Source organism: Lethenteron reissneri, chromosome 34 (genome assembly GCF_015708825.2).
Source record: "Lethenteron reissneri isolate LAM-NWPU_2019-01 chromosome 34, ASM1570882v1, whole genome shotgun sequence".
NCBI lineage: Eukaryota > Metazoa > Chordata > Hyperoartia > Petromyzontiformes > Petromyzontidae > Lethenteron > Lethenteron reissneri.
In genome coordinates, this window is record NC_083812.1 from 9,951,431 (window position 1) to 10,095,609 (window position 144,179).

At 41.2% G+C, this 144,179-nt stretch overlaps 1 protein-coding gene across 3 annotated transcripts; it reads right to left on the reverse strand.

Annotated features, from left to right (window-relative positions):
* Positions 1–9,213: 9,213 nt before the first annotated feature.
* LOC133350655 (netrin receptor UNC5C-like) lies at positions 9,214–72,185 on the reverse strand. 3 transcript variants are annotated; one of them, XM_061565255.1, is made up of 17 exons: positions 71,636–72,185; positions 41,917–42,141; positions 39,169–39,312; positions 38,121–38,224; positions 35,580–35,760; positions 32,211–32,378; positions 31,396–31,560; positions 30,583–30,612; positions 29,083–29,271; positions 25,442–25,900; positions 22,882–22,969; positions 22,028–22,196; positions 20,036–20,272; positions 17,619–17,768; positions 16,708–16,872; positions 13,673–13,851; positions 9,214–10,284 (listed from the first exon to the last, which is right to left on the reverse strand). In XM_061565255.1, exons 1-17 carry the CDS (start codon positions 71,742–71,744, stop codon positions 10,122–10,124), a joined length of 2,925 nt encoding a protein of 974 aa, XP_061421239.1. In that variant the 5' UTR covers positions 71,745–72,185; the 3' UTR covers positions 9,214–10,121. The 3 variants fall into 3 exon arrangements, with proteins under 3 accessions (XP_061421239.1, XP_061421238.1, XP_061421240.1); XM_061565254.1 differs by having other exon boundaries at positions 29,074–29,271; positions 71,636–72,173; XM_061565256.1 differs by lacking the exon at positions 30,583–30,612 and having other exon boundaries at positions 29,074–29,271; positions 71,636–72,174.
* Between the last annotated feature and the right edge of the window lie 71,994 nt (positions 72,186–144,179).

Genomic DNA, 144,179 nt, shown 5'->3' on the forward strand with positions numbered 1-144,179 from the left:
GCTCATAAAAACAACTATTAAATATTTATTTGAAATTCTAAAGTTATAAATGCATCGACGTCACCCGAAATTGATTTGCTGTTTTGCTGGGCACCTGATGTTCAAATGTGAACAAAAACACAATGTTACATCGTGTGTTGAATGAAATATATTTTTGTTCGAGTGCAGACTTTTTGTTTATTAAAGCAAATGCTTATGAACATAGTGATAAATGGCAACTTTTTATTGAAGTCAATACGTATGTACAGTTTTTGTTCACGGAACAATTAGTATCGCAGTCTCATCAGTGAACTCTGTTTTTGAGTTTAAAATGTGCTATACTGTATCTGACGTATGTCTATGTATGCATTTACTGTGCATATGGATGATTAACATGTGAAATGCTGACACATGCAATTGTAAATATTTTAACTTCTAAAATTTACCTTTAAATATTTACATAACAATCTATGTGAATGGGTCGTTCAGCCCTCTGTGTTTAGTGCAACATGCACGTTATGTTGGACCCTAAACCAGTGCCATATTAGGGTCTCTTCCCAAGCCGCGAGCTCTGCTATTACACATCCACTTTTAAAGTCCCTGGGCACTTGGCTAACGGATTATAAACCCATCTGATCTACGTCTGGGCTTGTGCTCAGGAGGGCATGTAACTGTGCTCCTCTGAGTCCTCTATATAAATTGAACCTATGCCATCAATTGTCTGGAATAATGGATCGTTTTTGTTCAGTTATTATACCAATCCTGCACTAACTAGCTAAGCGTTGCAAATGCTTGCCATCACTTGAATATCCCAACTGCGTATGTTTAGGTGCAAATATTCCAAAGTGCAGCACTTTGCTGATGAAAGGGAAATGGTAACAAAGAGTAGTTGCTGATATAAATGTAACATTTTTAAGATAGATAAGTCAAGCTGTGGGTAGCAAGTTGTGTGTGTCTACGTATGGGGAAGCATACATAGGGAAGAGGCAGCCGTTTACCAGCAAGGGTGGACGAGTGACACTTGCGACTATGAGCGGAGCACCGGGCTTAAATGCAGCAAGTTGCCACAGTGTGGAGCACAGGTGGTGCACTAGTCAGCTGTCCCAGTCAGCAACTCATGGCACTTGGGTCTGTCCTGTCACCAGCCAGCAATCCTTCAATACTTCACGTAGCCTCAAGGTGCACTTAACCTGGCACAAGCGCCGTGTTGACATCACCGTTATTGAGTGACGAACGTAGGTTGTTATGGGGGGAAGCAGTACACGAAGCTACAAACCTGGAAACCTAAGTTCAATACTGGCACCAGTGGTCAGTCGTATCTGACCCGGTTTTGGGTCTCTAAGGGTTCATCTCAGGCATAAATGAGTACCTGGTGCAATAGATAAATATGGCACTGGGAAGGCAAAGGAGTCTGCTCCCTCATCTCCTTACCATCATGCGATGTGCCGTCCTTAGGAATTCACTAACAGCACTTTACCCAACAGTCTATAAGGCTATATGGGATATGTTTGTATTTGCTGTGGCGAAGTCACCACTATTTAGCGGTGGATATCGCTGATTGCGGCGTCTACTCAATGTGCATATGTATGTTGGGGTGTATGTTACTCCTCGTGCTCAGCTAGTATGTTGTAAAGTCAACAAACAGAAAAAAATGTGGACGTAAAGCGAAATAAGTTAATCCATTGTGTTAACATTTATCACAGTGAACATTTTTCACATAAATAGCATATGCTCTACACTTTATGTATTCAACGTATATTTTTCTTTTGCTCAGTAAATATACATGTGCGACATGTCTACGATGTAATTGCTGCTTAACCTTTGACTTTCATACTATACATTATATGTGTTTTGCCAGCAGATTTATTTGTATTTTAAATACCTGCAAGGGCACAGCCACAGTTCCTCTGATTACGATCCCCAAAGAATAAGCATTTTTTCATATACATAAATTTATAAATGCTGCCGCATTTTGGCAGAGAAATTTTCCACCTGCTGGGATTTGAGTATAACGTCAGTAGAGTATAAGAACTCCACGCTTTGCTGCAGCAGGATTGTGAAACTATGCAAGCACTCGACATTGGTTGGCAGGAATTTTATTTACATTACGTTTTTTTATCTTCTTTTCCAGTGAGCAACACAAGTAGGCAGCAAGATAAGAAATCAAGTCAAACGTGTGGTCAAACATTCATTCAACAGATGCACGTCAGAATCACACGGGCTCTGAATGCACAGATTACAGCCTTGCATTTTGTAAATGTTGTTCGCAAATGTAGCATACAAAGTAGGAAATACATTTTAGGAGCAATAATGGATCGACCATAACAAAGGCTGGAGTTAGACTGAAGACAGTAGCAGTGAGCTCAAGGTGGATGAAGGTGAAAGATTTGGTGGTTGTTATTCTGAGGTTATAAGGTATATGAGGTTCATTTTGGAACATAAGTTGGTCGGTTTAAGCAGTGATTTTTTAAAAAGTAATCATTTAATAATTTTCGAGCTAAAAGCCCTCTTGTAATCTGGAATTGAATTCAAACCCAATATATGTCTTCATTGACTGTTTTTGTGTTCATCAGAATGTCACACTTTACTCCATCATTCATTGGACGCGCATGTTAATAAACCGCCGTATTATATTCTAGATTTGAAGCTTTCGTGACTGCAAGGATTCATATTCTTAGGTTTTTTCGGTAAAGTCACGTAGGTAAAACATTTAAATTAATAAAAGTAAAATAAAACAAAATAAAAAAATTACCGAAAAAACCTAAGAATACGCCGTATCCTGCATACGTTACGTTTATATATGTTGTCTTAGTGGCACACAAATACCACTGAGACAATAGTTCTTATCTCATAACCGAGTCTGTGCACCATCGAAAAACAACATCTATAAAATGATTTTGTTTAGCTAATTATTATGGTACATGATAACTCTAAACCATCTGCTAAAGAAATTCCCAGTAGCGTTGTCATAGCAGTGCAAACGAGAGCATCGTTTTGTTATATCTCCAAAACAACGTGCAATGTTTTGAGGCTTACTTTTTTAAGGTAATTGATAGGCTACTCATTGTGCTAAGGCTCGGGAAAAACATCGTGTCCATTCGTTTGTTTGTCCAACTGTCCATTCACCCGACGACCAATAATATAATCACTTAAAGGCCTCTCAATGGAAAATTAAAAGACTTTCATCTACAGTGTCCTCAGGTGCACCATTACTCCGTTGAGTTAAATTGTCATCTTCCTCAAAACCCTCCATTAAGTTAGGGACCTCGTACAATTCCCAAAGAAGCTCCCACAACTTGGAGAGAGACGTTGCACATCATGCTGACCAACACGTGGCACAAGCACACTCCAGTCTTTGTATTCACGTTATATGAATGTCGCATCAATATTTTTCGTCTTCAATTATTCAAGCTTAAGCATTCCTCAATTGTTGCTTTGGAACAATGCACCAGTATGGTATAATAACCCGTATTTGACATTTGTTGTAAAAATATGTATACTAACCATACACAATTATTTAAAAGGTTCATTATTTCATCATTCTCTTTATGTTGTATATTGCCGCAATGAGATGTGTCTCGTATGATTGGCTACTTTAATGTTTATGCCATTTGCCTGCCACTCTGCGTGTTAGGGTTAAAAGAAACAATTTAATAAAAATCCTTAAAACACGACGTTAAAAGAATGCATGCATGATAAAACATTGTTAATGTTTACATCCTTTCTTTTATATATCCAAAGTTTATTTGTTGAAAAAAAATACACAAATGCGGATCGTGTTTGGACGATAAAGTTAATGACCTGGAATGTTATATTTTAGGTGTCTAATAAATTACAGTTCTACTGTTTTATGCAAACTGAAAATAAGTAATAAGATGTGAAACATTTATATGTCTGTTTTAAAAATGCTTGCTCCCAAAATATATATTTCCTTTTGTGCATTTGTATGTTTGGTGTAATTAAAGAATATCCAAGTGTCTCACTTCTCAATAATTTACATATCTTTTGCACTTACCACATTAACATCATACAATAATAGCATACCACTGGAATAAAACAAATGTGGTATATTTACAACCGCTGTGTTCAGCAAGTGCCTCTTTGAATGTACAAATAACAAAAACACACCAGCGCATTACCTGTGCTGCTGTTATTCTTAATGATCCCAGCACAGTGGGTGTGAAATAGTCTGAATAACGATGCCATCAGTACTCTGTAAGTGTTATGTGTGCCGGCATGATGGTGGATGTGAGCAGGCTGCATTCGCAACACATTCTAGTAAAATATCCACAGGGGATGGAGTGGGGACCGAAATTACCTCGAATTGCACTGCAGACCCCATTGTTCCATCCCAGTTGTTATTTACATCGCCACACATTAAGCAGGGTGAAAACTGGTGATAAGTGTCCTTGATTCTGTGATGTATTCCTTAGAGTAGCTGTGTGCATTTGATTTAGAAGGTTAAGAAAAATCAAGTTTCACTCATTTGGACTCATGCTGCATGAAAACATTACTATCAATTTCACTTAGAGCAAACAAGCAAGGGACTCCACTTGATATGATACATGTGATTGTGATAATATACTGGTTTATCAAGAAAAGCCGTTGGGATATTGTATTCATTCTTTCGCGAATTGTTTGCATGTAGGAGGAAACCAGTGAATGGTTACTATCCATCCTGTTTCAAGGAAAAACCACAATTTCATCCCTGAGACAACCTCCAGTTTGGAGTAGCAACAATAAAATAACTAAAGACTAAAACCAATCGATAACCGCACACTTTATCAACCATGTCATTCACTAACTAAACGACTCAACCCAACTCTCACCAATCACAACAATTGGTATTCACGGTCTATGACATTTTGAATACTTGTGTCTAAGTGTTTGAGCAGTGATCACGCGAAGACATTTTCAAGATGTATTTATGTTGACCATCTTTTGCACTTTACGTAGCCAACCGTGCGAATCAGAGGTGTGGGGGAAGGAACACAAACTAAACACAAAAGAGTAGTTCTAAAGAAATTAGTTTTCAATCTATATTTAAAAGCGCATAGCTACAATGGCTTTCTAATATCGGAAGGAAGAGTGTTCGAAACGGCCAGAGAAGTGCATCTGAAAGCGCGTGATGCAGTGACCGTCTTTGTTCAATGGCCAATCAAAAGCCGCTGCTGCGAGGATGACCAGAGTTTCCGTGATGGTTTATGCTCCTTGACAAGATCAGAAAGGTATTGTGGTTCATTTGTGGCAAGCACTTTGTGTGTAATGAGTTCGACCTTATAATGCAACCATTCGGCAACCGGAAGCCAATGCAGCTCGATGACCACTGAACAGATACGGTTGGATCTTGCAGTACATGTCACGACACGTGCCAGAGAATTTTCTACGCGTCGCAAATTGGTAATGATTTTGGCAGACATCCCTTAGAGCAGTGGGTTTCAATAATCTAGCATTTCCCATACTATGCTGCATGCCACCCATATTGGCTATGTCACTGCTCACTAGTGGTTGAATGTGTTGTAGAGCCCTCATATGAAAATTGCAGAACCTGATTATATTTTCCATGTGGTGATCAAACGACATTCCCGTCGAGTATGGTGCTGAGGCTCTTTGGATGAGTAGAAAACTGACTTCCTGGAGTCCTCAACCGCCACACCTGATACTCTCACATTTTTTCCGCCTGAGTGCCAACCAGCAAAACCCTCGGTTTTTCTGGATTTGGCAGAATTTCATTAAGTGCAAACCACACGTGCACCACTCATGTGCAATCTTCGAGGTTACTGAGGCTTTATATATATATGTGATCGAACATTGATCGAGCCATGACGTTTTGAATACGTGTGTTTATGTGGCAGAGCAGTGATTGAGTTATGACATTTTGTGATTGAGCAGTGATGGAGATATGACATTGTTAAAAAGTGTCTATGTGATTGAGCAGTGATTTAGCAATGACATCAAGCAATGATCAAGTAGAGGCGATTATTGTTTGTGGGTACAGTGATGCCAGTTACACCGATTTGTGGATCTAAAAAGCCCATTGGTTGAATTTTTGGCTGTTAGCCTACCCATTGATGACGATTGGTTTCCCTGAGCACTGATATAATTTATGATTAATTTTGTCGCGGATTAATTATATCCTGGTATAGCGCACCATCAGGCTAATGTATATATTACGTTACAAGTAAGTATAGTTTAATCAAATCAACCTTCGAAGGATATTTACAAAGTGCCAGCTGTATGGGAGTTAACGACGAAAATGAAGTCCGTATCATTAAGAGCAGAAAATAATTAAAGTTTACTTTTAGCCATAAGTTAATTATTTAGTCCAGGATAATATCACAATCTTTCAATTACGTTTAATGTGCAGCTTTAAGCACACATTATTTCTAAATGGATGTTATCATTCGTCTTATGGGAATTTGAACAGTTGGACTCTACCCCTATCCTGCTGTGCTTAAAACTTGGTTTCATTCTGCCTACGGCAGTTTTATTTCGAGAATCACGGGTGGTGATGCGGGTGTGCTGGAGTGAAAAGGGGGTCACTTCTTGGCCACAGTTACGCTTGCGAAACGTGCACTCTTCGAATGGCTCATCTTCGTCGGTTCGAAACATTCAGGCTGACCTTGCCTTTTATCTATCCATCCTGGATTTAACCAGGATGGATTGTTTGTGGAGCTCCTCCGGCTGGCAAGGATGCGTTGGCTGCGGCATGCCCAGCTACCGCATGCCCATGCAACTTCTGTTTGAATGGATAGATGGGGGCTAAACAGGCGCGGCACGGGCTCTAGAAGAGGTGGACATGAAGCTGAGTGGACTTGCCGAAGACTCGTCGTCGAGATCGGCCTCTATGAACGGGGCTCGTGAAGGATGCTTCTGGGCAGTTGGAGAAAGTTGCCGGTGGGGACCTAAAATTCTGCGAGTTGGCAACAGTTGGGAGCACAGGTGGTGGTGCATCTGCCAGTCATCTCAGTCAGTCGTCAACCCATGGCACTTGTCCCCGTGACCGCCTGCCAAGCAGAGAGCCTTCGACACTTCACGCGGTTTTCACGCGGCCTCAAAGTACAGCTAGCCTGGCACAAGCGCCGTGTTGATGTCACTGCCACTTCATGGCGAGTGGCGGCTGTCGTGCGTTTGGGGTGTATCTTTGCTGTGTGCACCTTTTCGTTGTGTTTGTACGTTTGGTTGGGTGTGTGTGTGTACATGTATAAGTGGGCATTTTTCATGTCTGTCTCTGTGTGTGCGTGCCCTTTGTGGACTCAGCCTCAAATGAGTAACTGGTGCGATGTGTAGCAAACATCGCCACGGGGGAGACAAAGGTGGCCGGGCGTGGTGTTGGCCACCCCCCCCCCCCCTCGTGTGCCGTGCCGGCCTTCATAGGTGCTCGCTAACAACAGCATTTTGTCCAACAGTCTGTTAAAGGCTATACGAGGTTCCTTTGTGCATATTTGGCGACAAATATTGTATCTCAAACGATCCTGGGCCGTCCTAAATTGGCTAAATCTAAAACAGAGTATCCCGTGGTGTGTATACACATCAGCATATTATGCGCAAACCTTGCCCAACGCATGTTCTGCCCGGACTGGAGGCGGTTTAAGGAAGGAGTTTGACGCGCTTAGACGCTGCTAAGGATGTTACGAAGATAGTTGTTGAGATGAAAATGCCGCATTAGTCTGAAAGTATCAAGTGCTGTGAACAATTTATTAAGCGAGCATTTTTTTTGTTAACGTGATCATGTAACACACACACACATTCATGTCAACCCCTTATCAGCGCCCTACCTTATAACAGAGCAATTCAGACCTTATTGGTCACCCCGTGCCCGAATACATCTCACCGTTCATCCGGCAAAGTCCCATCACAAGGGAGAAACACAAACAAATAGACAACATAGTTTGTTGTGGCCCTATTGAAACGGCTGTACGCAGAATGTACCTGAAAACTCATTTTCCCTGTACGCGAATACGGAGTAAAGCGTATGGGGGTTGACAGGTATGCGACTCCGCATCCCTTATTACAATAATGAGGGGTTGATAATTTCGGACCCAGAACCCCAACCCATATTTTTCCCACGAGGGTCTATTATTTGTCGTGCACGACATTTTCCAGGAATGTACCCCCCACCCACCCCCCTTGTTTGGCGATGTTTTGAGGTTGGCCACCTACCCCCTCGTATGCTGTTGGTCTTCATGGGTTGCTGGCGAACAGGACTTGCCCCAACAGCCTGTTGAAGGCTAAGGGGGGGGGAGGGAGGGGATGTTAGTTTTTTTGTCTTTTTTGCAAGTCTTTGTTGTCTTGAGTATTAACCCACAAAAGCATGGGTAATGGGGGGCGGTAGTGCAGTGGTTAGCGTGCTGTATTACGAACCCGGCGATCCGAGTTCAATTCCCGCTGACAGCCAACACCAGTGGATATCTGAACCTGTCCTGGGCCTCCCCTAGGTCGACTCGGCCTCAAATGAGTACCCAGCTGCTGTATCGCCACTGGGGAGACAAAGGCGGTCAGGCGTGGTGCTGGCCACCCACCCCCTTGTGTGCCATGCCAGCCTTCGTAGGTGCTCGCTAACAGTACTTGCCCAAACAGTCCAGTGAAGGCTATACGGATAGTCTTTGTCTTTGCATGGCTTTGTTGTCGGAGTATGAACTCACAAAAGCATGGGTTCAAGCAATGAACGTAACGAATGGTGGAGGTTAATGGTCTTGGGTATGCTGTAAAATAGGGAGGTATTCGCAGTGCATAAGCTCAGAAGAAAAAAAAACGGATTCAAATAAAATAGGATAAGGGAGCAACCTCTCTTTCATTAAGGATGACATGGACAAGAGAGAGGGAGTGGTTATTAAAAAACATTATTAAAAGGGGAGGGTGTGTAGGTGCCAGATAGTGCCAATTTGGGTGGACATAAAGGTCATCAGGGGTGAGGGCCTCGGAGGTTCGTCTGGCCAGAAGAGCAGACTTTCAGGTGGGTCGGGAGAATTCTGACTCCTTACATACAAACCACACCTACGTATCTGGTTGTCAAATAAGGGACTTACATTACAATATAATGTATGAGGTTTTTTTGTCTTTAGGCTATTTCCCAACATATTTTTCAAAGATTACTCTTTGATACAAGGAGTAGTCATTTTTAAGATGTAAGCTTTAATATGTGTACTCAAATTCCACATTCAAGAAACAGAATGCTTTCAAATCTTTAAATATATTTAAAAACATAATTTAAGTACATCAACGCAACAGGTGTTTAATGGAAATATAATTTATTCCGTAAAAACGCTTTCATATTACAATTAGAGTGCCAGATTATACAGTAAAATTACACCTACTCAAACATATAATAGGCAAGAGTACATTTAATTGGAACCAATTAATGCAGTATTGACAGCGGTTGCATAGTTTACTAGATTACGCATTTGATCTCACATCAGCTAAGAAAATTAAGGCTTTACAGTGGACACACACTCAAAAGATGCACACTTGCTTTCCAAGCAGAGCAAAGACCTTATAAAATATGAAATACAAATTTTTTTTGGTAAAGATACAGTATACTATAGAAATAAATATCCAATACAATTTCTAAATATAAAAAAAATCCAAGGAATGAGCAACACATACATGTAACAATTGTACATCAACTAAATAACAGTAAATACAAATACCAATAAGAAACCCCTAACCAAATATAGAGAATGCGTAATTTATTAAAGTCTTGCTTTGTACATTTTAATCAAAGTGTACCTACTTAAATTAAATACAGTGAGTGTTATGACAGGTGTGAGTTTGTGTCTCTTGCCAACATATGTAAACATGTACTCGTGTACTAACGGAAAAGGATAAAAAGCAGTAACAATACATATGTTGGAATCTTTTGTTTGTGTTATAAAATGGACAATGTAGCAATGGCGATGTTCGCTTTCGGTCCGTTGGATTTTCTTTGTTACACTTGGGCTTTAACCCGACATTTTTTTTTATATAGTACAATTGGAGACACTGTCATCTTGCACTGCTCACAGTCATCTTGAATTTCTTGGCAACTTCTTTCTCTCGGCTGCGCTGCATAACGGCATGGACCTTAAGAGCCATCCCACTGGGATTGGGTGTTGGTCTGTCCATTAGTGTCCTTATGGATGCTATCACGCCCATTCTTGAGCTCAGGCGTGGGCCAGGGCAGGGTGTGGGGCCTCCTTGCGGCCCATCTCCTCCAGCACGCTGGCCAGCGAGTCCAGATCCCCATCCTCCTCGTGCTGGGCCTCCCACAGGTCCAGCACCACACCCGTGGGGCTCCCTCTCGTCTCGAAATACTCCATGCTAGCACTGCAAGGGGCACAGGTCAGATATGAGGGCATCTCAACATCCCACCGTTTGGAGTGACAGATAAAAAATGAAACAACAGGTTACCTGATAAGTTGGATTCAGTTAGATCCATCGTAATTATCATAAAATATGGAATATTTTGAGAGGATCCAATATAGCTTAACACGTAGGCGTTCACGACCAACATCCATAAGAGAATTCTTTTGGGTTAGATCGCGTAAATATAAAGGTGTCGTTAAACCCGACACCACCCGACAGCCAATTAGTTAGATCCAATATGCAATAAAATTATACAACAGCAATGTTTCCGGCAATGGCTCTTCACAGCAAAATGGCCATTGCCCAAAATGTATCCTGTAATTTATTTCCTCAGAAGAGCAGTGCTATTGACACAAGTATTTGGTTTTTGTTATTGGTCCTTATACACCACTGGCAATGCAGTATCACACACATCTTGTTCATTATAGTAAAAGCAACAAAAGTATAATACAATTTTTTTTACCTTGGTGGTAGAAATTAGCCCTGATTTTTTACACAATGTGATTTAGTTTAATTCAATATTAAATGTTTGAAGATTAATTCCATGGCTTCCATTTTAATATGTTGCTGAATTATGTTAAATGTGTTTGGGGCCTTAAACATAAATTAAAGAGACATTGAATTTCTGAGTTTTGTTTTCACTTCAGGTGTACGATGCACATCACCTGCATTTTTCAGAAATTAAATCTTTAACAAAATAATAAATAAATCAGTATGCCAACTTGAATTTCACAACATACTACGTTGCAAAGATTATTTTTACGTCAAGAAAATAACATGGCATTAAAGAAAAAAAGAAACTGTACAACTTATCATAGTTTTTGTGTTCACATTTCGTATTTACAGTATTTTAGTGACAATTCATGCAGGATTTAGTCTGAAACTTACATTTTATATGATTTTCTAACAATGTATGCATGCAGTACTGAGTTTTAATTACAGTATTGTCTTCAATATATACCAAATATAATTGGTCAGTGTGTTCCTGTTAAGCAGTCGTATTGATAACGTGTGTGGATACATCCATAAAGTAAAATTAAAATGCGTTTGTCTACGCACATAGGGGAGTTAACAGACTGCGGTCCACTTACTCCTTTACAAATGTCTTTTTAAAAGCTCCGATTTAAAAACACGTCAGACGTATGCCATTAGCAGCACATATTGTCGAGACCTTAAACAAACACCATTAGGCACCACACAGAGTGAGCTCTGATTTCACAGTCCATATGGCCGATTGTAATAATTAAAGGACCTCTACAATCACCAGACAGATACAATCATGTGAGTTTGTGCGTTTTTTCATCAATGGACCGCAGAGCCTAATTGAATTGAAGTGCTGATGGCCCAGAAACATTTAAACATCGACATGGGGTCATTAACAGTATGTATTGTAATGATTACTCAAAGCTCTATAAAATGTTCCCCATTAAACCTAAGCCCAGAAAAGCCCAGATATGCGACAGGAACAGTGACAAACACGGTGCATGCATTACTGCCAGTTGGATACGAGTTAAAAGACGCCATGTGCTTTACCATTGGTTCAGTCAAATTCATAGTATGTCAACAATCAGTTGCTCAAACTATTAGGTTGCAGTCATGGCCTGATGTTTATTTTTCTAAATGCAAGAAATATTGGGGTTGAATGAAATGAAACAAAAAGCACATGTTTTATGATGAAGGGTTGTACATATAACATTGTATTATATACATTCTTGGATTGTTCTCATTGTTTAAAAAAGATATTCGTTTTAAATAACATTAATTGACATAATTTAAACAGCCTAACAATACTTTTTGTCAAGGAATGCAAAATAAACAGTAACATATCACTGTATTAATGTAGGCAAATGGTCTGTCTGTTTAAGCGAGGGCTACGAGCCAATTTGGTCATTAGTGGGTCACCCACAATTTACCCCACTGAAAGTGTTAGCAAGCACCACCTCCAACATGTGGAGGCGGTGGTGGTGCCAACACTGTGCCCAGTATCTCCCTAGTGCTGGCATTGCCACACTTTAGCAAGGCTGATTTCATGCTGAGTGAACCTGTAGGAGGCACAGGGTAGAGTTCAAATGCTAATTGGCATATACGCTTGGCCAGGAATTGAACCTGGATTACCAGGATCATAGTGCACGGTGCTAACACCACCACCACACGGACATACAAGCTGTGCATATATGCTATGCTTTCATACTCATTATTAAGCATTAGTCATTATCAGCATTTTGTTTCCCAGAAAGCTTTCTAAATAATTGTGTTTCATGCTAATGCTGGATGTCATATTAAGGCTAAGTGCCTCACCAGATAAGTATGTTTACTCAGGAAATTCATTCGGGTATTTGCATTTTAGCAAACCCGTCGAGGCTGACTAATGTAAGCCAAAATGAGCATTCACTGGTTTGACAGTGGCTGTTTCCACTGCAGGTGTTTAACCAAACATTTATCCAGATAAAGAAAAGAGACTTTTGTAGACTTAAAAATTTGCCTAACAGGTAATTTACTTACATATTTAATCGAAAACGAATGTCCCCACGATGGGATACAGTAAAAAGGGTTCTGTTTTTTTTTATAATTCACAGAATTCCAGAATTCTCAAGACAACTAAAGTAACACCACGTCAACTGGTGCAGATAAAATGGCAACAGTGTTTAATACGTAATACATCTATTTTTGTTTACCTTTAAGTTAAAATGTTAAATTCGAGAAAGCCTGCCTCCAGTCAAAAGGAAAATGTTCACTTGCTTGCCAGTAGTTGTTTCCATTGCAAGTGGAAACAGCCACTGCAGATGTCACACCTGAAGAAATTCACAGGAGTAACTCCTGGACCGGATGGAATAACTGTAGATATCATGACAAAAGCAGGGCCACCTTTTGGATCAAATTTAGAAAACCTATTTACGAAACAGATAAAGGAATAAATCACCTTCGTTTTGGAATGGCGCAATCATTCTATTAAAACATTGAGACCTGAAGAATTACAGACCCGTAAGCCTTATATCACAGGTATGTAAATTGTTCTAAAACATCAAAGGGAACAGAAGAATGGACCATTTAGAGGCGTTCCAGACACGTGAGAAAATATTTTGATAAGATGACATGTTCTTTGCACAAACAGTTGGCCATGGTTCGTGAAGCGTAACAATAATATCCTAAACCAACATTATGTATATTTAACTTTTTTGTACACATACGTAGCCAACCGTGCTATACAGCTCTCAATGTCCACTCATAGGAGTGTATGCCTAGTCTATTATTATTAACCCCACAGAGAAGTCTCTGTTCACCCCGACCTGTTGATGCCCAGTCTATTCTTAATAACCTCATATAAGATTTCCTGTCTGTCCACCCGTACCTGTTGATGCCCAGCCTGTGCGCCAGGAGCCTCCAGTCGTTGCCACGGGGGTTGGGGGAGTCCAGGCTGCTGCACAGCTTCTGGCGGATGGAGTAGGGCAGCTTGAAAGCCTGGGGACCCACGAGGGCCGAGCCAGCAGAGGCAGCCTCCGTGGGGGAATCATCAGTGGCACTCGGAGCCTGCAAGACAAAATCAGCAACCACTGACTAAATGTGCTGCGTGTGGTGGTACTTGCCAACAATCCAGCTCTCAGCAGACCTGGTTGATGGATTTTACTGAAGTCAATGTGCCTAATCCTAACAATCTTCTCTTTAGTCCACTGCCAAACGGCAGTTATGTGACTCAAACTGCCTGCATTCTGTAAGATATTGACCTCTTTAATTTCACCGTATGGATCCATTCCTTCAAGTCATTAAATCACGTTTAACATTTTCTGCCTCTTGGTTTCTTTCCCAACATCTCTGCACAACTTCATCCATCAAACATTCACCTCTAAGAATGTGCCCTTCCATATACGTTGTTTTCCCTGGATTCTTCTGAGACTCCTCACTCCTGAATTTGCTCGAGAACTTCCGCATTCTTCCTTTCCATCCGACAGATTTCCTCCAAATGACTCCACAACCTCAACCAATTCAGAGGGAAATGAGGTGGTGTGTAAAAGACAGTATATAGTACAGGTCGCCAACCGGTCTGTGGAAATTGTACGCGTTATCCTGTCGCATGCATGGGTGTTTTTATAGACTCTGTTTTCCTCACGCTTGTAAAAAATACTCACAAATAAAATGACCAAACATCCCGAGCAAAACCTTTTTTAAATATAATTTTGCCACTATGGTGTGATATTGCTGAAAATATGGAGATTATTTTAAGTAACATAAAATTATCATGATGGCACAGTTTTTGCCTAAATCCTCAATGGCGTTCTGATAATAGCTGCCAGTAGTAACTTGTATCATTTGGATTTATTGCACAAACATGCATCTCACAGTTTACTAGACAGAGCAGATTCCAAATCCTGGAGAAAAAAAACACCATTAGTGTGCGTTTTCCCACCACAGGCATTCAATATCTTGTTTCGTCACTGGCAAAGATCAGCTTTTAACAGATACATACTAACCATTTGCCAAAATATAGCTTATCTAAAGTAAATATTCTCGCCTCTCTTCAACAGCAACAAGATATTATAACAACATGGTTTTGGCCGCTAGAGGTTGATGGGGTTACAACCCACTGTGTCTAATATTAAACCCCTCATATCAAATGTTGTGTTTCTAGGTGGAAGTCTTCTAAGACATGAGACACAAGAGAAGTGGAGAATACAATCCTGAGAAATGTACGGGTTTCTGGATAAGGTTAGACTGGGTAGCCTGGTAGTACGTACACTCATCCGAAACAATTTGGTTTAACAGAATGAGAATATGTATTTAGACTGGAGGAATCCGATAAGCTATGAAGCTATTTTTCACATATGTCCAGTACGGGCAGGTCCGCAAGTTACAACAGCAACCAATACAAGAATCTATAGGAGTCTAAAATATAGAAAATAGTAAGCAAATCACGAAAAAACAAAACATTAATTATATAAGTCCGATTTATCAAGATTGGGCAAGGCAGCAAAAACAACAACATAGTCCCAGACTACACCAAGATAACAGTCCCTCAAAGAAATTGCACATTAACATTGATTTAAATCATACTCTTTGGTTCTTTCGGTAAAGTCACGTAGGTATAAAATAAAATAAATTAAATCACCACGTTTCGGGCGCAACACAAGCGTCCGTCATCAGGTGGGACAACCACAGTAAGAAATCAATTGCTGAAGTGGGCAAAAGGGCTGCTGTAACAAGAGGCTAAATAGGTAAGCGAAGGGGGGAGGAGCCAGGGAGGAGAGATAGAGAGGGTGGGGGTGTGGGCTAGGGGGAGTGGAGTGCTGAAGCTAAGACACATAAACACATGGCAAAATGCCGGAGTGGGGAGGGGAAGTGAGCGGGTCTGGGAGTGGGAGGCTGAAGAAACTGGAGATGTGGATATGAAGGCAAACCGTGAAGCGGTTAAGGTTTTAACTGGTTAATAACATCCTTCCAATGATTGCTCAATTTGTATCCATCTTCTCGGTTGAAGTTATGTCTATGTTTATATATCTGGATGGCTTCATGAACACACCTTTGATAGTAGCCAGAAGGTTTGCAGAGCACCTTGGTCTCGTAAAAAACAATATCATGAGAGCCCACAGTGTTATAGCAATGGTCAGCCACGGCGGAGGTATTAGTCCTGCCGTGTTTCAGATCTGCCTTGTGCTCGCGAACACGGTCCGACACATGCCGTTTCGTTTCCCCAATGTAACAATCACCACAGGAGCAACTTAGTTTGTAGACTCCCGGGTATTGCATGTCAGGAATGACATCCTTCACAGATGGGATTAGATCACGGATTTTGTGTACTGTACTGAATCGGACCTGGATCTTGTGTTTGTTTAAGATTTTGGCAATCTTTTTGGTAACGCCTGCTATGTATGGTAACGTGATGGTTTTGATTGGCGTCTCAGGGGGTTGTTTCTCCATGGTTGGAGAAACAGTTTTGCGGATGATGCGGTGCGAATAGCCATTCATCTTAAGGGCCTGGTGTACGAGTTCTAGATTGATTTAAATCCTCCAATGGCCTGCATTTACCAAATAATTCTGACCACGTTAAAGCAGAATAGAGAATGTTGCTCTTCTTCCACAACTATTTGGAATTAGGTTGAGCCAATCCATTTGTTTTTTCCAAGATCAGCTGCATTACCTGGAAGCACATATATCAGAGACTCTGTGAGCCACAAATAATCCCCATGACATGCATGGTGTTTAGAGGTTTTCAGCCTGCAGTGGCTTAATAAAAGGGCCGTAGATGTACATGTGTATATATTTTTTTACATATGTATTTACTCGAAATGACTCAAGTTATCAGTGGAAGTAAAACATCATAATGACAAACTGACACAGCTTTTTAAGTTGGAGAAAAGAGTTGCACAAGAGGGCATGCCGCGGTGGACTCACGTTGAGCAGGGTGGTGCGCAGCTGCAGCACCTGGCCCTCGCCCTCCAGCTGCTGCACACAGAGCTTGCAGGAGAACTCGGTGCTGCTCAGGCCGGCCCTCTCCAGGGTGAAGGTGCAATGCAGCAGCCGCTGGCAGCCCGGCCACACGTGCCAGAAGGGGATCTCCTGCACGGCGGCGGTGCAACAAACAAAGGGTCAAAGCGCCGTGAGCCAGCGTTCAAAATTCCCCTGTCTCATGACCGTGGCCAGTCTCTTCTAGATGGAGCATTCTCGACTTCTCAAGAAGCAAAATGTAAAAGTGCAGCCCTGCAATTCCTTGCTCATGTAATTAGGCGGAGTATGCTAAATGTTTCTAGATTTGAAGCTTTCGTGACTGCAAGGATTCATATTCTTAGGTTTTTTCGGTAAAGTCACGTAGGTAAAACATCAAAATTAATAAAAATAAATAAAATAAAACAAAAATCACGACGTTTCGGAGGCAACACAAGTCTCCGTCATCAGGTGGGACCGTCACAGCCGGATTAGCTGCATCAAGCGAGGCAATGATGTTACATAAAGTGGGAAGTTTCACGTTTTTTTTCACACAAAAAATCGACATACTAACCCACGTCGTTTTTGGAAAAAAACAATGATGGGTTAGTTAACATTGGCCACATTTTCATAAGATTTGTCTTTAAATAAAAAGTGCATTCCTCCAATGTGTTCAGGCTTAGTATGATAAATATTAAATAAAAAGCTGGAAATGTACTCATGCAGGTACAGAATGTTGTGCATCATTGAATACCCCTTTGGATTTTGACTTAAAACATTCGTGACTGCAGGAATTCATATTCTTTGGTTATTTCGGTAAAGTCACATATATGGCCTTCAAAGCCATATTCAAAAGAACAATGTGAGCTACTTCAATGAACCTGGAACGTGTTGAGCAGCTTGTTAGTCCAGAGGACGTCTGGGATGGTGTGGATCGAGAGTCGCAGGTTGCCTGAGTTGGCTTTGAAGTTCAGGGTCGTGGGTTCCTCCAGCAGACGGCCTCCCAGCTGCTTCTCCAGCTCCACGACCTCCTGCATGTCCCCCACCACACACAGCAAAAAGGACAAAGATAAAAGATTATTTTCAGCCTGGATAGGCTATACTATTGGGACAGGCTCTTCTAGTAAGAGCACACTAAGGGCAACGTGACATATGGAGGGGGTGATGGGGTTAGCACCACACCCAGTCTCTTTTGTGTCTGGAGTGCTGACGAAGCACAACTGCAAGATATGCCAAATTTACGTCAAGTCTACCCAAGTGCAAACGAGCACACATTGAGATAACCATTGTCATTTGTTATTTGCATGGCTAATTCAAGTCGGGTCAGTGGGATTATACAAGAGCAGGCTTATTGCCATGCCATCTCTTATGAAAACATGTCCACATATTTATGTTCATTTTATCAGGTAAGGCTTACTGAGCTATATAGCTCTTTTTCAGAAGTGATCTGGACACAAATGATAGTTAAACAAAGTGGCTTATCACGTGGAAATTTACAGCAGCCAAATACTCTTAACGCGTGGTGATGTTGATTCTAAATGTTGAGCAAAAAACCGGAGGACCCGGAGAAAAATCCACGTGACCACGGGGAGAGAGAAATGCAAACTCCAAATAAACACACGTCAGGGTTGGGATTTAATCCACAACCTCCTGTATACCAGGCGAGGTAGATACCATCTCGTCACCATACATATCCCATACACACTGTGGCTTTTTATTCCCTTTCGAATTTAGTAATGCTTGCATAACTGTTAGGAGCCAGCACAAATGTGTGCATATCCGCATGCATGTGAGCGCAAAGGCACACGTAAACATACACATTCACCCACTCACATACATAACATTGCCAAGCTTGGCACTGATAACTATTGCCTCCCTATTCATAATATTATCTCAGCCCCAGGGAATAGCTTTTGATTCACATAAAAGCAGGACAAGCTGTGCCGAGCCTGGGAAGCAAATTAAACACTGAATCTCAAGTAACTAGTGGGCTTGTCGGCAAATTTAATATGTGCAGAATTTGCGATCCAAGTCAAAGCTTTTACACAAAACTAGATATCAGGACATTGTAATAAAAGATATCCGTTACAATGCGTGCAAAACTTTGACATTTATTATGCACATTTATATTTGTGGCCAACGACAAATGATGTGACTGAAACAACTGGGCTTTAACATCATTAAAAATACATTAAAGGACCAATTTGGAGTGGTATGAAATATAATCTGAACAGAAATAAGAAAATTAAATTATAAAGAAATGCACGCTTCGAAAGACTGCAATGTCCCCACATATAAATACTCGGCTTCCTCAACCATAGTAGAGCTGTAATTGTACCATAAAGCAAAACTGAATAATCTAGTAATGCATGTATGAATTAAGTCACTCAGTAGAGATATCACCATGCAAAAAGAGAATTGAATCAGCCATGTCAAGGCATCTCAGTGTGTAAGTACCATGATGAAAAATAATGATGCTTTGCTAATGACCAGCTGGGCAGAATTACATTTTGATTTTCCGATAAACTGTGACTATCGCAAAAACAGTTTCACGTGGGTGGCTGAGCGACATACATTCACAAGACACAAACTTTGCAGTTAACACTGCGAAGACAAATTGAGGTGTTAAAAATGTTCAGACATGAGCTGATCCATGATTGATAACTTCAATGAACATAACAATGACTGTCAATTATTTTGTATATTTATATGAGTAATAAAAAATAATCAATTTATACGAAATTATTCAAATTTTACACAAACAGAATTTTAAAGCAGCTTTGCACTTTCAAATATATAGAAATCTTCCAATATAAGCAAAACAACTACACAAATGCCCTCAATATATTCATGGGCTTTCCTGTGCCTACTTTATGATCACATCTCACTCAACTATCCACCACTGCTCTATGCTCAGGAAAAACCAACTTCCACTCGTCTAAACCTCTCAACCTCTGTTCAATGGACAAGTACTATTCTTCTCAGCTCATTACATATACATAAAATGTATTATTTACAAATCATGAAAATTATATAGCCCCTCTGCAGGGTATTTGTTTCGCTAATGTAGCAAATAAAATTGTGTAAATGAGACGAAAGAAATAATACAAACAGGATGGTAAGCATGAGTGAAAGAAATAAATGATTATTAAATAGAACGACAATTGTTCGAAATGGCAAATCATCAAATCACTGTAGAGGGTCAATAGTTACATCCCTATAGAACACACACACAGACAGACAAGATGAGCAGTAGTGCTGGTGGCTGGCGTAATCCCCGGGAGGGAGCGGCTCTCACCGCGAGGGACTCGGTGTCATCGTTGAGGCAGTAGAGGCGCAGGCTGTACTCCAGGGAGGGGCACACGCTGGGCGCGAACGCCGCCAGCCTCAGCCGCTTGACGGCCGCCGGGCCGAGCGCCTCCCCCAGCACGGCGTATGTGCCCGGTGTCTCTGTGAGCACGTGGCACACCCGCTCCTCCAGCTGCCAGTGGCAGCACGGCGGCCGTGCAGGCTCCTCGCCCAGCCTCAGCACCTCCTGCAATGCAGGGAGGGAGGGAAGAAGTTAGTCAGACGAGTAAATGAGCGAGTCAGTGAAGAGCCAGTGGAGTGAGCAAGTAGGCAGTCGAACTCCAGTGCACTACAAGGCTGTTCAACATTGAGGCTCAATAACACGGTGTTAATTAAACAATTAATTGACCTTCTTTAGCTAAGTGACAGTACCCTGAAATACAAAATCTATTTTTCAGTGAATCTGAGTTACTAGAACATAGATTTTGTTTTCTAAGTCAAACTGTCTATAGTCTAAAAAAATACCTGGCACAAAACCAAATCATAACATATATATATAAAAATGCCTTTCGGCAAAACTAGCAAATAATATGTAATAAATAATATTTTCTCAGTTCACTGCAATGTAATTTTTACAATGACAGTGATTATGATTTAAAAAAAATACATTATTACACTTGTTTATCCAGGTAAGCCTCACTGAGCCTTGAGGCTAGCTTTTTCTGTAGGAAGGATGTTGCTGTGTATAATCCCAAATGAGCAATTTGCAGGTAAAATGTCAGCATTGGGATGTATGGCCGGCACAGCAACCTTTAATGCGAGTTTTGCAGCTATGGGAGGAGTATTTGGAGGAAATCCATGCGGAAATGGGGGAAGAGAGTACAAACTCAACACAGAATTGCGCCCAAGTCGGGAATGAAAGCCCAGGCCTTCTTGCTGTGAGGCGCGAGTGCTACGACTGTGCTACCCTGCTGCCCAATGCATATACATGTTTGACGCTGTTGGGCTGTAAAGCACATGGAGCATTTGTTTCCAAGAAGCATATTGCAAAGGTTTGGTGGATTGAAACCCACCTTGAACTGGTAATCGTGCAGGGAATTTTTAGAGCACACCATCTGCTATACAAATGATGCCAAAGGCCTTGTGCAATCATTTGCAAAGGTAGGCGGCTATGGCACGCCAGTGGCAAGGCACACATTTGAACATTTCCCCTCTGCAGGAGAGCCTCATTATAGTGAGGCCAGACGATGACAGGTTGTAAGGTGTGAACAGGTTAACAACAGTGCACTTTTTGAACAGTCATTTCTGCCGCTGCCTAATACTGTCAAAGGCACTAATGATGACTCCAGCATGGTTCACTTTGATTATTCGGCAGAAGTACAAGTCCTCCCGGCACTACCCTCACTTTCTTTTCTCCGTGATGTCTCTTATTTTGCAAGCGGAGTTTGGAAGCAATGTACAGTACACCACAGCAGCAGCACACTATCAACCATCTGTTCTCTATCCTATTTCCCATAGTTGCTCTCATGTTATCTGGTGTCTGTGTGTGCATGCTCTTTATCAGCTCTTCCTTTATCTGCACTCACTCGGCTTTTGTTTTATCTGCACTCTCTCTAAAGTGCCATTAAGTGCCCTTGTTTGAAGGGCTTTATCATTATAACTGGCGATGTAGTTTCAGATACAATACACTGCCATTTGGATAAAGCCACAATCTGATCCACTCTTAAGGACTTTATAATGATACATATCAGGCTTTGATACAGAACCCCACTTACATTTGGAATGACGGAATGTCAATCAGCTTAACATCTCGGGTCAATAAAGTAAGTACCATTCTGTGCTAAGTCACCAGTGAGTATCCTATGGGTAAACTCACACATATCAGAGATGTGGAACTTCCACCACTAGCTCAGGACAGCTAATTCAGATGAGAATTACTCAACACTCAATCAAGCAGGCAGGATAAACTTTGACTTAATGCTAAAATACTCAAGAGGCTCACCTCCCAGTGCCCGGAGTCGAGCTGCCGTTTGAGGCCGAGGGCCCAGTCTTCAGAGTTTAGTTCGGCGCAGTGGCGGAGGGAGAGGATGACGGGGGAGAGGAGCGGGATGCTGGGGGGCCCGCATGACACCACGGGGCTCAGCAGGGTCTGGCTGCCCTCCAGCACTGGCCTGTGAACACAAAAACACAAAGCCCCAAATCATATAACCTACACAGTCTGTTGCTGTTCGCGAGCACCTATGAAGAGTGGCACGGCACACGTAGGGGTGAGTGTGGCCAGCACCACACATGCGTCACCTTTGTCTCCCCAATGCTGATGTTTACACACCACAGCAGGTATTAATTTTAATGGTGCAAGTCTGTTAAATCCCTCCACTTATGTCAACCCAGCAGTATAAATTGGTACACTAGTTAGGTGTCTGGCATATCACATTGTGGTGGGGTAAAGTCTTCCCACCACAGCCTATCCTTTAATGTGCCCTCTAGTGGAGGCCCTTCTGCCAACCAGTGGCGTGAGCAAGCAATTTCAGGGATGTACCTTTAAACTGCAATGTAAAATGGTTATGGAATACATACATGGCCTTAAAATACGGCAATAATAAATGAAGCAATGTAACTATAATGTTCATTGATATATGAGTAACACTTGGGGAACAAGGATAAGTTAAACTGCCGAAACAGAACATTCTGTAACACCAATTGCTGAACTGTCACATTTAAAAATATTACAGTTGAGAACAATAAGCACAAACAAGCGGTGCTTGCTAAATTTAAGATACGGTTTACCAATACAAATGGGTATAATAAAACGTGACGTAAGATAAGCACCAACATTATCTATTGTTTGCTTCATACCTTTTATCTTCGTCCCTGTGAACAGTGAGATACATCTGGTAGAACTGTCCAGAAGGGATTGCACCAGGCGGCACAAGCAAGCTCAGCCCTTTTAAAAGAGATGAGACAGAGGAGATTACAGCAAGAGATTTTAGAAACAGCAGATGTTGCAGGCAAAGGCACGCACGTGAAGACTCATGGCGCCAACCTACACACCGCAATCCATTCTTGCGTCTCCTGAATGCGTACTTAATATTTTAACACAGTACATTTTTTATGGGTCGCGTTATTTTGCAGCTCAACAATAAAACAAACAAGTTATTAAATTTTGGCTTGAAACTTTCGTGACTGCAGGAATTCATATTCTTGGTTCTTTCGGTAAAGTCACGTAGATAGAAAAATAATAATAAAAAGTGAAAACAAATAATAAAAATAAAAATTTAAAATACTAATGTAGATTGTAGTTTGGTTCTTATCGGAGTGAGTTTACTGGCATTCGATCATGTAGACTGTAGCAATGGTTAATACAAAATAAAAACCACGACGTTTCAATCGCAACACAAGCGGTCGTCATCAGTAAAAGGGGGGTTTGCCTCCAAAGGAAAACTGTTTATAAAGGTTTGAAGATGGGCGTAGCCCAAGTGTCAGCAGCATGGGCGGGGCAGCTAATGTTAATGTAGGAGGAAGCAACAGCTCCTGTGGCGGGTCTTCACCAATCAAAGGGCTGCCAGGCAATCATTGTGCCTTGCTCCATAAACCCACACAGCTGATGGTAGAGGTTGACAAGAAAACGCAAATCAAGTCATGACCCAAAGTGGTTGATGACATCTTTCCAATGATTGCTGAGTTTATAACCATCCTCTTGGTTTAAATTGTGTCTGTGTCTGTATATATGGATGGCTTCATGGACAAATCTTTGTTGATAGCCAGTAGGCTTGCAAAGTACCATCGTCTTAGAGAAAACCATGTTTCAAATCTGCTGTATGCTCACGAACACAGTCCGAGACATGTCGTTAGTTTCCCCAATGTAACTGCTGCCGCAGATACAGCTTAGTTTGTAGACACCGGGATATTGCATGTCAGGAATCTTGTCCTTCACAGATGGGATCAGATCACAAATTTTATGTACTGTGTTAAATTGGATCTGGATCTTGTGTTTGTTCTTGATTTTAGAAATCTTTTTGGTTACCCTGCTATGTATGGCAAGGTGATGGTTTTGATTGGATCCTCAGATGGCTCCTTCCTCACGGTTGGGGTCATGGCTTTGCGGATTGTGTAGTCATAATATCCATTTGCCTTGAGAGCTTGAAACAAGTTATTGTTGTGGATTAAAATTTCGGTCAATAGCTTGGGGAAGAGCCTTGTGCAAGCAGTGAATAATTAAATTACCGGATGATGTGAGCTTACGTATGTATTTAGATAACCAGAAATGGCTTATTCACATCTTCTTCTTGGTTCTTTCGGTAAAGTCACGTAGAAGGGAAGTAATAAAATAATAAAAATAAAACATAATAAAATAAAATATATTATTTTATTTTATTATGTTTTTATTTTATTTTATTATGTTTTATTTTTATTATTTTATTACTTCCCTTCTACGTGACTTTACCGAAAGAACCAAGAAGATGAATCCCTGCAGTCACGAAAGCTTTAAATCGATATTCACATCTTATTACATTTTAAATAAAGCTTGAAATTAAACACAAGCATCTTACAGCAATTGCTTTTGGGGGGGGGGGGGGGGGGGTCCTGATCAACGTGTTAGTAGGGCGAGGGCAAGATTGGCTAAATGCAATCTTCAGTGGACATTGTGGCTTCTCCAAACTCATCATAATCCAGCACCAGATTTATCAAGCCGAGTGCTATGATGTCGACCCATGAGCACCTATCACCCCACCCCATGGAGAATATGCTCGTTATTTGTATGTTTGTTCAACTATGTGTGACCCTATTCTTATCATGCATTCAAAACACAAGCCCACATTATGCAACTGGACAGTACATTTCATTACTATATGATGTTCACTTATCCCTACATTACTAAGTTAATTAACTGAAGGTTATTTTTGCACACATGGAGTCATCGTGATGTAGAGTCAGTTTTAATGCTCATTCAAGATTTATCCACATAGTCTCTCTCTTGCCAGTAAAAATACGACGGTTATGCGATTGGCTTATCACTCGTGATGGGTTAAAAAGTAGGTGCTGAAAAGTAATAAAAATCTTGATCGACCTCATGCTGAAATAAGCATCAAATGTCATGTTCCACTGTTAGCCTTGAGGTAGTAGTGAAAATTACACATTCTTAAGGTGTGGGCTAGTCCCACCAAAGAAAAACTATCTTCGTAGAGGTGAAAACATTACGAGGACATATACTGTAATTCTATATTCCATAAAACCACTCTCCGTCACAGATGCATGCATTGTGAAACAACTGAATTCAGTCCGTGAAGACGCTCCCAGCACGTGGAGCGGAAAATCGGCCAGTGTATCAGACAACATGGGGTAGGACCCCGCAACACATTAGAGGGTCTCCACAGCACAACCGCGAAAACCTCGCATCGTAAAATGTCTCAATTACCGGAGTTTGGTATCACAAGACGGCCCCCCATGCAGCCAAATGTCCCATAGACACTGGCACCACCAGCATCCCCAGATGCTGCGCCGCCGCCACCGTGCTGCAGCGTCCCCACGCCCTGCTCGCTCCTCAGGCTGGACTGGTCCGCATCCAGCCGGGGCCTCTGCGGGCCACGTCTCGGAGAGGGCCCTGGCGCTCCGTAGCCGACGTTGCCGTCTGGGGCGGGGCGCCTGGGTGACGCGGCGACAGAGCGGCCGCTGCCCCCCTGCGCGTCGGCAGGCGGCAGGCCGGAGGAGCCACACACGTTGATCTTGAAGCTTGGCAGCGCATCAAGCAGCGGCGACTGGGTCATGGGGATCTTCTGTGCCGCGTCGTGTGCGGGGAAGGCGGGCTGCTGGAACGAGCCGGCGGTGACCGTGAGGTCGGGCTGAATGGCCGTGCGCAGAAGGTACGAGTTGTCGGCTGCCGGGAGAAGCGTAAAAGAGGAGCAGCGTGAGTGAGCACAGCGCAGAAGGTGGCGGCGGCGACGTTATTTCACGCACGTCATGTTGTTAAATTTGTTTAGATTGGGGCAGAGGAACGAGCCTTACTTGTTTTCAAACCTAACACAATTGTAAGTAATATGTGCCATGTTGTTTTTACTGGTGGCTCATTGCTTTAACGTTGTGCAATTAAGCATTCTGCATCTAGCTTGTTGTGCTGGTATGCAGACCATATTTATGCGGGTATGCTGCTGTGTCAGGGCAGTGTTTATTTCCTTTGCACGTGCTTTCATATGATCTTTTTAATGTCATATTTGACTGTTAATCTTTCTCTGTATACATGGGCTGTAGTAAGAAATATTCAAACTATCCATTCTGAACATTTAACATTTCATTTTAAATGAAATAATTAATTACAACCCTATGTCAGTCCACTGCTTAATGAAGGATTCCCCATGATGTGTTGGTCTTGGGGGTTATTGATCACACTTTACGACATTGGTCAGTGTATCTTCTTGGTTCTTTCAGTAAAGTCACGTAGAAGGGGAGTAATAAAATAATAAAAATAAAACATAATAAAATATATTATATTATTAATACAAATAAAACATAATAAAATATATTATATTATTTTATTATGTTTTATTTTTATTATTTTATTACACCCCTTCTACGTGACTTTACCGAAAGAACCAAGAAGATGAATCCCTGCAGTCACGAAAGCTTTAAATCGAAAAATTGGTCAGTGTAGGCTGTGAAGTGGTGGGCAAAGACAGGTTCAGATACCATTCTCCACTGATGTAAGCCATGACCGGGAATCAAAATCAAGTCACCAGGTTTATTGCACAGTCCCCTAACCACTGTGCTGCTGCTCCCATATTTGTCAATACTACACTACAATCTGGTCCATCATTGGACTGACAGCTTTTGAACAAAAGTGCAAACAAATTAGATTTTTTTTTTACGTTAGAAACCTATAGATCTCACAAATTTAACAGAATGGAAAATATTTGAACGTGATGTGTTAATGGCCTACCCACTTTGATACGCATGTATTACTTGCATTTATACAATGCGAGGGTGCATGTAAACATAATTGTCAAACAGTGTAATATGAATCACAAAGGCGAAATGTAGTATTTGTATGTAGTAACATTTCCATATCAATTATTCACTCAAACGGTCGCTAGAGTCGGTGGCTTCATCAATTTTAACTGGTGGCTGCATGGTACATACACACATACATATGAACTTTACTGCATTTATGATTTCCCCACCACCGCCACCACCTTTGAATTCCCTTTGTGGGGATTTATCCTCTGCGGATTGAGGAATCTGGTATTTGAGGCTTACAGGGTCAGGATTAGGAAGCGTGGAGAGTGACAGTTATAATGCAGGTGAGGCACATGTGTGGTTTTAGGGTCAGTGCACCACACATGCACTCAGCCATAAGGTTTCCCAAGCACAAAATGTAGTCCAATGGAATAATACCACAGCGTGTTCTGTGTTCTAAATTAATAATTTCTGTATCTTGGACAGTTATTGGTTGTATGTATATATACGCCATCACTGGCCGAGTTGGAAGCTAGTCCTGGAAAATATTAAAAGCTATAATAGTAAACCGTTCACTCCGTTTGTATGAAAATCACACAAACTATTATGCTCTAACGGTTCAGCCACAAAAATAACCTTAACTGCATCCATACATTTCTCAATTTCAATGAAACTAAAGTCCCCTGCACTATTGATGGCATGCTTCAGTGATGTCTCACAATATTACAAGGTAGAGGCATAATTGGAATTGTTGACTGTGGGTAATCAGCAAGCATTGTCAAGCTTAAAAAAAGGGATGCTAATCATTTAATTTATGGCTAAACAGATTTTCCAATTTCCACATGTAATGAACCAGACTAGCGATTATGGATGGGTGGACAAAACTGGTTTATAACAAAGGATTGCGCGAGGGGTTTCTCTGCTCTCCCCGTTCTCGGGTAGCGAATTTAAATAAATAATTGATCGTGGTCAAAATTATAGTTGTTAGTAAGTAAGGACTGATCCCTTGCCTTTCATTCGATGCGTGTGCGGCGATGGCACAGCCATCGATCGAGGGACTAATTCGAACCGTGTGTGATCGGCATCGCGCTCGTTGAAGGTTTGCCTTCAAGGAAGTCGTGTACTGTATACGCAACTGTGCACCATTCTGTGAGTCACTTATAACTGCTTTGCCGTTACTTACTGCCAATTATGGACTCAGACTATTGTCCTATCATCTCATAGAGTCTCTGGCATGTAATAATATGCTACACAGTGACAGTGGGGGTCGCAAAATGCCGATTTATTACTAATAAACCCGAATGATCCGATTGAAATTAGGGATTTCGATCGGATCATTGGGGGGACACGTGCCACCCCCCCCCTCCCCCCCCACTGGCTCCGCCAGTGATCGTGGGGGGTGACCCCCTCATGTAGAATGTTTATGTGGTAACCGTGCACAATTCTTCTTGTCATTTGCTGATCCCATCAAGGAGCATAAACTATCATGCAAAGTCCAGTCATCCTCGCAGCGGCTTTTGGCTAGCCATTGAAAAAAGATGGTCACTACATCGCGGCGCTGTTAGATGCGCTTCTGCTGCCGTCTGGAATGCTCTTCCTTCCGATATTAGGAAGCCACTGAAGCTTTGCACTCTTTTATATAGATGGAAAACGCATTTCTTTAGAACTGCTTTTTGTGTTTAGTTTGTTATCCTTCCCACCACACCTCCGATTAGCGTGGTTGGCTACGTACGGTGCAAGAGAAGTTCAACATACTTATATACATTTGCACTGTTCTGATCACTGTAATTTTGGGGAATTTATTGCAGGCTATTTATTTTGAATAACCACCTCACAATATTCTTTGGTTCTTTCGGTAAAGTCACGTATAAAGAAAAAATAATAAATTAAATAATATGCTATTATTATTTAATTTATAAAGAAAAAATAATAAATTAAATAATATGCTATTTATTTATTTATTATTTTTTCTTTATACGTGACTTTACCGAAAGAACCAAAGAATAATTCCTGCAGTCACGAAAGCTCCAAAGTTAAGATTAACACCTCACAATAACAAGTGTAAGCATAAATGTATAGAAGGGGGAAATGGACACTAACCGTGCCTACCAGCCTTCTGGTTGACAGGACGAAATCCACCAGTCAGGGCTGAGGCTGATTCAATGATGTCAGAGCCGTACTCTTGCTGGCGTCGTTTGTACAAGAGGATGGCTGCGGCCAAGACGATGCCGACTGTGATAACGACCACAGCTGCCACGCCGGCGTACAATGCCACCTCATCCCCTCGAGCCTCCGACGCTGTGGCAGAAGAGAAAGGAACACCATTGCTCGGGGCTGCGGCATCTCACAAACTTCCATTATGGCGACAATTGCATTTGTTACATTTACAAAAGTGTCTCTTCGCTGCTCAAACAAGCCTTGGGTGTAGCTAATCTGCCAAGGCAGCCTGGATCCGTTCTTGGGAATGACACATCCTGTGATGGGGCATGGTCTCCCCGGAGGGCAACTGCTGTTGAATTGTCGCAGTGGTACTCATTTTATTGACCCCTATTTGGGTAGAGAGTCGAGTCAACCCCTGAGAAGGATTTGAGATTGCGCCTTTCAAACTGTCAGTCAGGTTTTCTGCCACAGTGCTACCGAGTTGGCCATTTACTAAACTGGCACAGTTAAATTTTACTATAGGGCTTATAATAACAGGCCCATGGCATTACCAAATTAAATGGTAATCAAGAAAGGGAACTGATTGCAAATATAATGTGATTCTGTTTTAAGAAGTCATACCATCAAAAATGGATGCCAATTAATCAAGGTAAACCGCTATATTATTACTTCACAAGGTTTGTAAAAAATGTCTTCCTTTTCATGTATTAAAATTATTGGCTTTGCCAGGTGCGTGTAATTTAATGTAGGTAAAAAGTGGAATTTTACATTCAGTATTCATTAACCTCAATTATTTATGCAAGGTTAAATTAGAATTAATGTTTATTGGCACTGCTTTATAGCATGAACTAAGAGGGTCTGATCAAACCCCACACTATATATCACATTGCATGCACGTTTTGTGACGAATGGTATAAGTTGGATCTGATTGCACAGCATAGCATTTCAATGTCCATTCTTCCTTCACATGTAATATGATTTATAATGGTGAACCCTTCACAAAATAGATGAATATTATATTACTACAATTGGTAACACAACATAAACAGCATTGATATATCTTCTTGGTTCTTTCGGTAAAGTCATGTAGAAGGGAAGTAATAAAATAATAAAAATAAAACATAATAAAATAAAATAATATTATAATAATATAAGAATATATTATTATTTTATTACTTCCCTTCTACGTGACTTTACCGAAAGAACCAAGAAGATGAATCCCTGCAGTTACGAAAGCTTTAAATCGAGCATTTATATAAATAATTATATGTGTTCACACAACGTTTCGTAGAGACATTATGTTATATGCATCTCATTATGCTTAATTTATACGTATTATTTATGTTTGAAATTTACATTTTTTGTGATCAGGACCTGGGAAACAAGGTTTCAAAAAATAAAAATCACAATAAAATAAAGCAAAATGTAACAAAATGAAAGAAAACTTACAATAAAACAACTCATCACGGTATTTTGCATCTGCAGGAGACAGACAATCAAACGTTTTAAGAAAAATAAACAAAAAAGTGAACTCATTTTGCACACAAATCACAATCATTCAATGCATATACTTTTTTTACAATTCGAGATATACACACACACATGCATTTACAATGCATCCTGATTCAAATGATTGCTCATTAGAATAATAATGTTAGAAATCAACTACATTATTTAAAACATGTCATGTCAACAGAAATGGCTTTTACGAGTGAAATACTCCTTTTAAACACGATCTTCGCTGTAAAAATTGGATTGCAATCAAATGCAGCACTCATCCCTGACAGATCCAAAACGTTCGGCAAACACACATTAGCCTATGAATGAAGTTCAGCCTCATTCCACAACACTGATCTATCTATGGCAATAAATTGGGACCAGTTGCCAACTGCCATGGACCACTCCGCGATAAAGTGGCATAGCTGCATTAGCGTGAAGCAGCTCATTAATCTTAACAACGCAGCCTTTAGCGGGCAACATGCACACCGTGCAAAAATCAGAATAATTATGTCTGCGGGGACTAGGCTTGCTTCATGCACTGTGCAAGGCAGTGTTAATTAATGTCATAGTGGGACTTGACTCGAAAGCGAATCAAATGTACCAATAGAATAAAAAAGAAATCACATATACAGTGGACTGCACGCTCACACAACCGTGTGGCTGTAAAACGCTGGCGACAGTACCAAACGGACATGTGCTCGAGTCGATGGATGCTTTATTACTGGATTTGCACAGAATCGTGGGTGGCAAAGCTGTACTCACTCTGTAGGCAGAGAGCGTCGGAGCAGTTCTGGGACTGCAGTGGAGAGCCGTGGCAATCCTTGCCTCCGTTGACAGGGGCCGGGTTGGAGCACTCCCGGCTCCTCCAGTGGGTGCAGTCGGGACCACAGGTCGACCACTTGCTCCACTCCACCCAGCCGCCATCCACTGCCACGGCACGCAGCACAGCATATAGGACGATGTCACGGCATGCGGAAAAATTCAGCTGCTGCACATGAATAGGCAGGCAGGAGAGTCAAAATGCCACCATGCTCAAGCAAGTGTGGGGGGCGGTGCACATCTCTATTTACAGCACAGAACCAATCGTAAAAATTCAATATTCCTTTACTACAAATCCAGCAGAGGGTAATCCAGCACATAACTGGTCCATCATTGTACTGAAATGCACAAAGTAGAATGAATAGGGAAAAGCCCACCATAGGCATAACTCGGGATATGTGCACAAATAGCAGTGCCATAGCTCAGGATCACTGCATCAACATCCAGAACAAGAAATGGAGCACATTTATTTACTTTTCCAGTAATGCATCAGGTTACATAAATTAACATCCTGTTTGCATTTGCTGTCCTGGGAAACGAACCAACAATGTCACAATCAAGAATGTAAAACTAAGCAGTTCAAGCAAACTCAATAAACGATGGTACAAAGAGAATTTTAAGTTCACTTATTATTAGTGCTGTCGCATTCACACTCACGTGTATATGCGCTCAAGCAACTTTACACCCATTTTATTTCAACACGTGAAATTACGACCGCACCACTGTGATCTGACCAAAGAAATGAAGAGGCATTGCACCTGGGCACAGGGAGCTGCATGGCATCTTCTCCACACCCTGACCATCGCACACAGCCCCTCCGTTGAGAGGCGTCGGGTTACTGCAGCTCCTGGTTCTCTTCTGGGTGCCACGGCCACACTTGCTGTTACAGGGCGACCACTCCGTCCACTGGGACCACCCCCCATTCACTGCCAGGAGGGCATTTCAGCCACAGAAATACAATCACACACAACCACCACCGTTATGAACATTATTTAACGAACCGATGTAATGAAATCTATTTAAGCCAGCGGGGGAAACGAAGAGGTTGGTATGGCCAGTACCACGCATGCCAGATGCATACCTAGCCAATCAGCCTAGCGCAGGTGGCTTGGACACCACACACATTTTAATCTGTAAGCGGATGTTTACTGATGCATGCATAAACAATTACAATAAATGAATGTTAATCAGTTTGTGTAGGTCAGACCAACTTAAGTGTTTATAATATGCTAAAGCACAGTCCATTAATTGTTCTCTCGGGTCGTCATTTGCGGTTTTGTGAAGATAACAATAAAAGCAATCGGATACACTCCCAGATGGGAATCTGCAGTGATCATTACTGTAAAATTCCAATGTTTTTATTTAGAAAATTTTACTTTAAGCAATGATTAAGCTCATTAAATAGCTAATTGCATGCATTATTAAGTCATAGAAAGTGCAAAGATTATCTTTCCCTCTTCAGAGGAGAGCAGAGATGCTCTTGGTCCCGTTCAACAAAAAACAAATGACTCCATTATTGGGAAAATATGTAATTCCTTGATATTAACATAAATTAGGGCAATCAAAACACACCACTGACACAACACGGGGGCATCTGACACCCGTATCTGAAATTCACAGGAACATTAAAATGCAATATAAAGCAATGCACCAAATAGGCTCAATTACCACAATTTGCCTCACAAGAGCCAACCAACATCAGCCATTAAATGACCAGTTACCAGAGACAGAAAGAGACCTTATGATCAGCTATTGGAAGTTTGTGTGCTGATGGGTTTTAATCGCCTGGTAAGAGTGGTTTTGAGCGTCATAAAACATCACGTGGAAATATAAAAGAGAAACTACAAAACGTAAGCGGCATTTATGGGTTAGGCCACTGCACTATGAACCTGTCAAGTGAAAGCTGATGTTGCCCTGTCCACCCCTTCACCAGCCCACACTAACCATCGTGTTAAAGTACAGGTATCGTCAATCTGCTCAATGATGTAAATGGCATGGGGAGGCCTTCATCGAGTGGCAGGGGTGGAAATGGGCCGCAACGACCCAGAACGCCGAGGTGGGAGTGAAAATGTTAACCGGACTACGTGCGTCGAACTGATCCAAATCAGCAGGGATAAGTGTAGTAGCAGCGGGGGGGAGGGGGGGGTCTCAATGTATCCAAATGTGTAATCCGCAAGTGTCCATCCATCACGCTCTGGATCTCCCAAACGGTACGTTTGGAGAAACACGCGCATAAAATTGCGTGAAAGGTCTGCCAATATACATGACACGTGTATATAAGATCGATTTGTGCTGCTGAAACGGGCAAACAACGTCGGTGCTCACGTGCGCCGCCCACCCCCCCCCCCCCACCCCTAGCACTCAGGCTCAGTTGGCACAGGCCAGATTTGGATGGGGTGGGGGTGCAATTATTGAGTTCCCCCTGTAATGTGTTTCTATTTCCAGCCCTGTCCAGCAGTAAATTGACAAAGGACTGTAAATATTGCTATTAATTGGTATTTCAGCAGATCTTACTCTGATTGCAGACCCCAAGGGGCCCATTGAATGGCTGCAAATCTAATAGGACTACAACTCTTGAAATATGTTAACTCATGGTGTTATAGGCTTCAGAAATAAAGGTGATATGGGAATAACTACTGCTCAGTTCAATATTGCCTTTTTCTGATAATCATTAAATCAAAATGTGTTGCATCTCTCAATGTGGTAGATTTATAGGATGTAATGCTCCAAATGTTGTTTTATTTGTTGTATACAGATGGATCCATTTATAGCGACCCCATTAATTTTTTATGAGCCACTTTTGATTGAATATTGCACAATGGCTCCATATCTAACAGAGGCACAAATCATTTTATCAGGAGATTGTTGAACGATTGTTGAACGATTTTATAAGTCAAGTATTATGATTAACTATAAAACAATTTTATTTCAGCTTTTCCTAAAGTAAATTATTCATACAAATCTGACAGTGGAATGTTTACACTTTCCCATATACATTTAAACGGTTTGCATATAAATGCATTCACTGATGTAAACCAAAACAGGTGACGTAACATTGAGAGTGAAACTGACGGTGCTGTAAGTTTATGGACAACAAAGCAGGGATTATGACCCTTTTCAAGTCACCAACACCAGTTCCAGTCAGTAAATACACTCAGCAATCGGTTCTATTCAAAGAATGCATTTGCTACCTTATCATCACAGTTGTTAACCAGATTCTACGTGTGTATAACATCTATAACACAAGGCTGTAGTTGCATTTGATCTGTTAATCTGTGCTGTCTATAGATTCTGATGAGATTTGATACAGCATACTTTGGATTAAATTAAAACAAAGGACACATACTGTAATAACTGACTATTTTATAGCGTTCCTTGCTGCATGTGTTCGTTTTAATACACATCTCATGTAATGTTGTGAACCAACAATCAGCAGAAATTACATGCAGTCCATGCATTAATTAAAAAAAACTTTAGATACTTTGTAAGGGACGCATGTGGTTGTTTACAGCACAGAGTTGTGTATGCTGTTGATTCTTACTACATCATAAACGGGTTAAAGCAGATGCTTTACAACTTGGGAGTGTCTGCTCCCCTGGGGAGGTTTGAGGCAGTAGTGAAGCCTGCAATCAGATTGCAATGTCAAATGGTCCATCAGAGGCCTACATCTATAGCAGCACAGACCGGTGGAAAAATGGGCACAGGATTTAGTTAATAATTCATTATCATTCATAGCCCTTTTGTGAAACCACTGCTGAACGAATTAAGGCTGCCACACACTGTCTCAGTCATGGGAGTTATTGACCATACTTCACCACCCAGCTGGTCAGTGTTGAGGCTGTGGGTTCGCATTGAGGCTGTGCGTTAGTGTCGAGGCTGTTGGGTAGCTTGGAGGCCATTGGTTAGCATTAAGATTTGGGTTAGTGTCGAGGCTGCGAATTAGTCTTGAGGGTGTGGGTTAGGGTTGAGGCTGTGTATTAGAGCTGAGGCTGTGGGTAAGCGTTGAGGCTATGAATTAGTATCGAGGCTTGGGTTAGCATTGAGGTTGTTGGTTTGCGTTGAGGCTGTGGGTTAGGGCTGTGGTTGTGATGGAATCAGCTTGTGTTGCAGGCATAAGCAGCACATACCATACACGGTGATCGTGGCAGTAGAGCTCCGCCGCTTAGCCACCAGATTCTTGGCAACGCACGTGTAGTTAGCGCTGTCTGACAGCCGAGTCTGCTTAATGATCAGGTTGTGATCTACCGTGATGTAGAAGTTTTGATCTATGACTGGGTCAATAATTTCTTCATTTTTCAGCCACTCCACCTAAAATGGGAAATGCATTGTCAGTTGATGAACATAGAATAGGCAAAATTTAAAGTTTCAAGGAAGAAACCACGTCTAAAACTATGCAATTGAAATCAAACCTTTCTCTTCTGATTGTTCCTTCTCTTAAAATAATATCGAGTAAACATCTTTCCCCCGTGATGAACGTCCAAATATTTCGTACAACTTGAGATTCGTTCGTAAATAGATGCTCTGCAAATCCAAAACTGTTGTGATTGGATCTTCTGCATGAACCTTCTTAGCATGTATTTTATGTGTTGCTATTCATATTATGTTGCATTGTGTACTATTTGGGTAAAAATCATGCAGTTGCAAGTAGCTGGATTTTACCGACCAAATCAAAGCATCGGTACCACATTTCAAACAACATTTAAAGTACTGCATTGGCAGTAGTAGAGATGCACTGGCTAAAACTAAAACTACATTTATCAATGTATACCTTCCAATCATATTGGTAAGCATGGAAAATAAATGTCTATCGATAGAGGTAGACCATGTATTTGCAGTGGTGTTAGTAGCATTTCAAGGGGACACCGTTAAATATTTAACATCAGCGTCAAATACTTTAATTGCGATACATTGCCACTCTCTAAAAACAATGGTTGTGATCAATTGTGAACTTATCTGGGTCAAGCATGAGTGTAGTTTCCTAACTTTTCCTCGCGAAAGATAAACAATTATTTAAAAAATGGCACAGCCCTGAACATACTTCTGGAAGGGATTTCAAATGTGGACCACAATGAATTAGAATGGTAGGTAAAACCAATTTCAGCAGCAGATTTGAACATTAATTTTGAATGCCCATTTATACAATTCCTGTGTTTAGTTTATCTTCTGCAAATGGAATGGAGTTTCTGACTGTACAGGAGCCAAATAAATCACTGCGTTCCAGCAGCCCAAGCCCTTATGGAACTTCAGGATTATCATTATGAGGGTTGGTTATCTTCAAAAATCGCTCATGGTGGTATGCAGTCATGTGAAATTGAAGATAGCATACACAGTGCATATTTAGATGAAGTACAAAACACCCCATCAACAATATTGTAACACATTAGGGACAAATTACTTATTTTCACCACTCAAGTAACACACGTTTATCCATTAATTATTTAGCGTCACTCATTTTCCATTATAATAACCTCCTGAGCAAAGCACATGTTTATTTTGGTTTGTGATGCAGTGCTGGCTTGGTCTTTCACAACACTGTTTGGCTAAGGCTTATCAAGAAGATAGAGTTTATCTGGCAATGTGGGATCTCCAACTTGCCTCCAGCCAGCCTGCCAGACTTGATCTTATCTTGGTCTATGACGTTCCTGAAACCTTTCAGACAGTTATATATTTTTCAAACACCAAGCCTGTGGCATCTATACGAGACCTATGATTCCAATTAGCAAATCCATTTTCTTGCAGACAGATGCTGCAATTCCTGCTAATTGCAGTCATTCTGTTCACCCAGGGTTATTTAAGCTAATGATGCTGATTTCTCCTTAGGGCAGATGCAGTGCCTGGTTAGGGAGAGTGTTTGGTACGGAGCCAGTTTACACTGGGTTTGAGTCCCATCACAGACCTGTATTCACGTGGAAAATTACCAAAGTATAATAAAATTTTCTGTTATTAAAGAAACATATAAGAACACCGAATCTATTACCGGATGCCAGTATCATAGCCCAATGAAAACATTCACACAAAATTAAAATAAAATGCCTCGGAAACTACATTGCCGTATTCCATTTATAGACCAATACAAATTTCAACTGCCTCTCATTCCACTCATCTGTACAGTAGCCTACCAGAATGGGTGAACATTGCTGTTGTATTAACATTACACAAGTGGTGAACCCAAGAAGGCATGAACATAAACAATACAGCCCTCTTCATTATATTTTTATGGACAATATATAGTTCTGTAATTTGCAGCTCATCCAAAATGTCAAAAAAGCAATCAACTAAATGCTTTCGAAACATGTTTAATGCAGGCTTTGACATACTTGGGTGATTACACCTCATGGCCAGATCATAACTCAGCTGGGCCATCACGTACTTCCGTTTTGCACTCTTCCTATCTGGTCTCTTTTCTCTCCGCTCGTATTATGAAAGTTCCTCATGACGATACATTCCCAGCTTTTGAGCTCATTTGGTTATCAATCATGCTCCTAAAACGTGTTATCCATATACAAATAAATGCAAGTATATATTACATTAAAGGTGCATGGGACAATGAAGAAAAGACACGAAATGGTTCAATGTAAAATATGTACGATGTGCAAGGGAACAAGACGTTATTTTTAATCGTGAGTGAAACTAAACATAGTAAAACTCAAAAGGGACACTGTATTCACCTCGGCTTGGGGAATGGCATCAGGAGGGCGACAATGCAGCAGAACTTCATGGTCAAGAAGAACATCTTTGCCCAGTGGCTCTTGCTCAAAATTCTTCCGCAAATCTAACACAAAGCAATCCACCATCAGAACTGGTCATTTCAAATTATCCATTTTTGAAAGCCTAATGGAATGCTTTTACAAATTTTATATATCGCAAAAACATTTCATTGTTACATTCCAATTTCAATTTCTCAAATGCAACTGCTGCCACGATGTTGAAAGCAGCATGCACATGAAATATTTGAAAGTATTATCACGTATAGTAAGGTCTTTGATGAATGATGAGCTTGCACAAAATAATCCCAGTTTTGTACTGTATGTAAAACCAAAAGGCAACTATTTAGCGTTTTCCAATGTAAGCTGAGGCAGGAGGCTCAATTGAGTGAATGAAACTGCAACCGTCGATATATTTCTCATGATACCCATCTACGGTATCTGTCGAGTGTAGGTAGGTTTTTGGGTCGGTATTAATGTTAAGGCTATGTATAAAGTTACTATTTTAATATTGGAGTTGAGGCACATGTTATTATGAAAGTGGCATGGTTATTTTTAAGGCTAGGTTTCAAAGCCAGCGTCTCCTAGCTCAAACGAGAATGGCAATCATAGTTGGTGTCCACGTTGTCAGCGGTTGAAGTTCCTCATTCCCATGGAAGAATGAAATGTCCCCAAAAGGAAAAACGCCTGCTTCCTTCATGAAAAATAGTACTCGAGTGTCTCAACTCCTGAGCGACGGCAAGCTGCTCTAATACCCAACTAGGTTGAACTCATAACCTTCCAACTAAGAGTAATTCACGATAACGAAACTGCCAAATTAGGGGAAGAGTTAAGGTTACAGTACTGGTATGGCTATGAATATGACTCGGGTTATTTAAAGAGTAGCATTCACCAGTCACAACTGTGCTGCATTTGTGAATTGAAGTGCTTTTCACATCCACCAAAAAAATGTGTGTGTCACTTCCACTACAAAAAACACGCGTTCAGCCCTCCGCCCACAGGGGATACGAACATGCTATGCGGACGTAAGCCTTGCGGCTCTTGCTGGTGCCGGCTGCGCTCCAGGCGACGCACTGACACCAGTAGTCCTCCAGCCCAAACAGCTCCTCCACCTGCTGCCGGGACACGTCTGTCTGAACCTCCCGTACTGACCGCCCTGCGAGAGCAGAATGAACAACATCACAATCAGCTGCTGTACCGGCCCAGGCCAGTCTGTTATCTGGCACCAAACCGATCTGGAGGCAGACTTGAGGGTGTTTGCATATTCCCCACTCCAGACACACAACAGTTCTAATCCTGAAGATACACACAATCCTGAAGATACACACTTATGTGTTCACAGACTGTAAGCACACAAAGAGATGTTAAAACTAAACTATTTTGATTAGACTATTTTTTTAATAGTTTATTATAGTTTTAGTTTAGACTGTACCCACACAAAGATATTTTTGTTTATCCAGGTCACATATTTAAGTAAATTGTCACTGAGTTTCAACACGGTTTTTTTTTCATGAGAGCTCTCATTCAGATTTTTACCTAATTCTTTATTTTTATGTTTAAGCAATGTTAAATGTTAGGAGAAGTGAGTGCAAAGAGAAACTCTGTACATGTGAGAGGATAGCAATCAAACTTAGACATATCACAAAACCCCGTGCTGCTCTGCTGCCTACAGGCACCATATTGCCCTTTAGATAGTCATCTCACACGCAATGGTTATATATCTCTGTACAATCCACCAACCCAGCCTTTACGTTTCTAGATTATGGGCATGTCCACCTACACGTCATTACTATTTGCGACTGGCATAGCAGCTGAAGCTCAAAAACTGAGAACAACCAGTCAGCATTACCCAGAAAACAGAGCCTTTGGTGAGGATAATAATCCCACCATCTTCATCTGGTTTGGGATGTCAAATACCTAGCAGTGCTTTTCCAAATGCTTATTCCATTGTGACTGGTCTCCAGGCAAATTATCCACTCTCAATAGGTAACTTATCGTTCCCTGATAAAGAGATGCTTTTCTAATTAGTTCTTTACAGCATTGAAGCACATCCCTGCAACAGCCTAGCACACGTGAATTAATTAGACTCATGAAAATGACAAACGTGCCACTGTTCATATAATAACGTAACAAAGCCAGGACAAGCCATTCCATTTAGTCTCTTAATGCTTAAACTTCTATTATGGCCATGAACCAATGCTGCTAAAGTGGTTAGCAGATGCAAACACTCACTAAAGAGTTCAAATAAAGCAGGTCAGTAAATGCCACATTCTTATTTCTGGTGTTTATTTGTGAAAATAGTTTTACAATTAAACACATCACCATGCTAGAGGTCCGATTAATATGTTGGAAGATACTGTACTGCATTTTGATACATTTTACAAATATCATTCACACCAATTTCATTAATTGGATATTCAATGTCATTTATGATACTTTCATTTATATTTGAGACTCATTTCACTGAAGGAAATGTTATCATGAGTATTCATGATTTAGTTTAAGCCATTTATTTTACATTGGAATTATAGCTTTGTCTGCACACACACACATCCCTTTGATTTATATCGCAATGTGTTAAAGATTAACTCTACAACAGGTGAGGCACAAATAAATGCCAAACAACATAAGCAGATGGCATTGAGATTGAAATTGCACAGCCTATTAAATATTGCATATTGATGGTTAGAAAAACTAACAGCTCTTAAATAATACATATCACTGAAACGTAATACATTTAAACAGAAGCTTAAAATGGGAAACATGATATTTTGCTTTTCTCTATTAAGGGCAATTATTTCACATTATTACCAAGAAGTTTCTCTGTTAATTTTGCAATTGTAGCCACTTCAAGAATAAACATGCATACCCTTCCAAAATTCTCTCAGTCAGCGGTGCGTCGTCATATTACAGCGAGAAGATGGCCCTGGAAGATGATACCGCAGAACTGCTTCTCGAGCCACTTCGAGAGCCCTCTCTTACCAAGCACTCGACAGTGCTCCTTCAAGCTCCATCAAGGGTGCTTTCTGCAGGTCAATCATCCCATAAATTATAAATTTTATGTCTCGTAGCTGCCCTAGGCTATATTATCGGAAGTGAAAAGCCAATACTGTATTATTTCATGTCAGTTTCATGCAGTAATTAGTGACTAGGCTGGTATTGTAGACTCGATAGATTTTAAAACCTGACTGAATCTCAGGATTTAAAAACCCTGCCTCTCAATTATGCTCGTTCAGTGTTCTGACACAAGTAACATTTCAGTCACTCAGCCACCTCTACATCTTTAAATACATTTGCAATGGTATAAAGGTAAAGGCTTAGCACTACAATTCTTTGCTCCCATTGCGGGCAGAAGGATTTAAACTAGAGGGAGATCAAGGGATCACATGTAGAGTTATATTGTATGTTTCAATTAGAATGAAATTTGAACGAATCCATTTAAAATGGTTAATATATAATTTCAATCTGATTGGTTGTTCCTGATAATTCATGACACCTATTGGACAAGCTGGCTGAGGTGATATATGCATTCTGACTTACTGGGTTTTAGTCTGACTACCTGGATGATTCTGAAGATCCTTGATGTTAATCATCCAACTTACCAGTGCTCTCAAATAGTAACAATTGGTGCATTAAATGCTTGTACAAGTGACGACAATTGTGTTTCATTATTTTGTATGGTGGAGGATCTTACGACTGAACTATGGCCACATCATGAGGTGGCCCAACCCAAAAATCGATTATGAATCAGGGTATATACCTGTTGTCTCATCCACCCTCTCCTCAATGTGATGGGCCTTCTGGTGGAGCCACTCCCCGTTGCACTTGAAGTAGATCTGGGTGGCGGGCGAGGCGGCACAGCTCATGGTGACCGGTTTGTTGCGCACGATGTAGGCGTCCTCCGGCTCCTGGAGGAAGTGGGGCAGGGGCTCCGCGAGAGCCGAGGGCCGAGAGAAAGCAGCTGCCGCACCGCTGCCTGCACTCTCTGGAGACCACAGTGGGGTGTGTGCATGTGCGTGAGTTTGTGTGTTTATATGTGTGCACGTTCATGTGTGCATGCGTATACGTGTGTGTATGTGAGGGAGAGAGGAATGGTATCAGAGCGGTTAGCAAACTTTGCGATAAACCCAGCGACCTGAGTCCTGATTCCCACTCACTGTCAACATCAGTGGTGACTATATTAACCGGTCCTGGGCTTCCCCTGGGTTGACTCAGCCCTTAAATTAGTACTTGGTGCGGTGTGTAAACATTGGCACTTTGGAGACAAAAGTGGAAAGGCATGCTGTTTGCCGCATCACCCCTCATGTACAGTGCCGTCTTGGCTCTCGCTATAACACTTTACCCCAAACAGCCCTTACGGCTATATGGGTAATCTTTGTCTTTGTGTGGGAGCACGTATAAAAGCGCTAGACAAAAAACTCATGCTTTTATATTTTTTTCACATTGTCATAGTTCACCACGCCACAATGAAAATTTAATGGTGGAAATTGTGTGTACAGAAATGGTACTTTTTCCATCCAAGTCCAATATGCATCATTAATAAATGTCTTTCAATTTTAGGAAACATATCTGAAGCCGACTCGTAATGGGACTTTAATGAATCTTAAAATTCTGTATTTTTTTTCTCTTTTGAAAGTTTGCAAATAAATAAATTACATTGTCTCTACTTGTTAAATACTGCTTTGTAAGTAAAAATAAATACATGAAATACATGTGCACAAAGTAAGACCATTATAATTATATGTGCAACAGAGTTTAAAAAGCTAAATCTAAAGTGATGAAAAAATATCTGCACTTGATGCTGGCTAGTTAAACTTATATTTCATGTAAGCAATGCAACACAATTAACAGCTAGCAGGGAGGCAACTATACTAGCACAAAGAGAAACTTCTTTTAATGACAAGAGTTACATTTGCCGGAAATAGAAATAAAATACCTTGCCATAAATGAGCAAATCTCATGCCTATTACCGTGCCTCTGCTAACAAAACCCAGCACAAAGCACAGACAATTTCACTCCAGCGAAAATAGATTGCAGAGGTCTGACCTTTGAGCCCTGGGTTTTAGGTTTGGGAAAATGAGTGGGGTAGGGGAGGGTTAGGGGGTGAGGCAACATTTAGCCACTGCAATGTGTCACTTAGCAGGGGTCAGTGCCAGCATGCGGAATCATAACAACTTCTGTACACACTGGTCCAACAGCTATCCTTCCCATGTCAGAGGGTGAGTGAACTCTCCATTTACCAAACGAGACGGATAGTGTGAAAATGAACAGGCCTCAATGGAAGTATGTGAAGCAATATAATTAAATATATACTCCGGGGTATAAAGAAGAATGTTCAAAAGTAGCATTGTAAAGTTAACATTTGTCAAGAGCGAGTGTCTTAAAACTGTCGCAAGCAAGCATATGTCAGTTTTGTCCTCAATCCATATGCACTCAGACACATTTTACACCACATTGCAAAGTTCATTTTATGCCACATTGCAAACATGGTCCCTGAAAAAATAAACACAAAAAGAGAGGGCATAACGTTTACTTAGGTCAATTCTACTCAGCAGAGCAGCTATTTCTTAAACAAGCATTGTAAAGTGTGCATCGTAAATCAAAATCACTTTGAGTCAGACAATGGGACATTTAAAGCAAAAGAAGTAGACGAAAAAATAATAATAAAACGGCTTGTAATTGACTGGGAGCAGAACCAGATTCCTGGAGAGATAAGATCTGACAAAGGCCACAGACAGCCGTGCACTGGGCACTGGTAATTAGGTGGGTGGGCGGCTGGGTGCCGCATTTGGCCAGGACTGCCTTGCCTTCTCAATCAATATGGGCGTTTGTAGAACAGAAGTGCTGGAGAGGGTCACCAGGCCAGAGAATTTAACACTCAGGGTATTTGTTACCATGCCCTCCTACACACGTCCATAAAAAAACACGAGAGAGCACAAAGCTCTTATTGTCTTCATCCAAAAAGCGTTTTTTTTGTTGTTCTTCCATGACAACACTAGCGTGTGTTGCCCGGTTATTTTATGCATATATACGTACAATTGTTTGAACATACTGAAGAATATAAAGTTAATATTAAATGTTTACATCTTACAAAACAACAACAGATTCAATATATTGTATGTGGTATATTTGTAATGAAAAGTTTAATTCAAAGGGATACAAAAAAAACTACATTGCAAAGCATATTGTACTTTTGTAAAAAGGTAATGTGCTGATATTTTATATTATGAGCTGAATGTATATGCAAAAAGCCCTAAATAGGAATTAAAAGGATATCATTGTTTAATTAAACCCATGTCCCACTCTCATTCGGCCCGCACAAATAAGCCAAGAACAATAATTCACACATGAACTGCCAGAGCTGTCATACTATTTACTTCTACACCATTATTCAGTAGTACACTTCCTGTGTGCACAGAGTCTGTACCATTACTCTTGAACGAACAGCTAAATGGCTTTCATTCTTTTCGAACCCCAACTCGTATTTAATCTCATCTACGCAGCGACCAATGCCGAGTGGCTTGATTTCTACGACGCGTCGTTACCATTCAGCGGGGCTCAATTGCCCTCCCCTTGGATGACTTGGACAAAAAAACAAGGCTACCGACATCGTGGCGCTTACGCACGAACAGCATCATTTCGCATGGGACCTAATTTACGTCCATATGGAACCCAACTTTTCTTTTATATATTTTATGATATGGCAAGGCTTGACCCTGACCACCACAAGTATTTCTGCATTACCAAAGCGGCATGCTTTACGGCAAGAGTTTATTGCCACTGCAAGCGATACAATAAGTTGATGCATTTTCATTTGCTGCCTGGTACTATAAAATAGAGTGCACAAAATAAAGTTCATGAGTGTTTTTTTGTTGGTGCAAGGCTGTCCCAAAACACTTAACAGTCAAGCTCTTTTTCCCCATTGACCTTCAGGACTTATCCATTAAACCTGCAGTGGAGCACAAGTGCTCGCCAAACCCACATGGCCACGGTGAAAGTCTAAACCTTTCAAAGTGCATTTACGTTTTACCATCAAGACATCCATAAAAGAGGAAATTTATTATAAAACAATGAACTTCTATGTTTTTATTTTGGCAATATAATATTAGATGGCTTCAGAATTAGGCATTTCAATTGTTCTTACGAGTCCTTGTATATCACTGTTGGAGGGTTGCAGCTTGCTCTGCACGTGTACGTACATGCTTTGCACATGACTGCAAACCATCACCATTACAGCATTAAACTGTGGCTTAATTCCAAAACACAAACATGAAATTCGAAATTTGTGAAACGTTTTCATGTGCATCCAATATTTTCTTTTTATCTTTCAAATAAATCACATGTCAACATTTTAAAAGGTATATTTCATTTATAATGTTCAACTGTATTCCACACAAGTGTTTCCAAACTTGGGAACATTTTATCATGACCTGAAACATGTGTTACTGTACTCCAGGGTGTAACTTCTATATTTGTATTGTTGGCATATAAAAACAACTATTACCTTTTCAAATAACCAAAATAAAACTTTTAAAAACAAAGTTATTTTTTCCACTCTCAAATTTTGACGTGCAAATGAAACAAAAAAAGGCATAGAGCTTGGAGAAAGTCTATCCACCACTAGCAGCATCCTAAACTATTTGTTCCAAACCTCCAGCTACATATTGAATCTGGCTGCTGTACAGCATATTTCAGCTTTATAAATCAAATCGTGTTAAACATAATATTTAGTGAATACTGCAGATCATTTTACACGCACACACAAGTGACCCATGGCCTGTGAATACACCCAGGCCACAAGTCACATTGCTGCCTCTAAAGGTGAACAAATAAACCATTACAAAGCACGTGCTAATAGCAAGTTAGTCAATTAAGACATACTGCCTGCCCAAAGGCATTGATTTGTGTGACGAGCACTGCCATTGCGTGATATCACTAATCCGGTACGTGTTCAAAAAGGTTTCTCACGCCTGAGTCAGGCAAGGCATGGATGGATGTAAAATCCAGCCAAGCGAGGCACCCCTGACGTCTGCCAGCACTTTGTTTTATTGCCGTGTATCCTCTGGTAAATAAATACTCCACGGAGCGCTGCTGCTGCTGCACCAGTTTAAGAAGCACCTCTTTAAGTAGCGGGTGACATATGACTTATAAGGGCTGTTCATTTGCCCATGACACCACAGTCTAATGTCACTGGCACACTTTTAAAACATGCCAATGGATCGTTATCTGTAGCCGTCTAAACTGCAGGGGTTTTGCCCATATGCTGAAGGCCTTTGGTCCTCTTTGTAGAATTCCGGATGTTTTATACAGTGCAGTACCACAGGCACTTTTGTTTTTACGAACAAAAATGTACAGCCTGCATGTGTTTCCCAATGTGCTTTATTAAAGACAAGTTATTGTACAAGAGAACTCTTAACTGCGGCAATTTGGGAGCCCAATTTAGTGCATCCTATTATTTGCAAAAAGCTCCACTTATCAGAGGGGAAAATGAGGGGACAGCTGCAGATAGTTGAGAGGAATTTGTCACACGACTCCTCTTAACCGTACTATGAATTTTGGTAAATTTAGATACTTTTCGTTAGACGACTCATAGGAAGAGTCGCAGATAACGGTGGATAATTCGAATAGAGCCACGGGTAATAATGAGTTTTTACGGACCCCAAAGCTCCAGTGGATGAGTTGAGGATAATCGGGTGAATACATAAGAAATCTGTATTGATATTGGCTGATAAATTATAATTAATGTTAATATATACTGATATTATATATGATAGTCCATCAACTCTAGTTAGTTTAACACCACAAATTGAGGTTGCATGGATAAATGCGTGTTTAACATTTGTAAGGATTACACAACGCAAACACACATTTACATACACATGCACAAAAACACATTTTAGATTTGTGCTTCCGAATTCGTGCTTCAAGTTATATGTCAAGCTATGGCAGCTAACCAAGTTTCTACTTGCACAGTATGCAAATATACCTGGAAAAATAGGACAGTAAATAAATAACGCAGAATATCTACTAGCAGTGCGAATTGAAGACAACACACTTTTCATATTCAGCAGCTTGTGCTTGTACGTAAAAAAAAGAACGTAGAAAATAACACTGCACATGAAGCACTGACTTGTATTACTGTAATACGGTAACATATAACTTCACATAACCCAGACAAATAAGAAGAACAAATTTCCAACACGTTTTTGACAAATTAGGTCAATAAAGTGTAACTGGTTTAAATTAAACAAACATTCTAGATTTGAAGCTTTCGTGACTGCAAAGATTCATATTCTTAGGTTTTTTCGGTTAAGTCACGTAAGTAAAACATCAAAATAAAAATAAAATAAAAATAAAAAACACGACGTTTCGGAGGCAACACAAGTGTCCGTCATCAGGTGGGACCGTCACAGCCGAATTAGCTGCATCAAGTGAAGCAATGATTCACTTGGGATTACATCTTGAATCATTGCTTCACTTGATGCAGCTAATTCGGCTGTGACGGTCCCACCTGATGACGGAGACTTGTGTTGCCTCCGAAACGTCGTGATTTTTATTTTTATTTTATTTTTATTTTGATGTTTTACTTACGTGACTTAACCGAAAAAACCTAAGAATATTAAACAAACATTATATTTACATACATTTAGTTAAAATTGTGTATTAGCCTGTTTAATTAAATATTTTCTATAAGGCCTAGACAATATGGAATTATGTTTAAAGTTTTTTTTTGTCATTTATCTATGCATGACTAAGATAATACACTTAAGTGGAAGATTAATACAGTTATTTACCTTGACATTATTTTGGGAATTAGATTTCAGAATCTGAATATTTATTTCTACTGGAGGAATCCGATGAGCTGTAAAGCTCTTTTTCACAGATGTCCATATTGCTGATAAGACACCAATGCCAATACTCAACTCAATTCAAAATAGGCAGAAATATAAACTTGCTTGTAGTTATGAATCTTTTTTTAATTCGTATGAAAATCACTGTCATTGACAGCATAATTTATTCGATCAGAATTATTTGTAAACAGACCATAACTGGTGTGGCCAAAAATGACAGCTGCTCACGCCTGCATATTCAGTTGCCCAAAAAAGGTGTTTCCTAATTAATGTTGACACCCACATATCATAAGTCAGGATAACAACGTAGCAGTAAAATTCCTCTGAAAGAGAAATGCAAGGGAGTCTTCTTTGGAAAACTTGAACGCAACATCTGGGTGCCCCGTGGAAGGAAAGTAGCAGTAACACCTGATTAAGTTACATTACCAACATTCTCCGTGTTTTGAGGATGATGGTAAATGTGACAACCTGGTAAGGCCGTGACAGGGAGGAAAGTACCAGTTCCATTTCGATCCCGCCATTACTTGGCACCCACGAGTGCATAAGTGAGAATCTCTACACCAAAACTGGACTGTCGGAGGTGAGAATGGCTCATAGGGTGGAGATGGATAAGACCGACCTGCCTAAGGATGTATTTGCGGAGGCCACGGTGTCCAGTTGATCATTTCCGATATCCAGTCACCTTGCAAATGTTCACCACAGGAATGTGGCATACACTAGCCCAAAATGTACCCATCACTCTTGCCAGATGGCCCTTAATGATTTAGGGAGGCAGCCTCACAACCATAGATTAACAATGACAAAGTGCTTGAGCCGGATGGCTATTTATGTCTTCTAGCCCAAGCGACCCTGAACTGGCTCAAATTATTCAGCTACTAACACCTCCCAGGGGTCATCTACTACATGCAGATCAGGATGGTCATTGCCATATCTAAAGCCCGCAGCTGCTGCTGCCACTCTACCAGTGACTCTCTAGGATTAGGAGATATGGCCGGAGAGTCTGTGACTCTGGACCAACACAGAGGTTCCTTCGAGTGGCAGCAAACCGTCAAAATTGTCTCCTAGAGCTGCTGTAGTTTGCAGAGCTAAAGACATGTCTGCATTGGCATCTGTGCTGTGGGTCTCGCATCACCTCTTTTTAGGGCCAAGGCAAGCACAATTGTCGCAGGTCTCGGTGTCGTGGTTGATGCCCAGCAGAGCACTTTTAGTCCTTGTCTGAGTGTGTAAACATGGGTCCACAAGCACAGATTATCTCAGTCTGGCCCTTCGCCGCATGGTAATGGATGTCAACGAAGAATGGCAGATGCAAGACAGTAACTAGCAAGCAAACCTTTAAAACAATATTAACTGAAAGTAATATTGATTTGATACTTTAGCATTGTATTTTTTGGGTTCCCTGAAAATAACAGGCTGGCACTGCTGCATCAGCATTTCCTGGAACATGATCAATAGCGTGACTTGTCCATAAACACAAGGCATAAAACAGAGTATGAGAAAAAAATATAAGAACTACCTCAGCTTCCACCACCATTATAGGTCAGTCGTAAAAACGTATCTCATATTTTAATCCGGACTCCGAATTAATTCATACCATCGACAAAGGGCAAATTAATTATTTTACCATCGACAGCAGCCGTCTATGAAGTTAATATTATTTGAATGTCATATTTGCCGCCGTGTCTGATGCTGGTGGCGTGTAAAACTGGTTCGGCCAGAAGGTTCTTTGAGGTGAAGCACTTAGCCAAACCCGTGACGTTGCTGAGAAGCAGTGGCGCCACGTTTGTGGAAGTAAATCAGAAGTTTGGCCAAATGCGGTCATATTAGCACAACTGCTAGTTTTGTACCCAGAGGTAATGCTAGTAACGTAAACATATTAAACACCCCTGTATTTTGACCTCCGTCTACTTTTAAACAAAAACACCTTGTCAAAGATATGTTTTTCCTCTGTTGCAAATATTGCAGGTTTGCAAAAGTATAAAGCTTTAGGTGCAGTAACTAATGCACTGTAGAGGGTGGTCCAGACAACTGACCCCAATATTTTTTTCTCCTTCGCATGTTCATGTCTGTTTTAAATAAACCTTACTTTAAAAATATAACGGGAATGAGATTTAAATGTGGGTCACACAAACTCATAAAACAATCCATACTGCACATGTGCATCAAGTTGGCAACAAGATCCATAACTTTTGAGGTGGCTGACTGGCTCATCAATGGGGCTGTAAGCACGGTTTTACACGAACAAGTGCAGCAACTAAACGTATGCTCGAATCGAAATTGACCCGTTTTAATTGAAACATGTTTAGTGACTTTAAAATTCCCCAAAATTAATACATTTCTCTCAAACACTGCTGGAGAATTTCAACGACTCGTTGGGTTTTGCTTACAGCGGATGCTGCCGTGGTAGAATGTAAGTGCAGGCAGTCCTCGATTTACGAATTCCCGACTTATGAACACCCATACTTACAAACCAGCTTGCACGTAATACAAAAAAAACCCTGAAAACGAGAACTCGCAATTGCAAACTGAAACGCGGAACTATTTTGTTCAGAGGTGCGATCCTCCACGTGCTGGGAATGATTTGTGTGTGTGCGCGCACAGACGTGTGTGTTAAAGTGTGTGGGGAGCGGCTAAACGGGCTAAGTACGGGCAAGAGAAGAGATGGAGTGATGTGGTACAGGAGGACGTGGAGCTGAGTGGACTTGCCGATGACTGTTACCAGCGGTGTCAAGATCGGCCTTTGTGGAGGAGGCTCGTGAAGGATGCTGCTACTGGGCAGTTGGAGGCAGTCGCCCTCCAGCAACAACGGGGGTCGGAGGAGCGACGCTCACAACAACGAGCGGAGCGCCGGGTGGCTAAAGCACAGCAAGTTGGCACAGTAGGGGGCACAGGTGGTGCATCAGCCACTCATCTCGATCATCTCAGTCAGTAGACCCGTGGCACCTGGGTCTGCCCCGTGACCTCCTGGCAGTGGGCATTCGACACTTCACATGGCCTCAAGGTGCACCTAGCCTGGCACAAGCGTCGTGGTGACATCACCGCCACTTAGTGGCGAATGGCGGCAGTGTAGAGGTTAGCACGCTGCGCTACGAACCCGGCTGACCCGAGTTCGATTCCTGCTCATGGCCAACACCAGTGACGATTATCTGAACCGGTCCTGGGCCTCCCCTAGGTCGACTCAGCCTCAAGCGAGTACCTGGTGCGTTGTGTAGTAAACATTGCCACTGGGGAGACAAAGGCGGTCATGCGTGGTTGCTGGCCCACCCACCCCCTCGTGTGTCGTGCTTCCATTTTTGTTGAACCGTAACACATTTTGTTACACTATTCTATGGGCATTTAAATGCAGTGCATTGTTGTGTTCCAACTTATCAACCGTTCTACTTACGAACCATTCGACTTTCGAACGGGTCTCAACAATGGAATTAGGTTCGTAACCCGAAGACTGCCCGTAACACTGACAATCCAGAGTTTTGTTGGCTCAATCTCCTGGTGAGGCAGTTGAAAATGTGTGTGGGATGTGTGGGGTTTAATTTTACGGAGTTATTTCATATATATTGTACAGCATACAGTTTGTCTGGATGATTATGGGATAAGGGGAGGTGGTAATAAGACGTGCTGTACATTGTGGTAATAAGATGTACTGTACATTGTGGTAAAAACCCTTCTTTAAAGTTTCAATTTAATTTTCCTTTGAAGCATCACAGTACCTTATGATTTCACATCGAGAAATACTGTACATCTTAAATCTGTACCCTGTAGAGTTTGTATGCCCACAGATAAATGTGTCCAATGTGTTGCCATGATGCTTCCCTCCCACAAATAAAAAGAGGATGGAAGCATTACCTCACCGGTTTTCTGTATAGTTTGAACACTGAGCAAACAACAAAAGATCAATGCTATTGTGAGTGCATTAGCTGTACAGTAATGGATGCTGTAAAGGCAGTGTAAGCGGCCTCAGAACATCTATAAATGTACACTACATCCAGGAACACTATAAATCACAATTATTTCCAGGCAACTTTTGCATTTATTTCTTGTAAATAAATTATTACCATGAAAGCCCTCCTCCCTGACTGATTATATATTTATCCTCTGGCGTTAAGTGCATACTTCAACACTGTTGTTCGAAGCGAAATGTATCCCACAATAATATATAATGATTCACTTTAACACCTGTGTGATGTAAGCAGTCCAATCCTTTGCAGATTTACATGTGTTTCTTAAGCACTTTACGTTGGCACACACAGCTAATTATGGTTCGAATGCAAAGCAATAATCGGGCACATTTGCAGTATCATCCCACCACAAGGTGTCATCGTAATCATCATCATCAGCCAAAATCAATCCGGCGCAGGATGACGGAATCCCCAACCCACAAGGCACGTCTAAATGATATGCACATCCAGTTATTAAGAGGATTGAGACTTGAATATTATGTAGCCAATCGTCATTTTAACAGGCCAGATATTTTATTGAGCTTGCAGGGGGATTTGAGTCCAGGGCATTAGTGCTGACCCCCCCATACGGTTATTGAACAGTCACAAGATCTTTACAGTCCCGAGGGGAGGTAAGGTGGCCAGGATCTGTATTTGATGTCTCATCTGGAAGAAAGCACCTCCCCTACAGCACATTATCTCCTCCTAACAATAGCAGGACACTGGTTTGGATGTGGCCCTCAAGGGAGGATGCCCATCTACTAAGCATCCAACACCACTTTAGTATTGACAAATACCATAGCATGGGGGGGGGGTCTTTAAGAAACTGGAGCCGTTCAATGCTTCCTTTCCTTGTGGCCAAATCATTTTTAAACGTGTAACTAAAAAGGCCTTAATGAGTCTACAAGACTACTTTTGTAAGATCTTCCCTTGCATGTTGGGCCAATTCCTTTTTTTACATTTAATTATGCATTTACAGTGAAATAGTGACAACCATCTGTTCCAAGTATGTTTAGCATAGTTAAACAGTTCTGCAAAAAAAACAAGACATTACAAGTGGAGTAGGTACACATATATGCAAGTATTTACTTTTTTCAATAACTCTGTGGAACACCATTATAATAACTTGTTTCATTAACAATAATGATGTTTTAAATGTTATACAAGCAAAACATCACTGTATTTCAACAGAACATGTACTATACTGCACATCATTTTTTTATTTGTTGACCTTTCACATATACACTTTAAACATATTTTCCTGACATTAATTTCAATGTGCAATATAAAATGGCATGGGAGTATCAACGGTGCAGCGACTGATTTTTTTTTACAAAAAAGTAAAATACAAACTGGTTGGACAAAGACAGCAGGACCAAAGTGGTCTGGCGGACCCATAACGAGACTAACCGAGGGACCCAGGACCCTGCGCTTTTCGACACTGCACACACAAGTTGAAAGGAAACGGGCGTAGGGGATGACAGAAAACCATGTGGCGGGGGGTACGAAATCTCGGGAGCGTTGACAGGGAGCGAAGCCGTAATACCGCCTAAGAAAGACAACCACGGCAGGAAATTTCCTCAGCCCCTGGCTCAGCCCCATCGAGCTGATGGAAGAGGCAGGTGATGGAGATCATAAAGTGACATATTCATTATCTATTAAAAGCATGGTGTGACAGCATTGTTGCCCGTTAAGCATTTGGTACATCTAGTACATATACTTAAAGACTAACCATTGGAAACAATACAGATGGGGTGTGGTGCTGAAGTATGGGGTTTAAAGATGCACAGATACTACTGCACAATCCTGATGACAACATTGTCAAGCGTTCAACCAATGATTGTTGTCTCGATTATTCAAGCTGACACTGACAAGAATTGATGCTGTGCGGTAAGGCGTGAAAGGGAAGCGGGATTTGCAGCGTAGGCTTTTGTGCCACGACACTGCTTTAAGCAGTTGGAGAGGTTTGTGAAATTCTAGCTCGTAAAAACACAACGACAGCAGTCGTAGAATTCAGCATGGCAAGAAGCGCACAACATACTTCCAAGCAATCATCAATTGACTTCTTGAACTCGGGTTACTTGTTGCATACACACCTGTTTATTTTCAAAGAATGGGTATGAAAATAGTTATTTAAAAAATGTGCTACAACCAACAAAGGTGATAATTGACGTGACCCCGATCAGCTCTGGAAATTGGTTTTAAAAAAAATGGTTTCCATATGCGTGAGCAGTGTAGTCCCAAACCTTGTTTGCCCTGCTTTTAAATAATAAACTCACTCCAAATAATAGAGATAACTTTCCAATTCCCATTACCTCCACTGGAGAAAGTGGTATTATTCTAACTGCACTTTACCAACAATCAAATTATTCCAAGTCATATCGAAAATGTCCAAAAATGTGACAAAATTGGCTAAATGTATTTGCAAAATATTTGCAATTTCATACGTATTAAAAAAAAACGTACCTCTTCTTTGTGGACAAGGTTTCCTGACAAAAATGTGGCTCTGTGTGCCATGCACGATATACTTTTAAGTGGATACAATGAAAGCAGTAAAATTTTGTCCATCGTTTCAACTCTCAGTGTAGCAGTTGAAACAATGGGAGTGTCATAAATCTGCTCACCTCTGTCCACCCAGCAGCATAAATAAATACTGCCACAGTTAGTCGATCAGCAGCTGCCGTGTGGTGGAATAAAGTTTTGTAACTCGCGCCTCTTCCAAGATGTCGAGCCAGCATGGAAGGATAGGCCAAATACCCTCTAAGAACGGGTCTCGAGCACTCCCTTTGGTGGAGGTCCTTCCATTATAAGTGTTGCGAACAAGTAATTGCAGGGCTGCACCTTTATCCTTCACATTAATAATGCAAGTGTGCTGGCACATGATGGATATGTACTTAGTGGCCAACAGGGAAATATCCTCACACATATGGTTGAGAATGAGGTATTATGACATGCACATTGAAATTTGGGCATACATACCCTGGATAAGGAGATGTCCAATCGTGCATAAGGAGAGGGGACAGTACCAGAAAAAGTATAACAAATAAAACACATACAAACTTAAGTAATTACTGTATATAATATGATGAGTCAATCAAATTAAAATGCTATTCATGTCTAACCACTAAAATATCTGATGGAAGTGGAAAACAAAATATAAAAATTGTATAGTTCCGTGTGAGAGAATTCTGCATTATTTCACCACATCACGCTCTACTCTTGTTGAGAATTTGCAAGCAGAGTGGACACCAGACGTAAACATCCCTCCTCCCTCGCGTCTTCCTGCGATAAAATGCCACGAGCACAGCATCAAGGCACGGGCAACAAAAATATTGCTTTCATCTCCAAGGCAAAGATGCCAATTACACACCAACTTTAATCCACAAAACGGAGATTTATGTCCTAACATCTGCCAGACAGCTGTTTTTCAATTACAATCAGTGGCTCATGTAAGTTCCACAGTCCTGTAATTTAAGGTTCACTTTCCAGATCATTCCATAGTTTCACTGCTAGAAAATATACGTATTTTCCATGAGTGTATTTAATCTTTAAGCTTGTCAAACAAATATCTATTAGCCAGTAAAGGGAAAAGTGTGCTTTTTAGTACTCTCAAAATAAAAACGTAATGTGCAAATTTAGAAGGATGCACTTGACACATGGGTCAAGATCCATTTCAGCACTGTCAGGACTAATGTGGGAGGTAAGGATGTAAGTAATGACTTTAATACCTAACGCAGCGGTGGCCGGAAAAATAAATGGAATTCCGACAGACATGAAGAGCAGGCGACCGCTCAAAGTGTGGAGTGATGGATACAGCATTAAAGTTACAACAGAAGTGGTTGGAACTCAAACAATACCCTCCCAACCTCGCCTTGCTTAATCAACACCACCGTGCTGTGCTATTATGTCTCTGCACATGCAGCTCGCTCATGGACCATGAAAAGGTCATCCAACGTGATTTTATCACACAGCAACATAATCCTTCAAGCCCAGCCACCACTTTCCAAAAAAACTGGACCAACAGAAGCAAACATAAAAAAAGCACTACGGTACATGTATACTTAAAAGCCTCAAGCCTCAGATTACAATTTCATGTTGACCACAGCACATTGATTTTTCATTATCATTGTATTTTTCTTAACAGCCATTAGATTGCAATTAGTGAAAGGTGTTTAGAGTACTAGTTGTGGTAATCAAATAAATTACCAGCCAAATACAATATGATATAGCATTGCTACAAATGTCAAGCAAAATATATATTTAAGAATTAAAGTTTTTTGTATAAACTTACTCCGAATATTACTCCGATGCACTAAACGGAGATGCAACCTACATATTTTGAAGGTGTTACCGACAATCAAACATAGCACTGCCTTCAAAGCATGGTGTTTCTTAGCTCAAGGGTAGAGAACTTGGCGAAGAATGTGATGTTCCCCAGGACATGTTCGCATACCCAGTGCTGTATGTTTAATTAAAGATAACACGTTTGTTAGATTGTGTATCCCTCTGTTAGATTGCAGATAGAAATATAACATGACTGTAAGAAAAGTCGTGTCTATACAAGATATACACCATGCACTCATTCGTATATCCACATACAACACTATTAGTAGTTGTCGTCTAGCAGTACGATTATATATGTACAAGTACATAATACAGTATTGTATGGGATACGCCACAAAAATAATATATAGCAGAGTGAAACAGTTCATATATAAAACTGTGTGTTTAGTAAAATAGTACCTATAATAAAAAAGGCAATTTGGCAAAGTAAACACTGTAATCACCAATAAAAGTCATATTACCTAGAAACACTGTTATACAAGATGTTGCTTCATTTCTACAGATTAGATAGGCCCAATACGTTTATATGCAATGTTTGTTGAGCAAAGGTTGTTAAAAGGTGTCAATGACTTAGATTGTATGCCGTTGCATAGCTTTGAAAACGAAACAGAAGTTGGTCACTATACATGAGAAATTTGTAATTAGCATTATTTTTTTAATTAAGTAATCAACCCTAACATACTCTGTTTAAGTAATGCCATGTAATTTGCCAAAGTCTTGCTGAGGCAAGTACAAGGTCTCTTTCCTGAATAAGGCACCGTTCCCCGGCTCCTGCCAATTAAATGTTGTGGTCACATGGCGAGCGGTGTGATAATTATCACACCGCTCGCCATCTGCTTGCTAGGATTCGTTAAACAACCCACACTCTTTGTAACAGTAGGCCATTGTGTAGCTGGTCACACAAGCAATTAAATACATCCATTAACTTGGTAATGTCTGTTCAGCATAAAAAAAACCTGACTGACTTGTGAAGCTGTAACGCTAATACGGTCATCAGATTTTTACAGAATCATGTCACACTTTATGAGAGAACTCTATATATGCGCAGCCATATTATCTCCAACTCCTATTATTTGTGGCAGCAGTAGAGTTCAGGAAAGCTATTATGCGCAGCCGTATTCTGCAATTTATGCACAAGTCTTTGTGAAATTACATCCTATCTGTGATTTTTCTGGATAAGAGGAGTCACACGGCAAATACTGTACATCTTATTTTGCGAGTTAACCGCAATTATTTCAATTTAGAAAAATCGCCAGAGCAGGTCATTGTGTACTGGCATCAAGAGACAAATTTGTCAGATTAGAAAATTAAACGCAAATTACTCAGTTGGAATTATACATAGCAATCATCACCCCCTACTGGCAGACTAATTCCCCGGGTATTTTTTTACAAATTAAACGATCCTGGCCTCTTAAATTCTCACCTGGTTTAGCAAAATAAACTTGGACAATACAAAGCCGAATATTAAATAAAATTGCTCCTTGCATTATGAACTCACGATTCCATGCAGTCGCACCTAACGAGCAGAATGATAACTGTATTAAACGGAGACATGTGGATGTCTACACCTAGATGTCAAACCAATGCGTCAGTGCAGCAAGTATGTGTCAATGTATGTATGTTGAACTTCTTGCGCACCGTACGTAGCCAACCATGCGAAACGGAGGTCAACAGTTGGCAGATTAATTGGCATTACTGGACAGGGATTAGCACTTTGTTTTACCAACATATACTTAATCAGAACAAGTCATACTCAAGCATGAAAGTGTCCAAACTCTTGCCCTTTATTGAGTAATGTGATAATTACTCAGACATTTTGGCTATACCGGTGCATGTAACATTTCAAACTCGGTCTGCGCAGAGAGTAATGGGGTACGTATGCATACATTATAGTGCGCATTGCCATCTTCACCTTTCCAGCAGGGGACCATTTTCTGACTTATTCCACAAGAGAATCAAATAATTATAATACATGAGTAATGTATGAGCCGTATACTTTATGGTACATTTGCAGCTAAATGTGCATACAAGCGCATGCTATTTAAAGAAACCCGTGAAAAATGTGAACATCTGCTTCACTTTCCTGACTCCACACAACGCAGTGTATACCTACCCCCCCCTCCCCGCCACCTTCACACCACCTACTCCAATTCCCCATAGCTTCTCACCCACCTTGCTTGCCTCTCCATAAACTATTCCCATCCCATACACGACAGCACAAAGATGTTAACTAAAATGATCCGGACAAATCACATTAACTACTGTTGAGCAATATTTTGGGAACTAAACTAAATTATAGTACATCATCCTCTGTCCTGAATTTCCACTCAAGTCCGTTTTTATTGTATCCATAAACCTATTGGCCTTCAAAATGTGTTAACCAAGAAAACCCTGGACCTGTAAAGCTAGACTGCTGATATAATTCAATAAAATATCTATTTGGATTTACAGTACTGTAATAATTATCCCAAGACGCTGTGCAGATACAATGGGCATATTTACGTTATATAGAGAGATATAGTCATAGGCAGGATCTGGGCTTGAACAGGAGCAGGGAGTCAACAGCACAGACGGATGAAAAGGAAAGGAGTTCCAGACCGTGAGGAAAGCAGAGCAACCTCCCACTGAATGACTTGGCCGTTTTAGTGACATAATCCTTGGTTGCTTAAGTGGAAAGTGCATAGAAGGCAGGAGAGTGAGATTAAAATAGGTAGTAAGGGGTGAGTACATGAAGGATCTTGAAGATGGCGAGTGCAATCTTTAAACTCATCTGGAATTATTGGGAGCCAGTGGATGGATTGGAGTATGAGAGTTATCAAGTTTCATTCACTGGCGTGGATGAGGAGGCTGGCAGGAGCATTTTGACACATCTGGAGTTTGGAGATGAGGTATTTTTAGAGACCATGAAGAGATGCAGTAGTCAAGTTGGGATACGATAAAGGTGTGGATAAGGATATCAGCAGCAGCTGGGTATGTGGATGTGGGAGGTGTTGCACATTTCGAGGTATAAGGTCCTTTATAATTGGGATATGCTGCAAAATAATAAGAGCTTGAAATCAATGACAACTATGAGATTCCACACACTCGTTGCCAGTGTGACATCACAGATTAGGTGTACGATTAAACTGGAGTCTTTACTGAGAGTGGCCTTTTTGCCAATAAGGAGCATCTTGGTGTTAGCACAATGTGCCTGGAGCAAGTTAAGACCAATCCAAGATATTGGCGCACCAAGGCAGGATCTTGAACGGCACCTGATCAAAACCAAGACCTTCCCTTGCTGTGAGGCACAAGTGTTACCACATGCCACCCTGCCGCCTATATACAGTATTGTATATCATCGCAATGTACCCATGTTTTTACACTGTAATACATTACAGTATGGTTACAGGTGTGGAAGGAAGGAAGGAGCAATATATAGAGAAATACTGAACCTCCAAGGTGAGCTATATGAACTATGTAGAGGCATTACACAAATTATGGCAAGATGCCACGATCACAAACCTCATCTGGCAAGGAAAAGCCCAAGAATGGATTGGAGCAGGTTGAAGATTAAGTCGAGTGGCAGTATATTATTTATTGTGTTTGCTACCGGCCAGCTTGCAGTCAAGAGTTTTTAATCCCCAGCTGACTGGTAATTTATGTGGAGCGGACCAAAGTGTGTCATCTTCTCCCACATTATTCACAAAAGTAAGCCTTTTGTGTGCAAGTGGCAAAGCATAAATACCAAGGTCACTCGATATGTTTCACATGACAGGCGCTGTGGTGTAGTAATCTTTCAGTGATGGTAGGGGTGAGTATAGTAGTACAATACTGTATTTTGAAAAGTTACGTCAACATAATACAGTACAGTGCATAATTGCAATAGCCTAAACTCCATTCGCATGCAGTATTTCGCATAACTCGATGGAGCCGGAGGTACAAGTGGATGTAACAACGTCGGATATGTGAACATCTACAGAAGATGACAGGTAAGCAGAGCACCAATCCTTCACAGAGTGTAGGCAGTTAACTGTGTAGGGCAGCACATGTAACGGCCGGCTATGTATGTACAACTTCTTTCGCACCGTACGTAGCCAACTGTGCTAATCGGAGGTGCGGGGGAAGGACAACAAACTGAACACAAAAAGCACTTCTAAAAAAATGAGTTTTCAATCCGGATTTAAAAGTGCATATCTCCAGTGGCTTCGTAATATCGGTAGTGCATTCCAAACAGCCACAGAAGCGCATCTGAAAGCGCGCGATGCAGTGACTGCCTTTGTTCGATGGCAAGCCAAAGCTGCTGCGAGGATGACTGGAATTTTCGTGATGGTTTATGCTCCTTACCGAGATCAGCAAGGTATTGTTATGAATGCAACTAATATTACAGTGCCTGCACCGAGGACACTGTCCAATATAATAAGACAATATATATTATTTTTTTTGGTAACGACGTCCACATTTTTTTTTGACAAAATCTGAAAATTCCGCAGGGAAATTCACGTGCGCGGCTCATTCCGCCGCTACCATTCCGCTACTGCCCTTGCCCACTGGCCACCGGGGGTAGGGTAGGGGGTGGAGCCCATCACGTCAATCAAGCTGGTTGGGGCGTGGCCCATTGACCATTGCACACAAGTCCGTGTGCAATGTTTGGTCACCTCAATTGTGCAAAATAAAATGTTGGCGTGTTCTCATGACAGCTTGAGAAGAGGTTTTTTTGCGTGCTCTAAACGTTTTTGAAAGTGGTGCCCGCATACATGCGCACAAAGAGAACAAGTTTACGAATGATGAGAGCTCTCATGATACTAAACGGATGCTGATGATACCATTGTTTCTGCTTTTGATGCAAAATTTGCTCGCGTTGTTGATGAAGACGCAGTGTTCATGAGAAAACCTTGCCGACTGCTTTATCAAGTTATCCTAATATTCTACATCACCCTCAATATAGTCTTCTTCATCATTGTTTTAAGCATCGCAACGCTGTCATTGGCTTAGCGCAGGGGTCTGCAACCAAAATAACATGAAGAGCCATTTTTTTCCCAGTTAGGTAAAAAAAAAATTCTTTTTGAGATACGGTCCTTAATAAATAACATCACGAAACAGTCCTCAAAGGGTGGCATGCAGCTCCGGAGCCGCGGGTTGCCGACTCCAGGCTTAGCGATACGTTTCGCAGAATTTCCCAACTCGTACCATAATTCTGCAAAAGTGTGAACGCAAACTACAGCACCTGAATGGGGCCCATACACTTTGAATAAAGATAGGAATAATGCAATTGTATGGATGCTTAATGTCTACGTGGTTTTTATTTTTTTGCAAAAAAAAAAAGGGCTGACTAAATTAACATACATTTTGCAAATTCATGTAATATTATGATTCTATATACAGTACTTTCTGTACAATTTGAAGTGCAAAGAAATAAACGCATTCAATTCCCCAGAACACCTGAAAAAGAGGTAATAAATTTTAATAAACAAATATAAATAATAAACTAAGTTCTGGTTTTAATACGCAAGTACTGCACTGCACCATCAATGTAATTTTAATGCGTAGCTTGAGGCAAACATTTAGTTACCTTTGGTTTGATAAATCGCACATTGCACACATCAATTATTGTGCGCATTTTAAAAGCTTTTCCTTAACATGTTAAAAAAAAGCAATTTTTTCATTAAAAAAACGTCTTGAATTTTTGTTTATTGTCTCCAGGCTATAACACGAGAAGTCATACCACAGCAGTGAGAATTGTAAACTGTTGTTTTAGTCTACAGTAACTGCGGTAATTGCATTTACAACCCAGCAATGGTGTAGACGCCCCAGACTTTTGCCACTTTGCTATTATTTACTTGACTTGTTAGAGTTGGCAGCTGCCTTTTCTGGTCAGATTTTGGCATAAGCTGCACAATTCCCCTCACCTTGTTTTGCTACTTATCACTTAACATTTTTTTACACGTATGTTTTCCATGAACAGCATTTCTTACAAATATTTATTTCGGGCACGCATATATAACAATTACAAGTGATTATTACATTTTACCGAAGGTCAACACATGCTCAGCCACGTGATGTTTCACATACAAGGTCATATGAGTCAGTCAGATACTTCCCCCTTTTGGGTGGATATTTATTTGGACTATATTTATTTGGACCATTGCGAAATTATATTTATTGCTAATGCGTTAATTCGTTGCTAAGTTAAGTAGCTTGATTTTTTATGTTATTAATTGCTCATATTGTACAGCATACATAGCTATCACAATTCACCTTCCCTCTATACAACGTGCATGCTCCATTTAATGGAAATACCGGACAGTGGTTAAAATAATTTTCATTAGTCCATCAGTTAATGGTCACTTAGCATAGTAAATTTATTTCTATAGTGCAATTATATATCAGCTTTAGAAGTGTCTATTCAGCTCTAGCCATTCTATTATGCAACAAATTGCCCATTTATATAAAAATGTTTTCACATTACACTCACACCATGATAATTTGTCAAATACGGTAATATCTAGGGTATGATGTCTAAAAGTAACAAAAACCATTTACATCCCACCATAGCCTGGATCGATTAAAGAAAAAAACGCTTTTCCTGGCTCCGATAAATGTACTAGGCAATGAAACGGCATTGCTTTAGGCAAGTGTAGAGGCCAATTTTCCATGACTTCAAATATAATTTAAAAAGGGAAATATGTTACAAAAGTGGGTGCCCTAAGCCTGATAGTGTAATGCTATGGCACTACAGTATTGAATGTTTAAATGTGTCATTCTTTCCCCTTGCAAGTCAGCTCTAACTATCGTTGATAGACTTACACTATTATGCAAGGATAGGCCTAATCCTTTGATTGTACACAAAGGATAACTTTTTTTCACACCGTGGAAAGTGGTTCCTTATGTCGGGTCATGCTTAGTTGTAGTCTTCTAGATCTCATGCTTAAGTGTTTTTTGCTGAAAAATACATAGGATTAACCAGAGTAAATAACCATGACGTAATGGTTAGCAATTGCATTCCAGAGGTCACCAGTTGCAACGCCCAGCGTGGCAGTTAAAACAAGTTTTTTTTTTATATCCCCCCCGACTGCCTCTGGCCACCCAACAGTATGAATAGGTAGACCACCGTTCGTCGTGTGGGGGAGTTCCACCTCTTCCAAAATGTCTGGCCAATTGCCCTCGGGAGGAACTCACGAGAGCTCATTTTAGTGGATGAGATTCCACCAAATTTTTTGCGAAAACGTTGGGTATTTACACAAACTATGTGTACAGGAAGCAGTTATACGAAATAAGTTTAAATATACACGTAAAAAAATGCAGACAGATGTCAACGGCATTGCCCAGGTCACCATGATTCAGAAAACAAAGCAGTTACAGGTCTTCTGGTAAATACAATTGTGCAAACAAACAGTAAATAGTCTTAGATTTGCTTTTCATAACCAGAGTAGTTGTGGGAGATGAACAATAGTAGAGGCCTAAGGGAGAGAGATGTATTATGGAGATGAGCAAAATAGGGGTTGTACGTAACACATACATGCGATTGGATAAGACTTGATATACAATTAGAATCAAACCAAGTCTGCACATGGCCTTGATGTTCATGACTATTGTAACGATCAGGGGCCTAAGATGTGGTTATCAAATGTGGTGGAACAGTGGTTCATGCACTGCTCTGACCCAGACGACCTACGTTGGAAATCATTGGTACATGATACTTGAACCGGTCCTGGGCAGCAACCTTCACCAAACCGCACTGGCCAGTATGGCGAAGTGTTGTACAAATAAAACTCATGCCCAACACAGCATGGGAGGGAGGCCTTCATCCACCAGTAGTAAGCTGCATATTATATTTATTAATAATGGTAAAACACGTGGTTAAATTATGTGTGTGCAGTTTGCAGTAACAAACAGGGTCACCCCGACATTTTGTAACTTCAAAATTATCTTAACAAAATCACTTCATACTGTGCGGTAGTGAAATAAAATTCTGGTCCGAAATGCAAAGTTTGTAATGTGTTCTAAAGCATTAAATGCAGCATCCTCGTTACATTTTCTTTAACCGTGTAATTGCAATCTACACACACCTTTACTGCTGTGTCCAAACATAATCACAAGCATATCAGTCCTTCCAATACAACTTTAAGTTTACTGTATATCATCTAAGTTAATTATGTTCATTTGTACATCTATTCTAAAATACCATAAAAACTAGGCATTTCAATTTCCACAGTCATAATACATTCAATGATCATTCTTAATGAAAAGTTGACAGTTAAACATCTTCAATCCTATTTAAACCTGTCACTAAGTGAATGCATATTAAACAAGGAATAAAAAAGAGATGTGTGCGTGGATTCCAACATGCGTTTGCCCTCAGAAATATTTAATGAGCAATAATAATGGTAGCACGCACGCCAGGCGCGCAAGAAGCAGTACGTCCGTGGGCCCATGGTGCCACAATGGAGCTCGGAAAGCAGCTCTATCGGGCAGGGCTTGCCTCAGCTGCGGGAGGTGGCATTGAGTGCAGTAGCCACTCATAATTTACCTCGTTGCAAGGTAGCATTTAGTTCATACGCAGGAATGGGAGTAATTCGTGGCAGAGCATGACTGAGGGATGGCGAAGACATCTAGAGGCCTTCAACCCAGCAGGAAATGGATCAAGGCAGCATTAATGGCAAAGGTGACGGGTTTTTGTTTGTGGCAATAAAAACGAGATGACATCGCAATGGCGTATGTTGTCGTGAAATGTCATCACACAAATTACATCATCGGGAGGTGAGGCGTACACGACATTGGTCGTCCACCAACTCCCGAGGAGAATCCTTTTAGTTACGAGTTTTTGTCTCGGAAGTTGTAGGGCAACCCGTTTGATCAATTCGGGATTCTTCGACAGGGTTAGTCCCGATATTACCACAACTCTCTACTGACGTTTCTTTCATGTTCGATCATCTTTACGAGAGTTATTGAGCCCCCACATTCCATTGGAAAGCATAACATTTTATGTTGGAATATCGTTAAATAGAATTGAGTACACGTTAGGCAAGATTTGTATTACTGCAGTTATCTTTACATGAATGTCACAAGGAAAGCATTGTGAAAAATCCCTCTATAAGAAAACTAGCACTGAGAAAATTCTAATTTGGCACAAATGTACAACTGCAAAAGATGAATCACCCATTTGAAGGGGGGGGGGGGCTATTTGCACACAGGTCTCACTGTGTGGTAAGAACTGGTATTTAGAATATTACACAGACATGTTTGCCTTTACTGAGAAGCATGGCTTTTGCACTCCAGCCCATGCCAGTTCTCAGCCAGGATTCAGTTACAGTCCATTACAACACCTTACAGCCTTCACATTTAGCAGCACACAAAGATTCTCGCTGCATGGCCGGTCTCAAGTCACACTCATGTTACCGAGCGCCATGTATATATTCGCGTAGGACAGCAAACACACAGGCGGCTTTATTGCAGTAATTACATTAACTGCTTTATTTCTGAGTCTGAATTTCGCAATTGTTGACATGTGACAAGCTGTTCATTCCATTCAATTTAACAAACTTTTGCGTGGAAAATTCATGGCTTGAAATTATAACTGTACTTGAATACATTGCAGAGTTATTGCATATATCGTGTAACACATGGCATACATTAAGAGTATAAAAACGGTTAAAACGTTTTTAAAGCAGGAATCTCGAGCACATTCTTTTACAATCATAATTTAAATAGTGAAGCTTATAAATTAATATTATCCATTATTCTTGATAACAAATAAAGCATTTCAGATTTAAAAACAAGTAAAGTGTGTTGCCACAATTTTAAGTTCAAATGTGATATTTCGATATATATTTTTTACACGGACATGATATCGGGTTGGATTTCATGTAACTCAATCTTTAATGTGAACGTTCAAACACACCCTGTTGATGGATAGTAGTGATGGTTAAGGTGTCAGTGGCTGATAGAGTAGGACTATTTCTTATTTTATTTCTGTTACCGTGTCCTTACTTACATTGCATCACCATAGGAAGTGGACATTTCAGGAGCCTAATGGCTCAAGACCATTGAAAATAACTGGTACATTGATTTTTTTAACTGGAATTATTTATCATACCCCAATGGGATAGATTAGATGATATCTTGTAGGCTACATTTAACATTAAAACATTAAACTTGCAAACACATTTTATATTCCCAATGCTATTACTGTACACTACTTGGGGAAAAAAATATGACCTTCAAAACACCAATAGTGACTCCACTAATGTAGACTGTTAATTTCATGTGAATGTGTAAATAGCTTGCATTGATTTAAGATACCACAGCAATGGACTTGTGGTCACAGGCGTGCCTCGAGTCCACATAAAACCTGGTGTACTTTGGCAGCGGTCAACAATGGGCCCATATCCATCACATGCCAAGAAAAAAGTTGCTTTTTATTAACACTAAGTCTCCCACAATCTAATATACCAGATATGCATTTTTTCTCTTATTATTTTATCATTAAGATCCAGTATTGTTGTCCATTGGCATATGCTTCTCATTTTAAATAACATATGTTAGAAATTAATGCCTATATTTTATTCACTTTTAACACAAATCCACTGATAAATGAGTTTTGCTGAAAGCTTTTCTACCCACTTCATGAATTTAATGATTCCCTCCCACTCAAAAGCCAATGTTAAAAAAGACAAATGGCATTAAGCCAATGCAAACAGCCTCACATATCAAAATACAAATTCAGGGACTAGCATGACAAACCCAACACATACCAGACAGGGCCTTAACATCTAATAAAACTTCCTGAGACTCACCTCTCTGCAGTGTAATTGGATTTGTTGTATCAACATACAATGAAGCCTGTAAACATTCAATTAGTGTAATGGAAATTTGCTATTCAATGCACATGGAGTCAGAGCACACACTTTAGTTGAAGGCTGTGTATAAAATACACACCCTGTTTTTCGAACTTGAGGATTTTACGGTCTCCTATGTACAATATTTACTATTTCCCATTAAATAAAACTTGTACTTTACAGCCCTATGTCAATCCACTGCTTGATGAAGCCTCTGAATGCGAAGTTCAGTCACGTGGACTGTTTGATCATATTTCATCACGCTGGCCAGTGCAGGTCTGTGAAGGGGAGGTGCAGGACCTTTTCGGATATCGCTCACCACTGATGTTAGCCGTGGCTGGGACTCGAACACAAGCTGGGCAGGATCATAGTGCACTAAGCAAACCACTGTGACATGACTCTCCATTTATCCTTCTTAAAACCGTCGATATTTAAAATGGGCTTATCAAGCAAATGTTTATACTGTTGTTTAAAAAAGCCCCCCCCCCCCCCCGATCAATTAACCAAACTCAAAAATGTTCACCTCGACAGGGGAGACAAGGGAAAGCACCCCCAAGACTCCGGAAAGCTGATAAAGTCAAACAGCGTTCCACACACAAGACTTTCATTACACAGCTTCGAATGAGCGTGCAACTGAAAAGCCACAACCTCATTTAACTTATGAGAAACAGCTGCATGTGCCACATAGCCGCACATTAGTGCAGTTTGCCAGGTCACCCCACCTCCACTCTCTTTACTTCAGACCCCAACTTCCTCAGCATTAACCTGCAGGCTAAACAGACAGACTCTAAATCGGCGTTCTATATCATTAAACCGATGCCATTTAGCTTAAAATACTTCCACTCATCTGCACAATCATAAGAGGCTTCAAATTACAATATGCTCTATTGTGGTTCTGGAAGCTGTCATTTATGTTGCTGGGTCCCACCTAAGCCTTGCTCCATAAAACAAACAAGAGGCCATTTGGGCTAAGGCTACATCACAATAAAGGCTTGTGCCATATACATAATATTGTATACCATTTTTCCACACACTTCTTAAGTTCTAGAAGTAGTGTGACCACGCCGTGCAATGCGTAATCACCAAACAAATAATGGATTTACTGTAGGTATAGCACCTGGCAGTGCAGAACCTTTCATGCAAACTATATACCATAGTTGCAACCATATGAAAACGGTTAGCTATGACTCACAACGTTATATACGTAGAACTATAGATCAAACGTTGACATTTTAAATCAACACAAATAACCCAATAAAGTATAGCCACTATGTTTGCAACGCACTTTTTTTTACGTCCTTCAAAAAAAACTGGGATTTTTGTTGTTGCTGTTCCTTGTGTAAATGTAAGGCGGCAGTGAAGCACCTTTGTACTGAAAGTCAAACGAGCCCCATCTCTCAAGCTGCCGCGCTGTAATTTTTGTAAACAGCCAGGATGAGGGCGAGGCACTGCAGAGGAGGAGGAAGAAAAGAGGGCTTATTCCGGACAGGGTAATTACGGCCTGGGGCGCCCATATAAGCGCATTCCGGGAAATGCTGGAGACAGCGGGGATAGCCACTTCTTGCAATCTTTAACAGGGCGAAATTACAAAGCAGGGACGGACACGCGGCTTGCTGATGCCTGGGTCCTTGCCAGTGATCGTGAACAAAGCATAGCAATTATGTAATTGGGGGGGGGCTTCAGTAATGCAACTAAGAGCCCAAGAATCATGGGAATCAAAATGCACATTTTCAGAAAATGTTTACTCTTGTTTCAGTTCAGGTGTGCTTTGTGTGTGAATTGTGCGTGTGGCTACTGCAGTACATCCCAATTCGGCAAATTTGCGTGAGTTTAGTGATTATTATAACGCATCTGTAAATGGGGTCAATGTTACTAAGTTGTAACATTTACATAAAAAACTAACAAATGTGCTGTGTGCATCGGTCATGTTTAAGATCTACATTCTAATGCTACGTTTCGGTTCAGAAAAAGAGAGGCACATTGTTTTCTTTGAAAAAAAAATCGAACCTTTTGGGTGAAACATCAAAGTAGTAAACATTGTCACCAGTGCCGTGCAGCATAAGACATACGCCGGTGTTATGCTCTTGGCATACATAAACAAACGTGAACAACAAAAAACCTCACACTCGTCAACAACACTGCCTGAATTTTTTTTAATCGGCAATGTTTTGCGCAATTGCCCTTCTTTATAGCCCATCAGGTGCTGTGGAGAAGGGTATAATTGCCAACGCAGCATCACCAAACACATTTTTGTAAGCAGTCATCCTTTGGATAGAATATTCTACTTTTTTACTTTCGTGTAACGTTTAACACTAAAGACTCAATTATGTCGCTGCGACTTAGGGAAAATGCATTCACGTGGCTACATTTTTAAGAAGTGTTAATAGAATATGTACAAGTGACATTCACTTATGAATAACTATATCCTGGGGAAATGTTACCGTTTTGCAATGCACTTCTAAGCAACTATCTGTATCAGGTCCGTATGTAAAAGTTTCTTGACACAAATAATTACATGCTGCAACATATGCTGCTTTCGACTTATAGCCTACACTTGCGACATTTATGGAAAATAATACCTAATAAGGATTGCAGAAATCTTATCAATTTATGTATAATTTCAAGTACGGAATAAGTGCCTCGCATCCAGCATAGGCATGCACATCTGGTGTGCGAATAATAACACTGTGCAGGGTGGTCCAGATTTCTTGTGGTCTCAATTTAATTATCTCAAAATTTATATTTTTTAAAGTAAGGTTTATTTAAATCAGAAATGAATATCGAAGGAAAAAATTGGTAAATCTGAATGAATCGAGGGTCACAAGACATCTGGACCACTCAAGGTTGAGTCAATCCTCAACAGAACTAATACTAATGCTACGTTTAACGACATTGTGAAGCCCTGCGTCTAAGTGTGAATGAATTTATAAATTAAGCATACTGCCTGCATATAGAGTTGAAAGCAATGTCACGTGTGTGAATTTAAATTTGCTGTCACTAATTTGATTGTTAGGAACAACATCTACAATACACAGTTTATGCAAATGCATGCTTAATTGCATTATTCGTTATGTAATTTAAGAGACAACTTAACAAGCAGACAGAGTATTAATGTGCCGTGGCAAAACTGTAATACATCCTGGCATGTCTGAGTTTCTATATTCATCCCCATCAGCCATTATCATTTTTCACTGCTGGATAAAGAACTCCGGAACAAATGTGTATAGTATCACGCTGTACTACAGCTACACGCTGCCACTTTTACGCATTCATATAGTCAGAATACACAACGCTGTCACTTAGTTTATTTAGGACGCCTAAAGGGCTCGCCTCCTCGTTAATTCACTCTATCAGTTTCCCGGGGCTGATTTCCCTGCAGAATAAACACACGCAGGCTTCCTTTCCTGTAGGAAAGAGGCACACAATAAATACCCAAGGCAGTGTACACACACACACACACTCCCCATAGGAGATGCATACATTCTCAGTAAGACATAAACACACGTTGCCCACCCCCCCATAGGACAGATGCAAACAATGGCAAATACGATTACAAAATGCTGTTGGGAAATAAGTCACATTTACGTATAGTTCACACACGGACATCTACGTGGAGTATACGGGCACACACGATATTCTTCATGAACTACAATAAGACACAGCGGGCGACGTTGCAATTCATGTACCAACAAAATAATGTATAGTATGTTCAAAAGCACGGACCCTCAACTTCTCTATAGGTGAGCGTCTACTAAATATAGATCGTGGCAGGTCTTGCTTATGAGTATTGAAACTAACTCTCACACCAACAGCAGCACCACCACCACAAGCATAAACAAATTGCAACCTTCAGTTGGCACCATTCGAACCTCCAGCACCGTCCGCTTCAACAATTTACAGCAACTTGATTCCCGGGGACCTTAAACCAAACTCGAGCAACGTCTCAACGAATGCCATCGACAGTACCTCAACCACATCAAGAGGCACCCAGCACCCCCACCATCATCACAAGCAGCAGCAGCACTATATCTGAGATTCCAACCGCAGAACCACCACAAAAAATGACCCATGCCAAAAGCACGTGCAGAAGAACTTTCAGCGTCAGAATATTTAGGGAGCACAAAATATGTATCGAGTACCATGACCAGACAGGGTTTCTTCATAGCTGAGGGACGCACACAGAAAAACAAACATTGAAAGGGTGAGAAAACGTGTAGCCGAGAACACGTGTAGCCAAGAAACGGGACTTTTAACGAGAACCAATATTTCCCAGGGCAGAGAACGATCCTGGGAAAAGCATGACAGGTGGCAACCCCATCGGTAGTAGCACATAATGGCTTGGCTTCGCGAACGAAGATCTAGGAAGGACATCCACGTATTCTGCACATACCGCCAGCTATATCTGCAGCGCACCAAAAAAAATATCCAGTTATCAGAAACTCGCACAGCAGCAGCAGCAGCAATGCCACCACCAACAACTGACCATCATCACCTAATTACTCCAGCACTGCCACCACCACGAGTGTTGTTGTTATTACCTTGAGCAGCAGCGAAGTCCCTTGCGAGCAGGAAGATGAGCAGAGCCAGCAGCTTGGAGCTCTGCTGCCGGCGGGGACCCATGCCGTCTCCACCACCCCTGGTCATCATCACTTGCTCCTGCTTAGATGGCTTCGTGGTTTGTGCTGACGGTGGTGAAGATGATGTTGTGACAATGCAGGTGCCGGCTGCTAGCCGGCGAAGACAAGGTGGATGTTTACACCTTTGTGCGCGACCAAAATCTCCTGTTTGCCACCCGTAAAGAAGTCCTCTTCGCTTAACCAAAAGCCAATCGCCAGTTAATAATGGTGAAACAACACGAGGCTCTTCAGTTCAGTGCGTCTTCTCTGGCTGCAGCCACCACTGCCGCCGCCGCCGCTGCTGCTGCGAGACTCAAACGAGTCAGCAGCAGTGAGCGCCGGGTTGGCTTCACGTCGCTCCCGCGGGCTCATTCATCAAAGCGCCGTGCGTGGGGCGGGACGGACAATGTGTGGAAGCGGCGGCGTGGGGTTTACAGGGGGGGTGGGTGGGTGTAGTGGGAAGATGGGTGGGTGGATGTGTGGTTGGGTGTGTGGGATGATGGGTGGGTGATGCCGGGTGTGGGTGGATGTGTGGGTGGGTGGATGGGTGGGTGGATGTGTGGGTGGGTGGGTGGATGTGTGGGTGGGTGGATGTGTGGATGTGTGGGTGGGTGGATGGGTGGATGTGTGGATGTGTGGGTGGGTGTAGTGGGATGATGGGTGGGTGATGCCGGGGGTGGGTGGATGTGTGGGTGGGTGGATGTGTGGGTGGGTGGATGTGTGGATGGGTGGATGGGTGGATGTGTGGGTGGGTGTAGTGGGATGATGGGTGGGTGATGCCGGGGGTGGGTGGATGTGTGGGTGGGTGGATGTGTGGGTGGGTGGATGTGTGGGTGGATGGGTGGATGTGTGGGTGGGTGTAGTGGGATGATGGGTGGGTGATGCCGGGTGTGGGTAGATGTGTGGGTGGGTGATGCCGGGTGTGGGTGGATGTGTGGGTGGGTGGATGTGTGGGTGGATGTGTGGGTGGGTGGATGTGTGGGTGGGTGATGCCGGGTGTGGGTGGATGTGTGGAAGGGGGTGTGTGGGTGGGGGATGGTTGGGGGTGGATTTCGCCGGGGTGGGGAACTTGCTGCTGGGCAGATTGTGAGAATAAATATTTTGCGCGTGTAGTGCAGTGGGAAGAAAAAAAACACGACGAGTGTTGTTGCGGTGGGGAGTCTTTCGGACGGCCACTAGCAATCTGTGTGTAACTGCACGGTGTGTCTGTGTTGTTTTAAGGTTAATATTAAACCTGGGGAGGTATCTAAAGTGCAACGAGCTGGTTACATACACACCTGTGAACGGTATCGTGCTGTTACGTGAGCGACGAGGGTTGTAAAGAGGTCGTTGGTAGGCGTGCGAACGAGTGAATCGTTGAATGTGCCAATATAATCTCATACGACGACGTGTGTGTGTTTGTGTACAAGTGATGAGTGGGTGGCGTTTAGAGCCAAACTCCGGACGTGCTTTATACGGCTTCTCGTATTCGTAATGGTGCACAGCGATGAGTGGGCGGCGTTAATAACCGAAGAAAATCCACCCGTGCGTTCCCCGTGTGTGTGTGTTCCAATGCTGTGCTCAAGTGATGAGTGGGTGGTGCCGAGGGCAAAATCAAGCTCGCGTTGAACCTGTGTCGCTCACACGCGCGCGTGTGTGCAATGCATGAGCGATGAGTGAGGTGTTAAGACATCTGCAGAACGCTTACAGCACAAACTGCTCTTTGCACTAATCCGTGCACCACACCCAGCGCAACACACACGTGCAGCAGCAGCAGCAGCTTGTGCTGACAGCACTCAAACGTGGGACTCAAGTGCAGCAACAGCACAGCTGCTCACTCACTGCACCCACAGTGCAGCAGCAGAGCTCTTACTGCAACTACAATGCAGCACACAGGTGCAGCAGCACCACAGCTTCTACAAGCTGCACGCAAACAGTACACATGTGTACAGCTACTACTCACGGACATTACAGAGCATCCTATTGCAGCAGCACAGCTTCTACGACTCACTGCACACACAGTACACATGTATAGCAGCACAGCTCCTATTCACTGCACCCCAGTGAAGCAGCACAACTTATACGACTCACTGCACAGATCACACACAAAACCCTAGTGCAGCACAACTTCCACGACTCACTGCACGCACAGCACAAAAAAGTGCAATACCGCAGCTCCTACTCACTGCACTAATACACAGCACCCAAGAGCAGCTGCTACGACTCACTGCACGGCAAACACAGCACCAAAGTGCAGCAGCACATCTTCTCAGACTCACTGCACTAATACACAGCACCCAAGTGCAGCTGCTACGACTCACTGCACGGCAAACACAGCACCAAAGTGCAGCAGCACAGCTTCTCAGATTCACTGCACTAATACACAGCACCCAAGTGCAGCTCCAACGACTCACAGCACACAGCACGCACAGATTCTACGACTCGCTGCACGGAGCACACACAAGACCCTAGTGCAGCAGCACAGATTCTACAACTCGCCGCAAGGAGCTCTCCGCGTGTTACCCCGACGCACGTGGGCGGCGTACCCCCCCCCCGCCTGACACTCGAACCAATCAGAATTCACAGCGAGTTCGGTTCGTTCCCGTAGGCGGGGGCTCTTGTACGACTTTGACCAATCACGGGAAGGTATCGCTCGGGCATGACTCCGCCCTCCATCGGCGGGGCCCCACCCACCCCCCACGTGGCTCGGGCTATAGCGTGGCTCTGCTGCCCGCAGTGTTTGGGGTTTGTTGAGGTTTATTTTATTCCCGTTTAATGTCCTGCGTTATAAATTGGATTGCGAGTCTTTATAGCAGCTCCCGAGAACCATAATGTGCGAAGGGGAACGATTTGCTACCTCGGCATTATCGCGTGAGAGTGTGGCGTCAGCGTTTTGCATTGAGATCAAATTGGATGTTGTGTTGGTGACCAAACATCCATTCTCAATCTGCTACTGCCACCTTTTGGTCACTTTGTTTAATTTTGTTTACAGTTTTTTTCCATTCGTTTTCTGTGTTCGAAAAAACGAATTCAGTCTTATTAATCCAAAATAATAATCGTTAGTATTCAATCGTTTTATGGCCTGCAGTAAAACTAATTGTGCGGTGTACGTAAACATACATTAAGCGGGTTCCTCTTCTTCAGTATAATTTTTATGCAATGGAAAACGATCAAAGGTGTATTAAAATAAAGTATGAAAATTACAGCGATTGTTCTGTCACTGACAATATGAAAAACTGTAAAATATAAAACCACGTTATCTGACACCAATTGTATAATTTCGCGTGGTGTTGTTTTTTTATATGTAAAAATCACATCTACAGTTCAAACACTGATTATATTATTGATTGCCGAGCTATATTACAATAAATTAATAACTGGCCTCTCATGATCACGTTAACTATTAATGTGTGCTGAAACTTGTCAGTACAGACATGTAGGCCACGTGGAACAATACAATATTTTATCCCACATTTTTGGTGTTGATTTATATACAGTAATGACAATGAATTTGCAGTACATACAGGTATGATTTTTATTATCACAGCTGTTAATATGTTCAGGAGGAAAGTCTTTTAAAAAAAACATACAGGGTATCGTTTATGTGAACAAAATGGGGTTTGGAATACTATACAGTTAGGATATTGACATCTGTGGCTTCTAAAACACAAAAAAGTATGCATATAAAATTATGCAAAGAAAAAAACACATAGGTCTGTATTATTACAGCTATAAATGCCACTATCATTTAATAGTGTGAAACATACCAAGTCATCTTTGCATAAATAACCTTAGGTATTACTCCTGTTGTGATTTTTGAAGATTGAAATGTCGTAACTTTTATTAGGAGCGTTAGTTTAAAATATAAGTTCATGAATGTGAAATTTATTTTCTGAATTTTTGTATTTCTGGTTTGTGTGGACCAGTGAAAGCATTATAGCAAAAATACAATTATGAAGACATTAGGGTTTTCACCAAATTATTTCTAAATGAAACATCCTCTCGTGGTCAGGGGCTCAATGTGTGGTTTCAAACAGGTTTGCCTATTGTGCTGAACAATATCTTAACTTGAAGGTCATATTTGAGGATTTACAAATTGTCTGTGCTGTCGAAGGACAGACACTGTTGTGCAATCGTCTCCTATAATTTTTACGTTTACATTTTGTCAGTAACTGCATGATGTTCTTTGTGCAGCATTTGAGTCAAGGAAAAGTGGCATGAATATAACTGGAAGTAGGCAATTGCCAGCGGCTGTCAACAGTAGCCATGGAGAAGGAATGGGTCAAAGCAAATGTGGGGAGCAAACATCAATACTTGTTTATGTTCATACACAGTTCTTTAACCGATGTTTAAGTTGCAGAAGCAACAATATACAGTATTGGCAGCAAGTGGAAACCCCAACAGTGGTCCCCATTGGTTGCCAAAAAAAAGTATTAACACTTATATTGATTTAATAACGTTCAATATTTGCATTGCATGCCAGAAGCATACATACAGCACACCTGTAGTACTTTTCCTGGTGCAAATCAAATCCCATGAAAGATGCACACTGCTTGTATTCTATAACATTGGTTGGTTTTGGGTTGCCCAACTGTCAAATCCACACAAACTGGAAATTCGACAACCAAGATAAGCACCACGGTATCCAGCCAGGATAGCTTTGTTGCGGTGACATTTCTCAACATCTATTGCTCATGTTTGTCCTAAGACTTTACACGTAATCACTTGCTCGTGATATTTCAGTAATGGGGAAACACCCTCCTGTATAAATGCCCCAGTACTGGGCTGAAAACACTGATGAAATATGTCCTCTGGTAGCTGTCAGCTATTTTATTTACCCAAATACTTATATTAAAACAAGATTCAAGTTGTTGTAAACCGGCTTCCACTGATGTCTAATCAAGTTTGACTCACTGGAGCTCAATCTTGGAAATAGGTTCACCATCAAAACTTCTGCTACCCAACTTCCTATTGATCAAATGCCTTTTTGTGGAACAGTCGATAAATGGCCGAGAAGCCTCTACCTACTCTGGCATGCCAGCCTTCCCAATCACAGCAGCCAATTGCTTGCAACTCCCAGCTGTCTGTTACTTTGAACTTTTTAAAGACTGTAACACGGTGGCAGGAAGCAAATTGCCTACAAAATGTTACCATATTACTCTAACCCCTCATGAGCAGTAAATAAAAACAATGAATTGGATCCTTTCTCCAGGCAACCGTGTCTCCTAGGAACTGGTGCATGTGTACAGGATCCCACGTAATGAATGTCAAACTGTACATCTAGAACATTTCATGATGGGAAATGTTACAAACTAGCCTCAAGACTGTGCAAACAAAACAATGTTTCCCTGCAAACCTTGTAGCATACAATTTTCTGCAACCTGCGTTTGATGTTCTGAGTTAAAAATAAATTAAACGAGCCTGAAGCAGCATGTTCTCTTTAGAAACCCTCTCTTGCACCGCACACCCCATCATGAAGGTCCACATCACCAGATTGTGATTTAAATAGTATTACAAATAAATGCATAAGTAGCATTTACAGTCAAAACTCCGTTTATACAGGGTAAATGGGGGGGGGGGGGGGGGGGCAGGCAGGTTCCTCGATTACAACTGGGGAGTCACTCGTTTATGCGGTGGACGTGGTCACGGCTAACTCCGAACAATTGGAAAGATTTTACAGGGAGGAACAATGTTCCACACTGCCCACCAGGGATTATTTAGCTGTCTGTCTGTCTGACTGTCTGTCTGTCGTGCATAAAACACGTTCCTTCGGAGTGGGCAGGTAGGAACTTGGTTGGACAGCGCATTCGTGCACGACAGACAGACAAATAATCCCTGGTGGGCAGTGTGGAACCTGTTGTTCGTACCTGTATGTATAAAAGATAACTTGACTTTAGGTAGCCAGGCAGACAGCCCCCTTAACTATCGCCCCCTTAGGCCCCTCCCCTGACCACCCCCCCCCCCCCCCCCATATCCTCAGGCCCCTCCCCTGACCCCCCTTCCCTTAGGCCCTTCCCCTGACCCCCCTTCTGTTAGGCCCCTCCCCTGAGCACCCCCCCCCCCCATATCCTTAGGCCCCTCCCCTGACCCCCCCTCCCTCAGGCCCCTCCGCTGACCCCCCCCCTCAGGCCCCTCCCCTAAGGTCTCCACCAATCAAAGAGCTGTGTGTATTATATATTTATTTATGCACGACAGACAGACAGTCAGACAGACAGACAGCTAAATAATCCCTGGTGGGCAGTGTGGAACATTGTTCCTCCCTGTATAAATATATAATACACACAGCTCTTTGATTGGTGGAGACCTTAGGGGAGGGGCCTGAGGGGGGGGGGGGGTCAGCGGAGGGGCCTGAGGGAGGGGGGGTCAGGGGAGGGGCCTAAGGATATGGGGGGGGGGGTGCTCAGGGGAGGGGCCTAACAGAAGGGGGGTCAGGGGAATGGCCTAAGGGAAGGGGGGTCAGGGGAGGGGCCTGAGGATATGGGGGGGGGGGGTGGTCAGGAGAGGGGCCTAAGGGGGCGATAGTTAAGGGGGCTGTCTGCCTGGCTACCTAAAGTCAAGTTATCTTTTATACATACAGGTACGAACAACAGGTTCCACACTGCCCACCAGGGATTATTTGTCTGTCGTGCACGAATGCGCTGTCCAACCAAGTTCCTACCTGCCCACTCCGAAGGAACGTGTTCGGAATAAAACTCCGTTTATCCGCGATCCCCCACACCCGCATATTTCGAAGAGCCCCGCCCACCCACGGGACGTGGCGAAAACGTCACAGAATGGGGTGGGGCCAATGGTCACAAAAATCGTGGGGACACCTCGTGGGCGTCATGTGAAGAAGAACGAGGCACCAACCATCAAGCACCATTCTAGATTTGAAGCTTTCGTGACTGCAAGGATTCATACTCTTAGGTTTTTTCGGTAAAGTCACGTAGGTAAAAAATAAAATTAAAACTAAATAATGGAAATAAAATAAAATAATAAATCACGACGTTTCGGAGGCAACACAAGTCTCCGTCATCAGGTGGGACCGTCACAGCTAAAATTACTGCATCAAGTGTAGTAATTTTGATGCAGTAATTTTAGCTGGGACCGTCACAGCTAAAATTACTGCATCAAGTGTAGTAATTTTGATGCAGTAATTTTAGCTGGGACCGTCACCGCTAAAATTACTGCATCAAGTGTAGTAATTTTGATGCAGTAATTTTAGCTGTGACGGTCCCACCTGATGACGGAGACTCGTGTTGCCTCCGAAACGTCGTGATTTATTATTTTATTTCCATTATTAACATCAGGCACCAGTCCCACAGGGTCTCTCTTAACGTGAGATGGATGTGGAAATGGACGAGCACCTCAACAATGCAGTGGCCAAAAGCGCTGCATCGGCATTTGCACCCGTACTTGATTTGGGGGCAGGAGGCGGTCCTATGGTCTGTTCACCCACTTTTACCCTGGATAACCCTGGATATCTGTGGTCCCGGTCCTGCATAATTTAAATTGTTTGCCGAATAACTCCATTTAGCCCAGATATGTGGATGGCCCGCTCCCCGGATACTTAGAAGAAAAAAAACTGTTTTTTGCCAACCACAGATAAATGAATTCATGGAAAATCTGGTCACGGATAAATTAAGTTTGACTGTCTCTACTGAGGGGAGGCGACTGTAATGTAATGGTTATCACACTCAACTTGTAATCCAGAGGTCTCCATTTTTATTTGTTCTCCTGGTGCAACAGTTTAAGCAAAGGGGTAAAGTTCTTAAATCCCCTCACCCCTGTGCACCCAGCAGTAAGGTTCATCCCAGTTAGTTAAATCGGCAGGTCGAGTAGTTTGTGGATACTCCCATATTTTGGCCAGGTTGGAAGATTAGGCCAAATTCCTTATAGAGCGGTGATCTCGAGCTCCCAGTTGTGGAGACCTTTCTGTCAGCAGTGATGTGAGCAATAAATTGCAGAGTTGCACCTTAATTTTAATAGGAATATTTGGCCAATTACACATGTGAGGAAATAAAAATGTCCATAGGCAATCCACACAAATTAGAAGATGACACTTCAAGGTTCAGACAGGTGGATTAATAAGACCACTTGCTTTAATTTCACACAATCTGCATGATCCACGAAACTGTGCATCTAAAATACTGTCGTGAATTACACACACCCGGATATCTCGGCTTGCTCAATTTGGACATTTCCTAGTGACTCAAGGACCATGTTGCTGTTGTTCTAAAGGCAGAGACACACTCATCGTTTTATATAGCATATTTTTTATGTAAAAAAATACATTTGTAAAAAAAGATAATCTTCAATGATCTTACTTTTTAAGTATCATTAGTGACGAAAAAATATGATGAATTCGTTTTGAAAGCATGCTAATAAAGCAGACAGCATCTGGAAAAAATATAATTGCAGGTTTCAATCAATGATTCATTTATAATTACTGGCCTCCAATATGAACAAGCCTTGTGAAAAAAAACCAACTTACAAGTACAAACACGTTACTGCACGTATAGATTCATGCATATAGTACTGGAGCTTAAAAACAAATTATTAGAGCCCAAAACATTTGTACAAATCTGGTAGCTTGACACATCTCTATGCTGCATTTTGATCTCCCAAGACTAGAAAACATGAAATGCATTTTTGCTGCTGTCAGCAAAGAGTGCAGATGTGAGTCCTTGAGGTGTACTTTCAACAATGCAATTCAGAAAACGTCATTATTTAACATGGGACTATAGATGATAGACCACTATGAACCCATGAATGACAGCATCACACTTAATAAAGCCAGCGACAACATTCCCCTCGTGGGCATTTATGTCCACATCATTAATTAAATAGAGTAAAGGGTTCGCATTTGTCCTTTAGTTGTTCGGTGTTCCTAGGCTCTTGTTACCAGGGTCTGTGTTCCTGCCATGTTTCTTCTTAGTAGCTTTATACTTGTCACCAAGAGCATAGGTGAATGCAAATCATTGTCCCTGGCTGTTTTGTGAATTGACCAGCAGGTGATATGGTTGGATCACCACAGTAAAAAAAAACATACCAAGTCTTATTGCCGAGCATTTCCAGGTCATGATATAAATACAGCATTCATCCAGGGGAATTTAACCTGTGGGTGCTCCTCTGGCCATGTCAGAGTGGGGAATTTATTTTGGCTGTTTACCATTGTATATTGACACCGAGTAATGTTTGTGCACCTTTTTGTACCAGCTGCTGGTTTAACCTTACCTCCCTAAAGAATGATCAGCAAACAATGTTTACATTGGCCCCACAAAAACTGCAGATTTTGAAGACTATTGGAAATTCCTGACTCGGCAAGCACATAACACGATCTATGTGTTTACTGAAAAATCGTTACGTCAGTTGAAAATCCCCCAGTATTTATATTATGAACATTCATTACATGAACGTTAATTGTAATCGTATAACATTTTAACTGTAACCTGGAGGGAGATCCCTGTATTATTTTTTCGGGAGGAAAAAGCAACTTAAATATGGGACACCGTGATACTGTACACTATCAATAACATTGTAGTCAACATACTTTAAACCTACACTTTTTAATTTTGCATTTTGTAGCCATAAATATCAATGCATCTTATTATTGGTTCTTTCGGTAAAGTCACGTAGAAGGAAAATAATAAAAATAAAACTATAAAATTATTATTTTTATTATTTCCCTTCTACGTGACTTTACCGAAAGAACAATTAATATGAATCCCTGTAGTCACGAAAGCTTTAAATCGAAATCAATGCATCTGTTATGTTGTTTGACTATTAAATCAAGATGGAGCTTTGCCATTGGCTTCACTTTGGGTTTACAGTAAAAAAATTAACCCGTAAAAACAAAGTTTTTCACTCTAAATCCTTTATATGCGTGGCGGCTAGCGTCTTCTCGTCCTCTGGCTTGAGATGGCTGCCACCTATGGGTCAGATGATTGCCTGCCACCATTAAGCAATTGGTAATTAAATATAAAAAAAAATTCCTAAAAAGTGTAAAGTTATGGAAAAAAAATTTCACGAAAATAAATTGTCACGCACAACGAGTCTGTGTGCAAAATGTCAGCTCGATTGGATCACGGGAAGTGTGTTAAAAAACGACCGAAAGATTTGCACGGTCGTAAGCGCGCAAGCAAGCAAGCAAGTGAACTTAATATAAAGGATTCAAACAAGTAAACCCGTAAAAACAAAGTTTTTCACTCTAAATCCTTTATATGCGTGGCGGCTAGAGTCTTCTCGTCCTCTGGCTTGAGATGGCTGCCACCTATGGGTCAGATGATTGCCTGCCACCATTAAGCAATTGGTAATGAAATATAATTTGTTTTCCCTAAACAGTGTAAAATTTTGGAAAAAAAATGTCACGAAAATTAATTGTCACACACAACGAGTCTGTGTGGAAAATGTCAGCTCGATTGGATCACGGGAAGTGGGTTAAAAAACGAGCGAAAGATTTGCACGGTCCTAAGCAAGCAAGCGAACTTAATATAAAGGATTTAAAAATATATTCGCCTGTGGAGGACGCAGGGATCGATCCCGCGACCTTTGGCATGGAAAGCGAGGGCGCTACCAACTGCGCTACTCCACCACAGCCTGTGGAGGGGTTACGCTCTGGGCTCTTACACTCTGACGTTCAGCCAAAGCCATGAATGCGTTCTATTTGAATATATGTAAAATAATATTACAGGGAGGAACAATGTTCCAAGTTCCTACCTGCCCAAGCAAGCACGCAAGCACGCGAACTTAATATAAAGGATTTAAAAAGGCTAGTAATGACCTTAAGAGCAAGTTAATGCAAATGTAAAAAACATTGATACTCTTATATATCTCAACCGTGTATAACAATTACTCCAAATATATGTTAAACAGGTATAGCAAATACCATTTTAATCATTACAATAAATATTTATAATAACTTAGCAAATAATGTATAGTTATTTTATATTCATAGAAAATCAAATCAAAGTGTTTTCCTGCACAAATGTAACAATGTCCAAAGACGAAGAGCACATCTTCTTGGTTCTTTCGGTAAAGTCACGTAGAAGGGAATTAATAAAATAATAAAAATAAAACATAATACAATAATTCTCACGACGTTTCGGCCACAACGCAAGCAGCCGTCCTCAAGTGAAGAACATGTCTTTTGTCAAGGCTCTCTTCCTCCTCCCTCACGGCTTAAATAGACACTCCAAGCCTAAGACGTGTCATTTAGACTCTGTCTTATCGACATACATGTTCTTCACCTGAGGACGGCTGCTTGCGTTGTGGCCGAAACGTCGTGAGAATAATTTTATTATGTTTTATTTGTATTATTTTATTACTTCCCTTCTACGTGACTTTACCGAAATAACCAAGAAGATTAATCCCTGCAGTCACGAAAGCTTTAAAACGAAGAGCACAGTTTACATATTTTGGGGATTTCTAGAATATCTCAAACAGACATTCCAATCAATCAGTTAATTTCATGCCGAGGCTGCTCCATCCTTCCTATTGACATCTGGAATCTTCAAGCTGACCGAGCAGATCTGCCAGAAATTCACCAAAATGACTCACTTTATGCACGTCTGTCTCTCCTCCACTTTATATATTTGTGTCTGTCAAAGTCTGTGCCTATTGTTTCTGCAACGAACCCTGTCTGTTGTTGTGTTTGTGTAATCCCTCTCCTGTGTTATATGTGTATAAAAATTCAGTGTCAAATTCTGCCCCTCACCTAGTAAATAGCCAGTTACCACTACATATGTTTATGCAGTGGTGCTATTGAACTTTCAGATGTGTTTTCGGGTTATACCGTGTGTTGTTTAACATTATGTCTGCCGATTCAGTCTTAAGTACTGGGAGCTTCTCCAGGAACACAGTATTTCACCACGTACTGGGAGCTTCTTCAGGAACTGATTTCTTTCAGGGGAGGCCATATAATTCCTTCAGTTTCCGAAGAACCTGCCAGCATGTGGAACGAACAGTTGGATATCATGCCAAACAACACATGGTACAACCTGAAAACACATCGGAGTGCAAGTTAGCTCTTACCATTTTAGCCCGAATTTATGTCTACATGCCTGGCTGGTGGATTCCTCAGATGTGAATTGTACCTAAATTGAAGTTGCTCCTCTCCAAACAAGGAACACTCCTTTTGGCATGAGGATGCTTTGAATAAAAGAACATATCAGCCAGCTCCAACATGGGAAATATGATTTGCGCATAACAAATGCATGTCCATTACCATGCCTACCATGTATAGTGGATCAAAAACAATGCTTTATAAGAATTCACTGGTAGATATGTCCAAAATGTGAATCGCCTCTAGATTTGCCTGCTGATTATAAGTGAAAAGCCAGGTGGATGTCAATTCCACCTAGCCTAATATCCACCCCTTATGGACGGATGTCTGCCACCAAAATGTGAATCACATCCACGTGTTTCTTTACTGAAAGGAGTATGGGATGGTGCTCTTCCCAACAGTGGCACTAGGCATAAGCAAATTAACCTCGTGGCGGTACCCCGGGGTACCATAGTACCCCAGCTCTCGCATAATGTCCGTGTTGCAGTCGTTTTTAGTCTGTTGATAGTCGGTGATGCGGCAATCGACTCATCTCAACGAGCTGTACACGATGGTGCGTACGAGCGTTCAGGGTTTCAGCGAAATTGTCCTCGCTGCGTTTCGACATCGCGGAGTAGCACTGATTTCAGATTGATTGGTACCCCAGTGGCGCAGTTAAGTAGACCCCTGGAAAAAATAGTGTCCGAGAAATAAAATATTTAATTGCCTCAGCCATTTTGTATTATTTGGTATCCCGGGCAACCGCGATAAGGATCAAATGCTTAGGGCCCCAAATTGATCATTCGGGCCTAGATTCATGAAATAAGTGAGTGCACTAAATACGGTATCAGCTCTAAATAAGATCGTAACTCAAATAAAAAGCTCATCAATCGAATTACACTACACTACTCATGATATCACAACTGTGATTATATCACAACTGTGATATAATTAATCTTGTCCTACATATTTTTTGCAGTAAAGTGATGCACCAACTCTGGCCTTTCCCTATATATGCCACTCAGCTAGTGGTGTAGATTCTATATCGCTATCGCAAAAATACATTGTTGTCCTATGTTTCAAAATGTTTGCCCCCTGCCTTCATCAATCTGCACTATGGTCAAATAACTGGGGAATTGCCCTCATCCAGCAGTGGAGTGACAAAAATGACTGTTAATGGACATATGGGATGGTTGCCCAGTCTATATATCTTATACTACAAAAAAACAAAGCCGTATGCATGTCACTTGCGATATGTTTTACACTGGCGTATACCACATGTAGCTCACGTGTAACCCACCCTTACAAGTTGGAAAACATTACATGCGAACCATATGTGACCTTATAGCCACACATGTGACATTGATTATGAGCAACGATTCATTTTACTCAGGATTGTAGAACAATCTCAGTTTTACATATTACACTTGACATGAGACGTCACAGTTCCATTTACTTTCATTAAAATAAATGGTACATCACTTTAGTGCCCATTGAATAAACTTGAAGATGTTTGTCATTTATTATTATGGGTATGTGAATCGTGTATTTATATCACCGTGTTTCCATTTGCAGTGTTATATTATGGTAATTTACAGCACTCATAGGTGCACATTATACAGGAGAGTACTTGTTTTAAAAATAGAGCTACTGCATTTAAAAGTGGACAACTGTGTAAAAAAACCTTCGTAAGGACGAATCATCACGTTCTTATACAGTTCACCTTTGCAGTCTACATCTCAATTCAAATTTACATTTCATCAAATCTCTTAAGTGGTAAGCATGAAAATACATAACTGCATGTGTGAAGTATTTTGGAGGACAGGCAAAGCATCTTATACTACTACAGCAGTGATAGCCTGATAGGTATAGTATATCTGCCAATAAGGCTCTATTTCATTCTTTACGTAGCTTAGGTTTTGCACAGCGTCAGCACATATTGACGTCCGTTCATGTATTATTAATTATACAGTCTTCATTTTCAAGTGCATTCAATTAGTGTGCGTTGTTTACCCGTGTGATATGTGAACGATTAAAAGTGCACCTGTGCATAGCTGCTTGCATTAGTAATGGCGAACAACAACGTCTGGATTTGATAACCGTCTTGGATGGAATCCATATGGACTGATGTGAAAAATGTGGCTCTTGGAGAATATCATGCTACGCCACTAGCTTATTGAAGGTAGCGGCACAGTAAAGGTGCAGCTCTGCAATTGTTTGCTCACGTCACTGCTGGAGGAAGGGCCTCCACTAGGCAGAGCTCTAAGTAGCCCCTTCGAGGGTATTTTGGGCTATGCTTCCATACTGGCCAGATGTCTTGGAAGAAGTAGGAGTACCCCCACTTTACCTCATCACACACAACTCGTCAATTGGCTAACTGTAGTGAACCCACGTTATAGTCGTGGGTCGACAGGTGTGGGGGGGGGGATTTAATAAACCTGCCGATTGTTTCAACTCCCGCACTGAGAGATCAAACCAATGCTCACTGAACTGCAAGTCCAGTGTGCTAACCGTAGCAGCACCACCTGATTGAAGGTGACATATACAGAGTACTAAGTATGTTAGAAAATAGATAAGCAGACAATGGAATCTTCTTCACATATGTCACTTCACGTAAAAAGAAAACAACCATCAGTCCCACGACCTTCCTGGAGTGCATACTTTCACCAGCATTAATTCAATAGAAGCAAACTCTGGACCGGTTTCGACACAATGTGTCTCTTCAAGAGTCAGGCTTGTTTCAATTCATGCTCAAAAATTGCCAGATGTTGTAGGCAAGGTCTTTAAGAATTGTTAAAGGCAAGGTCAGATGAGACACTTTATATCAGAGATGTAGATGTAGTGGCATCGGTGGAGGCCACTGCATGAGGCATAAGCCGGCCTGTGTGAGGCACGATGCTCGCTGCTTACACCAGCCACATACAGTGTCAGCCTCTGGCGGTTAGGGGGCGAGAGCGCCAGGGACGGCGCAGGGGTTCACCGGGGGACATGGCACTCCAGTGAACCCGGAGGCCTAGTGACCAGAGGTACCGACCAAGGGGCCCCAAGGAGAGGGCTCGGGGAACCATGGGACCAGGACCAGGTCCCTCTCGAAGCTCGAGAAGGGAGGCATGGCCAGGGGCAGAGGAAGCCCCAGGACTGGGAATATAAGCCGGACCCCTGAACAGGTCCGGCAGCTGTTGCAAGACTGAAGACAGAAGCCGTCACCCGGAGAAGACCTGCCTGACTACAGGACCCGGAACCGAGCCAGGGTCCGGTCCGAGATAGCCACCCCGTGTGAGCTAGGGTGAGCTAGCCCGGAGGAGATACCTCCCTAGGGAAGCTGGTGAAGGGGCAGATATACCCCTTCGTGTTTTAGGGCTTATTGTAAAAAATGTGTTGCCTCCAAGAAGTCTCTGCCTCCCTCGTGTGAACCACTACATATTGAATCAACGATGGTGAAATTACTATCTCTCTAAGGGTAGCTACATGCTCTTCTTGTCAGGATATTTTTACTCAGAGATTATGATCATGTTGCACGAATTACATTGCATATCTTTCAAGGATTAAAAATTGAGAACAGCCTATACCAATGCAAGGCAGATACTAAATAGTCCTCGAATTAAATGCAAAACAGAAAGACCGACACTCTAATAATAACGACCGTCCACAACTAGAAGGTGAAACCCGGTCTGGAACCACACAGCTTTAGCACTGCTGCTGGAAGAGAATGGGTCGTGACAATATTTTAGTTCTCGCTGCATTAAAGTGTATCCTATATATGTAAATACGTGTTGTTGAATTAATGTGATGTGAGTGAAACAATTCCATACCATCTCTACAATAGATATCACGTAAACATATTGAACATTTACAATACATGCTAGTCTCCTTGTTCTTAATGAATGGAAATGTTATTTTCATTAAAATAAATCAATGAATGCTGTGAATACACTTCCCATTATTGAGATAGATAAATTAAATATACACAGAATGCTTGCTGTGCATTTAATGCATTTTTTCAGCTTGAAGATACGTATCAATAAAGGTTACATGACAAATAGTCAGATGACCTTTCAATGTCCTTGTATTGTGAAATCACCCATGTCATGCACATGCAGGGGTGACTATCGTGTAATTATATTCTCTTTAAATATTCTGTATTTCGGTAGACCATGATTGCTTGTCATGTACATATCTTTGGAAACACGTTGCTACTGCAGCTGCTCTGTTGTTTGTGGAGATTTAATCACATCCCACTCTGTATCGGTTTTCAATTCCACTGCAATTAATTTCAGCGGTCACAGTTTTGTTTGCAAATTGCTGTTGATTTCATTGTAACATTATACAATCGAATTTTATAATAATGTTTTAAGTGTTGTAACTTTTAACTTAAACGTTAGATAATGAGGGAAATCAAGCCAACATGTATCGACACGTCAATGACGATTGCTTGTGTTGCGATCGAAACGTCGTATGGTTTTGGTTATTTTTGGCTAATTTCTTTGAACCTATCAACGTGACTTTACCGAAAGACCAAAGAATATGAATTCCTGCAGTCACGAAAGCTTTAAGTCAAGATTTACATCAATGAGGGTTTTAAATGAACAATGGCGATTGTGTAAAACAACAAAGAGCAGCAATGTAGGGCAAGGGAGAACAATATACCTTGTTCCATAACTATTTCAATCAGGGAATACCAACCGAAGCACTGCACCCCGATAAAATGTTGGTAGGACGTGCTCATGCCATTAGCAGACACCTTTGTACATATGATGATTTATCAATATCAGCTGAGGAATGTGTGTGTGCTCATCAAGAGTAATCAAGAATTTATGAGTACAATATGCAGCTTTCTGTGTTGCATATTTTCGGATTTGATCAATTCAAGACATTTCTTGAGCCGCCTATTTCAGATTTCTAAAAAATATTCAATAAATTGTGATAATTGGTAAAAAGAATTAATTGGTTTGAATCTGACAAAAGTATATTTTTAAAGGGATATACTACGCATAAATGTAAAAATTATCTAATAACCCATATCATATGATGAAGAGCAGCATGAAACGTAAGTGTAGAACTATTTAAACTGTAATTACTGTAAATAATATTTTTTTTATAACACCGCATTTGGAAAACCTATTCAAATTTGGATAAAAAAAGTAATTAGTTTCAATTTTCGATGCAGTCATATTTCAGTTTCATTTCAGTTTCATTTATTAGGTATAACCCTGTGAGCCATGCGGCTCTTGACTCGGGTGCAAACGCAACAAACAAAAACATGAACAATAAACATCTTAAAGTGACTACACGCAACAGAAAAATCCAGGAAAAAAACAGCAAAAATCTTCTAGAAAAAACACCGTATTTCAACGCTGTGTGCAAAAATCCCGGTGGGATGCAAGTCAAACAATAACAACCATAAGACATTCTAAATTTGAAGTTTTCGTAACTGCAGGGATCCATACTCTTCGATTATTTCGGTAAAGTCACGTAGGTATAAAATAAATTAAATTAAATCACGACGTTTCGGGCGCAACACAAGCGTCCGTCATGAGGTGGGACAACCACAGCAAGAAACAATTGCTGAAGTAGGAATAAGTATAACCAGTAAAAACAACGTTTTTCACTATAAATCCTTTATATGCGTGGCGGCTAGAGTCCTCTCGTCCTCTGGCTTGAGATGGCTGCCACCTATGGGTCAGATGATTGCATTGCACCATTAAGCAATTGGTAATTAAATATAATATTTTTGTCCTAAAAAGTGTAACATTTTGGAAACATTTTTTCACAAACATTAATTGTCACGCACAACGAGTCTGTGTGCAAAATGTCAGCTCGATTGGATCACGGGAAGTGGGTTTAAAAACGACCGAAAGATTTGCACGGTCGTAAGCAAGCAAGCAAGCACGCAAGCACGCAAGCAAGCAAGCAAGTGAACTTAATATAAAGGATTTAAAAAGAGCTGCTTGTGACAAGAGGTTATATAGATGAGAGAGGGGGGAGGAGCCAGGGATAGAAAGGGTGCGGGAGGTGTGGGTCAGAGGGGTGCGGAGCACGCAGGCTCGACGAGGTCAAGGCACGGTAAATTTACTCGCGATAGGAATGAGCGGGGCTGGGCGTAAGAGGCTGAAGAAACTGGAGATGCGGATATGAAAGGAAAACTATAAAGCAGCTAAGGTTTTACCTGGTTGATAACATCCTTCCAATGATTGCTCAATTTGTATCCATCTTCTCGGTTGAAGTTATGTCTATGTTGATATATCTGGATGGCTTCATGAATAAGCCTTTGATAGTTGCCAGAAGGTTTTCAGAGCACCTTGCTCTCAGAAAAAATAATATCATGAGAGCCCACAGCGTTATAGCAATGGTCAGCAACGGCGGAGGATTAAATAAGTGTAACCCGTAAAAACAAAGTTTTGCACTATAAATCCTTTATATGCGTGGCAGCGAACTTAGTATAAAGGATTTAAAAATATATTCGCCTGTGGAGGACGCGGGGATCGATCCCGCGACCTTTGGCATGGGAAGCTACCAACTGCGCTACTCCGCCACGGCCTGTGGAGGGGTTACGCTCTGGGCTCTTATACTGTGACGTTCAGCCAAAGCCAAGAATGAGTTATTTTGAATATATGTAAAATATTTTTTTTTTGCCTAAAAAGTGTAAAATTTTGGGAATTTTTTTTCACGAACATTAATTGTCTGGCACAACGAGTCTGTGTGGAAAATGTCAGCTCGATTGGATCACGGGAAGTGGGTTAAAAAACGACCGAAAGATTTGCACGGTCCTAAGCAAGCAAGCAAGCATGCGAACTTAATATAAAGGATTTAACAAACACAAGATCCAGGTCCGATTCAGTACGGTACACAAAATCCGTGATCTAATCCCATCTGTGAAGGATGTCATTCCTGACTTGCAATACCCTGAAGTCTATACAACTAAGTTGCATCTGTGGTGATTGTTACATTGGGGAAACAAAACGTCATGTCTCTGACTGTGTCCGCGAACACAAGTCAGATCTGAAACACGGCAGACAATTTAGATTAAAGTTATCAGGCTAACTCTGTACTACAAAAAACAAACATGGCTAAACCAAAACGTTTTCAAAATCACCAAAATAAAGCTATAAAAACAATGTAACAGTGATCATAGGAACTGTGATTCAAATTTAACAATAAAGACATACATAACAAGTACGACCAAGCTTTGCAGCCACAACTGGCTGCATGAGTCACTCCGTAACAGCAGGAGTATCAGTAGCAGTATACAAAATTTTAAATTCACTTTTAAAGATCAGCACACTACAATACAAACTCAAGATCATACTTTGTAGCGGTCATCCGGAACGATACATTTGATTTCAGGCCATTCTGAATAGCAGTGGCAGCTAGGGGTGTACAACTCCTCTAGAGCAGTTTTGAGTGAAGATCTCGCAGCTAAAGTAACATGTGATGTTGATGTTCTATTTGGGAAAGGTAGAGAAAAGTACTCAAGTTTCCATCTTACTGACATTTCAATGCCCATGTTTAGTACAAAATGTATTACTGAAAACATAGGAGCAGTGCTCTGGGTCAGAGAGAGCTGAGGTCATCCAGTCTGCACATTTTCCTTATCACTTGTGGTGAATGCTGTTTTATGCAAGAACACACCAGATTCCATTTAACCTTCAATAACATTCATTTTGCAAGTTTGTGAGGCTGCAATGCCCAGATGAGAAAAGTTAATCCCATAACCCAGCATGATTTTTCTCAAAGTAAAGCTGATCTTGTTTTCGGCTACAGGATGAAGTAGTACACTTGATGCAATATTTAATTTCACTAATTTGGAAATTTGCCTTTTGTATATATAGTTCTCTTGTTGACCAGATACTAAAACACCCACTCAGTCACTCGACCATAATTGCTGATTGTGAGGGAAAAAAATTGGGTGGTCGGGTTCGTAACGCAGTTCGCTCAGAACCATGATCAGAACTTATAGTTGTATTGGCAAAAACATCACCACAATTTGTAATTTCCCAATTGCTATGCTTTCCAAGCTTACATAATCGACTGAAATAGACTGATACACTATTTTACACTGCTTCTATTACACAAGCCCTATTACAATTATCTTCGAATATCTGCGACTTTTTCCATAGTTCATTGCAAAAAGGCGTCTAATTAGTCATATTTTGTTTTATATATAAGAAGAATTGAGTGGAAAATTATTATATTATCCTGTAGATAAATTGAGTAAAGTCATGAACAACCCCGCTAATTATTGTGAATAAGAGTCTTAGGCTCAAATGGAATTTAGTGTGTGTTTTATTTGCGTTGTAAAAATATATAAAAAGTGATTGTAAGTTGCAATAGGGGCTGAAGTTGTGTAACCTTTGCTCTATCCCACATGCTCATGTTGTCTCAAGCATGCAGCTAATGTACCCAGGACATCGAATACAAGGGCAATGTCCATTACTGCGGTTGAGCCAAGGCAAGTGGGAACATGGTGAGTTATGTTCTCCCATGACATGATTCTGATAATAGTAATCAGAAAAAAGGTGCAATGTAGACTTATCTAATCTTAGAATGTCCTTTTTGCCATGCTAGAGGCATGTGTATTTTATATATATATGTGTACTGTATCTGGAATTTTAGATGAAGACAAACAATAGTGTGACGTTGACTTCAATGCAGAACGCAGGAGTTCCGTCTCGTGTCTATATGAGAAGTGTTACGAGACAATTATACTGAAATAATGCACCGGATGAAAATGTATGATTATAATTCAACCACGGTGTACTTATTTAACTGCTGGGTGGGCAGAGACAAAATAATTAAAGAGACTTGCTGATTGTTTCAGCTGCCACGCCCAGAGACAGATTCAAACCAGCGACCCCCGGATTGCAAGACCAGTGTGCAAGCTATTATGTACAGCATTATCCGATATTTACGAGTGGACGCATTTAATAACTGGATGTGAAAGGGCAGTGTATTTATGAGCAAGTTTTCTCACGAGGTGGGCACACTCAGTCCTTTAAGATCTCCATAATAAATATTTGATATGTTTCCAGAACTAGTAAACTATGTTGCCCATGCATTATATTTATTTATTACACAACTTGCATGTTTTACCTGAGACTAGAACATCTGATATTAACTTTGTTGTTTTCTCATACTGAAGCCACAAGCCGCCAGTGCCTATACATTATTGCACTGTCAAGCTGAGGAGCCATTGGCAATAATGTAGAGTGACTGGTGATTACATAACGGCACTGTCATGCACCTGATCCTTCATCCCTCATTTGCATCAGCTTAATTACTCAATCACGACTATTGGCCTCGCTTTGCATGTGTGTGTGCACAGAAACCAAAGACTTGACTACCATGCAGACAAGATGACCCAAATGAGAATGAGAGATCAAATGCCATCAATAGAGTTACAGGTCCATCACTCACTAATCAATGCTTTCACCTGTACGTGCCACAGGGATCCTTAGTAAGCCAGGCACGTGCTATAATTAGCTTTGGAGGGAACCATGGCTTGTAGGGGGGGGTTGACTGTGAAATCTCTGTCTGCTAACATTTGGTTCCATCACTGGTAACATTGGATTTTTTTAGCTTGGAGTGAAGCCAATATGTCGATAGGCAATGTCCGTTTTAATTGTTTCTCTGTTGAAAAAGGAACAAAAACTTAGCTTTAACACACTACAATGCAATTCTAGGTGGAATTTCAATGTCATAATACACCGTTACTTGAAAAGTTAACTTCAAAAGCACAGTATGTATGTGCATTATGTGACAAGATAGGATTGATGACTTTATACACACGAATCCATTACTTCTCAGCCATTAAATATTTAACATCGGAAATCACGTTTCTGTATACAATGAAATTGACGCGATATTAATTATAACCACTTTGGTGCGAGTCACAAATGAAGAAAATTCCATAAGCCATTTGGTTTGTATTGAGAACACAAACACGGCATCTTTTCAGAGAAAAATCCTTGAACATGAATATAATGCAACAGTCTGTTTTTATTTGTTCATCATATACAATTTTACACATCCATTTCTAGAGAACATTATCTTAACTATTAAAGTATTTTTTTGTTTGTCTGTCTGTGTGTCTGTCTGTGTGTGGACGAAACTTGTGAGGAGCGGTAGTGTAGTGGTTAGTGCGCTGCGCTATGAACCTGGCGACCAAGGTTTGATTCCCGCTCACGGCCAACACCAGTGACGATTATCTGAACCGGTCCCGGGCCTCCCCTAGATCGACTCAGCCTCAAATCAGTACCTGGTGCGCTGTGTAAACATCGTCACTAGGGAGACAAAGGCGGTGTGCCATGCCAGCCTTTATAGGTGCTCGCTAACAGCACTTGCCCCTACAGTCTGTTAAGGCTAAATGGGGAATCTTTGTCTTTGTATCTTTGGACGAAACTTGCGAGGGATTTTACTTGTGCACCGTGGGGTTTACATTTTAAAAAGAGTACCCAGGTACCATGCGATAAGCCCCGTGGTGAGCTCGCGCTATTCAAATTTTGCACCTGTCTACTTTAAAGTAGTTAAATTAACAATTTATACAGGTAGGAACTAGGCCTCGGCAAGGTAAGGCAATTTACCCTTTTTACCGGGTAAAAGGGTAAAGGTGTCGATATGCCAAGGGGTAAGGTAAATTGTAGGGTAAAGGTAGCTCGGAAGAATTACCCGGTAGGGTAAAGGTAGCGCGAAGTATTACCCGGTAAATACGGTACCTTGTTTACCGCTAAAAGCTCCGTGGCGCAGTCCGTAAGTAATATTTTAAAAAACTTTTTTTAAAACACGCTTTTATTAAATGTACGAGTAATGGCAGAACTCCACGACTCCAGGAAGTGGCCCCGAAGCTTGCCATAACGTAAGGGACCATGGCCAATTACAGCCAACGTCAGTTGAGCGTGGACAATTAGACCCAAGCCGAAACATCACATATAAAAATTAATGTTTAAAAATATTTTTTTTATGATAGAATATATTGTCATCAATATGACATAAGTATACCAAGTTTGCAGTCAATACCACATTAGGAAGTGGGTTAAAATTGAGTTACAAGATTTGAGGATACGACGACGACAACGACGACAACGACGACAATGACGACAACGACGACGACAACAACAATGACAACAACAAGCGTGTAAAATTGGAATAATCAAGAGTATTCTATATGAATAAAGCGCTCTACCTAGCATTTACCGTTATAAACCGTTTGTTACGTGTAGTAGTTCCCTAGTAATTACCCTGTAATCGGGTAATTTGTATGGGGTAAGGGTAAAAGGTAGGGTAAAAGGTAGGCTCGTTGTTTTTTACCTTTTACCTTACCTGCTAAAGGGTAAAAGGTAGGGTAGAGTGATTGTATTGTGGTAAGGTAAGCGCTCTACCTAGCATTTACCGTTATAAACCGTTTGTTACGTGTAGTAGTTCCCTAGTAATTACCCTGTAATCGGGTAATTTGTATGGGGTAAGGGTAAAAGGTAGGGTAAAAGGTAGGCTCGTTGTTTTTTACCTTTTACCTTACCTGCTAAAGGGTAAAAGGTAGGGTAGAGTGATTGTATTGTGGTAAGGTAAAAGGTAGGGTAAAGGTAGGCTCGTTTTTACCTTTTAACTTTTACCTTACCATGCTGAGGCCTAGTAGGAACAACAGTTCCACACTACCCACCAGGGATTATTTGTCTGTCGTGCACGGTCCCGCCCCACCAGAGCCCTCCCATTGGCTTGGGGGCGCCGACCAATGGGAGCGGTGGGTTGGGGTTGGTAGAGGGGGGGGTTAATGGTGGGGGGGGCATCGCCGCGACTCGGGCCAATGAGCAGACGGGCGATGTTTTATTCACAAAATGGAACTGGGGGAGGTGGCTCCATTCATTAAATGGAAGCCTTGAAAAGAAAAAAGCGGATCTTTTTGCCTCGTGTTTCTTTCAAAATTCCCAGCCTTAAGGTGATTCAGTTTGTCCACCCACTCTTGCCGGGGAGGGTGGAGTGGTGATCTTACTTCACCACACTGGTCAGTGCAGGTCCGTGAAAGAGGGGGGCGGCAGCACAAATGAAATCACGACTGATGTTAGTCATGGCCAGTAAATCGATCTCGGAGATCACCAGGAAGTGCATTCAGCACCGCACCACTGCGTTTAAACTTTGTACAGTGTGGTCCACATGTCTTGTGATTCCCCCCCCCCCCTCCCCCAATTTAACTCTTTAAAACTTATTTTTTTAAGTGAGGTTTATTTAAAACATGAACAAATATGGCAAAGAAAAAAGTTATGGGTCAATTAATAAACGTTTCATGACATATACATAGTATGAGAGCTTCCCAATGCAATCAAATTCTAAATGTGTAATTGCCAATGATATTTGCATGAATTATCGTCGTGGGAAAAACAAATGCACTTTCAATTGCATAGCAGGTGACATTGTTGCAATGATTTGTGATGTTAAAATGTACTCGTCTTATTTTCCTAAAACTGAACATTGCAGTTTCAAATGCTGAGCAAGTCACCGCAGTGTAAAGCAAACTCTTATTGAGCTGTTTATTTCTGTAATTAAACATCCACGCAAATTATTAAGTTATCGCATGGCATGTGGGCACACTTTGTTCATCAATCAAGTCTTTCAGGTAACCTTTTTACCTTGCCATGTGAGGCATACGTGAGTCACATAAAGATTGTTGAATTCATGCACAAACCAGAAGTTATTGACTTGTGCTGTTCAGCATGGAATATGCTAAACGTGTATGGAATATGATCCACTTGAATACCGAATTCACCGATGGAGCTTAAGTTACTAACATGGGAAATAACAAAAGTCAACGTAATCTCTTGCTTGACTTCAAGCTTTCGTGACTGCAGGAATTCATATTCTTTGGGTCTTTCGGTAAAGTCACGTAGATAGGTTCAAAGAAAATAAAAATAAAAGTACGACGTTTCGATCGCAACACAAGCATCCTGATGACGAACGTTTGTGTTGCGATTGAAACGTCGCAGTTTTTTATGATTATTTTTGTTCTTTTCTTTGAACCTGTAGTGGCGGTACGCGCTGACAAAGGGGCGGCGTGTGTGTGAGCGCGCCGGGCGTGGCTACATCAAGAGTGGTGGTGTTGACACGTGCCGACAGTGATGGATCACGGGGCGGCGCGGGGTGCGTGGTTGTGCGCGCTGACACAATGTGGGAAATAGGATCGTGGGCAGCGCGCAGTGATTGGTCAACGGGGGTGGGTGCTCTCAGCGACGTCCGCATGGAGGACTTTAAAGGGGGACGCGCGGGAGCACTCGAGGAGTTGATAACCGGCTGAAGATCGAAGACGGAGTTGAAGAGGTAGGGCCCTGAGACCCCTAGTCCCGCTGTCCTTGTAAGGGCCGGGACCCTGTGCGGCTCGGAGGCGAGACTGTGGGACCCGTGGTCTGACGTCCATGTGGGACGAGGCTGTGGGACCCAGAGTTGAGACGGACACCCCAGCCGGGTGGGTTCCGAGAAGCTAAGGGGCGTAAGAGCCCGTGAGGGTGTAGCCAGGGGAACCCCGTGGGTTAGGCTGCAGTTAGCCACCCGTGTTATATAAGTTGGTGTTAATAAAGAGTGTGCAACCCGTGAAGTCGTCTCCCGCCAAGTTCATACATTACAAACCTATCTACGTGACTTTGCCGAAAGACCCAAATAATATGATCTCTTGCTGCTTAAATGAGCATGGAGGCAGTGCCCAACTCCTGTTTACAGCCATGAGCCAGCGGAGGAAATTTGACATTCTAAGGCAGGGTCAAGTCTATCTACAAGACAACTACTCTTGACTTTCCCAAAATGTAGTACTAATGTTATCAACCCCGAAGGGTTGATGGGCTCAGTCAACCCCCAACGGCTCTCTCTACCACTGAACCACTAGACCAGATTATCATGAAGATTTAGGAAATAATACACTCTCCTAATCGTGTCCAGATGTTTAATCCACACGGTTCAGGTAGTATACAACCTTTCCCATACTGCTTTTTGTGTTTAGTTTGTTGTACTTCCCTCACACCTCCGATTAACACAGTTGCCGATGTACGGTGTGAAAGAAGATCAACATACATATGTAATGACTCTCGACAACACAAACTGTAGAGGTTTTAATTCTAGACTTGAAGCTTTCGTGACTGCAAGGAATCATATTCTTAGGTGTTTTCGGTAAAGTCACGTAGGTAAAACATCAAAATTAATAAAAATAATAAAATAAAATAAAGATCACGACGTGTGTTGCCTCCGAAACGTCGTGATCTTTATTTTATTTTATTATTTTATTAATTTTGATGTTTTACCTACGTCACTTTACCGAAAACACCTAAGAATATGACTGTAGAGGTTTATTTATTTCTTATTTAGGGCGCTTCACGCAGATGACTTGGGCCAGGAATGATGCACAGATAACTTGGGCCAGGGATGACGCACAGATAACTTTGGCCAGAGATGGCACGCAAGTGGCGACGACATGGAGACAGCGACGACGCGAAGACAGCGACCGCACAAAGACAGTCGACCCCACAAAGACAGTCGACCCCACAAAGACAGTCGACCCCGACCACGGAAGACCCGAACCTTGCCTGTCGCCTCCTTTTATTCCCGGCAAAGTCCTCGCTCCACCCCCGGCCATGCGCTCTTTCTCGAACTCTCTAGCCCGTTTCCGAACTTCCCAGCTGGTCCCCCCCTTCTCACAACTCGCTCTATGTTGATGTCCACCCCTGTAATTACCCCCTCGTGACCACTAGGTCACGTACTCTTCCTGCACCCGCACTGCCTCCACACCCACGCACTGCCTCTACACCCACGCACTGTCTCCCCGCATACATACAAACCATGTTTCCAAGGCATCAATAAAAAAAATCTCAGCTTTTCATTATACAATAAACCCTGACTTATAGGCAGTGCATAAAAAGCTGCAATGTTTGTTAATGCATTCCTCAGCAATTAAAAACTTTACAACACAGACCCGCGTATTAAAGAGAATGTACTTGTAAATGCAAGTACATGGATGGCCATTTGCACACTCATGAGTAGTTAGGTGGCAAATGCAATGTATGTGCATTGAAGCAAATGGTTCACCTATGTTTAAAATAATTGCCGGGGCACATCTGGACTGTGAAATCCCACGCGTAGTGGTCTGAGTTAGCTCCCAAGCCAGTCCTGACTGACAGGAAGAAGACAAAGATGAAGCTGCTGCCCGTTGCTCTGCTGAGGATCGTGGCGGTGGTCGCTGCAGCCGTGGCCTCTCCGTTTCTCAACCTCGAGCTGTCGTCCGAGTGGGAATCCTGGAAGGAGTTCTATGGCAAGGTCTACGACCAGAAGGAGGAGGGCTGGAGGTGGATTATTTGGGGAAAGAACCTCAAAAAGATAGCAGTGCACAACCTGGAGTACTCAATGGGCAAGCACATCTAGCGCTTGGGCATGAACACTTTCGGTGACATGACAAGAGAGGAGTCCCAGCATACCATGCTGGGCCTCAGGGGCTGGAACGACACCAGCAAGGCCTCCCACGGTGCCACGTTCATGGCGCCCACCTTCAAGGCTCCCGAGTCAGTCGACTGGAGGAAGCAGGACTACAACATTGCTAAAGGAGGTTCAGCTGTGGCTATGACACTGCCAACGCAGTCCCTGAAATGTCGTGACAATAAATTTTTACAGACTTAAACAAGTTGTAATTCCTGATATATCAGGAATATGGTCACAAACCGTGGGAATAAGCACACGTAGTGTATAAAATGTTTTTTTTATTGGCACAAAAAACGCTATGGAGTATGTAACACATATCACCTAGGTGATACTGCTGCGTTCGTAATGGTGCACGAGCACAATTAACACAAAAAACCTGACATTCATCAATCAACTCTGCCCTATGTTTCCTTTTAAGGAAGTATTATTGGCCAATGTTGTAAGTTTTTACGTGGGATGTAATGTTTATAGTGGAAGAGGTGCCATATGAATGATAAGACAATGTATGTATTCCCAGTGCTTTAAAGGAACAGAAAAGCACTGGAAGCGATTGGTGCCACGACAATGTGAATGCATTGAAAACATGTAAGTGCTGCACATTTTAATGTACAGAGATTTAGATTTAAAATATATATATTCCAGACAATCTTCTAATTGGCCAGCTGGTAAAAATGTGTTTATGACGGTCATAAGTAATGTTATCATACGAACTTTGCACTGCTGGATTCAGGCATTGATCAATGCTAAGAGCTTTTGGAGTGAGCCAGAAAATGGCGTTTTTATCTTCTTGTAAAACTCCCATTAAGTCTGCTGACTGAGCCTATAGCAAAAAGTAAGTATCTTTAATGGCTAACTGTTATTTTAGTAGGTCATAAAGCCACTGAAGATAAAATACATGCTGACCAGTGCAGATACAAAGTTGTACTGCAAGTTAAAAATGTGTGGTAGTTTAGCAATGATTCTAATCATTGCTCGTGAAAATCTAAAAGTATTGTTGCACTATAAAATGAACGATGCAGACATTTCATAGAGTATTGACAAAGGGATTGTAAATTATAAATATAATTCAGTAGATTACTGTTACATACACCTGTATGACATTTGACCCACACCTCAAAAGTGACATTTTATTCACGAAGAAAATGTTGCTGGCAGTTATGTCACCTCGAGAGTTTGTATGTGCCCTTAATAGTCTCCCGTGTTCTACATGAAATGAATGACATCACGTACTTCACTCACAGCCGCATGCATGGATAGCATTTAAATACGGACAGTATGAATTTATCACACTGAATTGCTTATCACCATTGACTTCTTTGAATAAAGTCCAAATGGAAATTGCATCCATTACTCATTGTGGTTATGATATTTTAATAGATTAACTGAAATTGTTTCTTTTCTAAAGTTATCATAGACAGGAAATGGTGTGATTGATATACAGACAGGCATGTAAAATAAAACACCATCTTATCCACATATCTGACATTGTGATAAAATTTATATGAATACACACACGTGACATACTACCATAATTTCTAACAAATAGACTTATTCCCTTAGCTTGTCAGACACAGAAAACCCACAGTAAATCCAACAACTGCAGTCATTTACAAGTAGAATAGCGAGGCATAGACAACCCACACACACACCGCTAAAGAGGGCAGCCGTGATCCATCATGCTCAAGTTCAATCATTTCTGCAGCCACAATCACCGCCTTGACCCCTGTAATTCCCCATAGACACCAAAACCCTGGTTCCATTGAGGACACACACACACATTAGTTCATTATGTGTTTAGATTGTGCCAGTTACCCTTGTTTTTATTAAGTGAAGTTTACAGACGGACTATGCTAACTTGCCTCCACGCTTGAGAAAGAACGAGTGCTCTTATGTCCAGGTTTGTTTGAACAATTTGGGGAAAGGTGAAGGGATCCCCTCATACGGATCTCTAAGGGACGTTTTGTTCTTTGTAACAGTTGTGATCTCAATGTAAGTGCTTTAGTCTCCTGGGCGTTGCAATGATTGCTGTAGGCAGCACACACCCTGCTTGTGCGGTCATGCCCTGGAAGCTTTTTTTACAGCAATAAAACCTGGGTCAGGGCCACACCAATACATAGGAATACAGGATTATGCTCTATCCAATAAACTGAAGTTTCATAAATGTATAATGAGTTCCTGTGTAAGTGTGAAATGGATTGTGGATATCACATGACCATGAGGGATAGTGGCAATGAGAGGAGGCCTTAATTCATGAGAGGATAAAAAAAAATCACTGCTGATGATAACATATATACTGTATGCTACTTTCATGTTTGACAAAATTATTATCATCGATGCTGGAATATAAAAATGCACGAAAGGGTGTTTTGCTATATGAATTCACAAATGGTATAACTTTAATTCACAAAACTATGATTCAACGTGAAGTAGACCTCTGGAACTAAAATCCACAACCCACATCAACGGTGACTTATGGAATGCCCTTTTCACATGGGAAGTTTTTATGTTGACATCTGTGTTGACACAATCAAAATTTTATCATTAATGAAAGTAGTACCACGCTTGTTGAATTCAATGTTGAATATTGGAACCCGTGTCCATCTTGCGTCCAATGTGCTACAAGAACTATAGTTGTGATGGTGCAAACAACTAATTTACATAACAGCATTCACCGTTTAGAGGCACCAGCATGTGGACGGAGGTGGACGGAGCGGTGAGGTACAGCACAGAATATAATTTGGTTAAACCACAAAAAGACACTCCATTGCTCAAACAATGTGAGTTCATTCATCACAAAGTCATTGCTGTCATGCTAAGACAGCATCAGAAATTGATCTACAATAGCCACCATCCAGGAGTCGTGTTTTCATCAGAAATGTTTTGTTACAAAGACGCAAATTCATTTAATATAAATTCCAGTATGTTATCTTGTGATAAAAAAAAAATCTTCCTGTTTTAAAGAAAGATCACAGACCATTTATTAACTTTCACTGCTAAACTTTTTGGTTTCTGAAGAACATGTTTTATTGACCCTTTTCTTGCACGAGGGCCACAAATAATATTTTGTAATAATTGAAACATGATAGAAACCCTGTTCTGATTGAACAACCTTGAGGGGTAAGCCCCACATATATGTTGCAAGTCGCCACGCCAGATTATTCAATGAACGTGTATGGCTACAACTGCTGAATGAAATAAAGCAAATTTCTCAAATTATATAAAAAATAAAATTTAGCGCTTTAACATTGAACATTTCTAGAATATGTACATAACATATAAGGGTCATTATACTGAATTCCCACGATTATATTCATTACAGTAACATTCATTTTAAGGTCCAAATTTAATAGTTGATATCGTTACCGATTTAAATGTAATCTGGGAAGTGTATTTATAGATGGATTCGAATTTTAACCAAACTTAAGCATATTCTAATCATTATCTACATACCAAACAATGGTTTAAGTTCCATATTATCTCCTACATTCAATGCTGTGACCTCATACTTAACATCCTTATATGCACTAGTGTTGCTGTGGGCTGGGATACTCAAGTTAATCTAGTCTAGACATGCAAACTGAACACATCAGGTGTTGGTATGACAGGTAAATGAAGAATGCCTGCTGCATAATTGAATACCTCTGTGCATTTTAATTAGTTGTTTTTGCCATGTAAAGTTTGAGTGTTTTTTCTCCCCAATCATTTCAGTGCACTCATTTGGAGCAAAGTTTAAACTTTATGGGCACCACGATGTCGAGATGTTAACTACCTCGTCTGGTATACAGGAGGTTGTGGGCTCGATCCTGGCCCTGACGCCTGCTGAATATTTTGAGTTCGCATGTTCTCCCCGACGTCGCATAGATTATTCTCTGGGTCCTCTGGTTTTCAACTCCACGTTTAGAAACAAGAATCTGGAGTATTGGTTGCTATACATTTCCACATGATAAGCCACTTCATTGAGCTATCATTTGTGGTCGCTTCTGAAAAATAACTATATAGCTCAGTGGGCCTCACCTGTTAAAATCAAAAGTTTAATAGTTTGAAACCCATTGACTTATCCATACGTTGCATATTATTGAGTCAAGATCTGTATCTTTTGATGCAAAATTTCTGACGTGAATTCATAGCTCAAATTGTGACGACAATAGTGCACTTTCAGCAGCACATATTTATATTTCAAGTCACATATGAGTATTCTTGGGTCTTTCGGTTAAGTCACGTAGATAGGTTGAAATAAAATAACAAAAAATAGTATTTCTTTGAACTTATCTACGTGACTTTACCGAAATACCCAAGAATATGAATTCCTGCAGCCACGAAAGCTTTAAGTCAAGTCACATATGCGCTTAATGCCACTACAAATCCAAAATTATTTGCAGCTGCATTATAGCCACCCTTAAGTTTTTGAACATAAATTACTTTATGTTGCCAAGTGCTCAAATTGGCAGCTGTTACACATTAATAAACACTGCCTCATTAGCTTACACTAAATCAACAGACTGGCCTGCATCTGTGCTGGTATTATAACTATCTATTGGAAAGTTAATTCAGCTACATTGGATATGTGGATACCAATTCAATTTCATTACAAACAAATTGGATAGCCCAGAACATATCGTGCAGCACAAATAAAAACTTGGAATATAATCCACCTCCTTTTCAAGTGTCTATTGATGAAAATACTTTTCTAAAACTGTTCATACGTTTGATTTTCTCTGTCATGTGACCATATTGCCAGTGGTGGCGCTCGGCAGAAGCAAACGAAGAAAATGCTTTGGTCCCGAAGTGGCACATGAAAAGTTTATGGATTAATCAAATATCAGCTCCAATTCAAATCATATCTTGTCGATTTTGTCTGCATCGATCTTATCTTACCTCACTTCATCTTTATTTATGTCCGTGCAGCAAGTGTGATCATAGCGAATATTAATTCCACTATAAATGACTGTGGTTCAAGGGTGGGCTATTGGTCAAGGGTTGATATGGGTTAAAACTGACATCGTGGGTGTGTGTTCTCTTTGTCAACATAATGGAGGTTAGGCAACATATTTTAGTGACTCTTTGCCTTATCACGTGATTTGGCTGAATGTAGCCCCCTCTTGATTTTTTTTTTTTGCATCGTTGCTGTAAGAGAGAGGAAAGACAGATTGGTGATGTGTTGCAGGTGAAAACTTCTGGTCTGTTGCAGACATCTAGGGAGCACAGAGTAGTCAACGGACACAACACAGACCCGACCACTTATGCTCCAGTAGTCACACAATTGATACATCATGAGCCTTAACAGAAATTTGTCAAGAAATAAATCGAGTCTTTGTGTGCTGAATGTGGGATTGGGAACAGCGATATCTATTTGTTTCAACTCAGTTCATATATATTTTTTGTCTATATAGTTTCTGTCATCTCACTAGGATTATATATCTCGAGTCATTTGAGGGTATTTTTTTACATTTTATTTGGCCCATGACGCTGGCACACATGGCCGATTCATTTTCGAATAACATCCCAGGATCTTCAACGTCCACAGTGAAGCGGACGGTGCGTACTTCTAACGGTTAATACGCCCGCAGTGTTCACCAGGGCAGCTGTGTGAGGCTCAAACCACGAACATTTGCAACGAGTGGCTAATAATGCACGCCCATCTGGCCACACCACCACCTGATTAAATCTGCTGTGATGCAAAAAAATGCAACCTAAAATCCCCCACGTAAGAAGATCTCTGCAAAGGCTATATTAAGTTATCGTGATTTTTAGCAAAACAACGTGCTGGATAATTAATTTGTTCACAGAATATGGATGTGAAGTTACTGTGGCAAACAGCGAAGACATGTTATAAAATCTTGCAAACATTAAAAAATGTTGGAAATAATGCTTCTTCTTGTGTTAGCCACTTTAGAAACTAACATAACAAAAAAATATTACGTTATTTGATGATTATCCTGCATCATTCAAGTCAGAGCAATAATCCTGCTCGTAGCTAGGGAATTTTAATGTTAATATTCAATTGTCAGTGTTAAGGTGTATTTTGCTGTGAATATTATTATGCTGTTAATATGAAGTGCTTTCCAAGTATCATCTTTCCAGTTGAGTTACTGCTGAATCAGAATATCAATGAGTGATATTTTTTATCATTTATACGTAACATGACCAAGAAAAGTATATTCTTTGGGCATTTCGTTAAAGCCACGTAGATAAAAATATATAAAAAATATCACGACGTTTCGATCGCACCACAAGCAATCGTCATCAGGTGAAAAAATATAGCTCGTGACGTCACTCCACATCGACCATCCCCCCCTCATTAATATTCATGAGCAGGTGACATCCTCCAAATGGACCCCCCCCCCCCCCATTATTACCTACGATAATTAGCCAAGAATGTCTGTGTGCATCACTCGTGACGTCATTCCACGTTGACCAGCCCCCCTCATTAATAATCATGAACAGGTTACGTCATCCAAATGAACACCCCCCTCCCCATTCATCATAATTCGTGGCTGACGTCATTAATAATGATGTCACCCCACAAGCAGAAAGGTGGAGCGGAAACTTTAATTTGTTTAGGAACAATTACTTGCACTTTGCCACTATTATAAAGTACTCTTTGGTTCTTTCGGCAAAGTCACGTGGGTATAAAATAAAATAAATTAAAGCACGACATTTCGGGCGCAACACAAGCATCCGTCATCAGGTGGAACAACCACAGCAAGAAACAATTGCTGTGGTTGTCCCACCTGATGACAGACGCTTGTGTTGCGCCCGAAACGTCGTGATTAAATGTATTTTATTTTCTACCTATGTGACTACAGTGACATGACGTGAGGTGTTTTATGATGTAACTTTGTGCAATAATTAATACAGTGCTACAGTCAAATGCAGTTAAGTGTTTGATGACATACTTTCGTGCAAGATTCACTGCCATTAAATTTACACAAGATACAATTATCCTCTGCTCAATTTTTGCGTAAATATTACAGTTTCTGTCCTAGGATGGGCAAATATGCTAGTTGGCAAATAGTATGATTCGAATTTTTTTTTGCATATTAACATGAAAAAAGATAGCTCTGTTTTAGTACAATGTAATTGTGAATAATAATAAAAAATGAAAATTAAAAATATCAATTACTTTCGTTGAACTGTACCAGTAATTGCATTTCACTTTTATATTTACCGTTGGCTACATTAATTATGTTATCCACTATATGTGCAAGCTTCACGTTTGCAAATTCCTGTTTAGACACCACCATGATTTGCAAATGGGCTGCCCACATTACAGTGCATGAAATTACTTTTAACCATGATCACTTTAATCAAATCAGTGGCATTTGTCTCCCAGTGCCATGCAGTTAAACTCATGCAATACTGTACATGCAAACTATCGCGTAATCAAGCTACAGCAGCTAATGTTGGAATGTTGCTTGTAACAATAGGTGATGCATGAAAATTGCACATGAAATGCTAATCTGCTGGAGTCTGTGCGTTTTAATTGCACCACCATACATATACCTACTCAGTGTTTAAGTGTAACTGCACAATGTAATTGTTACTGGAATCGGTAGCCTCATCTAGTTCATGACTAGTTTGTGTTGATGTCTTATAGTTAAGCTGATTTGGCCAGTCGTAGGGTGGTACAATAAAAACCCTGTTGATTGAACTATCGGGTGCCACAGTGGCTAGATGTGAACGACCTCGCCTGGTATGCAGAAGGTCGTGGGTTTGAATCCCGACCCTGATTCCTGTATATTTGGAGTTTGAATGTTCTCCCCGTGGTGTTGTGGATTTTTCTCAGGGTCCTCCAGTTTTTCCCTCCACATTCAGAAACATGTTCAGAGTATTTGGCTGCTATACATTTTCAAATATTGAACTACCATATTTGTGGCCAGGTCACTTCTGAAAAAGAGCTATATTGCTCAGTGGGTTTTACCTGGTGAAATAAAAAAAATATGTTTTATCGTTTATATACGCAGCCTGCGGTATGAATGGACTAGTGGCCACGGGAGCTAATGACAGGGGAGTCAGCCTGCAGTACGAATGGACTGGTGACTATGGGAATGGTCAAGAATAGGAGCGTGGCCAGGTGACGGAAGAGGACATTAGAGTCTGCTGGTAGAGCGAGCGGTCTCGAACCAGCGAGAACGGGAATGGGGGCGTGGCTTCGGACCGTATATAAGGGAGATACGCAGGAGACTCGGGGCTGTTGCAGTGGGGTCTCCGCCTGTTCGAGTGTGGGCAGGTGGCTCCTTAAAGAAAGAAACCATCTCAAGACAAGTGCGTCGAAGTCATCTTTACACATGGATTCTCTTTTATACTAGCATCTTTGCCCGTCCTAGGACGGAAGCTGTAATATTTACGCAAAAATTGAGCAGAGTATAATTGCATCTTGTGTAAATTGAATGGAAGTGAATCTTGCATGAAACAAAGTCATAAAACACTTCACTGCAATTCACTGTAGCACTGTATATAACCGACATTCAATTTGATCAAATTGGCTGCTCTGATAATTTATTCTCTTCTGCTTTCGGTCGCTGTGTTTGCAATAAATTGGAAATCGAGACAATATCTGCAAAATAACCGAAAAATGTCTCCATAAGGAAGGGGCAATTTGCACCTAGACAAATTCAATTACTTTAGGTGCAGTGCTCTGAGACTTACTTATGGTGTGCTGTAGCTCGCCGGAGTAGCAAACAATCTGAATAGGAGGCAATGGTGGAAAAACAGCAGAGAAATGTTTATTTTACCATAATTTGCAACCATAAAGTTGACCTTGCTTTAGATTGACGTGGCGAAGAAATAAATTAAGGCAGAAAATGCAGTGGGATGTTGCGTGGAATTGTCTGCTTAGCTCTAGATAAAGAGGGGAAATAGACGTAAAACAATTTAATTTGTGCCGAAACAAATTTTCATTTCCACTCCACGTTTCTCCTTGCGGAGTGATGTCAGTCATTAACGATTATAAATTAACTGAATATAATGGCGGCGAATATTGTCAAAAAAAACTTCATAAAACACCGTACTGCATGTAACTGTAGCACTGTATTAATAGGAGTTAATGTCGCACAAAAGGAAGCCATAAAACGCCTCACAACATTAGACTGCATGTAAGAATGTGATTAAACAGCTGACGCAATGCCGCTGTGCCACTGTATTCAACGGACACTTAAAGACTTTCGGTGCAGTGCTCTGAGATGTAGTTATGTTCCGCTTTAGCTCGCCGGAGTTGCAAACAATTGTAACTGGAGTCAATGGCCGCAAAGCAGCTGAAAAATGTAGATTTTAGCATACATTCTCATTTCAGCATAATTTGGAAGCATAAAGTTGACCTCCCTTTTGTTAGACGTGGCGAAGAAGGAAATGAAGCCAGGAAATGCGGTGCGATGTGACGTTGCATTAATGTTATGGTTAATTCTCTATAAAGATGGGTGCCTAAACAAATGTAAGTTTCCGCTCCACCTTTCTGCTTGTGGAGTGACGTCATCTGTTAACGATTATTAATGAGGGAGAGGGGGTACCCAATATGGAGTGACGTCAGCCGTTCATGATTATTAATGAGAAGGGGTGGGGGCGTGTCCATTTTCAGGACGGCACCTGCTAATGAATATTAATGAGGGGGGTTGGTCGACGTGGAGTGACGTCACGAGCATTAAGGACATTCCTGGGTGATTATAGTAGGTATTCCCCCTGCTGTACGCGCACTAGCATTGTGACCCATAGATTGCCAGTTCAATCTTCCAGGACGGCACTCCCACCACTTCCCAGACATCTGGCCAGCATGGAAGAGTATACCTTCTAGAGGGGCTCTCGAAAGCTCCCTCTAGTGGTACAGCTAGACATACAGCTTAGGATTAAAGCAATATTCGAATAGTGAAGTGCAAATGTTATTGTCAAAGACAAAGATGGTTTATCAGTAGTAGAATTGGGTTTTAGAGAAAACTGTTATTGAATAACCGCACTTGTACACCAGTCACATGGTTAATGGCGACTCGGTTCAAGAATTGCTGTGTGTGACACACGTGCTGCCCATGTCCTTCATTTCAAGTGTGCAATACCCTTCAGTGAGGCAGATGTGATCGCTGCCTCCGGTGGTGCTTTTTCATTGCAGTTTCATTACGAGACCAGTGAGCCTAGATATATTTATGCACAAACGTGAAATAAGTTACCTGGAGTATGGAAGGCAAGGACATGAAATGAAGGGGTCTACAAACATTACATTGGTGACATACTGAGATAGTAACAGGCACGCACTTATTGCCCACGCTCCATCCAGTTGGTGAGGGGTTGTGCAATCAGAGGGGAGGCTGAGCACGTCGCTGTCCTCACCTCTCGTCTCTTCCTGTATTTGCATCGGAGCTCCGTAAATTTGGCGATTTTGACAATAAAAAATTAACCCGTAAAAACAAAGTTTTTCACTATAAATCCTTTATATGCGTGGCGGCTAGAGTCCTCTCGTCCTCTGGCTTGAGATGGCTGCCACCTATGGGTCAGATGATTGCCTGCCACCATTAAGCAATTGGTAATTAAATATAATTTATTTTTTCCTAAAAAGTGTAAAGTTATAGAATTTTTTTTTTCACGAAAATAAATTGTCACGCACAACGAGTCTGTGTGCAAAATGTCAGCTCGATTGGATCACGGGAAGTGGGTTAAAAAACGACTGAAAGATTTGCACGGTCGTAAGCGCGCAAGCAAGCAAGCAAGTTAACTTAATATAAAGGATTTAAAAATGATTGGAATCGTACAGAAATGACATTTATGACGCAGATCAGTGGAAAAATCTTAATATTTATTTTACTTGATTATTCTTTTTTTTCGTAACAGCTATTTTCATTGGAGTATGCCAGGTGAGGCTCTGCCTCCCCTGCCTCCCCTGACCGCACGTCCCTGGTGTGCACACTATTTCAACTGCAGCTAATCGTCTATTTTAGCAAAGAGCTGTTTTAGATAGCTCCTATAATTGGAGGAATATACCACCACTTACCATTAATATTGCTGTGTGTAAAGCATTGCTGCACGTTAAGCCCTAATTGCCATAACTGTTTACTCCCTGATTGAGCAGAGCATATTTTCAAAAGTAAAACATGTTCATACAAGACAATGTATTTGCATATTTTTTTATAATAAAAGGTGATAATTTATAGATATTCCACTAAAACAACAGGGGCAATTGCAGGGGTGATATAATTCATAACAATTACAGGAAAATGTACATTTTATTTCAATGCCTCGACATGTCTACCATCCAATCTCCATTTACTTATTCAAACTCTTGACCCTCTACTTTGTAAGATATGGACCCATCACTTTGACGTTATTCAGTCACCTGTTGAGAATAAAATATGAGGGCCACTAGAAATCAGTTATCTATTAATGGATAAACCTCTATTCTGAGTATTAAGAAACATACATACTTACAAATGAATCCAGGATGCTATGCATTCATATCAATACAAACAGATTCCACTTCAAGATTCAGATAAGTATGTTTGTGGGTGTCCATTAAGGTCAGCACAGTACACAAGGGGTCTGTGTGGTCACATTATGCATCGCCATCAGTTCCTAATGAGTGTGTCATCTTAATATTACCACACCGCGATAGGGACCCATGTTAGACTAGCTATCAGCCTATGTAAGAATCTTCGAAAGTATGCATGTCCAGAAATCTGTTTTTATTGTATTTATTCGTTAAAAGATTTAATTTAAAAAATCTCTCATTTGCAAGGGTGCCCAGTGTCAATTGACCCAGGTTGCGAGGATCAGAGCGCAGTGTGATAAACAGTGCAACATTCACCCACAGTGTTCGCACACATATCTCACACGTGCACCCATAGACAACTTATAATTTCTACCACTCAAAATAAGAATGTTAAACTATAATCTGAACATTTGTATTATTATGTATTGTTCCTAGACCACACCTAAAAACAAATCCATTAGACTAATACTGGTAGGAACCTCCTGGTTACACCAGCCCACCGGGGATTATTGTGTCCGTCCGTCGTGCATCCAAAAATGGGAGGGGTGGGGCTGCGTGGAGAGGGGAGGTGGGGAAGGGCTGGGTGGGGAGGGGCTGGGTGGGGAGGGAGGGTGGGGCTGGGTGGAGGGTGGGAGGGGTGGGGCTGGGTGGGGAGGGGCTGGTCACCCCTTGGTGCCTTTATAAAACTCGTTTAACCTACTCACGCCGGCTTGTGCCTGCCCTCACAGTCGGCCATATTTGCGGAATACACCACGCCACCGTTGACCCTGGCCATTGACCGAGCAACCCAACGTTCCTACCAGCTCCCTCCGCAGGAATGTGTTTGAGACAAACCATTAACAAATGTAATGTAAACGCAGACACTACGCTTATTAAGTACGGGCATAATCCAAATAACGTTTCCTGGTTCAGTGTACATGTATTGCGGGGTATAATTGAATTTGCATAACATTGCAGTGACATGCTAAGTTACCTTAGTTCATTGCCAAGATGCAGTGCCACAGCTAACATTGCCAGCCATCATCAGATGCATAGTAAATGGAGGAGGTAGGATGACTACAGAGGTAAAAGTCCAGAGCGTGGACAGCTTCTGATGGTGGCTAGTGTCTAGGGCAGGGGTGGGGAATGTCCGGCCCGCGGGCCATATAAGGCCCGCAAAATCATTTGGTCTGGCCCTGACAAGGCAACCGCAGGCGGAACTCGAAATTCAATAAATCTAGGAGCAAACCTGGAAAAGCAGTTGCGAGTAGCAACATCATCAATACCAGCTAACATCACACGCTTCACCAAAGAGAAGCAGTTCCAGCCATCACATTAGGGGTGAGTTAATTAAATGTTTGACCAAATATAACGGGATAATTTTTAAGTTGATAATTTTGTATGGCCCGCGAATGATGTGATAAATATCCAAATGGCCCTTGGCAGATGTAAGGTTCCCCTCCCCTGGTCTAGGGGATAGTGTGCACATAACAAGTGCAATTCCATACTCCATAGCTGGCTAGCATTTTCAAGCACAATGCCTCATAGGAGTGAGCAACGGGAGAACGGCAGCCACATTATTTTGCATTGTCGTACTTTTGCACTCCTCCCAGTTGTAATGCCTTTAGCTCGCACTGCCATGCATGGCAATCACTTGATGAATGCAAATTGTATAACCTGCAGTGCAACTGTGACTGCAGCGACTATAAAAGCCCTAGACCCCTGAAATGGCAACAGCTGAACAGTAACTCATGGGCAGCATGGTTCACCTGCTACAGAGAATTGAACTTCGTGGGTTTAATCATTAATATAATATTTAGAATGTGACTTTGAACAAAGAGCAAAAGCTCTCCCATATATACAATTCAACCCCTTTCAAATGTAAAAGGTTGATTTCCTAATTGACTATTTCATAATTCAGTGTACTTAAATATTTAAATAGGTCACTTTATTATTGTCGCAATGCAGAAAACATATTCTATTCATTTACTGTATTGCCTTTTGCTCGAAAGATTTATCCAAGTTATTAAGGAATTCCAAGAGTATGTTGGAAAGTTTAAATATTCATGTGATAATTTAGAAAATGCTGGAAATTTTACTTGTTAAAATAACTAATGGATAATGGAAATGACAATCCTGTATACTATGACCTCTCGAAAATATTTAAATCGAAATAATTAACACAAGCTCTATAATTAAATTCCACATTTTTTATTACAATAATTATATAAATTCAATGAATTAAACACAATTATAGCTAATAGTATTACTTGATTCGTAAAAGAAAATCTAAACATTCGAATGTTATAATAGATTGTTCATTTCCTACCATTATTAAAATACTATATGTTGCACACTCGAAATGAAGGACGTGGGCAGGTGCTCCAAATCGAGGGCAAACCCATTTATTGTGGTTAATCTGTAAAATGCAACAGCACGTGTGTCACACACAGCAATCTTCAACCGAGTCGCCATTAACCATGTGGTTGGTGGACAAGTGCGGTTAATCAATTAACAGTTTTTCTTAAACCCAATTCTACTAGTGATAAACCATCTTTGTCTTTGACAATAACCCTTGCACTTCACTATTCGAATATTACTTTAATCCTAAGCTGTTTGTCTATTTATATCGGTATCTTACACCCATTACCTGTACTGTATGTGTACAATATACCAAGGCCCTAATTGGGGGGACACATCCCCCCCAATATATTGATATAAAAAATATTTTAAAATAATGATTGCTATGCTACGACAGGCAACCACGCACCACCGTCCGAAATAATAATTAACAAATGTAATCATAACTAAACTTAACAAATCGCCGTTATTATTACTACTGGTTCTAGTTTTATGGTGTACTGCAGTTTTGTGTGTGGTTTGTCCAAGTTGTATTACTGTACCCCAGCAGAAGCCGTTGCTTGACTGCTGTGGGTAGGTACATCAATGTCAAACACTGTCCTGTCTCTCCATTTCAATTTATTAAAAAGTGGAAAACGGGAATGTAATATGAGTGTTACGCAGGATATATCACTGTCGAGTGAAAACAAACTTTTTGGTGAAAACGGGCCGGTTTGCGATTGCTAATCAATCAACCTACACTAACGTTAGCTATCATAGCTAAGTAAGTTACTTGTGAAGTGAATTAGCCACACATTCAGTCAGCGACCAACAATGGCGCTCACAGGCATATTCAACTAACGTTAATGTGTTTATTACCTTATATTTGTCAGAAAGCCCACGTAAAGTCTGAGTAAAGTGTCAATCATTTATGTTGCACTGCATGTGTAATATATGTAGATAGTAGTAGATTTCATTTATTGCATATTCGTATAGTATAGTGTATAGCTGTACTTGCTTATGATAAATAGCATTATTAGTGTTTCTTTGATTAAAGTGCAAGCAGTTTTATTACAGCTAGCTTTCATTCACAGTGAGTGTCATCATGAGCAAGAGGAAAGGTGGCAGTGACATTCGTCATGTTTTTCGGGCAGCCTCAGAAAAGAAGAAAAGTAAGTTGAGAGCAGTGAGAAAATGAGTACCAGTATACAGCAGTACAAGACATGAGTCAATGTTTCTCGATATAATAATTATTGCCATTCAGATCAGAAATTGTTATTAATCCATCCCTGAACATCATAGCAAGAAACACCACTTGTTTACTGATAATATTTCGTTCATGTTCACTCTGGTGCATTCAGAGTAAAGAGAGATAGAGGGAGAGAGAGGGCATGCGGATGCCGACAGGGCAGGGAGAGCAGGTGACATGGAGGTGAATGAGAAAAGGAGCAAATATTGATGGTTAAGACCGAATAATGACATCACAACAGTCTAATCCCTAATGTTGATTTAAACTGAGATATTCCTCTAAGTATGGCTTCTCATGTGTATTTCAGATAATACAATCAAGCAGGGAGAGTGGGTTTGAGACAATGACAGACAGAGAGAGAGAGTAGAGCAGACAGGCAAGCGAAGATGAAGGTGCAGGCGACTTTGACTTTTAAACAACTTTTACTGCCGCCAGCAGCAACAGCACTGGAGGCGATTCCGATATGACATACACAGTCACCAGCAAACAAACGAATACACGCTATAAATCAACGCGCTGTGGCGCTAAATGCAGCGCGCACAACACGAAAGAAAAGTCACGTGGTAGTGGTGGTCATCGCGCACGCCAGGGAGGGGAGAAGCTTGTACCTCGCCCAAATCAGCCAAATGTTTATGTCATACCTAGTCAAACCCTATCAAATAGGACATTCTACTCTCAGGAGACAGAGGATCTGTTTCTATTGTGCTAAATACTTTGCAACTCAAAAGTCTAAGCTTGCGTCAAAAGCAGATTCAGCTAAATTTAATGCGCACAAAGACAGCCAGTGTCACAAATTAGCTGTGATGAGTCGGATTCAGGACCCAAAACCTGTTAATGTGCAACTTTCCCGTGAGCTTGAAAGACAGCAGCAACCAGCGAGGATACATCTTATGAAGATTGTTGGGGGTGTGAAGTACTTGGCACGGCAAGGTCTGGCTTTTCGAGGCATTGATAAGGAGAGTGGGAATTTCAGCCAGCTTCTAAAGTCCAAGGGAGAGGGCGATGCAGAGCTGACCACCTGGCTGAAAGATCACTTTTATTTCACCTGTCCCCAAATGCAAAACGAAATTTGAAGCTGGTGGGCAATACAATCGTCAAAGAAATTGTGTTGGGAATAACATCAATGCCAGGGTCCAGTTCGCACTTATCATTGATGGCACCCAGGATATATCAGGAGTTGAGCAGGAGTGAATATGTTTGTGCTTTGTAGATGCAGATCTACAACCAAAGGAAGTATTCCTGGGACTACGATGTGTCATCAACGACAGGGGAAAATATATCCAAGATGGCATGTGGTGTGATGATGCATCTAGGCCTTCCTCTGTCCCAACTTCGAGGACAAACCTATGACGGTGCCGCAAATATGGCTGGACGATTGCAGGGGGTGCAAGCCACATTAAGGGAAGAACTGCTGGCTATGTATTGTCACTGTGGTCCACACTTTGTGAACTTAGTTATGCAGGCTGCCTGTGTAGCCTCTCCACTAGTAAGATACTCAATGGGTCTGGTGCATGAATTGGGGGGCGTTGGAACCTCTCTGTCTCACCAGGTGGACTGTTCGCACCCCTGCTATCTGCTCAGTTCTCAACCAGTATGAGTCAGTGCTGACAGCCCTTGAAGAAATGGCATCATGCAGCTCTTTTGACACTTCAACTAAGGCCAATGGTCTTGATGGCACATTTCTAAAAGGGAACACTGTGCTTGGCCTTGTAATGGCTGAAGACCTGATGGGGGATTTGGAGTGCCTGAATACTTACTTCCCTGCAGCTTAGGAAACAGACTGTTTCAGGCATGTTGGAGGCTGTGGACCATGTAAAAACTAGCATGCAGGACAAATGAACGGAGGAACACTTTGATGTCTTTTTCGCAAAAGCAACTGTTATGGCAACAAATTTGGACCTACAACCTATTCAGATGCCTCATATCCGAGAACCTACAAAGTGTTACACCAGTCAGGCTGCAGCCCATATTCATCCGGATGCCCAGTCTTTGTACACAGCCCAATTCTACAATGCCTTTGACACAGTGAATACTCAATTCATAGAGAGGTTTGATCAACCTGGATTCCACAAGCTGCGGCAGCTTGAAAATGTGCTGCTACGCAGAGACATGGACAAGGTGATAGACGAGTATCCTGAATTGAATTAAAGACCACTGCAGGTGCAGCTGGCCATGTTTAGGGCTAATTACACATATCAAACAAGCTCAGATGTTGCTAGCATTATTAGGGAAATGGAGGTGAGGGGGAAGGACAACAAATTAAATACAAACAGCAGTTTAAAAAAAATTGTTTTCAATCTTGATTGAAAAGTACATAGCTCCAGCAGCTTCCTAAGATCTGAAAGAAGAGCATTCCAGACGGCCGCATAAGCGCATCCAAAAGTGTGCGATGCAATGACCATCTTTATTCGATGGCCAGCCAAAATCCGCTGTGAGAATGATCGAAGTTCACGCGATTTTGTATGCTCTCTTGTGGTGTGCTGTAGTAAGTCTATGTTTTCAGGCAATGACCCTTCTTGAAGGCTAATATTTACTTTTCGATTATAAAGCAATGTTGATGAATACAATCACGATGCTTTTTTAGTCCTTGCATATGCATCACTGCCATGAGTCCCTTAAAAGTGATTTTAATTCTCATGTAATATATTTCTTAGAGTTATTTTAACAGTAATACTATATACTACACTACATGTGAACAAAATATCCTCGATTTATTTATATTTTTGTAATGAGTTACTGTACAGTGTATACCAAAAGCAAGAATTTTATTATACTGTGCAATTCTTAGAGTATTTGATTGAATACTAACGTAACTTATTTCGGATTACCACGTGGAACTCATAATGTAATACCCATAATTCAAAGATAACTCTAAAATATATTAGCACAAGATAGTTTCGTTGCTATTCGTGACAATTTTGTGTTGACACATTATATATGTGTTACGAGGCCAGGTTCATATTGGGCGGTTGCTCATTCGAGATTCATCGTCCGACTTGGCCTGCAGAGGGGGAGGGGGGTGAGAGCCAATCCGCTTCTCTCACAGCCTTGTGCCTGTGAATCAGGGGTCAAAGGTTATTTTGATCCTAACACGGCATAAAGAGTCCAAGTGAAGTCAGTGCAGAGCTCTTGCCACTTTAGATAAAAGTCTGTTGGCTACTAAAAGGAAAGGTGACAACACATGCCACATGGCTGCGAAGTCTAGAGCGGTCACACTAGCAAATGAACGAATCAATAGAGCAAATGGAGCAAAAATGGACAGCATAGAATTGGAAATGCAGTCAATTTAGCAAATGACACGTAAAATAAATGTCTAGCTCGAGGAAATAAGATTGTTGATAGTAATAATTGAGACAATGCTTACTATACTACAATTGGTGATGTGATAAGCTAGTTGTTTTTGTCACTTTGATAATTTGCACTTCTGTAATAAATTATATCAGATTAAATTGACGATACATTAATATACAGATACAAATCCTCAGAGGACAAATGTAAGACTTTATGCGGCTGAAATACATGCAATTTCTACATCACATCTTCATCTGTTAGGTAAATATTGCTTTGTGACTGTGGCAACTCATGTATTGTAACCATTAATAGGCAGCAAATGTATGCTAATCTTTATTCTGATGAAGGCCTATTGCCTAAAAAGTTAAATGATGCAGTCCAAATGATAAGTACGGTGAATTTTTTTCTGGTTTGCTCAACCATAATACTGCATATGCATTCAACCTGAAGGTTCTGGGTTCAACTTTAACTCACGAAATACAAATTAGTACAATTTGATATGGTTGCTGCCTCCTGCCTGCCTGGCATAATAAAAGTATGCACAGAAGTTCTTCAAAGCCACTCATTGGCGAAAGTTGTAGGAGCTATATGTGCAAGACATAACACATTTATATACTAAGGGGAGATGTTTGATTCACATCAAATTAGATCAAGTGATTAAACTGACCATGCAATGTTTGCAATGTGATCCAATTGGCTGACTGATTTACCAGATCATTAGATACATTACATTAATATTATCCTCCGATGGCAAGCACTGCAGTAAAGTAGAGGGGAAAGACTTGACCCGCTGAATTACAATGCATAGTTTTATTAAATTAACAATATATTATAATATTCGTATATTTAGTTTGTCCGCTACGAATAAAGTAATAATAGCTGCTATAATTTTCTTCAATCCACTAAATTAATTTAATTATACCAGTTAAAAAATTGTGAAAGTTTTATTTTAAGTACGTATATAGAATAATGCAATATGTTTAAAGTTGAAGAATATTATTTAGACACTTTCCATACTTGTAAATCTAACCCATCAAGAGGCACCGAACCCATTTACTACAGTGCTGCTGGTTATTGAAGGCTTTATTTGAATATCGAATTCACACCACAACATTCTGCAAGGCTCCACCGGGACTCATGGTTAACTGGCAGCCTCGCTGCCCTTCAGTCCTGCCTAATTTTTACACAGCCTCGCCCACACAGGGAGCTTAATGTCAGTGGCCCTGCCTTCTGCTAATAGGCCTAACTCATTGGCCAAATCCACTCCATAATAGGAGGCTACACATGTTTAAAACCAGGTCAAATTCCCGATGAACCTGGAGACTTGAGTTTGATTATCGGCCATGGCTCGATATCTAAAATCCGTCCTGCTCCACCCATTCTCTAACCTATACTGGCCAGTGGGGTGAAGTATGGGCAAACAGCCCCCATACCTCATATGACATTGAGAGGCCTTCATCCAGTAGAGGATTGACAAAGGGCTGTAAATGTGACGTTTTTCACAATATAATTTTAGTTTTCTTGATAAAAAAAAGCTATTTCGATTTAAAGCTTTCGTGACTGCAGGAATTCATATTCTTGGTTCTTTCGGGACTGTCACGTAGAAGGGAAATAATAAAATAACAAAAAATAAAATAATAAAATTCTCACGACGTTTCGATTGCAACACGAGCAATCATCAGCAGGTGTGAAACCCACAGCAAGAAATTTTTCAAATTTTCCTGCTGTGGTTTTCACACCTGATGACGATTGCTTGTGTTGCCATCGAAACGTCGTGAGAATTTAATTGTTTTATTTTTACTATTTCATTATTTGCCTTCTACGTGACTTTACCGAAAGAACCAAAAAAGGCAAAGTTGACAAAACCAGGATGTAATCATTGGTTAATGGTGAAGGCAAACAGAAGGCTAAATGCACTGATTGACTTGTGTAAATACCTGATAAATAAAGCAAATAGTCCCTTGAATAAACTATCTTCATTGCACGCAATTAACCGTAAGGAACAGCTGAATGTATAGCCAAATATAATTTGCCCTTTATCACAGCTTCTTACAATACTTTTATTGAATGTTAATTGCTTTTGAAAGAAATAAGAATTACTCTAATAATTTTATTGATCGGTTTAGATAACACTCGTTAGACTGCCATAACAATAATGAAGATAATGTTTAGTTTTACAAAACTTTTTTTTGTAAATTGCATCTCACAACACTGAGGAACCGCAGACAAGCTGGAAGACATCCAGGTTGGGGGCCGGCACCAACAATTGTCCAAGCTCTGCAGTCCTGTATGTATTAAGATATTTTAGGAATTGTTGTTAAATATAATGTGCTTTGGAGTGAAGGCAAGCAATGAATTGCTTTAATAAGTAGTGACTGCTATAAATGTTTTTTTTCAATAATTAGATTTTTTTAAGGCTTGTTGATCGTTTTGCCCTATGCCAAGCTGACCAGTGTCATGGGGGCTTGGGGGATCGGAGTAATGCTTGTGATGATTATTTATGCACAATTTGTTTGGTAGATTATTTTATGGTGTGGTTATTTTTTTTACGGAGGCGAATGACAATGGCCTACTCTGGAAACAAGTGTCATTGTTGGATTCTTATGTCAAAAACCAGATGGCACAACTAGCTTAGTAACCCTTGGAAGAAAGGCACATTAAACAGTATTCATACAGTTGTATTTTTTTCTAATTAGCTGCTTGAGGACTTTGTACAAACAAATCAACATTGATTGTAACAAAGCACTTCCAATTTGTTTTATGAGTGCAGTCATCATTGCTACATAATTACGAATAACATATTGCCTGCGGCCAGCAATACACGCTCATCAGCACATGACAATTATTCTTATACAAGGCCATTTAATTTGTGCAATCTAAGACAAATTTGGTTGAATAATGCCATCTATAATGATATCTACATTGTGGTCCGCTCTGGGTCTTGTGTTCTTTTCAGTTTGTCAATTGATTTGACTTTAGGAACCCTATTGGACATTCTGGGTATCTGGATCAAATCAATGAATTAGCTCAGTCTGAATTAATTTTCTGATTAGCATGGTGAAAAAGAAGTCAGACATACATACATACAATACTGAGTGATGTGATTTCGGATGTGCTGTACAGCACACAAAGGTTACTTGGACATTGTACTTGAGGTTTAGTATCTTATGAATATAGGATCTTTTGAAAATGTTGCATTTTAACTTCACTTTTTTAAATAATGTAAAAGTCGAATATATACAGCATATTATACTCGCATAGATGATAATTTATTTTTATTGAATGTGCTGAGGCTGGGTTTTCTTGTCATTTGACATGTTTTACAATAGTCATTTAAGACACCATTTCCTATGTATTCATCAAAATGGGCACACACACAAAGCTGATAAAATGTAGTTTAAAGTCATGCAGCATGCAGTACATTCTCAATTGAGCCTTACGTTTAAATGCTCATACTCTTTACTTGTAGAAAATAAGAGACAATTTACGTCTGCAAAATTACATTTTCTTTATTTTAAATCAATCCAATGTGGCCCATAAAACGACATAGTGATATTTCTCTAGCGTATGTCTCAGAAAGCAGTCTGTGGAATCAAAAATAGCACTAATGGCTCTGTGTGCCACAAAAGGCCAGCCTTATCATGAAAAAATTCCAGCATTGACCAGACCTAGCTTGCTTGTCCCACGACATTTCACCCAGAGAGATAGCAATATCTGGTTGCTTAGAAACTATAGTGTGCAACCAATCAGGTAGGGGGAGTTGCAACATGTAAGAAAGTTGTGTTTCCTCATGGAGATGTCAGGTTTGGAGAAGAAATGTGCCTTTGTAGCCCCACCAAATAGTATTTTTTTAAAAACGTTGATAAACTCCGAGAGCTTAAATAACATTGTGATACTGTGGTGGCAGTGGTGCAAAAGTCTAAATAACAACGCATTCATCAACAACACTGCCTTACAAAATATATATATCAGAGGACATTTTGGGCAATGGTTATTCTTCAAAGCATGTACAGATGCCAGACATATAGAATTTACACCATGGGGCCTTATATAATTAAACCTTAAAATGTTTTATTATATAATTAAACCTGAAAATGTTTAATCATTAAATTATTATTTTCGTAGCTATTGAGTCACAAACCATTTGACAATAAACATTATTACTAATATATTATCCTACTTTAATACTAATTCCGTATTAAAGTAAAATTATGTTGCTGGCATATTGCATTATGGGTGGGCTTAAATGTAATGAGGTCAATAGAAACATCGTCAGAAAAATGCAATTAGTGATGCATTCCTGGGCTTGGTTGTCATTTAAATAGGGTTACAGAACCACTCGGGGGAACTTACCATTTTTTTTAAATTCCTGAACCTGTAACAAATATGATTTTGTTTAATATACAATTTTAAAACTCGTGTTATTTAGCCCGAAACCAATTTTACTGAGAAATCAGATGTATTTTTACATATATAAATGCGTGTGTACAATAGGTACACCATATATGAACCACAATGGGATAAGATTGTTCTTGCACTCAATAATAAATCTCTTTTTCAGTGAAGGTGAGGCATTCTAAACTATATTCAGTCCTGCGTGCTGCATGGTATTAAGTTTAAATATGAGATGGCCTTATGTCCTTTTTCTGGTCTCATTCCCACCAGCGACCAAGACAAGGCCACGCTCCGACATGTCACTTGGGTTGCAGTCTCCGCTGTTGAAGTGACGAGCCACTGCTTTCGACACGTCTGCATGGCGATCCAACAGAAGATTTTGACATATATACTGCCAAGGCGTTTAACAATTTCTCCCATGCATTGGAGGTCGTGGCATTTGCACTTGGTGCAATAAACCAGATTGGTGGAGGTGTGTGTGTAAACCCATGGTGCATCATCACAATTAATGCTGGGTGTTTTGATTTGCATATCGGTTGATGTGAAGATTACACGTGTTGCATGCTCTCCGATTACATGGGAAGGTGCCTGGTATGCTCTTGTTATTGCTTAGTTTTTAGCATGAAGCTGTATACAGAAATCCCTCACCAACCGCGGACTTGCCAAGCGTAAAATTCATGTTTGCACGGTTTATTATTTGTATACTAATTTACCAACTTCGGCCTGTACATTTGAGTGTCCACGGGTGAGCACGGGTCCTCCGTGCCACAGCCCCAGCCGTCGCCACCCGGGGCGCTGCGTAGCTTCTCAGCTGTCCGTCTGTTTTGTTGGACTTTTGCTGTAATTATCACAAGCCTATACATAGACCGCGTCGCATCGTAACTGCATTCACATTCATTTTTAGCCTTAATCATGGACCCGAACCGTGCAGCGAGTGAGAAAAATACAAAGAGAGCAAGACAAGTGATGAGTTTGCAGAGTGAAGTGTGAGAGTGTTGCGTTTGTGGGGGGGGGAGTCTTTGGGCTTAATGAGTCTGTATTTAGAACCATTAAAAAGGTGATGCGTTTACGGCTGGTGTTGCTGGAGGTGTCACTATGCCTGCATCCTCGCCTGCCCACTCATCTGTCATTGGTGACCCAAAGGAAGAGGGTGGGTTGAGCCCCTACATCTAACCACCCCTTCCCCCATCATCTCATTGGCATCATCATCGTTAATTTAGAGGTTTGTCCAGTTCATGTAATATTTATTTATGTTTTATTATGCTATTGTGTAATGGACTGTATTTTATTCGTGTTTAGTGAACAAACAGGCGAGTTATTTAACCTATGACAAGTATGGCCATGGCCGTGGGTCGGCAACCTACGGCTCCGGAGCCGCATGCGGCTCTTTACGGGCTGCTTCTTGACGATGAGTACGTATGTACTCAGATGCATTGCGGCTCTTGAAATACTGAATTTTGTACCGAATTGGAAAGAAATGGCTCTTCTTGTTATTTTGGTTGCCGACTCCTGCCCTAAACTACTATTTCCCATTGGTCCTGTACCTCACCAACCGTGGATTTGCCTACTGCGGGCTTTTCCAGGAACCTAACCCCCAAGATTGGTGAGGAACTACTGTTCTAGCAGATCCCTGGGGTATTTATGCGGAATGCACATTGTCATAGTCCCTTAAACAGGGTGGCAATATTTGTAATTCCTTGGGATTTGGCTGTCTGCAGTGTCAAGTGGAGACTCAACTAGCTCTCCACCCCCCCAGCTCCGAAATTCACAATGGCCACCATGAAGTATAGTCCAACAACCTCCATGACTGATAAGAAATGAGGGGGCTTCTACCTCACCATTGGATTGGCAAAGGGCTGTAGCTTTTCTTTTTCCTGAATATATTTTAATCCTTGCATTGACTTTTGTGTGTACATGCAGTACATTGTGTGTAATGTTATTTTTCTCTAAAAGCAATTCTTTGATAAAGCTCCGTAATTATTTTACTTCATAGATATTTAGTAAATGCTGATTGTGTTAAGGTTACAAGTTCAAATCCCAGTTGGGGGTCGACTCAGCCCATTATTTCTACGGGGTTGATTAAATAATTGCTTCTCTGTGGGAAGTCCTATAGGGATATAAAATTCAAGCGCTGGATAAAGGCCACCGATAGAGAAGAACACTGCCCAAACGTTCATTTTAGCAGGGTGAGTTTTACTTTTTGAAGCGTATACGTCTGCGCCATTGTCGGTGCAGTACTCGTACATAGTGACTCAATGTTGGTGTAGCCAATCTACTTCTATGAAACCGTGGTGTCTAAGTTCACACCTGTACAATGTGTTTACGCTCACCCAAGCCCACTAACAGGCTGTTCACGAGAGCCGACAGATGCTCAATAGCGCAGTGAGTAGGTGCTCCACCAAAGGAGGCACGTTTCTGTGGCTAAATAGCCACTCAGGGAATGTGGCCACTGGATTCGTATGAAGCACAGCATTTGTGCTCACCTGTCATTTCGTATTAACAAGGCAATAGCACTTCTTTATTACCTGCATAAAAAAAGGATGAAGCACCCAGTAAAGGTTTTAATGAATTCATGCCTCTGCCACATTTAAAACAGCAGGCAAGTGCTGACACAATGCCCATCTGGCCAACCAAATTGCGACTAATTTCTTGGTCAGAAATTAATTTACTTTAGAAGCTTGCAAGGTCATAAGCAAAATGTTAAACTTCCAACATTTAAACTCTATGGGCGTAATATTTTAAAACATTTTATTCCATGCGACGTATGAACACCACACAATTTTTAAGGTTTCATAGCAGAAGCCCCCATAGGTCTTTGGGGACTGTAGATAATACTGTGCAGGGTTATATTTTGAATTATTAATTAGAGTGTCACATTTACAGATCGTTTGATTTATTATTTCCTCGTTTCTCCATTTATTTTTCATTTGTACAGTGAACTCTGCATAAAGTAATGGAAGTATAAATTATGCTCTTGTTAATGTCACAAAATAAGTGATCTCTTATCTTGTGAGCTGATTTGCTATTTCTTGTTTACCAGCCTCCTTAAATGTTTTACATTTATGGGTCTTCAGCTGCATCATACAGTATTGTCATGTTCTGCTGTGTTAGATACGTAAATAGTTTGATAAGCATAAGAGCACAAACTCGCATACAAACAGGGCTTATTTTTCGGTCTCAGCGATGTAACTTTAAGCTTTGCTGGCCATATCATTTGCAGCATTCTAGAAACAATTACATTATTCATAAGATCGTTGCTGTAACGTTTTAACAAAAATGGCTTAAAAAAGATTGCTCTATCATTGTGATAAATGTTCAAGGATTATTTTATTGTATAATCTGATCACTCCAAATTACTGCATCAAGAATCACTCACAAATTACTCAAACAGGCCTTAAACGAATTAAGAGATTCTTGTGTTAAGAATATTGTGGCACACTGTTACGACTGACAAGACTTTTTGTTGTTGTTAAATTGTGTTATAAATCCTAGACAGTATTGATTAATCTCTTACACGAATCTAGAATACTGGCATGTTATCTGATCGTCAGGCATTAAATTGTCAATGTAGTAATTTATTATCTGCATTCCCTATATGTTCTGATAACACCAAGTCGAAATAATTTCACAGCCAATTCAGATTTCAGCTGCTGCAGACAGTAGCCATTTCATTTACCATCTCGCTTTGCAGTTGAACCTTCGTGCTGTCTCTCACTATCATTGTTTCCCCAAACTTCGTTACTACCAAATTGTATCAATTAACTTGGTTATTAATTCAGTTGTTTTTCCTAAAAAAAAACACAGTAATTGTGGCTGTGCACTGTATGATATGGCTTTTTTGTAAAAGATTTAAACTCAAAACACGTTAAATATTTGCATGAATATAAAATACAATGTGCCAAGCACGTGGTGCATTTCAACAATCTGACAGTCAAACAGGAGCCACATTCACACAAAAAACTGGTAATTGTGTGCACATTCCATGTTGTGCAATTATCACTAATAAATATATCCACAATCCAAAAATGTATTAAGATAGCGGTAAACTATTAAAAATGACAGTGTTTCCATTACTTGTTTTGCAACGTAAAGAACACCTCTATTACACGGTTTGCCAAATTTCCACTAGGGAAAGAATTAGCATGTAGACAGAAGAATATATTTCAAATTTTTTCACTAATTATTTACAATTCTCATATCTGTCCTTTTGCTACTTAAAAAAATAAGTGTTAATTTTATTAAAAGTTGTATCACATGTAACAAAGAGCATGTTGTAATATTACTGACATTTGTAGAATTACTGTGAATGGGGAATTTTACAGCCTGGCACATTGGGGTCTGATGAGAGTGCCATAAAGAATGAATTGGGGCCCGTTTAACAGGCCCCTTGCGGTGTGAATCAAACCGAAGTATGACAGGTAACCAATGCCTGCAATACAACAAGTTATTTTTGGAGTTAAAATGTATCATTTTGAAAGATAACTGAAGAAGGTGATGAAATTCTGCAATTTCCAAAAGATAAAATAGTCTTCTAGTTTAATTTTTTTAATCTGGAAGGTAATTACAATGGCCTAACACTGTATTGTAACTCGAATTATTTCTAGAAATAAAAAAGAGACAAGGAGAAAAACATCATTCTGCGGAGTGTTCACCATCATTTTGGTTGCAAGAAATGTATGCCAATTTTTTTAAATTATTTTTTGCAGCCCAATGAATGTGATACATAAATAAAAATATATATGAACGTGTGCTTTAAAAAATGTCCGTGTACATATTGTATATTTCCGTCGAATTTCTAAACGTTAAATCGCTAAGCCAAGGTCCTAATTTAAAAACTTTCTTCCCTACGATGGCCACACTAAGCTGGAAACTGAAAATCTGCAACATCTGCAAAATGCCCCACTAGATGTCTCATCAGCTAGTACTTTTATGAAGAGCCCTATAACAAATCCCAAGGCGTGTTCATGTTGCATCTAAATATGAAGCAGCAGAACACATTGACATGTTGTTGACCAGATTTAAAAAGAACCCATCAAATGCTTGAGTGTAAAAATTATAATAAAATATTCCATTGAGGCTTTTATGTAGAAGTACAATATCATTTAGACGTCAAGCAACCATCAGCAACCTTCAACACACCCTCTCCTTTGCCTCTTATCTTTAACTCATGAAATTGTTTAATAAGTACATACATACACAAGCAAAAGTCAATCTGCACCTATTTTTATTTGCTAATACTGATGCACAATAGAACAGCCATGGGAAAAACATTTGTTTTTACTCGGTAGACGCTTGCTCGCGTAACACGTAGAACGGCCTAGCTATATTTAAATGCAGTTTCTATGGTTTGTCCAGTGTCTTATGCCACTACTCAATATATCCAGATCTAGTTTACCTTTGATTTGGTTTTCTTATTTTATGATAATGCACTCAAATAGTGTGTACTGTATATGTAAATTATTTGTATTATTTTATTGGTACTTTCAAAGACTAATTAAACAATACTCGCTCCATTGTTATGAGAAAAATACCTAGCACTTGATATACTTATGGAAACTTGCTTTGTGTATTTTACTCACAATGGCCCTTCACTCTTTTTTTTGTCGGTCCTGCGTAATCTCACAATTGTACTTTTTATGAGTGTAAAATGAAAAAATGCACACATTTACTTTTAAAAACAATTGCATTTGATCTATAAAAATGTAATATTAAACTCTAATTTCATAATATAAAAAAAAACATCAGAATTTCTTGAAAACTATCGTGTGTGGGCAAATAAGCCCCAATTTTAAAAAAATTGACAAATTGATTTGGCATTATGCCAGAGATAATTTTTGTTATAACTCTGCTGCTTTGGATGATTGACATTTGCCTGTCTGAATTTAAAAATATATATTGCCATCAAGGCATTACTGTCCCAAAGTTGGGTTGTCACGATATGCAAGAAAACATATCGAGTACTCTACATTCTTACAATCTGGCTGGATAACACTGTTGGCAGTATTTGACTCAATAAGAAGCCCATAAGTTAAATTCCTAGTCGGGGTTTATTGAGCCTATCATCCCTCTGAGTTTGAACCAGATCAACATTTGGCATCGTCTGGAGACCAGCCCTGACCATGGGAAGGCATTATAGCCAAAACAATTGGTGCCACCACACCTCGTGAATAGACCAGACCTAAAAATCTCCATTTACTTTTAGGCCTTTTCTTCCCATTGGCCTGTAATAGTGGAGACTATTCAAATGCCTGTCCTATTAACTGTCTCTGCTCCTCCTGCACTCATGTCCCACTCTGACCAACTTGTTCTGCCGAATCATGGTGACAACAATTAGCTGCCACTTTTTCTTCCAGTCCATGGGAAGCCAGCATTTTGTGGGATTTAATCCTGATGTGTTTATTAACTTTTGTAAGCAGCACTGACTGGTCTAAAACCATTACAAAAGTATATATAGAGGTTCCAAATGTTTTGCAAAAGCAACAATTCCACAAGACCATTTAACATTTTCACAATTGATGTTGTATACAATTTTGATTATTGTTTTTTTTTAAGTGTAGCAGTTTTTTTTCTTGTTAGAACACGATCTAACAAAAAAAAAACTCTTATGGATGATATTGGTCCCGAAAGCCTATGTGTTCAACTTTTAGTGGAGCAGTTGAATGATTTATTTGATATCAATCGATAGTCTAGTGAGTGGCAAGGCTTAAAGTAACTGGAATTTACAGTTTACAGAGACGATTCAGACAAGCAGAGCACCTTGTACACCTCTCCACTTTGCCCGTATTGCTGTTCCAGATGGATAAACCTTCATCGATAAATAGGAAATAACTGCTGAAATCATGAAACAGACGGTTTTATTCAACCCATGATTAAAATATGTATTATCAATGAAAGTATGAAAACCTAGCCTTTTTCCATCTGTCGCCTATTTCTCATAGATTACCAACATGAGTATACCATTCACACATAGCACATAAAAAGTATTATATAGAGGAGTTATGATAAACATAAGATGAAGTTACCTTACTTTGAAATCTAAAACTACAGAATACATAGGGGATAGGCATAGTTTAAACTTGAGTTATTGAAATGAATTATTAATAAGATGTCTAATTTTTCAAAGGGCTTGTCTAATTAGAGAGAACTTCAGTTGCACAATGCATTTACAATCGTTTTTTGTTAAACATTGCAGTTAATTTCTAACCTAAGCATGCAATGTCTTTTTTTTTAATTTGAGCTTAATTACCACCAAAGGACCAAATTCATTGTTATAATGTGGCGTATCATTTTTGTGAGACATTTCTAAAATTACATATGAAATATAATTTTTATATACGAGCTTTTCCTTGGAATAGAGTAGTGGGCTGGATTATTATACAAACTAGACATTGCATATATACCCATACATAAATGTTTTTTTATACAGCAGATGCCAATAGGAAAGTGTTATTACTCTCGGTACTTTAAGACAGATTTCAAGTGGCCTCTGGAGGGACTGAAAATAACTAATATCAGGTTCCTCTTATGAAAGTAAACTAATCGCAGGCCTTATATTAAAGTTAAGAGAATGAGGCTAGCAGACTTTTGAGACAATAACACTGCATTCATGGCGTTAAAGAAGTTGGCTGGAAGACCCACTGTGTTATTATCTCCATCAATCAAGGATTATCAGTTAAGTGAGCCTAATTGTGTTTGTTCAGTAAAACTGAAACTAATGAGGTAGATATTTATTTGCAACCCTAAACTCTGAAACAAGTATTTCCCAAGTGATGCATGTTATTGAGATGTATGACAATACTAACAGAGTTTGTTGTGTGGAAATTCATGAAAATTGTTGCATTTAAACATTATTACCGTATTGTTAATGTACATTACATTCAGAAAAGTATATTGTAAGTGACGTGGCGCTGCAATAAATGTTATTGATTACATGAAAATGGGAATGTTAAACCAGTTTCACTTTTTTTTTTATTTAACAAAGTGTGATAGATTTTTGCAATGTGCTGCACAAGATTGGATTTTATATGTGGTGAGCGCAGTCGCCAGCTTCTGGGAAATCTTTCACTTCCATTGATGATTGTCAACAATTATTGGGCATCAAGGAGAGCTCCCTAACTTAACGGCATAGCTGCACAGCAGTACAGAAACAGTGCTAGGCATTCAATCATATAAATCTTGATTCGCGATGGATTTGCTAGCCTGCAAAGAGTTTATCTTCAGAATGTCAAAATGAAGGAAGAATTCACGACGTTAAACATCTGTTCTTCGCATGTGTGAATGACGATGTGAGACTTTACAGAGAATGTTTTGCATTTTACCAATTTCAATGACTTATAAAGTGCGTAATCTAATCAAATTACATCCACTAAGTGACACAATCGAGAATTTCATAACAACCATTTGAGCCGAAAAACATTTTGAACCAATAGCAATATTAAAGAACATTACATATTTAAGTGATCACTCAAATGTATACGCGTTATACATTTACCGAAACGATTTACGTATCCGGTGTATGTTTTTACATGGGTAACCTTACTTTGGTCACACCTCAACGTGTTATTTTTAACAAGTGCATCTTATGAGCATATAAATTGCTCCTTCGATTTTAAATATTCCCCCTTCACTGTTTTGTTGACAAAAGAAGTGAGGGCAAATCCTATAAACCCAACGCTATTAACTGGGGATTTATCAAACAGTTACCCCAAAAAACTGCACGTTGTGTTTGACTGCATACTTAATACATACAGCAGCAAGTGGTGTTGAAATAATGTCACGCAAGAAAAGATATTGCTTTAATTTGAGCTATGGCTTAAGTCTATGCTTGGCAAGCACATCTGCTTATGGGATCATGGAAGCCTATGCAAATGTATTTATTTCATTGAGAACCACAATTATATGCCTGCCTGAAGGCAAGACAAAAAGTGCACTGTTTATTTTGGCTATCATTCTTGCTCACAACAAAGGCAGATGTTGTTACTTCAGGTGTTGCTAAGGCTTTTGGCGAGCAAACCTCCCCACCAAAGCAAATAACTTAGCCTATGCTTTGTCTATGAACCACACTTCAAAATATTGGCAATGCAATGACGGGTAAAGGCGCTGCCTCTGAACTGCTTCCTCACGCCACTGCTGACAGAAGGCCCTCCACTTGAGGAAGCTCAAGAGAGCCCCCCTACATTGTTGTCTGCTATTCAACGGTGGTCAGACGTCTTGGAACAGGTCAGAAGGCGCACAATTTTCCCCACCACACACGACCTGCCGATCGAATGTGGTGAACCCATTCACACTGCTGGGTGGACAGAGGCGAGGGTGAATTTAAGGTAACTTGACCATTGTTTCAACTGTCACGCCGGAAGATGGAACCGATGACTCCTGTATCGCAAGTTTGGTGTGCTTACCATAAACCATGACATCACGGCAGCATTGACAAGACAGTACAGTCGATTTATTTTATTGGCCAGGTATATTAGTTTTGATCTCTATTACCCTTTTATTTGTACCTTTCCTGTGACATGAGCAGATAAATCAAACGAAAATAAGTTCCAACGTTACTATTGTAATGACATAGTGACATCTACTGGTTGGAAAAGGGAAGCACGGGTACAGGCACCACTATAAACATCATCCAATCCCAAAGGGAGAGCTATCTGGGCCAAAGGAAAAGGGCGGGGCTGGTCGAGATACTAGAAGGTTCCACGAGAGGGCGTGGCTGGAGGCGGAGCCTAGCCGTGGCTGCGGCAATATAAGCGGAGGCGGAGGAGGACTCGTGGTCCGTGTGGGGAGCCTTGGGTCCGGACTGCGTCGCTGCTCGCCATCATCTCTCTCTGTCGTTCGGCCATATAGCAGATCTCATGCGAAGTCTCACCACCCTCGCCTGCACGCCCTCAACCAGAAGCGAGGCCGGGAGTGGTTGGACGGACCACGTGTAGCCTCTAGGGATGCTAATATCTACGTGTGTACTTGGAGAAGAAAGAGAATAAGGTTGGCTTGTGGTGTGCCCGAATCTGAATAAAGAAGAGAGTGCCCTCTACACGACGTGTCGCGGAAGTCGCTCATTACACTATTAATGTTCAAGTAGCTTGTAAAATCCCTTCATTGCTATGCACTTCTGGGTTAAGTGTGTCCCGATTCCCCATCATACTGTGTGGATGTCGCCGTGCATGGAGGAGGGGGTGTCAAGTGGAGGAGCGGGGTCCGGTCTGTGGACCAAGAGGAAAAGAGAGCCAAGTTGCGGTTTGTCTCCGCACCTCCAATTTGCAAAGTTGGCTACGTACGGTGTGAAAGAAGTTTAACATACGTACATCTCCAGCTGCGATTGTAATTTGACCAACACGTGCAAGTCTCTGCAATTGTGACTCAGATTTAGCACAGGTTGGCTACGTACTGGGCGAAGGAAGTTCAATAACAACAGAACCATTTAAAGGGGTGGATCGTAGAATACATCCGGGGGTGGGACGGGGAGATGGGTGAGTGGTGCGAGCCATCGGTCGGCCCTGGCAGTACGTAATATGCACATTCACGGATCAAAAAAAGGCACTTTTTGTCTCCTTCTGGCCCTATGTCGGAACCGCGAGTGGACCGCACGCTCGGGACGTTTGTGATAGGTGGCGTTCGTCAACGGGTCCTAACGTTGGGTCACCGCACCCCTCCCTACCTCTAGGCAGGTCCGACCCGCCCCTACCGAACATCTGTGAAAAACAGCTTACGAGGCCATCGGATTCACCCAGTCGAAATAAAAATTCTGATTCTGAGGTCCTCAGTGTGTGAGCAGGGGATAGTGCCGTCATTCCCCGTCGTGCAGAAAGTCACAGGGCACAAGTGTTGTAGTGCGACCAAGGAGTAATCACTGCCCTTAGGAACACCCAGTGTATTGACACGCTGTCGTTTGTAGTCTAAGCAGGTGCCCCATAACGTGCAGTTACTCTGATAAAGCGTTCCAGCCCAGCTGGGCCCTGCGACACTGTCGATAGTTTCAGTGTCTCTACTTCGGCTGCGTTCATCGGGACTGGTGGCCGCAGGGCCTACACTAACCCTTGGAATATCAAATAGTTACCCTGTAGGTGCAGTACACACAGACGTGATATTTTCAACCTAAACACCAGGAATGTAACAAATCACCCCCCACCCCAGCGATGTGATGAATTGTCATGATATGGGGGCTCAATTTTCATTCAATATATATATTTTTAATACCAATGTGGAGCGTATGGAATCTATAATGGCTGGAGAGGTCATATGAACCAGTCACACGCAGTATATATGAAGCAAAACATACGTACATTAATAGATTCTTGCACAATTCGATGTATGTATTGTAGGCATAAATATATATTTTAATGCCTGTATAATACATTTTAATGCCTGCATAATGTTGTACAGTGTACTTTGTGAGGGCTAGTGGACGTGTGTATGCATATGTATATAGTTGTGTGGGAAACCGTCGTGTAGTGTTTAGTGCACCACTCCCGTGTTCAACTCCCTCGCACAACTAACATTATTGGCGATTGTCTAAATTGGTTCTTAAATTGGTAACTGGTGTGTGTTTACCATCAGCACTGGGGAGACAAAGGTACTCGCAGACAGTATATTCAGGTTATATGGGGGATCTTTGTATGTTTGTGCAGCCCGTATTTGATGAGACTATGGTTGTATTAGAGGTTTTCTGAATTTCCAATGCCAGATGTGGCCAACGTAAGTATTTGCAGTATGGATGAAAATGCCAACACTTCATTTATTTCATTGGTGACACCTGCCAAAGTAAATTTATGAAAACAAGCAGTAGCAAACCTGGAGCAACCACCCATATGAACTGCATTGGTATGTAGAGCTATTCCATATGTTGCTCCCAAACTTTGAGTCGTCAAAAATACATATAAAATCACTCAATAGTTTTGCATCACATGATCCAGGATGTATTCTTGTACACTGAATACGAGAGGTTTATTTATTAGAAATTTCTGAGGAATGCAAGTATGCAATAAAGCAGTTGGTATTTTAGCATGGTCACGTAAATAAGTGTATGCATAAGGGTACAGCCGGTATGGGTATTGTGAACAGATTGCATTTAATCTTTAATGTGCCCTGAGGTTAGCTAGCCTCCATAGCACTTAGTATTCCACAACATCCCAATCTTAGATTGTCTTTGCAACGAAACTGGCAATTGTTCCTCTCCACTCTATATACCTAGACAATTTACACCTTAAGTATATCTCGGCTACTAAATGCACATCCAGGTAATACATGTTATTTATTTACTCATAATTTGAGCCTAAAAGGTGATATCAGTGTTGTACCGAACGGTATAACATCCAACTCAAAACACTGATTTATTATGTTATGGTCTAAGCCCATGCATTTCTCAAATCATCAACTCAATGCACAGTGTAATGAAAAACTACAAATAATTATAGAATTTACAAGTATCAACTCTCTTAATTACAACTACTTCCGCAGGAATCGTTAAAGGAAATTTACATCCCGTCTCCATAAACATGGTGCATTACTCAAGGCATGTGGAGCTGCATCGCTCCATGTCAGGAAAGCAAAAGGGGCCAGCACCAGGCTTTATAGAGGCTCCTTTCAACGTGACGTGCAAGATGCAACCATGCCATTAGTTTCCTGAGAAAAGGAGTAGCTATCCATTTTGCACTTGTGAATAATAATAATAACAATAAGGGATATTTGTGGGTTAGATACACGCTTGGAATTGCATTGAGAAACAAATAGGAACGCATTGATTACGAAGCGTACGCAAGGAAATTCCGTCATTCAAACTCTTAATGAAAACGTCACAAAAAGAGATGTTAGCCAAGAATAGTGATGGAGTGGAAGTCAATGAATGGAATGGGTCTGAGATGGAGCAACAAACCACGGAGGTGGAGTGATGAAATCTGCTTTGCAGGTTCTAGGTGGATTACTACATCGCAAGGATTGTGAGAGTTGGTGATGCCTTAGGGAGGCCTTCAACCAGAGTGGATTTATACTGGTAGGAACCCACTGGTTCCACCAGCCCACAGGGGATTGTTGTGTCCGTCCGTCGTGTAGGGAGGGGCTGGGTGGGGAGGGAGGGGCTGGGTGGGGAGGGGAGGGTTGGGAGTGGCTGGGTGGGGAGGGTGGGGAGATGTTGGGTGGGGAGGGTGGGGCTGGGTGGGGAGGGTGGGGCTGGGTGGGGGGTGAGAGGGGTGGGGCTGGGTGGGGAGGAGCTGGTCACCCCGTGGTGCCCTTATAAAACTCACAGTTTAACCTACTCACGCCGGCTTGTGCCCGCCCTCACAGTCGGGCATATTTGCAGAATACACCACGTCGCCGTTGACCCTGGCCATTGGCCGATCAACCAAATGTTCATACCAGCTCCCTCCGCAGGAATGTGTTCATGGCTGCTGCTGATGATGATGACGATACCTGGGTCACGCTGACACACTGCTTCACCTAGTATAACCCGGGATAGAAAAACAAATCTGCACTGACCTAACAACAGCAAAGTTATAATACTGTTCTCTACTTACACAGTAATTCCCTGCTCAGTCTCAATACTTAGTCAAGATGGCTCTGGCTTGTGATGTTAAGACTACAGTACTCCCTTTAAAGTGAGTCCTACACATGGAGCGAAGCCGGAGAACTCAAATAAAACCCATGCGTGCAGGGCCATAACACTCAAAAGTTCAGGCAAAGGGTCATGAACCCATTTGCTATATGACCACACCCAGCAGGTTGGGTTCTCAAGGACACGATAATCTCTGAATAACCCATCCATTCCTTCTCCAAGGTTCTAGATTACAAGGATGCACCACCACGTCTGCCATGGCCTCATCAATGTTCTGTGATATTTCTGACCACTGTATTGTACCCCTTGAGGGAATCATGGACTTATTTTTGGCAATGTCTAACCTGTGCAGCTCTGGGCATTCATTTTCTGGCGCAGGCTGGGGACCAGATGCCATTGTGCAGACTTGCAGTGATTTTGGCATGTGATTACGTTCTTGTGGCAACAGGTAATGGCACTGCATGTTTATTTCAGCAGGATATTGTTAAGCTGTCATAACAATTGGTGCTTCTCACACTTTACGGAATGACTTGATAAAATAGCTTGAAATGGTAATTCCACAGCGTTACCATTCGCAAATGTACGTTGGAAAACGTACTTTAGTAAAAAAAAAAGTCAATGATGTATTAAATAGTTTACTAAACATGTGCAATGCAGGAGAATACACACATACATGTGACTAGAGTATAAACTATTTGTATACTTGTTGTTGTATAGCCAACATATCACTTTATCAGGAAATTATGTAAACAATCTATATATATAAAATCGTTCATGTCTGTCTGTCTGTGTGTGTGTGTGTGGACTTTGGCCCATACGCACTTTCATTGGACGGCGGTTGCCCCTGGCAACGGCTAGCCACGCCTTCGCCGCTTTCATTGGACCTGGCAACGGCTAGCCACGCCTTCGCCAAGGGCTGCAGTTTCATTGGACGGCGGTTGCCCCTGCCAACGGCTAGCCACGCCTTCGCCACTTTCATAAGCTCCGTATTTAATTAAATAATAGCCATTACACAGTATTGTTGGAGCGAAAGGGGGGGGGGGGAAGGAACGCCACCCGTACCCTGCCTCTTCCAAGCCGACAATTTTAGGCGAGGCCGCAGGCTTTGCACGCTACTAGGCCTCGACACCCACCACGCCACTCTGAGGTAAATTCATCAAAGTTTTTCCTACTCTTCACTACACCCCCACCACAATGTGTGCTATTAATATTACTTTTAAACCCAACGCGCCAACAATCGATTACTTTAATGTTCACTGTACAAATACTCATTAAGCTGGGTGAGCGTACTGCCAGTCTATCATGTACACTGTAGCCTGCTTATTAAGCTCGGTGAGCGTACTGCCACTCTATCATGTACACTCTAGCCTGCTTATGAAGCTGAGTGCGTGTACTGGCAGTCTATAATGTGGACTCTTGCCTGGTTATTATAATCGATTCTTTATATGTTCTTTGTACAAACAGTCATTAAGCTGCTTGAGCGACCCCAGTTCGATTCCAACTCACGCCCACCACCGCTGACGATTATTTGAAACGGACCTGGCCCTCCCCTAGGTCCACTCAGCCTCAAAAGCGTAACTGCTGTCGTGTGTGAACATCGTCACTGGGGAGACAAAGGCGGCGGGGCATCGTGGATCCAAGTCCCGGGCGAAGCCGGGTCATGTGTATGTGTGTTTGTGTTTAAGTGTATGTCTGTGTGTCTCTATGTATGTGTGTATGTATGTGTATGTATGTGTTTGTGTGTATGTGTGTGTATGTATGTGGGTTTTTTTAATGTCTTTATGTGTATGTCTGCGTGTCTCTATGTATGTGTGTATGTACGTGTGTGCATGTGTTTGTGTGTATGTATGTGTGTGTGTATGTATGTGTGTGTCTATGTATGTGTGTGTATGTGTGTGTATGTATGTGTGTTATGTGTCTGTCTGTGTCTGCATGTATGTGTGTGTGTATTGTGTATGTGTTTGTGTGCATGTATGTGTGTGTTTGTGTGTATGTGTATGTCTGTGTGTATGTGTTTGCGTGTATGTGTGTGTATGTATGTGTGTGTATGTGTTTGTATGTGTTTGTGTGTTTACGCTCGCATTACACAAATGTGTTGCTGGTCTAAGGCGTTCCTCGCACAGCATTGCCGCTTTATTATTTCAGTCGTTTACTGCCTTACGCACCCTGAAAGTCGTGTGTGTCTGCAGCAAGCGCGTGTATGTGTACCTATGGACGCGCGCGCGTGTGTTGTGTAGGGGGAACGGTAGTGTAGTGCTTAGCGTGCTGTCTGTGTCTGTGTGTGTGTGTGTCTGTCTGTGTCTGTCTGCATGTGTCTGTGTGTGTGTCTGTGTGTGTGCGTGTGTGGTGTGTGGGGAGCGGTAGTGTAGTGCTTAGCGTGCTGTCTGTGTGTCTGTGTGTGTCTGTCTGTGTCTGTCTGTGTGTGTCTGCGTGTGTCTGTGTGTGTGTCTGTGCGTGTGTGGTGTGTGAGGAGCGGTGGGTGTAGTGCTTAACGCTACGCTGCGCTACCAACCCGGCGAACCCAGTTCCATTCCCGCTCACGGCCACCACCGGTGACGATTATTTGAACCTCCCCTAGGTCCACTCAGCCTCAAACGAGTAACTGGTGTGGCGTATTAACATCGGCACTTGGGAGACAAAGGCGGCCGGGCGTGGTAGATCCAAGTCCCGGGCGAAGCCGGGCCATGTGTATGTGTTAATGTGTATGTCTGTGTGTCTGTATGCATGTGTGTATGTATGTGTGTGTATGTGTTTTTGTGTATGTATGTGTGTGTATGTATGTCGGTTTTGCCGCCGTGGTGGATCCAAGTCCCGGGCGAAGCCGGGTCATGTGTATGTGTTTATGTGTATGTCTGTGTGTCTGTATGCATGTGTGTATGTATGTGTGTGCATGTGTTTGTGTGTATGTATGTGTGTGTGTATGTATGTGGGTTTTTTGTATGTGTTTATGTGTATGTCTGCGTGCCTGTATGTATGTGTGTATGTACGTCTGTGGATGTGTTTGTGTGTATGTATGTGTGTGTCTATGTATGTGTGTGTATGTGTTTCTGTGTTTGTATGTGTGTGTATGTATGTGTGTTATGTGTCTGTCTGTGTGTCTGCATGTATGTGTGTGTGTATTGTGTATGTGTTTGTGTGTGTTTGTGTGTTTACGCTCGCATTACACAAATGTATAATGCGGGTCTGAGGCGTTCCTTACACAGCATTGCCGCTTTATTATTTCAGTCGTTTACTGCCGTATGCACCCTGAAAGTCGTGTGTGTCTGCAGCAAGCGCGTGTATGTGTACCTATGGACGCGCGCGCGTGTGTTGTGTAGGGGGAACGGTAGTGTAGTGCTTAGCGTGCTGCCTGTGTCTGTGTGTGTGTGTCTGTGTGTGTGTCTGTGTGTGTGTCTGTGTGTGTGCGTGTGTGGTGTGTGGGGAGCGGTAGTGTAGTGCTTAGCGTGCTGTCTGTGTGTCTGTGTGTGTGTGTGTCTGTCTGTGTCTGTCTGTGTGTGTCTGCGTGTGTGTGTCTGTGTGTGTGTGTCTGTGTGTGTATCTGTGCGTGTGTCGTGTGTGAGGAGCGGTGGGTGTAGTGGTTAACGCTACGCTGCGCTACCAACCCGGCGAACCGAGTTCGATTCCTGCTCATGGCCACCCCCGGTCAAGATTATTTGAACCTCCTCTAGGTCGACTCAGCCTCAAACGAGTAACTGGTGTGGCGTATTAACATCGGCACTGGGGAGACAAAGGCGGCCGGGCGTGGTGGATCCAAGTCCCGGGCGAGGCCGGGTCATGTGTATGTGTGTATGTGTTTATGTGTATGTCTGTGTGTCTGTATGCATGTGTGTATGTATGTGTGTGTATGTGTTTGTGTGTATGTATGTGTGTGTGTATGTATGTGCGTTTTTTTGTATGTGTTTATGTGTATGTCTGCGTGTCTGTATGTATGTCTGTGGATGTGTTTGTGTGTATGTATGTGTGTGTCTATGTATTGTGTGTATGTGTTTCTGTGTATGTATCTGCGTGTATGTATGTGTGTTATGTGTCTGTCTGTGTGTCTGCATGTATGTGTGTGTGTATTGTCTATGTTTTTGTGTGTATGTATGTGTGTGTTTGTGTGTATGTGTATGTCTGTGTGTATGTATGTGTGTGTATGTTTATGTCTGTGTGTATGTGTGTGTATGTATGTGTGTGTATGTGTTTGTATGTGTTTGTATGTTTACGCTCGCATTACACAAATGTGTTGCAGGTCTAAGGCGTTCCTCGCCCAGCATTGCCGCTTTCTTTTTTCAGTCGTTTACTGCCGTACGCACCCTGAAAGTCGTGTGTGTCTGCAGCAAGCGCGTGTATGTGTACCTATGGACGCGCGCGCGTGTGTTGTGTAGGGGGAACGGTAGTGTAGTGCTTAGCGTGCTGTCTGTGTCTGTGTGTGTGTGTCTGTGTGTGTGTGTCTGTGTGTGTGTCTGTGTGTGTGCGTGTGTGGTGTGTGGGGAGCGGTAGTGTAGTGGTTAGCGTGCTGTCTGTGTGTGTGTGTCTGTCTGTGTGTGTCTGCGTGTGTCTGTGTGTGTGTCTGTGCGTGTGTGGTGTGTGAGGAGCGGTGGGTGTAGTGGTTAACGCTACGCTGCGCTACAAACCCGGCGAACCGAGTTCCATTCCCGCTCACGGCCACCACCGGTGACGATTATTTGAACCTCCCCTAGGTCGACTCAGCCTCAAACGAGTAACTGGTGTGGCGTATTAACATCGCCACTGGGGAGACAAAGGCGGCCGTGCGTGAGTGGTGAGGGAGGGAGAGTCGTGAGGGAGGGAGAGTGCTGAGGGAGGGAGAGTGGTGAGGGAGGGAGAGTGGTGAGGGAGGGACTCAGCCGCAAAACGAGTAACTGGTGTGGCGTATTAACATCGCCACTGGGGAGACAAAGGCGGCCGGGCGTGGTGGATACAAGTCCCGGGCGAAGCCGGGTAGTACAGCTAGTATTCAATATAAAACCAGTACATGATGAGAAAGGAAATTATATTCATATTTTTCAACACCACTGTTTTTGCCAATGCTCACAAATACCTTGATTAAATGCAGGCTAATTATACCTTTTCCTAAATACCCTAGAAATATTACTTACATAAGCATTGTATCATTACTATTTTGCGTGGTTAAAGGCAGCAGGACGTCGCATCAGCTACTGCAAAGGTTATGACTTCTTGAACTTAGCAGTATAGAGTATGAGGCCAGAAACATGTTAATTTTGGTTAATTTATCTTTTTCTTTTTTACACCACCAGTGATATATTTTAACAAGTGATTATATGTGTATCGGAATAGCTATACATATGTGTGTTAGATGGGTTCAAATACTGATATACCCGACTGCATAGCTACTTAAAGAATACATCAAGTGAATCATGTGGAGATTATCACAGAAGGGTGCTCCGTGATCGCCAGAGTACGTGGTGTGCATGAGTGATCGAGGCTCATACTAGTTACGTGTTCTCTTGTGAAATCACTTTGTGTAATTAGTTTAAATCATTTATGCGCACGTGCCGATTGGCTCGCTGTGGCTAATTGAAAGCGCATTGTTACCATAAATGTTGGTCCTGTGAAATACTAAAATGTATTTGGCCTATTTATTTGTGAGTCTGCGTGTGTGGCTCATTTGAAAGTGGCTTGGAAGAAACACTCGGCACTGGTATACGAGGCCCGTGACCGCTTGCATCCATTTGGGGTAAGAGAATAAGTATTGTCCACGTGCAGGGGCGGTTTCTTCATTAGGGCGATTGGGCGACGCACCACCAATGTCATTCAACCACAGAGTCACGCTAGCCGTCACTGTCAGCCTCTGGATATAGTCCAATCAGCGTCATGTCACGTTCTGTGGAGTACCGCCTCTTTTTGGGCGATTTCACTCCGGCTGAGAATCGCCCCGAGTGGCCCCATAGACTTACATTCAAAGATGTTTTTTTTCGAACGGGGGCGCTGCAATGCATTCTCTATGGCTTCCGGGAGGGCATGCACTAACGTGCTTACGTCATCATACGTGCTAACGTCATCATACGTAAGCACGTTTCATCCAACAATATAATTTATCGCCACCTAGTGGAATCTTTAATAAAATAAACTTGAGTGGTTTGTTTTAATAGTGAGTATATAAACAAACAAGATGTATTGTAAGAGTCACTTTATTTTTCATTAATATTAAAGAAGTGAAGTTGCCTTTACATGCTTAAGCTGTTAATTTATCCATTGCATGGGTGGACCTTATCCTTATCAATCATCCAGACATTTGCCCCCCCTGAGAGATTTTGCAGGAGCCGCCACTGTCCACGTGTGGCGAGGTTGCACGGTGCAAAGACGCCATTGAGGGTTGGAGGGCTTCTTCTTGCCAAGCCGAATATGAAAAGATCGCTTTCGTTTATGCAAGAATAAGACATTTCCCCCACTGGATTTTAATTAAATTCTTGCATACTGCAATACAAACGCATGGATTTAGAAACCCCACTGTGGTTACTCACTGCTCGTGCTGTAAGTAGAAAGCACACCTCCTGATTGCTGCGTGCACCATTTAACATCCATCACAGGCACACTCTCCCACTGACATTACCATCACGGCACTCTTTGCTTAAAAATGTGTACACTCTATGCAAATTAAAATCGCTAAATGCAATAAAAACGAAATTATGTTTGCGTAACAATTTGTAACTTGTATTATCTTCATATCTGTAAAAATATACACCTAAATCACTATGTACTTAACACATGCAAACAATTATTTGGATACATGCACAATCCTTTTTGTAAATTCACTGCTGCATGAGAGCCTTGCAGGTCCTGGAGTTACTTTAGAGGACTTCATCGCACTGGCAAGTGCGCGTTGGCGAAGGAGCATAGTACAGTACAACGATGGATGTTTCTGCACTGAGCTCGTCTGACAATGCAGCTCCGAAGCAGACTGTGGCACCTGTTTAACACATGGATGGTGTTCGCCCATATAGAGACCTGATAAAGCCCAAACATAGATGTAACCACATCACCCTCTCAAAAACCGCTTTGTCAGATCCTGTAGATCTGTGCTATATGCATGCTCGTGATAGAAGTGACGAACAGAAGCATTGCTCATCCAGTCATTGTTTCTGCCAGTTTAGTGCATGGTCTAGCATTTTTCCTGATGGTAATTTTGTATTTATTTTAAAAAAAAACAATACGGGAGTAAAAACCATCCGAGGTGTACATTTTCCAGAAGCACACATTTCACTGGTTTTAAAGGCAATTTTATTACCAATAACGTTGGATGCCAGCCAATGTAAAACTCGCAATTATTGCATGATATCATATTTGCCAAATTACATTGAGAGAAAGTGAAAACCTAATTACATAGGTGTGTTAATATGCAGCTTTGTTCTTGGACCCATTACAGTAATGTATTCAGACACAAGATCCCGTTCACAGGCTACACGGCAAGTGATGTCACAGAGCACTGAAATCATGTGAACTGTGCATATTATGCCTGCTGCACAATCATGAGATTAAGATGGCTAGTTGCACTCAATGAACAGGATACACAGTAGGGAAAACATATGTTGTTTTGCACAACGATGTCCGCACATAGTGGCACCATGGAAGACTCTTCATTCACCATTGTGGATGGTCCCAATGGCTAGAGCTGCCAGCAATGCGTTCTTTGTGTAATAAAACATTACAAGAAGTCTCCGGCGTGTGCTTTAGTAGCCTTGAGTGTGGCTCAGGCACTAATTCAGCATGTCTAACGCGGGCAGTTTTCAATACCACTAAATTAAGGGGATATTGTGGTTGGGGAGTTGGGGGGGGGGGGAGTCCTGGTGTGAGGTGTACCGCTCACCCCCCACCCTGCTGAAGGGCTCAACCTCCGTTTTAAATTGTGATAGTCAAGCCAACAAAATAGTGGTACAATGTTTACATCGGCGGAGACAGCTGAAGTGAAATGTACCAATGGGCAAAAATAAGATTGTGTCGATACTCATTCTATAGTCTTTGGTTCTTTCGGTAAAGTCACGTAGGTATAAAATAAAATAAATCACGACGTTTCGATTGCAACACAAGCAATCATCAGTAGGTGGGAAAACCACAGCACATTTTTTTTTCTTGTGGATGGAAAACTATGCAAGGTTTTGTGATGTTTTTCTGCATCCCAAACAGATATTTTATTTCAGTGTCCATGGGAATTTCAGCCGTGCAGCAGACGCACATTAGCAGCACTGCTTTAGAGGCAAGCTCGTTTTCATTGCACTTTGTCCAACGAACCTTGTTTCTGTGGCACCTCGCTGTGAAAAATGAGTAAGTATTCCATGAAATCTACCAAGACACCATCAATTTATCCAAAACATTTTGGAAGGTCTAGGGTTAAGTAATAGCATTATTTGAGCTTGTTGTGCAGTTGAATTATCACAATAATTAATGTCCATTTATAAAACTGCTTGCAATATTCCTTCCATAAACGTTTTAGGTATTTGCGCTTACAAAAAGTTAAATTGTGCACAGCACTCATGCAAATGTAAGCCCTTGGTTGCTTGGATCTGATTAATATGTGCTGTCTGGTGCTGAATTGGTAACACAAATAGTGAGGGAAAAGGCGCACAGCGCTATCCAACTCCTCATTCATAAATCGGAAGAATGGTTTTGCTCGTGGGCCATTAATTGGTATAGCACTTGATATCCTCTACATAGCCATATGCCATGCGAATATTGAACATTTTATGATTCTAGGTAAACATGTATAAAGCAGAGGGAAGATGCATTAATGCCTTGAATTTG

What these genes read in the sequence shown, in the direction of transcription:
- LOC133350655 (XM_061565254.1), bottom strand. Translation starts at nt 71,744, where the DNA reads ATGATGACCAGGGGTGGTGGAGACGGCATGGGTCCCCGCCGGCAGCAG. An exon ending in GGCTTACGTCCGCATAGCAT is followed by an intron (nt 38,225 to 39,168) that starts GTTCGTATCCCC and finishes GCTTTGTGTTAG; the next exon opens with ATTTGCGGAAGAATTTTGAG. An exon ending in AGCTGCTCAACACGTTCCAG is followed by an intron (nt 16,873 to 17,618) that starts GTTCATTGAAGT and finishes GCCGCCGTGCAG; the next exon opens with GAGATCCCCTTCTGGCACGT.